Raw genomic sequence first — 144,179 nt, 5'->3', positions numbered from 1 at the left:
AACTTTTCTCCCCCTCTGCTGTGTCTCAAACCCCTCCTCCCATGTTTACACTCCTCTCTCTTTCACAGCCTCACACCTAACATCAGACTCCAGATTTGAAAAGACATTTTACAAGCCTCACACCGAACCTCAGACTCCAGATTTGCAAAGACATTTTACAAGCCTCACGCCTAACCTCAGACTCCAGATTTGCAAAGACATTTTAAATGCCTCACGCCTAACCTCAGACTCCAGATTTGCAAAGACATTTTACAAGCCTCACGCCTAACCTCAGACTCCAGATTTGCAAAGACATTTTACAAGCTTCACACCTAACCCCAGACTCCAGATTTGCTAAGACATTTTACAAGCTTCACACCTAACCCCAGACTCCAGATTTGCAAAGACATATTACAAGCCTCACGCCTAACCTCAGACTCCAGATTTGCTAAGACATTTTACAAGCTTCACACCTAACCCCAGACTCCAGATTTGCTAAGACATTTTACAAGCTTCACACCTAACCCCAGACTCCAGATTTGCTAAGACATTTTACAAGCCTCACACCTAACCTCAGACTCCAGATTTGCAAAGACATTTTACAAGCTTCACACCTAACCCCAGATTTGCTAAGACATTTTACAAGCCTCACACCTAACCTCAGACTTCAGATTTGCAAAGACATTTTACAAGCCTCACTCCTAACCTCAGACTCCAGATTTGCAAAGACATTTTACAAGATAATTCACATTAACTGGCCTCTCTCCAATCAAGATACTGAGTGGAATTATTTCTTATTTCTGTTGGGCTATGATGGAATTATTTTTAAATCTCATTGTAATATTCCAATCTTTTTTTATACAATATTTATCTCCAATCTTTGTTTCCAAACGTTTCTCCCCCTCTGCTGTGTCTCAAACCCCTCCTCCCATGTTTACACTCCTCTCTCTTTCCACAGCCTCACACCTAACATCAGACGCCAGATTTGAAAAGACATTTTACAAGCCTCACACCTAACCTCAGACTCCAGATATTCAAAGACATTTTACAAGCCTTACACCTAACCTCATACTCCAGATTTGCAAAGACATTTTACATGCCTCACACCTAACCTCAGACTCCAGATTTGCAAAGACATTTTACAAGGTAATTCACATTAACTGGCCTGTCTCCAATCAAGATACTGAGTGGAATTATTTCTTATTTCTGTTGGGCTATGATGGAATTATTTTTAAATCTCATTGTAATATTCCAATCTTTTTTTATACAATCTTTATCTCCAATCTTTGTTTCCAAACATTTCTCCCCCTCTGCTGTGTCTCAAACCCCTCCTCCCATGTTTACACTCCTCTCTCTTTCCACAGCCTCACACCTAACATCAGACTCCAGATTTGAAAAGACATTTTACAAGCCTCACACCGAACCTCAGACTCCAGATTTGCAAAGACATTTTACAAGCCTCACGCCTAACCTCAGACTCCAGATTTGCAAAGACATTTTACATGCCTCACGCCTAACCTCAGACTCCAGATTTGCAAAGACATTTTACAAGCCTCACGCCTAACCTCAGACTCCAGATTTGCAAAGACATTTTACAAGCTTCACACCTAACCCCAGACTCCAGATTTGCAAAGACATTTTACAAGCTTCACACCTAACCCCAGACTCCAGATTTGCAAAGACATTTTACAAGCCTCACGCCTAACCTCAGACTCCAGATTTGCAAAGACATTTTACAAGCTTCACACCTAACCCCAGACTCCAGATTTGATAAGACATTTTACAAGCCTCACACCGAACCTCAGACTCCAGATTTGCAAAGACATTTTACAAGCCTCACGCCTAACCTCAGACTCCAGATTTGCAAAGACATTTTACAAGCCTCACGCCTAACCTCAGACTCCAGATTTGCAAAGACATTTTACAAGCTTCACACCTAACCCCAGACTCCAGATTTGCTAAGACATTTTACAAGCTTCACACCTAACCCCAGACTCCAGATTTGCAAAGACATTTTACAAGCCTCACGCCTAACCTCAGACTCCAGATTTGTAAAGACATTTTACAAGCTTCACACCTAACCCCAGACTCCAGATTTGCTAACACATTTTACAAGCTTCACACCTAACCCCAGACTCCAGATTTGCTAAGACATTTTACAAGCCTCACACCTAACCTCAGACTCCAGATTTGCAAAGACATTTTACAAGCCTCACACCTAACCTCAGACTACAGATTTGCAAAGACATTTTACAAGCCTCACTCCTAACCTCAGACTCCAGATTTGCAAAGACATTTTACAAGCCTCACACCTAACCTCAGACTCCAGATTTGCAAAGACATTTTACAAGATAATTTACATTAACTGGCCTCTCTCCAATCAAGATACTGAGTGGAATTATTTCTTATTTCTGTTGGGCTATGATGGAATTATTTTTAAATCTCATTGTAATATTCCAATCTTTTTTTATACAATCTTTATCTCCAATCTTTGTTTCCAAACTTTTCTCCCCCTCTGCTGTGTCTCAAACCCCTCCTCCCATGTTTACACTCCTCTCTCTTTCACAGCCTCACACCTAACATCAGACTCCAGATTTGAAAAGACATTTTACAAGCCTCACACCGAACCTCAGACTCCAGATTTGCAAAGACATTTTACAAGCCTCACGCCTAACCTCAGACTCCAGATTTGCAAAGACATTTTACATGCCTCACGCCTAACCTCAGACTCCAGATTTGCAAAGACATTTTACAAGCTTCACACCTAACCCCAGACTCCAGATTTGCTAAGACATTTTACAAGCTTCACACCTAACCCCAGACTCCAGATTTGCAAAGACATTTTACAAGCCTCACGCCTAACCTCAGACTCCAGATTTGTAAAGACATTTTACAAGCTTCACACCTAACCCCAGACTCCAGATTTGCTAACACATTTTACAAGCTTCACACCTAACCCCAGACTCCAGATTTGCTAAGACATTTTACAAGCCTCACACCTAACCTCAGACTCCAGATTTGCAAAGACATTTTACAAGCCTCACACCTAACCTCAGACTTCAGATTTGCAAAGACATTTTACAAGCCTCACTCCTAACCTCAGACTCCAGATTTGCAAAGACATTTTACAAGCCTCACACCTAACCTCAGACTCCAGATTTGCAAAGACATTTTACAAGATAATTCACATTAACTGGCCTCTCTCCAATCAAGATACTGAGTGGAATTATTTCTTATTTCTGTTGGGCTATGATGGAATTATTTTTAAATCTCATTGTAATATTCCAATCTTTTTTTATACAATCTTTATCTCCAATCTTTGTTTCCAAACTTTTCTCCCCCTCTGCTGTGTCTCAAACCCCTCCTCCCATGTTTACACTCCTCTCTCTTTCACAGCCTCACACCTAACATCAGACTCCAGATTTGAAAAGACATTTTACAAGCCTCACACCGAACCTCAGACTCCAGATTTGCAAAGACATTTTACAAGCCTCACGCCTAACCTCAGACTCCAGATTTGCAAAGACATTTTACAAGCCTCACGCCTAACCTCAGACTCCAGATTTGCAAAGACATTTTACAAGCCTCACGCCTAACCTCAGACTCCAGATTTGCAAAGACATTTTACAAGCTTCACACCTAACCCCAGACTCCAGATTTGCTAAGACATTTTACAAGCTTCACACCTAACCCCAGACTCCAGATTTGCAAAGACATATTACAAGCCTCACGCCTAACCTCAGACTCCAGATTTGCTAAGACATTTTACAAGCTTCACACCTAACCCCAGACTCCAGATTTGCTAAGACATTTTACAAGCCTCACACCTAACCCCAGACTCCAGATTTGCTAAGACATTTTACAAGCCTCACACCTAACCTCAGACTCCAGATTTGCAAAGACATTTTACAAGCTTCACACCTAACCCCAGATTTGCAAAGACATTTTACAAGCCTCACACCTAACCTCAGACTCCAGATTTGCAAAGACATTTTACAAGCCTCACTCCTAACCTCAGACTCCAGATTTGCAAAGACATTTTACAAGCCTCACACCTAACCTCAGACTCCAGATTTGCAAAGACATTTTACAAGATAATTCACATTAACTGGCCTCTCTCCAATCAAGATACTGAGTGGAATTATTTCTTATTTCTGTTGGGCTATGATGGAATTATTTTTAAATCTCATTGTAATATTCCAATCTTTTTTTATACAATCTTTATCTCCAATCTTTGTTTCCAAACGTTTCTCCCCCTCTGCTGTGTCTCAAACCCCTCCTCCCATGTTTACACTCCTCTCTCTTTCCACAGCCTCACACCTAACATCAGACTCCAGATTTGAAAAGACATTTTACAAGCCTCACACCTAACCTCAGACTCCAGATATTCAAAGACATTTTACAAGCCTCACACCTCACCTCAGACTTCAGATATGCAAAGACATTTTACAAGCTTCACACCTAACCTCAGACTCCAGATTTGCAAAGACATTTTACAAGATAATTCACATTAACTGGCCTCTCTCCAATCAAGATACTGAGTGGAATTATTTCTTATTTCTGTTGGGCTATGATGGAATTATTTTTAAATCTCATTGTAATATTCCAATCTTTTTTTATACAATCTTTATCTCCAATCTTTGTTTCCAAACTTTTCTCCCCCTCTGCTGTGTCTCAAACCCCTCCTCCCATGTTTACACTCCTCTCTCTTTCACAGCCTCACACCTAACATCAGACTCCAGATTTGAAAAGACATTTTACAAGCCTCACACCTAACCTCAGACTCCAGATATTCAAAGACATTTTACAAGCCTCACACCTAACCTCAGACTCCAGATTTGGAAAGACATTTTACAAGGTAATTCACATTAACTGGCCTCTCTCCAATCAAGATACTGAGTGGAATTATTTCTTATTTCTGTTGGGCTATGATGGAATTATTTTTAAATCTCATTGTAATATTCCAATCTTTTTTTATACAATCTTTATCTCCAATCTTTGTTTCCAAACTTTTCTCCCCCTCTGCTGTGTCTCAAACCCCTCCTCCCATGTTTACACTCCTCTCTCTTTCCACAGCCTCACACCTAACATCAGACTCCAGATTTGAAAAGACATTTTACAAGCCTCACACCGAACCTCAGACTCCAGATTTGCAAAGACATTTTACAAGCCTCACGCCTAACCTCAGACTCCAGATTTGCAAAGACATTTTACATGCCTCACGCCTAACCTCAGACTCCAGATTTGCAAAGACATTTTACAAGCCTCACGCCTAACCTCAGACTCCAGATTTGCAAAGACATTTTACAAGCTTCACACCTAACCCCAGACTCCAGATTTGCAAAGACATTTTACAAGCTTCACACCTAACCCCAGACTCCAGATTTGCAAAGACATTTTACAAGCCTCACGCCTAACCTCAGACTCCAGATTTGCAAAGACATTTTACAAGCTTCACACCTAACCCCAGACTCCAGATTTGCTAAGACATTTTACAAGCCTCACACCGAACCTCAGACTCCAGATTTGCAAAGACATTTTACAAGCCTCACGCCTAACCTCAGACTCCAGATTTGCAAAGACATTTTACAAGCTTCACACCTAACCCCAGACTCCAGATTTGCTAAGACATTTTACAAGCTTCACACCTAACCCCAGACTCCAGATTTGCAAAGACATTTTACAAGCCTCACGCCTAACCTCAGACTCCAGATTTGTAAAGACATTTTACAAGCTTCACACCTAACCCCAGACTCCAGATTTGCTAACACATTTTACAAGCTTCACACCTAACCCCAGACTCCAGATTTGCTAAGACATTTTACAAGCCTCACACCTAACCTCAGACTCCAGATTTGCAAAGACATTTTACAAGCTTCACACCTAACCTCAGACTTCAGATTTGCAAAGACATTTTACAAGCCTCACTCCTAACCTCAGACTCCAGATTTGCAAAGACATTTTACAAGCCTCACACCTAACCTCAGACTCAAGATTTGCAAAGACATTTTACAAGATAATTTACATTAACTGGCCTCTCTCCAATCAAGATACTGAGTGGAATTATTTCTTATTTCTGTTGGGCTATGATGGAATTATTTTTAAATCTCATTGTAATATTCCAATCTTTTTTTATACAATCTTTATCTCCAATCTTTGTTTCCAAACTTTTCTCCCCCTCTGCTGTGTCTCAAACCCCTCCTCCCATGTTTACACTCCTCTCTCTTTCACAGCCTCACACCTAACATCAGACTCCAGATTTGAAAAGACATTTTACAAGCCTCACACCGAACCTCAGACTCCAGATTTGCAAAGACATTTTACAAGCCTCACGCCTAACCTCAGACTCCAGATTTGCAAAGACATTTTACAAGCCTCACGCCTAACCTCAGACTCCAGATTTGCAAAGACATTTTACAAGCTTCACACCTAACCCCAGACTCCAGATTTGCTAAGACATTTTACAAGCTTCACACCTAACCCCAGACTCCAGATTTGCAAAGACATTTTACAAGCCTCACGCCTAACCTCAGACTCCAGATTTGTAAAGACATTTTACAAGCTTCACACCTAACCCCAGACTCCAGATTTGCTAACACATTTTACAAGCTTCACACCTAACCCCAGACTCCAGATTTGCTAAGACATTTTACAAGCCTCACACCTAACCTCAGACTCCAGATTTGCAAAGACATTTTACAAGCCTCACACCTAACCTCAGACTTCAGATTTGCAAAGACATTTTACAAGCCTCACTCCTAACCTCAGACTCCAGATTTGCAAAGACATTTTACAAGCCTCACACCTAACCTCAGACTCCAGATTTGCAAAGACATTTTACAAGATAATTCACATTAACTGGCCTCTCTCCAATCAAGATACTGAGTGGAATTATTTCTTATTTCTGTTGGGCTATGATGGAATTATTTTTAAATCTCATTGTAATATTCCAATCTTTTTTTATACAATCTTTATCTCCAATCTTTGTTTCCAAACTTTTCTCCCCCTCTGCTGTGTCTCAAACCCCTCCTCCCATGTTTACACTCCTCTCTCTTTCACAGCCTCACACCTAACATCAGACTCCAGATTTGAAAAGACATTTTACAAGCCTCACACCGAACCTCAGACTCCAGATTTGCAAAGACATTTTACAAGCCTCACGCCTAACCTCAGACTCCAGATTTGCAAAGACATTTTACATGCCTCACGCCTAACCTCAGACTCCAGATTTGCAAAGACATTTTACAAGCCTCACGCCTAACCTCAGACTCCAGATTTGCAAAGACATTTTACAAGCTTCACACCTAACCCCAGACTCCAGATTTGCTAAGACATTTTACAAGCTTCACACCTAACCCCAGACTCCAGATTTGCAAAGACATTTTACAAGCCTCACGCCTAACCTCAGACTCCAGATTTGCTAAGACATTTTACAAGCTTCACACCTAACCCCAGACTCCAGATTTGCTAAGACATTTTACAAGCTTCACACCTAACCCCAGACTCCAGATTTGCTAAGACATTTTACAAACCTCACACCTAACCTCAGACTCCAGATTTGCAAAGACATTTTACAAGCTTCACACCTAACCCCAGATTTGCAAAGACATTTTACAAGCCTCACACCTAACCTCAGACTTCAGATTTGCAAAGACATTTTACAAGCCTCACTCCTAACCTCAGACTCCAGATTTGCAAAGACATTTTACAAGCCTCACACCTAACCTCAGACTCCAGATTTGCAAAGACATTTTACAAGATAATTCACATTAACTGGCCTCTCTCCAATCAAGATACTGAGTGGAATTATTTCTTATTTCTGTTGGGCTATGATGGAATTATTTTTAAATCTCATTGTAATATTCCAATCTTTTTTTATACAATCTTTATCTCCAATCTTTGTTTCCAAACGTTTCTCCCCCTCTGCTGTGTCTCAAACCCCTCCTCCCATGTTTACACTCCTCTCTCTTTCCACAGCCTCACACCTAACATCAGACTCCAGATTTGAAAAGACATTTTACAAGCCTCACACCTAACCTCAGACTCCAGATATTCAAAGACATTTTACAAGCCTCACACCTAACCTCAGACTTCAGATATGCAAAGACATTTTACAAGCTTCACACCTAACCTCAGACTCCAGATTTGCAAAGACATTTTACAAGATAATTCACATTAACTGGCCTCTCTCCAATCAAGATACTGAGTGGAATTATTTCTTATTTCTGTTGGGCTATGATGGAATTATTTTTAAATCTCATTGTAATATTCCAATCTTTTTTTATACAATCTTTATCTCCAATCTTTGTTTCCAAACTTTTCTCCCCCTCTGCTGTGTCTCAAACCCCTCCTCCCATGTTTACACTCCTCTCTCTTTCACAGCCTCACACCTAACATCAGACTCCAGATTTGAAAAGACATTTTACAAGCCTCACACCTAACCTCAGACTCCAGATATTCAAAGACATTTTACAAGCCTCACACCTAACCTCAGACTCCAGATTTGGAAAGACATTTTACAAGGTAATTCACATTAACTGGCCTCTCTCCAATCAAGATACTGAGTGGAATTATTTCTTATTTCTGTTGGGCTATGATGGAATTATTTTTAAATCTCATTGTAATATTCCAATCTTTTTTTATACAATCTTTATCTCCAATCTTTGTTTCCAAACTTTTCTCCCCCTCTGCTGTGTCTCAAACCCCTCCTCCCATGTTTACACTCCTCTCTCTTTCACAGCCTCACACCTAACATCAGACTCCAGATTTGAAAAGACATTTTACAAGCCTCACACCGAACCTCAGACTCCAGATTTGCAAAGACATTTTACAAGCCTCACGCCTAACCTCAGACTCCAGATTTGCAAAGACATTTTAAATGCCTCACGCCTAACCTCAGACTCCAGATTTGCAAAGACATTTTACAAGCCTCACGCCTAACCTCAGACTCCAGATTTGCAAAGACATTTTACAAGCTTCACACCTAACCCCAGACTCCAGATTTGCTAAGACATTTTACAAGCTTCACACCTAACCCCAGACTCCAGATTTGCAAAGACATATTACAAGCCTCACGCCTAACCTCAGACTCCAGATTTGCTAAGACATTTTACAAGCTTCACACCTAACCCCAGACTCCAGATTTGCTAAGACATTTTACAAGCTTCACACCTAACCACAGACTCCAGATTTGCTAAGACATTTTACAAGCCTCACACCTAACCTCAGACTCCAGATTTGCAAAGACATTTTACAAGCCTCACACCTAACCCCAGATTTGCTAAGACATTTTACAAGCCTCACACCTAACCTCAGACTTCAGATTTGCAAAGACATTTTACAAGCCTCACTCCTAACCTCAGACTCCAGATTTGCAAAGACATTTTACAAGATAATTCACATTAACTGGCCTCTCTCCAATCAAGATACTGAGTGGAATTATTTCTTATTTCTGTTGGGCTATGATGGAATTATTTTTAAATCTCATTGTAATATTCCAATCTTTTTTTATACAATATTTATCTCCAATCTTTGTTTCCAAACGTTTCTCCCCCTCTGCTGTGTCTCAAACCCCTCCTCCCATGTTTACACTCCTCTCTCTTTCCACAGCCTCACACCTAACATCAGACTCCAGATTTGAAAAGACATTTTACAAGCCTCACACCTAACCTCAGACTCCAGATATTCAAAGACATTTTACAAGCCTTACACCTAACCTCATACTCCAGATTTGCAAAGACATTTTACATGCCTCACACCTAACCTCAGACTCCAGATTTGCAAAGACATTTTACAAGGTAATTCACATTAACTGGCCTGTCTCCAATCAAGATACTGAGTGGAATTATTTCTTATTTCTGTTGGGCTATGATGGAATTATTTTTAAATCTCATTGTAATATTCCAATCTTTTTTTATACAATCTTTATCTCCAATCTTTGTTTCCAAACATTTCTCCCCCTCTGCTGTGTCTCAAACCCCTCCTCCCATGTTTACACTCCTCTCTCTTTCCACAGCCTCACACCTAACATCAGACTCCAGATTTGAAAAGACATTTTACAAGCCTCACACCGAACCTCAGACTCCAGATTTGCAAAGACATTTTACAAGCCTCACGCCTAACCTCAGACTCCAGATTTGCAAAGACATTTTACATGCCTCACGCCTAACCTCAGACTCCAGATTTGCAAAGACATTTTACAAGCCTCACGCCTAACCTCAGACTCCAGATTTGCAAAGACATTTTACAAGCTTCACACCTAACCCCAGACTCCAGATTTGCAAAGACATTTTACAAGCTTCACACCTAACCCCAGACTCCAGATTTGCAAAGACATTTTACAAGCCTCACGCCTAACCTCAGACTCCAGATTTGCAAAGACATTTTACAAGCTTCACACCTAACCCCAGACTCCAGATTTGCTAAGACATTTTACAAGCCTCACACCGAACCTCAGACTCCAGATTTGCAAAGACATTTTACAAGCCTCACGCCTAACCTCAGACTCCAGATTTGCAAAGACATTTTACAAGCCTCACGCCTAACCTCAGACTCCAGATTTGCAAAGACATTTTACAAGCTTCACACCTAACCCCAGACTCCAGATTTGCTAAGACATTTTACAAGCTTCACACCTAACCCCAGACTCCAGATTTGCAAAGACATTTTACAAGCCTCACGCCTAACCTCAGACTCCAGATTTGTAAAGACATTTTACAAGCTTCACACCTAACCCCAGACTCCAGATTTGCTAACACATTTTACAAGCTTCACACCTAACCCCAGACTCCAGATTTGCTAAGACATTTTACAAGCCTCACACCTAACCTCAGACTCCAGATTTGCAAAGACATTTTACAAGCCTCACACCTAACCTCAGACTTCAGATTTGCAAAGACATTTTACAAGCCTCACTCCTAACCTCAGACTCCAGATTTGCAAAGACATTTTACAAGCCTCACACCTAACCTCAGACTCCAGATTTGCAAAGACATTTTACAAGATAATTTACATTAACTGGCCTCTCTCCAATCAAGATACTGAGTGGAATTATTTCTTATTTCTGTTGGGCTATGATGGAATTATTTTTAAATCTCATTGTAATATTCCAATCTTTTTTTATACAATCTTTATCTCCAATCTTTGTTTCCAAACTTTTCTCCCCCTCTGCTGTGTCTCAAACCCCTCCTCCCATGTTTACACTCCTCTCTCTTTCACAGCCTCACACCTAACATCAGACTCCAGATTTGAAAAGACATTTTACAAGCCTCACACCGAACCTCAGACTCCAGATTTGCAAAGACATTTTACAAGCCTCACGCCTAACCTCAGACTCCAGATTTGCAAAGACATTTTACAAGCCTCACGCCTAACCTCAGACTCCAGATTTGCAAAGACATTTTACAAGCTTCACACCTAACCCCAGACTCCAGATTTGCTAAGACATTTTACAAGCTTCACACCTAACCCCAGACTCCAGATTTGCAAAGACATTTTACAAGCCTCACGCCTAACCTCAGACTCCAGATTTGTAAAGACATTTTACAAGCTTCACACCTAACCCCAGACTCCAGATTTGCTAACACATTTTACAAGCTTCACACCTAACCCCAGACTCCAGATTTGCTAAGACATTTTACAAGCCTCACACCTAACCTCAGACTCCAGATTTGCAAAGACATTTTACAAGCCTCACACCTAACCTCAGACTTCAGATTTGCAAAGACATTTTACAAGCCTCACTCCTAACCTCAGACTCCAGATTTGCAAAGACATTTTACAAGCCTCACACCTAACCTCAGACTCCAGATTTGCAAAGACATTTTACAAGATAATTCACATTAACTGGCCTCTCTCCAATCAAGATACTGAGTGGAATTATTTCTTATTTCTGTTGGGCTATGATGGAATTATTTTTAAATCTCATTGTAATATTCCAATCTTTTTTTATACAATCTTTATCTCCAATCTTTGTTTCCAAACTTTTCTCCCCCTCTGCTGTGTCTCAAACCCCTCCTCCCATGTTTACACTCCTCTCTCTTTCACAGCCTCACACCTAACATCAGACTCCAGATTTGAAAAGACATTTTACAAGCCTCACACCGAACCTCAGACTCCAGATTTGCAAAGACATTTTACAAGCCTCACGCCTAACCTCAGACTCCAGATTTGCAAAGACATTTTACATGCCTCACGCCTAACCTCAGACTCCAGATTTGCAAAGACATTTTACAAGCCTCACGCCTAACCTCAGACTCCAGATTTGCAAAGACATTTTACAAGCTTCACACCTAACCCCAGACTCCAGATTTGCTAAGACATTTTACAAGCTTCACACCTAACCCCAGACTCCAGATTTGCAAAGACATATTACAAGCCTCACGCCTAACCTCAGACTCCAGATTTGCTAAGACATTTTACAAGCTTCACACCTAACCTCAGACTCCAGATTTGCTAAGACATTTTACAAGCCTCACACCTAACCCCAGACTCCAGATTTGCTAAGACATTTTACAAACCTCACACCTAACCTCAGACTCCAGATTTGCAAAGACATTTTACAAGCTTCACACCTAACCCCAGATTTGCAAAGACATTTTACAATCCTCACACCTAACCTCAGACTTCAGATTTGCAAAGACATTTTACAAGCCTCACTCCTAACCTCAGACTCCAGATTTGCAAAGACATTTTACAAGCCTCACACCTAACCTCAGACTCCAGATTTGCAAAGACATTTTACAAGATAATTCACATTAACTGGCCTCTCTCCAATCAAGATACTGAGTGGAATTATTTCTTATTTCTGTTGGGCTATGATGGAATTATTTTTAAATCTCATTGTAATATTCCAATCTTTTTTTATACAATCTTTATCTCCAATCTTTGTTTCCAAACGTTTCTCCCCCTCTGCTGTGTCTCAAACCCCTCCTCCCATGTTTACACTCCTCTCTCTTTCCACAGCCTCACACCTAACATCAGACTCCAGATTTGAAAAGACATTTTACAAGCCTCACACCTAACCTCAGACTCCAGATATTCAAAGACATTTTACAAGCCTCACACCTCACCTCAGACTTCAGATATGCAAAGACATTTTACAAGCTTCACACCTAACCTCAGACTCCAGATTTGCAAAGACATTTTACAAGATAATTCACATTAACTGGCCTCTCTCCAATCAAGATACTGAGTGGAATTATTTCTTATTTCTGTTGGGCTATGATGGAATTATTTTTAAATCTCATTGTAATATTCCAATCTTTTTTTATACAATCTTTATCTCCAATCTTTGTTTCCAAACTTTTCTCCCCCTCTGCTGTGTCTCAAACCCCTCCTCCCATGTTTACACTCCTCTCTCTTTCACAGCCTCACACCTAACATCAGACTCCAGATTTGAAAAGACATTTTACAAGCCTCACACCTAACCTCAGACTCCAGATTTTCAAAGACATTTTACAAGCCTCACACCTAACCTCAGACTCCAGATTTGGAAAGACATTTTACAAGGTAATTCACATTAACTGGCCTCTCTCCAATCAAGATACTGAGTGGAATTATTTCTTATTTCTGTTGGGCTATGATGGAATTATTTTTAAATCTCATTGTAATATTCCAATCTTTTTTTATACAATCTTTATCTCCAATCTTTGTTTCCAAACTTTTCTCCCCCTCTGCTGTGTCTCAAACCCCTCCTCCCATGTTTACACTCCTCTCTCTTTCACAGCCTCACACCTAACATCAGACTCCAGATTTGAAAAGACATTTTACAAGCCTCACACCGAACCTCAGACTCCAGATTTGCAAAGACATTTTACAAGCCTCACGCCTAACCTCAGACTCCAGATTTGCAAAGACATTTTACATGCCTCACGCCTAACCTCAGACTCCAGATTTGCAAAGACATTTTACAAGCCTCACGCCTAACCTCAGACTCCAGATTTGCAAAGACATTTTACAAGCTTCACACCTAACCCCAGACTCCAGATTTGCTAAGACATTTTACAAGCTTCACACCTAACCCCAGACTCCAGATTTGCAAAGACATATTACAAGCCTCACGCCTAACCTCAGACTCCAGATTTGCTAAGACATTTTACAAGCTTCACACCTAACCCCAGACTCCAGATTTGCTAAGACATTTTACAAGCTTCACACCTAACCCCAGACTCCAGATTTGCAAAGACATTTTACAAGCTTCACACCTAACCCCAGATTTGCAAAGACATTTTACAAGCTTCACACCTAACCTCAGACTCCAGATTTGCAAAGACATTTTACAAGCTTCACACCTAACCCCAGATTTGCAAAGACATTTTACAAGCCTCACACCTAACCTCAGACTTCAGATTTGCAAAGACATTTTACAAGCCTCACTCCTAACCTCAGACTCCAGATTTGCAAAGACATTTTACAAGCCTCACACCTAACCTCAGACTCCAGATTTGCAAAGACATTTTACAAGATAATTCACATTAACTGGCCTCTCTCCAATCAAGATACTGAGTGGAATTATTTCTTATTTCTGTTGGGCTATGATGGAATTATTTTGAAATCTCATTGTAATATTCCAATCTTTTTTTATACAATCTTTATCTCCAATCTTTGTTTCCAAACTTTTCTCCCCCTCTGCTGTGTCTCAAACCCCTCCTCCCATGTTTACACTCCTCTCTCTTTCCACAGCCTCACACCTAACATCAGACTCCAGATTTGAAAAGACATTTTACAAGCCTCACACCGAACCTCAGACTCCAGATTTGCAAAGACATTTTACAAGCCTCACGCCTAACCTCAGACTCCAGATTTGCAAAGACATTTTACATGCCTCACGCCTAACCTCAGACTCCAGATTTGCAAAGACATTTTACAAGCCTCACGCCTAACCTCAGACTCCAGATTTGCAAAGACATTTTACAAGCTTCACACCTAACCCCAGACTCCAGATTTGCAAAGACATTTTACAAGCTTCACACCTAACCCCAGACTCCAGATTTGCAAAGACATTTTACAAGCCTCACGCCTAACCTCAGACTCCAGATTTGCAAAGACATTTTACAAGCTTCACACCTAACCCCAGACTCCAGATTTGCAAAGACATTTTACAAGCCTCACGCCTAACCTCAGACTCCAGATTTGCAAAGACATTTTACAAGCCTCACGCCTAACCTCAGACTCCAGATTTGCAAAGACATTTTACAAGCCTCACACCGAACCTCAGACTCCAGATTTGCAAAGACATTTTACAAGCCTCACGCCTAACCTCAGACTCCAGATTTGCAAAGACATTTTACAAGCCTCACGCCTAACCTCAGACTCCAGATTTGCAAAGACATTTTACAAGCTTCACACCTAACCCCAGACTCCAGATTTGCTAAGACATTTTACAAGCTTCACACCTAACCCCAGACTCCAGATTTGCAAAGACATTTTACAAGCCTCACGCCTAACCTCAGACTCCAGATTTGTAAAGACATTTTACAAGCTTCACACCTAACCCCAGACTCCAGATTTGCTAAGACATTTTACAAGCTTCACACCTAACCCCAGACTCCAGATTTGCTAAGACATTTTACAAGCCTCACACCTAACCTCAGACTCCAGATTTGCAAAGACATTTTACAAGCCTCACACCTAACCTCAGACTTCAGATTTGCAAAGACATTTTACAAGCCTCACTCCTAACCTCAGACTCCAGATTTGCAAAGACATTTTACAAGCCTCACACCTAACCTCAGACTCCAGATTTGCAAAGACATTTTACAAGATAATTCACATTAACTGGCCTCTCTCCAATCAAGATACTGAGTGGAATTATTTCTTATTTCTGTTGGGCTATGATGGAATTATTTTTAAATCTCATTGTAATATTCCAATCTTTTTTTATACAATCTTTATCTCCAATCTTTGTTTCCAAACTTTTCTCCCCCTCTGCTGTGTCTCAAACCCCTCCTCCCATGTTTACACTCCTCTCTCTTTCCACAGCCTCACACCTAACATCAGACTCCAGATTTGAAAAGACATTTTACAAGCCTCACACCTAACCTCAGACTCTAGATATTCAAAGACATTTTACAAGCCTTACACCTAACCTCATACTCCAGATTTGCAAAGACATTTTACATGCCTCACACCTAACCTCAGACTCCAGATTTGCAAAGACATTTTACAAGGTAATTCACATTAACTGGCCTCTCTCCAATTAAGATACTGAGTGGAATTATTTCTTATTTCTGTTGGGCTATGATGGAATTATTTTTAAATCTCATTGTAATATTCCAATCTTTTTTTATACAATCTTTATCTCCAATCTTTGTTTCCAAACTTTTCTCCCCCTCTGCTGTGTCTCAAACCCCTCCTCCCATGTTTACACTCCTCTCTCTTTCCACAGCCTCACACCTAACATCAGACTCCAGATTTGAAAAGACATTTTACAAGCCTCACACCGAACCTCAGACTCCAGATTTGCAAAGACATTTTACAAGCCTCATGCCTAACCTCAGACTCCAGATTTGCAAAGACATTTTACATGCCTCACGCCTAACCTCAGACTCCAGATTTGCAAAGACATTTTACAAGCCTCACGCCTAACCTCAGACTCCAGATTTGCAAAGACATTTTACAAGCTTCACACCTAACCCCAGACTCCAGATTTGCAAAGACATTTTACAAGCCTCACGCCTAACCTCAGACTCCAGATTTGCAAAGACATTTTACAAGCTTCACACCTAACCCCAGACTCCAGATTTGCTAAGACATTTTACAAGCTTCACACCTAACCCCAGACTCCAGATTTGCTAAGACATTTTACAAGCCTCACACCTAACCTCAGACTCCAGATTTGCAAAGACATTTTACAAGCCTCACACCTAACCTCAGACTCCAGATTTGCAAAGACATTTTACAAGCCTCACTCCTAACCTCAGACTCCAGATTTGCAAAGACATTTTACAAGCCTCACACCTAACCTCAGACTCCAGATTTGCAAAGACATTTTATAAGATAATTCACATTAACTGGCCTCTCTATAATCAAGATACTGAGTGGAATTATTTCTTATTTCTGTTGGGCTATGATGGAATTATTTTTAAATCTCATTGTAATATTCCAATCTTTTTTTATACAATCTTTATCTCCAATCTTTGTTTCCAAACTTTTCTCCCCCTCTGCTGTGTCTCAAACCCCTCCTCCCATGTTTACACTCCTCTCTCTTTCACAGCCTCACACCTAACATCAGACTCCAGATTTGAAAAGACATTTTACAAGCCTCACACCGAACCTCAGACTCCAGATTTGCAAAGACATTTTACAAGCCTCACGCCTAACCTCAGACTCCAGATTTGCAAAGACATTTTACATGCCTCACGCCTAACCTCAGACTCCAGATTTGCAAAGACATTTTACAAGCCTCACGCCTAACCTCAGACTCCAGATTTGCAAAGACATTTTACAAGCTTCACACCTAACCCCAGACTCCAGATTTGCTAAGACATTTTACAAGCTTCACACCTAACCCCAGACTCCAGATTTGCAAAGACATATTACAAGCCTCACGCCTAACCTCAGACTCCAGATTTGCTAAGACATTTTACAAGCTTCACACCTAACCCCAGACTCCAGATTTGCTAAGACATTTTACAAGCTTCACACCTAACCCCAGACTCCAGATTTGCAAAGACATTTTACAAGCTTCACACCTAACCCCAGATTTGCAAAGACATTTTACAAGCTTCACACCTAACCTCAGACTCCAGATTTGCAAAGACATTTTACAAGCTTCACACCTAACCCCAGATTTGCAAAGACATTTTACAAGCCTCACACCTAACCTCAGACTTCAGATTTGCAAAGACATTTTACAAGCCTCACTCCTAACCTCAGACTCCAGATTTGCAAAGACATTTTACAAGCCTCACACCTAACCTCAGACTCCAGATTTGCAAAGACATTTTACAAGATAATTCACATTAACTGGCCTCTCTCCAATCAAGATACTGAGTGGAATTATTTCTTATTTCTGTTGGGCTATGATGGAATTATTTTGAAATCTCATTGTAATATTCCAATCTTTTTTTATACAATCTTTATCTCCAATCTTTGTTTCCAAACTTTTCTCCCCCTCTGCTGTGTCTCAAACCCCTCCTCCCATGTTTACACTCCTCTCTCTTTCCACAGCCTCACACCTAACATCAGACTCCAGATTTGAAAAGACATTTTACAAGCCTCACACCGAACCTCAGACTCCAGATTTGCAAAGACATTTTACAAGCCTCACGCCTAACCTCAGACTCCAGATTTGCAAAGACATTTTACAAGCCTCACGCCTAACCTCAGACTCCAGATTTGCAAAGACATTTTACAAGCCTCACGCCTAACCTCAGACTCCAGATTTGCAAAGACATTTTACAAGCTTCACACCTAACCCCAGACTCCAGATTTGCAAAGACATTTTACAAGCTTCACACCTAACCCCAGACTCCAGATTTGCAAAGACATTTTACAAGCCTCACGCCTAACCTCAGACTCCAGATTTGCAAAGACATTTTACAAGCTTCACACCTAACCCCAGACTCCAGATTTGCAAAGACATTTTACAAGCCTCACGCCTAACCTCAGACTCCAGATTTGCAAAGACATTTTACAAGCCTCACGCCTAACCTCAGACTCCAGATTTGCAAAGACATTTTACAAGCCTCACGCCTAACCTCAGACTCCAGATTTGCAAAGACATTTTACAAGCCTCACGCCTAACCTCAGACTCCAGATTTGCAAAGACATTTTACAAGCCTCACTCCTAACCTCAGACTCCAGATTTGCTAAGACATTTTACAAGCTTCACACCTAACCCCAGACTCCAGATTTGCTAAGACATTTTACAAGCTTCACACCTAACCCCAGACTCCAGATTTGCAAAGACATTTTACAAGCCTCACACCTAACCTCAGACTCCAGATTTGTAAAGACATTTTACAAGCTTCACACCTAACCCCAGACTCCAGATTTGCTAAGACATTTTACAAGCTTCACACCTAACCCCAGACTCCAGATTTGCTAAGACATTTTACAAGCCTCACACCTAACCTCAGACTCCAGATTTGCAAAGACATTTTACAAGCCTCACACCTAACCTCAGACTTCAGATTTGCAAAGACATTTTACAAGCCTCACACCTAACCTCAGACTCCAGATTTGCAAAGACATTTTACAAGCCTCACACCTAACCTCAGACTCCAGATTTGCAAAGACATTTTACAAGATAATTCACATTAACTGGCCTCTCTCCAATCAAGATACTGAGTGGAATTATTTCTTATTTCTGTTGGGCTATGATGGAATTATTTTTAAATCTCATTGTAATATTCCAATCTTTTTTTATACAATCTTTATCTCCAATCTTTGTTTCCAAACTTTTCTCCCCCTCTGCTGTGTCTCAAACCCCTCCTCCCATGTTTACACTCCTCTCTCTTTCCACAGCCTCACACCTAACATCAGACTCCAGATTTGAAAAGACATTTTACAAGCCTCACACCTAACCTCAGACTCCAGATATTCAAAGACATTTTACAAGCCTTACACCTAACCTCATACTCCAGATTTGCAAAGACATTTTACATGCCTCACACCTAACCTCAGACTCCAGATTTGCAAAGACATTTTACAAGGTAATTCACATTAACTGGCCTCTCTCCAATTAAGATACTGAGTGGAATTATTTCTTATTTCTGTTGGGCTATGATGGAATTATTTTTAAATCTCATTGTAATATTCCAATCTTTTTTTATACAATCTTTATCTCCAATCTTTGTTTCCAAACTTTTCTCCCCCTCTGCTGTGTCTCAAACCCCTCCTCCCATGTTTACACTCCTCTCTCTTTCCACAGCCTCACACCTAACATCAGACTCCAGATTTGAAAAGACATTTTACAAGCCTCACACCGAACCTCAGACTCCAGATTTGCAAAGACATTTTACAAGCCTCACGCCTAACCTCAGACTCCAGATTTGCAAAGACATTTTACATGCCTCACGCCTAACCTCAGACTCCAGATTTGCAAAGACATTTTACAAGCCTCACGCCTAACCTCAGACTCCAGATTTGCAAAGACATTTTACAAGCTTCACACCTAACCCCAGACTCCAGATTTGCAAAGACATTTTACAAGCCTCACGCCTAACCTCAGACTCCAGATTTGCAAAGACATTTTACAAGCTTCACACCTAACCCCAGACTCCAGATTTGCTAAGACATTTTACAAGCTTCACACCTAACCCCAGACTCCAGATTTGCTAAGACATTTTACAAGCCTCACACCTAACCTCAGACTCCAGATTTGCAAAGACATTTTACAAGCCTCACACCTAACCTCAGACTTCAGATTTGCAAAGACATTTTACAAGCCTCACTCCTAACCTCAGACTCCAGATTTGCAAAGACATTTTACAAGCCTCACACCTAACCTCAGACTCCAGATTTGCAAAGACATTTTATAAGATAATTCACATTAACTGGCCTCTCTCCAATCAAGATACTGAGTGGAATTATTTCTTATTTCTGTTGGGCTATGATGGAATTATTTTTAAATCTCATTGTAATATTCCAATCTTTTTTTATACAATCTTTATCTCCAATCTTTGTTTCCAAACTTTTCTCCCCCTCTGCTGTGTCTCAAACCCCTCCTCCCATGTTTACACTCCTCTCTCTTTCCACAGCCTCACACCTAACATCAGACTCCAGATTTGAAAAGACATTTTACAAGCCTCACACCTAACCTCAGACTCCAGATATTCAAAGACATTTTACAAGCCTTACACCTAACCTCATACTCCAGATTTGCAAAGACATTTTACATGCCTCACACCTAACCTCAGACTCCAGATTTGCAAAGACATTTTACAAGGTAATTCACATTAACTGGCCTCTCTCCAATCAAGATACTGAGTGGAATTATTTCTTATTTCTGTTGGGCTATGATGGAATTATTTTTAAATCTCATTGTAATATTCCAATCTTTTTTTATACAATCTTTATCTCCAATCTTTGTTTCCAAACTTTTCTCCCCCTCTGCTGTGTCTCAAACCCCTCCTCCCATGTTTACACTCCTCTCTCTTTCCACAGCCTCACACCTAACATCAGACTCCAGATTTGAAAATACATTTTACAAGCCTCACACCGAACCTCAGACTCCAGATTTGCAAAGACATTTTACAAGCCTCATGCCTAACCTCAGACTCCAGATTTGCAAAGACATTTTACATGCCTCACGCCTAACCTCAGACTCCAGATTTGCAAAGACATTTTACAAGCCTCACGCCTAACCTCAGACTCCAGATTTGCAAAGACATTTTACAAGCTTCACACCTAACCCCAGACTCCAGATTTGCAAAGACATTTTACAAGCCTCACGCCTAACCTCAGACTCCAGATTTGCAAAGACATTTTACAAGCTTCACACCTAACCCCAGACTCCAGATTTGCTAAGACATTTTACAAGCTTCACACCTAACCCCAGACTCCAGATTTGCTAAGACATTTTACAAGCCTCACACCTAACCTCAGACTCCAGATTTGCAAAGACATTTTACAAGCCTCACACCTAACCTCAGACTTCAGATTTGCAAAGACATTTTACAAGCCTCACTCCTAACCTCAGACTCCAGATTTGCAAAGACATTTTACAAGCCTCACACCTAACCTCAGACTCCAGATTTGCAAAGACATTTTACAAGATAATTCACATTAGCTGGCCTCTCTCCAATCAAGATACTGAGTGGAATTATTTCTTATTTCTGTTGGGCTATGATGGAATTATTTTTAAATCTCATTGTAATATTCCAATCTTTTTTTATACAATCTTTATCTCCAATCTTTGTTTCCAAACTTTTCTCCCCCTCTGCTGTGTCTCAAACCCCTCCTCCCATGTTTACACCCCTCTCTCTTTCCACAGCCTCACACCTAACATCAGACTCCAGATTTGAAAAGACATTTTACAAGCCTCACACCTAACCTCAGACTCCAGATTTGCAAAGACATTTTATAAGATAATTCACATTAACTGGCCTCTCTCCAATCAAGATACTGAGTGGAATTATTTCTTATTTCTGTTGGGCTATGATGGAATTATTTTTAAATCTCATTGTAATATTCCAATCTTTTTTTATACAATCTTTATCTCCAATCTTTGTTTCCAAACTTTTCTCCCCCTCTGCTGTGTCTCAAACCCCTCCTCCCATGTTTACACTCCTCTCTCTTTCCACAGCCTCACACCTAACATCAGACTCCAGATTTGAAAAGACATTTTACAAGCCTCACACCTAACCTCAGACTCCAGATATTCAAAGACATTTTACAAGCCTTACACCTAACCTCATACTCCAGATTTGCAAAGACATTTTACATGCCTCACACCTAACCTCAGACTCCAGATTTGCAAAGACATTTTACAAGGTAATTCACATTAACTGGCCTCTCTCCAATCAAGATACTGAGTGGAATTATTTCTTATTTCTGTTGGGCTATGATGGAATTATTTTTAAATCTCATTGTAATATTCCAATCTTTTTTTATACAATCTTTATCTCCAATCTTTGTTTCCAAACTTTTCTCCCCCTCTGCTGTGTCTCAAACCCCTCCTCCCATGTTTACACTCCTCTCTCTTTCCACAGCCTCACACCTAACATCAGACTCCAGATTTGAAAAGACATTTTACAAGCCTCACACCGAACCTCAGACTCCAGATTTGCAAAGACATTTTACAAGCCTCATGCCTAACCTCAGACTCCAGATTTGCAAAGACATTTTACAAGCCTCACGCCTAACCTCAGACTCCAGATTTGCAAAGACATTTTACAAGCCTCACGCCTAACCTCAGACTCCAGATTTGCAAAGACATTTTACAAGCTTCACACCTAACCCCAGACTCCAGATTTGCAAAGACATTTTACAAGCCTCACGCCTAACCTCAGACTCCAGATTTGCAAAGACATTTTACAAGCTTCACACCTAACCCCAGACTCCAGATTTGCTAAGACATTTTACAAGCTTCACACCTAACCCCAGACTCCAGATTTGCTAAGACATTTTACAAGCCTCACACCTAACCTCAGACTCCAGATTTGCAAAGACATTTTACAAGCCTCACACCTAACCTCAGACTTCAGATATGCAAAGACATTTTACAAGCCTCACTCCTAACCTCAGACTCCAGATTTGCAAAGACATTTTACAAGCCTCACACCTAACCTCAGACTCCAGATTTGCAAAGACATTTTACAAGATAATTCACATTAGCTGGCCTCTCTCCAATCAAGATACTGAGTGGAATTATTTCTTATTTCTGTTGGGCTATGATGGAATTATTTTTAAATCTCATTGTAATATTCCAATCTTTTTTTATACAATCTTTATCTCCAATCTTTGTTTCCAAACTTTTCTCCCCCTCTGCTGTGTCTCAAACCCCTCCTCCCATGTTTACACCCCTCTCTCTTTCCACAGCCTCACACCTAACATCAGACTCCAGATTTGAAAAGACATTTTACAAGCCTCACACCTAACCTCAGACTCCAGATATTCAAAGACATTTTACAAGCCTTACACCTAACCTCATACTCCAGATTTGCAAAGACATTTTACATGCCTCACACCTAACCTCAGACTCCAGATTTGCAAAGACATTTTACAAGCTTCACACCTAACCCCAGACTCCAGATTTGCTAAGACATTTTACAAGCCTCACACCTAACCTCAGACTCCAGATTTGCAAGACATTTTACAAGCCTCACACCTAACCTCAGACTTCAGATTTGCAAAGACATTTTACAAGCCTCACACCTAACCTCAGACTCCAGATTTGCAAAGACATTTTACAAGATAATTCACATTAGCTGGCCTCTCTCCAATCAAGATACTGAGTGGAATTATTTCTTATTTCTGTTGGGCTATGATGGAATTATTTTTAAATCTCATTGTAATATTCCAATCTTTTTTTATACAATCTTTATCTCCAATCTTTGTTTCCAAACTTTTCTCCCCCTCTGCTGTGTCTCAAACCCCTCCTCCCATGTTTACACTCCTCTCTCTTTCCACAGCCTCACACCTAACATCAGACTCCAGATTTGAAAAGACATTTTACAAGCCTCACACCTAACCTCAGACTCCAGATATTCAAAGACATTTTACAAGCCTTACACCTAACCTCATACTCCAGATTTGCAAAGACATTTTACATGCCTCACACCTAACCTCAGACTCCAGATTTGCAAAGACATTTTACAAGGTAATTCACATTAACTGGCCTCTCTCCAATCAAGATACTGAGTGGAATTATTTCTTATTTCTGTTGGGCTATGATGGAATTATTTTTAAATCTCATTGTAATATTCCAATCTTTTTTTATACAATCTTTATCTCCAATCTTTGTTTCCAAACTTTTCTCCCCCTCTGCTGTGTCTCAAACCCCTCCTCCCATGTTTACACTCCTCTCTCTTTCCACAGCCTCACACCTAACATCAGACTCCAGATTTGAAAAGACATTTTACAAGCCTCACACCGAACCTCAGACTCCAGATTTGCAAAGACATTTTACAAGCCTCATGCCTAACCTCAGACTCCAGATTTGCAAAGACATTTTACATGCCTCACGCCTAACCTCAGACTCCAGATTTGCAAAGACATTTTACAAGCCTCACGCCTAACCTCAGACTCCAGATTTGCAAAGACATTTTACAAGCTTCACACCTAACCCCAGACTCCAGATTTGCAAAGACATTTTACAAGCCTCACACCTAACCTCAGACTCCAGATTTGCAAAGACATTTTACAAGCTTCACACCTAACCCCAGACTCCAGATTTGCTAAGACATTTTACAAGCTTCACACCTAACCCCAGACTCCAGATTTGCTAAGACATTTTACAAGCCTCACACCTAACCTCAGACTCCAGATTTGCAAAGACATTTTACAAGCCTCACACCTAACCTCAGACTTCAGATTTGCAAAGACATTTTACAAGCCTCACTCCTAACCTCAGACTCCAGATTTGCAAAGACATTTTACAAGCCTCACACCTAACCTCAGACTCCAGATTTGCAAAGACATTTTACAAGATAATTCACATTAGCTGGCCTCTCTCCAATCAAGATACTGAGTGGAATTATTTCTTATTTCTGTTGGGCTATGATGGAATTATTTTTAAATCTCATTGTAATATTCCAATCTTTTTTTATACAATCTTTATCTCCAATCTTTGTTTCCAAACTTTTCTCCCCCTCTGCTGTGTCTCAAACCCCTCCTCCCATGTTTACACCCCTCTCTCTTTCCACAGCCTCACACCTAACATCAGACTCAAGATTTGAAAAGACATTTTACAAGCCTCACACCTAACCTCAGACTCCAGATATTCAAAGACATTTTACAAGCCTTACACCTAACCTCATACTCCAGATTTGCAAAGACATTTTACATGCCTCACACCTAACCTCAGACTCCAGATTTGCAAAGACATTTTACAAGCTTCACACCTAACCCCAGACTCCAGATTTGCTAAGACATTTTACAAGCCTCACACCTAACCTCAGACTCCAGATTTGCAAGACATTTTACAAGCCTCACACCTAACCTCAGACTTCAGATTTGCAAAGACATTTTACAAGCCTCACACCTAACCTCAGACTCCAGATTTGCAAAGACATTTTACAAGATAATTCACATTAGCTGGCCTCTCTCCAATCAAGATACTGAGTGGAATTATTTCTTATTTCTGTTGGGCTATGATGGAATTATTTTTAAATCTCATTGTAATATTCCAATCTTTTTTTATACAATCTTTATCTCCAATCTTTGTTTCCAAACTTTTCTCCCCCTCTGCTGTGTCTCAAACCCCTCCTCCCATGTTTACACTCCTCTCTCTTTCCACAGCCTCACACCTAACATCAGACTCCAGATTTGAAAAGACATTTTACAAGCCTCACACCTAACCTCAGACTCCAGATATTCAAAGACATTTTACAAGCCTTACACCTAACCTCATACTCCAGATTTGCAAAGACATTTTACAAGCCTCACACCTAACCTCAGACTCCAGATTTGCAAAGACATTTTACAAGGTAATTCACATTAACTGGCCTCTCTCCAATCAAGATACTGAGTGGAATTATTTCTTATTTCTGTTGGGCTATGATGGAATTATTTTTAAATCTCATTGTAATATTCCAATCTTTTTTTATACAATCTTTATCTCCAATCTTTGTTTCCAAACTTTTCTCCCCCTCTGCTGTGTCTCAAACCCCTCCTCCCATGTTTACACCCCTCTCTCTTTCCACAGCCTCACACCTAACATCAGACTCCAGATTTGAAAAGACATTTTACAAGCCTCACACCGAACCTCAGACTCCAGATTTGCAAAGACATTTTACAAGCCTCATGCCTAACCTCAGACTCCAGATTTGCAAAGACATTTTACATGCCTCACGCCTAACCTCAGACTCCAGATTTGCAAAGACATTTTACAAGCCTCACGCCTAACCTCAGACTCCAGATTTGCAAAGACATTTTACAAGCTTCACACCTAACCCCAGACTCCAGATTTGCAATGACATTTTACAAGCCTCACGCCTAACCTCAGACTCCAGATTTGCAAAGACATTTTACAAGCTTCACACCTAACCCCAGACTCCAGATTTGCTAAGACATTTTACAAGCTTCACACCTAACCCCAGACTCCAGATTTGCTAAGACATTTTACAAGCCTCACACCTAACCTCAGACTCCAGATTTGCAAGACATTTTACAAGCCTCACACCTAACCTCAGACTTCAGATTTGCAAAGACATTTTACAAGCCTCACACCTAACCTCAGACTCCAGATTTGCAAAGACATTTTACCAGATAATTCACATTAGCTGGCCTCTCTCCAATCAAGATACTGAGTGGAATTATTTCTTATTTCTGTTGGGCTATGATGGAATTATTTTTAAATCTCATTGTAATATTCCAATCTTTTTTTATACAATCTTTATCTCCAATCTTTGTTTCCAAACTTTTCTCCCCCTCTGCTGTGTCTCAAACCCCTCCTCCCATGTTTACACTCCTCTCTCTTTCCACAGCCTCACACCTAACATCAGACTCCAGATTTGAAAAGACATTTTACAAGCCTCACACCGAACCTCAGACTCCAGATTTGCAAAGACATTTTACAAGCCTCATGCCTAACCTCAGACTCCAGATTTGCAAAGACATTTTACATGCCTCACGCCTAACCTCAGACTCCAGATTTGCAAAGACATTTTACAAGCCTCACGCCTAACCTCAGACTCCAGATTTGCAAAGACATTTTACAAGCCTCACGCCTAACCTCAGACTCCAGATTTGCAAAGACATTTTACAAGCTTCACACCTAACCCCAGACTCCAGATTTGCTAAGACATTTTACAAGCTTCACACCTAACCCCAGACTCCAGATTTGCTAAGACATTTTACAAGCCTCACACCTAACCTCAGACTCCAGATTTGCAAGACATTTTACAAGCCTCACACCTAACCTCAGACTTCAGATTTGCAAAGACATTTTACAAGCCTCACACCTAACCTCAGACTCCAGATTTGCAAAGACATTTTACAAGATAATTCACATTAGCTGGCCTCTCTCCAATCAAGATACTGAGTGGAATTATTTCTTATTTCTGTTGGGCTATGATGGAATTATTTTTAAATCTCATTGTAATATTCCAATCTTTTTTTATACAATCTTTATCTCCAATCTTTGTTTCCAAACTTTTCTCCCCCTCTGCTGTGTCTCAAACCCCTCCTCCCATGTTTACACTCCTCTCTCTTTCCACAGCCTCACACCTAACATCAGACTCCAGATTTGAAAAGACATTTTACAAGCCTCACACCTAACCTCAGACTCCAGATATTCAAAGACATTTTACAAGCCTTACACCTAACCTCATACTCCAGATTTGCAAAGACATTTTACATGCCTCACACCTAACCTCAGACTCCAGATTTGCAAAGACATTTTACAAGGTAATTCACATTAACTGGCCTCTCTCCAATCAAGATACTGAGTGGAATTATTTCTTATTTCTGTAGGGCTATGATGGAATTATTTTTAAATCTCATTGTAATATTCCAATCTTTTTTTATACAATCTTTATCTCCAATCTTTGTTTCCAAACTTTTCTCCCCCTCTGCTGTGTCTCAAACCCCTCCTCCCATGTTTACACTCCTCTCTCTTTCCACAGCCTCACACCTAACATCAGACTCCAGATTTGAAAAGACATTTTACAAGCCTCACACCGAACCTCAGACTCCAGATTTGCAAAGACATTTTACAAGCCTCATGCCTAACCTCAGACTCCAGATTTGCAAAGACATTTTACATGCCTCACGCCTAACCTCAGACTCCAGATTTGCAAAGACATTTTACAAGCCTCACGCCTAACCTCAGACTCCAGATTTGCAAAGACATTTTACAAGCTTCACACCTAACCCCAGACTCCAGATTTGCAAAGACATTTTACAAGCCTCACGCCTAACCTCAGACTCCAGATTTGCAAAGACATTTTACAAGCTTCACACCTAACCCCAGACTCCAGATTTGCTAAGACATTTTACAAGCTTCACACCTAACCCCAGACTCCAGATTTGCTAAGACATTTTACAAGCCTCACACCTAACCTCAGACTCCAGATTTGCAAGACATTTTACAAGCCTCACACCTAACCTCAGACTTCAGATTTGCAAAGACATTTTACAAGCCTCACACCTAACCTCAGACTCCAGATTTGCAAAGACATTTTACAAGATAATTCACATTAGCTGGCCTCTCTCCAATCAAGATACTGAGTGGAATTATTTCTTATTTCTGTTGGGCTATGATGGAATTATTTTTAAATCTCATTGTAATATTCCAATCTTTTTTTATACAATCTTTATCTCCAATCTTTGTTTCCAAACTTTTCTCCCCCTCTGCTGTGTCTCAAACCCCTCCTCCCATGTTTACACTCCTCTCTCTTTCCACAGCCTCACACCTAACCTCAGACTCCAGATTTGAAAAGACATTTTACAAGCCTCACACCGAACCTCAGACTCCAGATTTGCAAAGACATTTTACAAGCCTCATGCCTAACCTCAGACTCCAGATTTGCAAAGACATTTTACATGCCTCACGCCTAACCTCAGACTCCAGATTTGCAAAGACATTTTACAAGCCTCACGCCTAACCTCAGACTCCAGATTTGCAAAGACATTTTACAAGCTTCACACCTAACCCCAGACTCCAGATTTGCAAAGACATTTTACAAGCCTCACGCCTAACCTCAGACTCCAGATTTGCAAAGACATTTTACAAGCTTCACACCTAACCCCAGACTCCAGATTTGCTAAGACATTTTACAAGCTTCACACCTAACCCCAGACTCCAGATTTGCTAAGACATTTTACAAGCCTCACACCTAACCTCAGACTCCAGATTTGCAAGACATTTTACAAGCCTCACACCTAACCTCAGACTTCAGATTTGCAAAGACATTTTACAAGCCTCACACCTAACCTCAGACTCCAGATTTGCAAAGACATTTTACAAGATAATTCACATTAGCTGGCCTCTCTCCAATCAAGATACTGAGTGGAATTATTTCTTATTTCTGTTGGGCTATGATGGAATTATTTTTAAATCTCATTGTAATATTCCAATCTTTTTTTATACAATCTTTATCTCCAATCTTTGTTTCCAAACTTTTCTCCCCCTCTGCTGTGTCTCAAACCCCTCCTCCCATGTTTACACTCCTCTCTCTTTCCACAGCCTCACACCTAACATCAGACTCCAGATTTGAAAAGACATTTTACAAGCCTCATGCCTAACCTCAGACTCCAGATTTGCAAAGACATTTTACATGCCTCACGCCTAACCTCAGACTCCAGATTTGCAAAGACATTTTACAAGCCTCACGCCTAACCTCAGACTCCAGATTTGCAAAGACATTTTACAAGCTTCACACCTAACCCCAGACTCCAGATTTGCAAAGACATTTTACAAGCCTCACGCCTAACCTCAGACTCCAGATTTGCAAAGACATTTTACAAGCTTCACACCTAACCCCAGACTCCAGATTTGCTAAGACATTTTACAAGCTTCACACCTAACCCCAGACTCCAGATTTGCTAAGACATTTTACAAGCCTCACACCTAACCTCAGACTCCAGATTTGCAAGACATTTTACAAGCCTCACACCTAACCTCAGACTTCAGATTTGCAAAGACATTTTACAAGCCTCACACCTAACCTCAGACTCCAGATTTGCAAAGACATTTTACAAGATAATTCACATTAGCTGGCCTCTCTCCAATCAAGATACTGAGTGGAATTATTTCTTATTTCTGTTGGGCTATGATGGAATTATTTTTAAATCTCATTGTAATATTCCAATCTTTTTTTATACAATCTTTATCTCCAATCTTTGTTTCCAAACTTTTCTCCCCCTCTGCTGTGTCTCAAACCCCTCCTCCCATGTTTACACTCCTCTCTCTTTCCACAGCCTCACACCTAACATCAGACTCCAGATTTGAAAAGACATTTTACAAGCCTCACGCCTAACCTCAGACTCCAGATTTGCTAAGACATTTTACAAGCTTCACACCTAACCCCAGACTCCAGATTTGCTAAGACATTTTACAAGCTTCACACCTAACCCCAGACTCCAGATATTCAAAGACATTTTACAAGCCTTACACCTAACCTCATACTCCAGATTTGTAAGCACAAGCCCACCAATCCCTCCCAACCACCACCCACCCAATTGTTTACTTTAATATATACACACACCTAACAGTAATTATGTGCAGCTGTCACTAATAATACAGGATAGAGAAACCACTTCAGACTCACAGACTTTGTATTGACATTTTACCACATTCTTTTACACTTTTCCAAATCTCACTTGCTCAGTCACCACACACACACCCAGATGTTATCACTCGCTCTCAGTTCACTGAGCCTTATAGCAGACATATTTTTCTCCCTTACCTTCTGTGTCCATTCCTTCTACTTTAGATTGTAAGCTTGAGAGCCTTTCTACCTGCAGGCCACTATGTGTTTAAAGTGAACTACTACTGATTGTGCTCAAGGGCAGGGCATTTCTCTCATTTTGTATAACTGAGTTATCTCACCTACAACTGTTATTTACCCCTACTGTACTTGTTTGTATATTACTGTATCCCTGTAATGTTTTTTATTCTTTGTATAGCGCTGTGTAATCTGCTGGCTCTTTATAAATAAATGATAATAAAAAATAACAATAAAATGCAATCAGCCAATAGGATTGAGCTTGCATTTTATTGGCTGATTGGAACAGCCAATAGAATGTGAGCTCAATCCTATTGGCTGATTGGATCAGCCAATAGGATTGAACTTCAACCCTATTGGCTGATTGCATCAGACAATAAGATTTTTTCAACCTTAATTCCGATTAGATGATAGAATTCTATCAGCCAATCGGAATCTAAGGGACACCATCTTGGATGACGTCACTTAAAGGTACCTTCATTCATCTGGTAGTCGTCGTTGAAAGAGGATGCTCCGCGCCGGATGTCTTGAAGATGGACCCGCTCCGCGCCGGAATGCCCATCCAAATGCCCTTTTCAGGGCAATGGGGAGCTTAGGTTTTTTTAGTTAGGCTTTTATTTGGGGGGTTGGTTGTGTGGGTGGTGGGTTTTACTGTGTGTATTTTTTTTTTACAGGTAAAAGCTGATTTCTTTGGGGCAATGCCCCACAAAAGGCCCTTTTAAGGGTTTTGATAGTTTAGTTTAGGCTAGGGTTTTTTTATTTTGGGGAGGCTTTTTTTTATTTTGATAGGGCTATTAGATCAGGTGTAATTTGTTTAAAGATTTTGTAATTTGTTTTTTATTTTCTGTAATTTAGTGTTTGTTTTTGTAATTTAGCTAATTGTATTTGATTTATTTAATTGTATTTCATTTAGGTCATTTTTTTAATTGTAGTGTAGTGTTGGGTGTTAGTGTAACTTAGGTTAGGTTTTATTTTACAGGTCAATTTGTATTTATTTTAGCTAGGTAGTTATTAAATAGTTAATAACTATCTAGTAACTATTCTACCTAGTTAAAATAAATACAAACTTGCCTGTAAAATAAAAATAAACCCTAAGCTAGATACAATGTAACTATTAGTTTATCAAAAGAATTATTGGAAATAATAAGCAATATTTGAATAAAGCAAATCATTTTTTGCCAATATTTATATACAGGTTGCCCTCAGTTTACTCCGGGGTTAGGTTCCAGAAGGAATGGTTGTAAATCGAAACCGTTGTAAATTGAAACCCAGTTTATAATGTAAGTCAATGGGAAGTGAGGGAGATAGGTTCCAGGCCCCTCTCAAAATTGTCATAAGTAACATCTAATACATTATTTTTAAAGCTTTGAAATGAAGACTTTAAATGCTAAACATCATTATAAACCTAATAAAATAATCACACAACACAGAATATATAATTAAACTAAGTTAAATGAACAAAAACATTTGCTAAACAGCATTATAAACCTAATACAATAATCACACAACACAGACTTCACTTGCATTTTTCTGCAAACTGTTCTTTCTATTCATTCCAATCTGGACTAATTTATAGACAGGAAGATCTTGTTCCTTTGAAATCTGCTCGATAGCTCAGGTCTGGTTAAACTGATTAATTTCAGCTTGCTTGGCTTTGCTGCAACACAAGCGGACAGCTCCACCTACTGGCTATTTTAATAAATGCACTGCTTCTCAATGCTTTTCAATAGCAGTCACATGACTGGAAAAAAAGGTTGTTATTCTGAAACAGTGTAAATTGAACCATTGTAGAATGAGGGCCATCTGTATATATATATATATATATATATATATATATATATATATATATATATATATATATATATATGTGTAAGATAGAAGAAGATTGCACTCCAAGCTGACGATTAGTCCAATACCCTGGGTGCAGTAAAACAGGCATACAAAACATAGAAAAAAAGCGCACTCCTAGGGATCCTTGCTCAGGTACTTTTAATAGTGAACGTTTTCGGACGTATAACGTCCGTCCTCAGACCAAAAAAGTGTTACACACTACTTACCCCAACATCCCATAAATGCAGCAAACAACCAAAGTGAACCGGCCGTGCCTGCACGCTCTCCCGAGTAGCTCCGCCCCCAACAGGTGATGTCATCATCCCGGGCAACGTGAGTCCGGTCAGTGATAAACATACATAAGTGCACCCTATAAAATAACAGTACAAACATGGATTGGGCAAGATGTAGGCAAACAACTACAAAGTAATATTTACATGAGAAAAAGGCTGTCTAGATTGATTGTATAAAGTGTCTGATGCGCCGCAACAGGTTGTCATAGCAACCGTCAACAACAAAACTTGCTAGGCACATGACATTAGGACAACCAATGATAGAGCACAACATAAACAACAAAATAAATCGCAAGCGTTATATAATCCGGATACTGTCAGATTAATTATAAGAGGAGACAAAAGATAAATATTAAATATTGTTGTCTCACATAATCAGCTCTATGGTGCAATCACAGCAAATAGGAGAAAAAGAGCAAAGAGACGTATATTGGTCATATGACCCTGCAAGGGCCAATCAAATGAACACCCAGAGCTGAATATGCAAACAAACGTAGTCATGACAACAGTCAGATCTAAACAGAATATTATCATAACAGTAAACACATAGTATGATAGGGCAGTCCATCTACCGAAACAGCAATATAAGTGGTGACATGAGTTAAAAAACTTTTGAGATAGACACATCAGGTGTGCATACTGGCGCTAAATATAAGCGTTACAATATGTAGAAAAGTCCACAAATAGTCTACAGAGAAGTGCATATCTGATGGTCCATATCAAATAAACTCAAATGAGACGATTAAGTAAAAGAAAAAAAGGGTAGCAAATATTCAAACATTAATATAGGCTTATGTGTACGACTACACACATAGTCTATTTACTCCATTGCCCCTGTGGCTTATATTACGTTGGAAAGACTGTTGATGATTTACGTACCCGGATGGCGAACCACCGTTCTGCAATCAGATCGGCACTCAAGCAGGTCAGTGCAGAACAACCTGTTGCCAGACATTTCCAGCAGTTACAGCACAGAGTATCGGATTTGAAATATACTATAATCGACCATGTGCCACCACTGTCCAGAGGTGGCGACCACAACAGAATACTATTGCAGAAGGAAGCAAGATGGATGTACCATTTACAGACACTGGTACCTAAAGGCTTGAACACCCACTTGGACTGGCAGGCCTTCCTGTAATAGTCTTTTCTCAAATTGATTGTATCCACTCTATCTAGGGCGTAATAACCCTGTGAGAGTGATACACACATAATTTGTACATGGAGAGTTCACTGATCCATAAATAATGAGAGTCCTGTTTCATTAATAGTCTTTACTTTAGCTGCATTTTGTTCTGCTATAATATAACCAAAGGTTCTGAAATCGCACATGGATAGGATGTCTTATATTGTTTGCATAAAAAATCTTTTGTTACATATGGCACACAGCTCTGTATTTGTGTATGGTATATGCATGTTACAATGACATCCATACATGTTCTATCATATTATGATGAATATGTCTCAGGGCTTATCTTTACCAATTTGCTACCCTTTTTTTCTTTTACTTAATCATCTCATTTGAGTTTATTTGATATGGACCATCAGATATGCACTTCTCTGTGGACTATTTGTGGACTTTTCTACATATTGTAACGCTTATATTTAGCGCCAGTATGCACACCTGATGTGTCTATCTCAAAAGTTTTTTAACTCATGTCACCACTTATATTGCTGTTTCGGTAGATGGACTGCCCTATCATACTATGTGTTTACTGTTATGATAATATTCTGTTTAGATCTGTTGTCATGACTACGTTTGTTTGCATATTCAGCTCTGGGTGTTCATTTGATTGGCCCTTGCAGGGTCATATGACCAATATACGTCTCTTTGCTCTTTTGCTCCTATTTGCTGCGATTGCACCCTAGAGCTGATTATGTGAAACAACAATATTTAATATTTATCTTTTGTCTCCTCTTATGATTAATCTGACAGTATCCGGATTATATAACACTTGCGATTTATTTTGTTATTTATTTTGTGCTCTATCATTGGTTGTCCTAATGTCCTGTGCCCAGCAAGTTTTGTTGTTGACGGTTGCTATGACAACCTGTTGCGGTGCATCAGACACTTTATACAATCAAACTAGACAGCCTTTTTCTCATGTACATATTACTTTGTAGTTGTTTGCCTACATCTTGCCCAATCCATGTTTGTACTGTTATTTTATAGGGTTCACTTATGTATGTTTATCACTGACCGGACTCACGTTGCCCAGGATGATGACGTAACCTGTTGGGGGCGGAGCTACTTGGGAGAGCATGCAGGCCCGGCCAGTTCACTTTGGTTGTTTGCTGCATTTAAGGGATGTTGGGGTAAGTAGTGCGTAACACTTTTTTGGTCTGAGGACGGACGTTATACGTCCGAAAACGTTCACTATTAAAAGTACCTGAGCAAGGATCCCTCGGAGTGCGCTTTTTTTCTATGTTTTATATACATATATATATATATATATATATATATATATATATATATATATATATATATATATTTCTATTCAAAGATGTAATTATCTATGTATATTTCAGTTTTGACCAGAATATCCCTATAATGTCTGTGCTATCATTCCACTGTTAATTTCTCATGCTGGGGACCATTAATGTTTCAGTGGTTAATTTTATTCTTTTTTTCCCCTTTTTTTATTAGAGTGTGAATTTTTAGTTAGACAGAGGAAATCACAGAAAATGTATGAGAAATACTCATCTCTAGCCAAAGGTGCTGCAGTGTATAAATGGTATTGTGTATTTCCCATAAACTAACAGCAAACACAGTGCTATATTTCCCATGTTCCTCCTTTTACTTCCTAAAAATAGTCTATTTAGTAAAAAATGTTCTAACATGTTTCCATGGAATAGATTCCTTTAAATTGCTTTGTTTTGTTCAGTATGCTTTTTCTTGCACACAGGCTATGCCGTAGTGGTATTAAATGGCTGTAGGTTGAAGGAGAGTTTCTATATTGAAAATAGTAAATATCATAAGCATTTAAATATTAAAGTTTGTTATTTAAATGTATTCAAAATTGTCATTTAATAGAACACGTTGTAGAAAGGTACAATATTCGTTTGATATATTTGTAATATTTATAATGATAGAAAAAAATAAAGGGCAACATTTCTTCTGTTTTAAAGGGACATAAAGGCTGAATTTAAAATGCCCCTTTAATAAAATACATTATGGGCTAAATTACAAGTGGAGCACTAATTTATCCTACATCCAAATTGTGCAAATTTGCCCGTTTGCAGGCGCACAATAAATAACCAGCCATTAGAAGTGGCTGGTTAATGCTACCGCAAGCTCGCTTAGCAATTAGCTAGGGTGACCATATTGCCGATTTAAAAATACACATATGAAAAATACATATGTCAGGGCTGTTTTCAAGGCTGTTTAAAGAAATATTTTGTATACCTGTGATAGTAATAAACTAGAGGACTGGTGAAATAAATTGGATCTGAAATGTAATATTACCAAGAGCAAAATTATGCATTTAGGATCCAAAATGCCAATTATAGTCTCAATGGTACATTACTGACTGTAATTAAAGAAGAAAGGGACTTGGGAATTATTATTTCAGATGATTTAAAATTTGTTACACAATGCAGCAGTGCAACCAGTAAGACCAGTCAAATGCTTGGTTGCATTGGAAGAGGTATTAGTAGCAGAAATAGCAAGGTTCTTATGCCACTTTACAGATCATTAGTTAGGTCAAATATGGAATACTGTGTACAGTTCTGGAGACCATATCTTCAGAAAGATATAAATAAACTAGAAGCTGTCCAAAGGAGGGCTACTAAAATGGTACATGGTCTAAAATATAAAACGTGCAAAGAAAGACTCTATGATCTAAATATGTGTAGCTTAGAGCAGGCATGTCCAAAGTCCGGCCCGCGGGCCAATTGCAGCACACGTTCCGGACTGATAAGGCCCCACAGATGTTTCCCAAATATAGATCTTAAGGCCCCCCTAGTGAGTCCCCGAGCGCCGCTCAGGACTCCTGGGATCTCTCGCCACGGGACTTGACCTCATCAGCCGGCACAGGGAGAAGGAAAGCACAAATCTCGAGAGGTCTCGGACATCACGAGATTTGAGCTTTCCTTCTTCCTGCGCCTCCACACACAGCCACAAGGGCGACCATTAAGGGCTATTGAAGAAGAAAAAAAACTACTGCCTAACAAACATCTTGACAAGGAGTAGTAACTACACAGACAACACACTGACAGGCAGGCAGGGATAACTGGATAAGAGCCGGTTTCAAGAGATTCGAACATTGGCTAAGAAAATGCTGAGCTTGTTTGGCTCAACATATTTGTTTTAGAAGACATTCTCTGTTATGAACTTTAACAAGAACTGCGTGAGGACAAGACTAAGTGACTCTCACCTGCGTGACATTTTGCGCATCAAAACCACGGCCTTTGAACCAGACCTAGTCTATGTGCTGCAGTCCAGATCTCAGTTTCACCCTTCACATTAGTGCAGGCAAGTTTTTTTTTTCAATTGAGATGAATACATTGTAAAATCACATTTTTTTAATTTAAAAGTTGACAGACAACCTTTATTACTTTGTGTAATGTACTTTACAATGTTCCTGACATATTTCAGCTTCCTGTTTTTTTTTTTATATTAAAGGCAGAGTGATTTAACACCTGTTTAGATTTGTCATCCAAGTCACAAAATGAAAAGATTCCATTTTCAATAAACTTTGCATAAAATAGTTAATTTGCATTTAATTTAAATGGTTTAAAAAATGTCAGGCAAAATGGTCGGCCCTCGCACATGTTCACTTCATCAAATCTGGCACTCTTCGAAAAAAGTTTGGACACCCCTGGCTTAGAGGATAGAAGGGAAAGAGGTGACATGATAGAAACCTTCAAATAAATGAAAGGACTTAATAAAATAGAAGATGAAAGCATTTTTCACAAAAAAATAAATGCCAAAACAAGAGGTCACAATCTAAAGTTAGAGGGTAGCAGATTCAGGAGAAATTTGAGGAAGCATTTTTTACAGAAAGGGTGGTGGATTCATGGAATAAACTTCCATTTGAGGTGGTAAACGCAAAGACTGTAAAGGAATTTAAAAATGCCTGGGACATGCATAAGGCTATCCTAAGGAAAAAGTAACATGTAATATGGGTAGACTTGATGGGCCTTTTTGGTTCTTATCTACCGTCAAATTCTATGTTTCTATGTATAAGAACCCTGACATATGTATTTTTTATATGTGTCCCTTTTTAAAGCGGCAATATGGTCACCCTAATATACACATATAAACACAAAAATATATATGTATATATTCATACTTTGCTGCCCTTCACTGCGCTAGGTTCTCTGTCATGACTATCAGCAGAGAACCTGAAATATCGCGTTTGTGTAAGCGGAATTTTGCTCTCCATTCCTAATCTGTTCCTATGTATTTTGCCTATCCTAATCCACAAACTGTATTGATCTCGTAGAGGTCAAAAGAGAAAGTAGTGGAAATATTCTACAGAACGTAAATTATTTCTATAACTATCTATATTTCATTATGAGTCTTCCAGCTACTTGACAAGTATTTCAGAGTTTAATTTTACTTCCCACCAGCAGTACGGTTTATACACTGTCCATAAAATGTGCTATCTACATCTAGTTTATGAGGTTTTTACACCTCTAACGTTACAGACAATATTCTATGAACATAAGCATCCTTTGGATTGTCATTTTATTTGCAATTCGTTAGCTATATGGCTTTGTTGTTTGTACACATAACAGTTTAACTCAGCAATTGAAAACGTTTGAGATATGCATAACATACTGGAGAAACACAGTGCTGATGGAGTTCATGAAAGAGCTGTTATGGGACTGCTAAGACATTTTATTTCAAGCCCAATTCTATTTAAATCAACTTCAAGTTTTACCACTGAACTGTATTTTAAGCGTGACATTACTTGTTTATTTGGGAAATTCATTTTTTATTTTTAGCATGAAATTATGGTTACTTTATGTTCTGTAGACTCAGGGGATTTTCTTATCATTTAAATTATGAATAGGGGAAATAAAGTAATTATTATATAGAAATCATTATTATAATACAATACAATAGTTTACATAGCTATTCTCCTACCCTGAACATTTTCACATTTTGTTGTGTTACAATGTGTAATTAAAATATATTTTATTCTGATTTGATCCATGTGATTTACTTAACATTTCCCCATGGCTAACATTTTAAACCTGCAAAAAAATGTTTAATGATACACAGAAGTTAAAAACAGTTATTCCGTTGATATAAAACCCCTAAATAAGATCTGATGCAACAAATTGCCTTAAGAAATTACCTAATTAGATTACTGGAAAGTGCAAAAATTTATCAGAGAACATATTTTAAGAATCACTATTATGAAGGCTAACGAACCTCAAGCATAGTACCCCAGGGCTCGCGTGAAGATGATTTGGTGCCAGGTTTTAAAAAGGGAAGCAGGGCTGATCCAGGAAGCTATAGACCAGCAAGCCTGACATTGGTAGTAGGGAAGATACTGGAAGGGATTATAAAGGATTATATTCAAATGTATATTTGTGTAAACAAGATTATGAGATCAAATCAGCATGGTTTTATGAGAAATAGATTATTGGAGCACAACATGTATACATGTTTACAATGTATAGATAAATAGATTATTGGAGCACAGTATCTATACATGTTTACACTGTGTGTGTGTGTGTTTATATATATATATATATATATATATATAATATAAATATATATATTAAGTATCTATCTATATATCTGTCTGGCTACCATCTGTCTATCTATCTATCTATCTATCTATCTATCTATAAACACAGACACATATATATGTGTAATACACGCAAGTATTTAAATATGTGTGTGTATGTGTATATATAAATATATATATATATATACTTGCAGAGATAGGTGCACTCTCACAGGAGATTCCCAGGGTGCTGAATACAGGTTATGATATAGGTGATAGAAGACAGCACTCACTGGTCTTGAGCCAAGCAAAAAAATAGCTTTAATAAGTCACATTTCAGGGACAGCTCCCCTTCATCAGACCAACTTTATATAGATATATATGGTATTGGTAACTAACGTCACCCTCACAATGTACCGGTGAGGGGGGGGGGTCCTTTATGGATTCTTGCCCTGAGGTTTCATGTTAAGCGTCTGAGTAAAGGTGAAAAGCCTGGGGGTTTTTTGTTTTGTTTTTTTGTAATTCAAATGATAGAATGAACATTTCCCCTTTGCTCTGTCATCGGAATCTTTTTTTTAAAGTTTAGATGTAGAATAAACGTTAACAACAATTGTGCAGTAATAAGCACAATGAAAAAACATATTTTGTTTCAGCAGCATATAGTTTCATACAACAGATTCGATTTAGATTTTCCCAAAATTTGTTTCTGTAGAATTTTGTTCATACAGTGGGGCCTATTTAACAAAGGTCTGTCGGACCTGATCCGACAGTGCGGATCAGGTCTGACAGACCTCGCTGAATGGGGAGAGCAATACGCTCTCCGTATTCAGCATTGCACCAGCAGCTCTTGTGAGCTGCTGGTGCAACGCCACCCCCTTCAGATTTGCGGCCGCCAGCAGGGGGTGTCAATCAACCTGATCGTACTCGATTGGGTTGAATTGCAGCGATGTCTGTCCGCCTGCTCAGAGCAGGCGGACAGGTTATGGAGCAGCGGTCTTTAGGCCGCTGCTTTATAACTGGCGTTTCTGGCGAGCCTGCAGGAGCCCTCAAGCTCCATCCGGAGCTTGATAAATGGGCCCCAGTCACTCAATTTGTCAGAATATTTGTTAAAGAAACAAAATTTGTTCACTGTTCCACTTCTAACAGGATAAAAATAGAAAACTAATTTTAGCAAAATGTTTACATTAAGAAATTCAAACAATTAAAATATCTTTCATTGCTAACAGAACATTTAAGAACTAATTTTATGAAGATTTTTTTATATTACTGAGAATTCGAAGAATAAAATTAAATTAAAGGATTAACATAGTGACTTTTATGATGTCATATATAATATCACCCCCTCAGTCTAGGTGAAGCAGCGATATTAGAGGTGACTCAGCTTTACTTTTACATTAAATAAAAATAATAATAAGGAAACCGACCAAAGAGAGAGAATGTTTTCAAACAATAATCGAGAAAGAAAGTCTGGGGTTCAATTGCAATCCGATAATGTGTCATAGTTTGATACAAACCAGGGATCTGGGGTTATTTCTTTTTATCTGTAAAGCAGGAGCTTCCCGAACACCAAAGTCTATGTTTGCAAAACTGAAAATAAAAAGAATTGACAAAAAGGACAGTGTGATGTCTCCCACATATCTGGATAGGCAGGAGCAGTAATACTGAATAAAACTTTTTATACTGCAGCTGCAGCAGCAGCAGCGGAGTCTATTAGGAGCCACGTAATGCAGCAAAGGTATTGGAGAAGACTTTTTTAAATATACCAATGCGGCAGATTCTAGAAGGAGCAGCAGCAGCAGTATTGGAGCTGGCTTTTACTTTGACACAAAAATATGTACCACAGGGGTAAGGAGCTACGCCATGCTGGTGCATGGACACACTGTAAGAGAGTTCCGGACCTGTCGGGACCTTTAGGCATTTAGCTTGGCATCTATACTGGCCAATAACCCTCTTACTACCTCCAATATCTAGCCCTATTCAACTGGCACTCCTAGTAAGATCAGAACTGTAGGAGGAAAGTGCAAGGGAATTACTAAAATCTGCTGAAGCGGAGGACGCAGCCGCCATCTTGCCGACGAGCCAGAACACATTTACTCCTCTGTCGCTGTCACACTGGGCTGTTTGGGTGAGAACCTGAAGCACAATCTGTACCTTGAGTCCGTTCATCGACCGGTCCTTTAACATAGCCCAGATAGCATGTATTTTTGCTGCAAGTTTGAAAATGAATTGTTAAACTCTTGCTAGACTTGCCAAGCTTCAAAAGTTTGCTGTACAATTGTTGCAAGTCTTTATTGAAAGTCTCTGGAATAGACTTGCTTTGTAAATTTGCAGCAAGTATGCCACAATTGTGTATAGCATTTGTTTTTTTTTTCTGTAAAAATTGCAAATATATTGCTAAACTCTTGCTAGACTTGCCAAGCTTCAAAAGTTTGCTGCACATTTGTTACAAGTCTGTGTAGAAAGTCTTCAGAATAGACTTGCGTTGTAAATTTGCTGAAAGTTTGCCACAATTGTGTATAGCATGTGGGTTTTTTTCTGTTAAAATTGCAAAGGAATTGCTAAACTCTTGCTAGACCTGCCAAGCTTCAAAAGTTTGCAGCACATTTGTTACAAGTCTGCGTAGAAAGTCTTCAGGATAGACTTGCTTTGTAAATTTGTTGCAAGTTTGCCACAATTGTGTATAGCTTGTGTTTTTTTTTCTGTTAAAATTGCAAAGGAATTGCTAAACTCTTGCTAGACTTGCCAAGCTTCAAAAGTCTGCATAAAAAGTCTTTAGAATAGATTTGCTTTACAAATTAGATGCAAATTTTCTGCCAGATTACAAGTGGCACAGCCCTTTTGGGCACACAGATAAGACCATTAATTTTGCAAGTTGAAAGTAAATGCGATCGCAAGAGTGCAATCACGATTTAGGTTTTTTGGGTTAATGTGACTTCAGAGCTCTGGTTAACTGTTACACTCGACTAAATAGTTGCCCGATACACATCAAAAACATATGTAACAGTACAGTTACATTCATATTGACACTGTCTGATAGAAACTATTGCATAAAAATATTGCATTGCAAAGTTAAAAGAGTGCAAAAATATGAAAACACACATGACAGCTGTTATTTTTTGTTCTTGTTCAAAATAAGGCTCCATTAAAGCCTAGGGGGAATACGATCCTATGCTCTCAAATTCGCATAACCTTTTTTTCTGCACAAGGATGCGACAACGAGAGAGCAAAATTGTTACTTCCAACCTGTAATAAGTGCACAACTGGGTGCACAATAGTAAAAAATTGAGTGCAGATAACACACTCGCAGGAGTGCAAAATTGTGCTCCACTCTTAGGGGCATATATTTCAAGCTCCGTTGCTCCATAACTTGTCCGTCTGCTCCATAACTTGTCTGCCTGGTCTGAGGCGGCGGACAGAAATCAACCCAATCGAATATGATCGGGTTGATTGACACCCCCTGCTAGCGGCCAATTTGCAGGGGGCGGCATTGCACCAGCAGTTCACAAGAACTGCTAAAGCAATGATAAATGCCGACAGCGTATGCTGTCGGCATTTATTGATGTGTGGCTGACATGATACGCTACCTCATATTATGTCCGCTCGCACATTGATCAATATGTCCCTTAATCTTGCCCTTTATGTTTCCCCTACATAATTTTTTTTTTTTTTAATATTTTATTTTTTTATTGAGGTAAAATTAGGCATACAGAGTATTAAGGCATTCCACAATTGCCGTTTAAAGAAAACACGTTACAGAGCTCTTCATGCAAAGAAAAAAGAGAATATAGTATAGACACAGGGAATGTAACCAAATCCAGTTAATAAAACATTAGAGTAACCAATATACATAATGCCACATAAAAAAAAAGAAACTAATATGAACATGCCTTTGAAAGTCGAAGCCTCCCCTCTGATTCAAAGTGCCACTCTTGGGTCCCTGATTAGGAATTTGTTGCAATGGGAGGCTAACGCTACAAATACGACCACTTATGGGTCTGATTATAACCTCAAGTTTTAAAATTTATAGCTGTGATATAGTAGTTGGAAGTGTAAATATTGATAAAAGGTTTAAAATTTATAACTGTGATGTAGTAGTTGGAAGTGCATATATTGATAATGTCAGAACTGTGAGTATGAGATGCTAAGACATACAAATATTAGGCTCGAACATCTGCCCTTAAAACGAGGAGTAACTGTAGTAAAAAAATTGTGAAAAAAGAAAACACCAACCAAACTAGGAGATCTCTCTAACCATAAGAAAGAAGGGAGAAAGGTAGTCTAGCGTCAACTCAGAATACTGCACTTGCTCAGAAGACACCTAAAGGCCAGTTTAAGTATATAGTAGTGCATGGGATAGGGCTTATTTGGTATATTTGAGGTTAGAATATGTTATGCTCATTATATTTTATTTAAGGAGCCAGAAGTTTATTATACAATGCAGTGTCCTATAGGATAACATAGGCCATTCTGATAATGGGAGGTTAACTATATTCACTTAATAGTGTATTTAAAGTCCCACCATGTGCTAATCAATCGAGCTAGGTGTACTGCTAGCAGGTAGGTTAAACTAAGCATGCTATTGATGTAGCCCATAAGTGTAAAACCCTCTGTAAGGTTGTTTAGCCCTGTTGGACTAGGTAACATTCACTAGTAGTTTAGCAGGTAAAGCTAGTCAGTTTCTGTGTTCTACCTCTATACTAACCTACTCAGGAGCAGGACCAGCCTGCATGAAAAATGGAGCATCCTAAACAGAGGTTCATTGTCACAGCACAGGTGCATAAATGACCACAATACACAGTAAATTGCATCAATACATTACAAGGTAAAAGTGGCTGTTCTTAACATTAGGTTGCATGCCTCAAGCTTATCGGCATAACTGTAACGCTTAGAAGAGAAGCATAATGAGCAGTGCACATTGTAAGGTAAGTGTCCATTTGCTTGCGCACAGCTGCTGATGTCCATAGAGCAGAACATTGCGTCCATAAAGGGAAGTGGCCGAGCATGCAGTCCGCTAACGAGAAAATTACACAGCCCAGTCCCGATAACATAGTACTTGCCGTCAGGCAACCTCTCCAGCTCAAATGCAGACTGTCACTGTTGATGTGTCCAAGGGTGGGGGACCGCCCGGGTCCCACTTAAGGAACTACCAGGCTGGATGTATGGCCTCCAAGAGCCCCGATACCGCTTTCAGGGAGCTCACGGCCTCTATGTATCTATCTCTGTGGCTAGCTTTTACTTCTGGGAGAGCTCGCATAGAATAAATTATAGACATCGGTTTCCCAAATGAGCCCTGCTTGCTTATTGTAGGGGCACAGTCAGTAGAGTGGAGAAAAGCTGTGTGGCTCACCTCCTCCAATAGTGTATTCTGTCTCGGTACCTCATCTCTGTGAAGCACAGCCTCCGCAGCTCGGTGGGTCAGATTTTTTTCAGTGGTGCCAGTGCCGGGTAGTGAACGTCGGAGCCCCAAGACGTCACCACTCTCCGGTATTGCTCCGTGTAGTTTGATTGAGCTGGGCTGCTGGAAGGAACCGGCACCACCGATTTGAAATGCCGTGACCAGTGTTCTCTCCAAAGCTTCATGGTGCGTGACAAGCAAGCGGCATACATCTTCAAAAAAATGCACTGGGATCTTCATCATTCGAGTTAGATGATAGACGTTAGGCAGATGTAGAGAGCATGTTTACGGTAGATAGAAGCGTTGTCTGCTCAAAGTATATTTGGCACTCCATGCCACTTAACGACAAGGCCCTGGTGTGCCTCGCCGGGGGGTATAATAAAAAAGGCCTTAACCTTCCAAGCTGCTCCGGGCGCTCAAAACTGCAGTTATCTTAACGATGTTAGGCTCATCAGAAGCAGGTTCTCAAGCTGTTTAAAGATCTGTATAGTTAGCTATTATTCGAGCTGTATAGAGGGTAATGTCAAGTAGAGAAAGATAGGATGCAGGAGCAGTGTGGAAAAAGCAGCCTATCATGGCCGCCACCCGGAAGTTCCCCTCCCCTACATAATTTAATAATTTCTTTGACTCATCTTTTTATACTAGCTATGTCACTTTTAGCACCTTTAGGAATTATTTCAACATATATTAAAATATATTATATAAGATAATATATAATGAAACTGAATTTTACTATTTACCTTTTGAAAAGCTGCAAACTAAATATTTATTATGTAACAAAGGGCCATAATCATTCTGAAATTAGAAACTAAAATATATTCAAGGGAATCATTGTCAATATTTTTTTCTGAATTTCTTCTATCTCTATGCTGGCAGGTTTTTTTTATCATCCGATAAGACAACTCTGTTTAACAATATTGCTTTCACTTTTATAAAAGACATCATAATAAAAGGTCACTTCTCTTTTTGACTCATCTGGACTCCAGTCCAGTCTGGACTATTATAGTCAGGGATCAGCGTGGGGAGCAGACACCTATGCATTAAAAATGCACTGAATTTGTCAAGTTTGTGTGAAGCTCTAGGGGTCGATTTATCAACACCCGTATGCATCTGTTTCCGCGCAAGCCTTTGGGCTCGCTGGAAACAGGAGTTAAGAAGCAGTGGTCTTATGACCGCTGCTCCTTAACTCATCTGCCACCTCTGAGGTGGCGGACAGCAATCAGCCCAATTGGATACGATCGGGATGATTGACACCCCCTGCTAGCGGCCGCGAATGTGCAGGGGGTGGCATTGCACAAGCATTTCCCTATAAATGCTTGTGCAATGATAAATGCCGACAGCGTATGCTGTCAGCATTTATTGATGTGCGGCGGACATGATCTGCTACAGCGGATCATGTCCGCCCGCACATTAGTCAATCGCCCCCCTAGCGCAAACTGTTAGGGTTTTTAAAAAAATGTGCACCAAATACAACATAAGAACATTAAAATAAAGTGTTACACCCATATATACACTACCTGAAAAATTATTAATTGAAATATTACTACAATTTTTTTTATAAGGTTTAAAAGGTATGGTATATGAAAAGGTGCTTTAACTTACTTCAGCTATAACGCTGTAGGTCTTACATAGTGTTGGGTAAGTGCGCAAACAATAAGTATTTTTTTAAAAGCGCGCTCTATTGAAAGCTATATGGAGAAGAAGTTAACGGGATCATAATATTCAAAGTCCTGAAGTTAGCATGCATCAGGTTTTACTCATGTTCAAATGATTTACTTTTGTAATACAAGCGCTAACCTGCCCATGTTAAAAGTTTACTTTCAGCTGTGTTTACGAGCGAACAAAATAAATATTTAACGCACCACTTGTAATCTGGCCCAATATATGGTAGCAAGGTAAATTGTCTGTAATCACCATCCTTACAATAATAAATAGAAAAAGTAGTAATCTTGCTGTCTTAGCCCACCATCCACCAGCTGTACAATATATACCTTTATCATTTCACCTACACCCATTTGTTCTGTTTGCCTATATCTTACAAAAGCATTAAAGGAATAAAACATGAAACCTAAAAAAATGTTTTCATGATTGAGAAAGAATTTCCAAATTTTCTTCTATGATCTATTTTGCTTTATTATCTTGGTATCCTTTGTTGAAGAAAATCAATCATTACTGGGAGCTAGTTAACACATTGGGTTAGCCAATTACATGAGGCATATTTGTGCACCCACCAATCAGCAGCTTCTGAGCCTACCTAGGTGTGCTTTTCAACAAGGGATACCAAAAGAACAAAACAAATTAGATAAAATAAGTAATTTGAAAAGTTCTTTTTAAATTGCATGCTATATCTGAATCATGAAAGAAAAAAATTGGGTTTCATGTCCCTTTAAACTGGAGACACATCAGGTCATCCATCATCCATCCCCACCCATTAGACATTAGACATTAGACAACCAGGAATCATTGATCTTTAATAAACATTATATAAAACAAATGGACATCATAAAATTTGCTGTTCCCCTAGTGGTGTTGATGGAATGACCTGGGCTGTAACCCTGTGTACCCATTTCACAAACTATTATTATTATTATTATTATTCTGAGAGTTAAAATTGTGCACTTCAAATGTATTTTGTATTTTTAAGTTCCCCATGTGCTTTTAAGATGGGATGATTAGCCACAATCAGCACTGCTAGGCACATTTTTGTACATATCGACACAAGAGAAAAAGAAAAAACAATGGGACACACAATATAAGTGTTTGTAGAAAAGGCAGGAGACCTTGTAGTGTTTGTAGAAAAGGCAGGAGACCTTGTCTGCATTTACACAGTAATACATTATAAAAAATACTGAGTTAAAGTGGGTAAAAGCCAATTAGTATATTTAAAAAATTAAATAAAAAACACTTTTTTTGTGGGGAAAAATCAATACTGCAAAGTCCAAATCAAATATTAAACTGGTAATCAACTTTAGTATCTTCAAGTCGCTTCTACCTAATGTTTAATGCTTCTCCTCACCACCACCCCATATAATTTGGACTTCCTCGCTCTGACAAATAGCTGCAGTACATTTAACAAGCTGAATCAATATGTATAGGCTGTGGACTCGCTCTCGTGGTTCAGAAATCTCCCATTCAAAATGCTCAGTCTCTTGTAATGGGCAACGCATGTGAGTTACTTGTTGTTGAAAAAGAAATCCGGATCTGCATAATCACTATCATTATTTGCTGTTCTGCGTAAAGTGATGAGCACATAATACTCATAAACAGGTAGCAAAAGAGCAGGGCACACACTTAAGGGGTATGTAAATAGCTTTCAGTGACAGGCTTTGCATAAAGGTCCTCACAGAGGGATAGTACAGGAGTCAACTTTCAATTCAAATTCTCGTGAAATATATTAAAAAGGTGAGGATTCATGACGGAAACATATCTTTTTAATATTAATGAAATAATCATTTCCACCAACATTTTATTTTGCTATCTGACCTTTTTAAATATTGAAAACTTGGTTATTAAAGGGACAGCTGCTGTTATCTTAGTGCCTTGGAGCAACATACTAAGGCTTCTATTTTCAGCCAAAAGTTTCTATGTGCACACATCTGAAGAGACAGCTGAAATGGGAGGGTTAAAGATTTTATTCTGCATCACAGGAGAAGCTTTCAAAAAGTGAAAAAAAGAAATGAAAACACATGCAGCAAGAAAATGAGATTAATAAACAAACAATGACATCTACTAAACAAAGGTAGGTAAACCTATTACTAAAAATTATCTTTCACTGTGCCTTTTGTGAGAACTTTTAGTGTGAGCATGCATGCAAAGTACAGTCTAGTCAAAACTAGATAATAAAAAATGCACTTTTAAACAACTTTCCCATTTACTTTTATCATCAAATTTGCTTTGTTCAATTGGTATTCTCTGTTGAAAGCTAAACCTAGGTAGGCTCATATGCTAATTTCTAAACCATTGAACCGCCTCTTATCTCAGTGCATTTTGACAGTTTTTTACAGTTAGACACTGCTAGTTCATGTGTGTCATATAGATAGCATTGTGCTAACTCCTGTGTAGATATCCAGTGCTGATTGGCTAAAATACAAGTCTGTCAAAAGAACTGAAATAAGGGGGCAGTCTACAGAGGCTTAGATACAAGGTAATCACAAAGGTAAAAAGTATATTAATATAACTGAGATAAGGGGCAGTCTGCAGAGGCTTAGATACAAGGTAATCACTTTTAAACAACTTTCCCATTTACTTTTATCATCAAATTTGCTTTGTTCAATTGGTATTCTCTGTTGAAAGCTAAACCTAGGTAGGCTCATATGCTAATTTCTAAACCATTGAACCGCCTCTTATCTCAGTGCATTTTGACAGTTTTTTACAGTTAGACACTGCTAGTTCATGTGTGTCATATAGATAGCATTGTGCTAACTCCTGTGTAGATATTTATGAGTCAGTGCTGATTGGCTAAAATACAAGTCTGTCAAAAGAACTGAAATAAGGGGGCAGTCTACAGAGGCTTAGATACAAGGTAATCACAAAGGTAAAAAGTATATTAATATAACTGAGATAAGGGGCAGTCTGCAGAGGCTTAGATACAAGGTAATCACAGAGGTAAAAAGTATATTAATATAACTGTGTTGGTTGTGCAAAACTGGGGAATGGGTAATAAAGGGATTATCTATCTTTTAAAACAATACAAATTCTGGAGTAGTTTGTCCCTTTAAGTACACAAAAAACAGTGTACATGTGAAGCATACTTAAGTACACTGCATGTGCTTAGAGCTTGTATTGCATGTATTGCATGGGAAATGACTCAGCATGTGTCATGTACACAACCTCTGGCTCTCTTCGCAGATACACTTTTTAAAATTAGTTTTTATGCTCCTATTAGGAAAGGTAAATTTAAACAATGATTTATTTTTTTCTAGAGCATTTTTGCTAATGCATGTGTATTGGAAAAACGATTCTATTCAAAATAGAAATGCAATGATGCACATTTTGCTGGAATGTCCCTTTAAGATGGATAACTTGTATTTTAAATTCTGACTCTAAAGCTAAATAATACATAGTTTTATAGCAAGGCATTGTATATTTGTTGTGTTTTGGAATAAATTAAAGTTCATGTGTCACCCATACTACTAGCTTTTAGCTACAGTTTACATTAGACTGTGTTTAGTACAGTATATAATATTGTGTGCAGTGTGGTCTTACCACCACAGAGGGCGCTGCGGCATTTGAGTGCACTCACTGTCTCACTACCATGAACTTTCTGTGTGCTGCACTCTGTGCTGCAGCCAGACAAGCCATGTGCACTGCACTCAGGTAAGATCAACCATTAGATTAAATATATATAAAAAAAAGTATATCACTAGCTGCACACACACATGTGTATGATTTGTTTAGCAGCATTAGTAAGCCACCTGCTACTGCATTACACAGAACATACTTACAAACACAACTATCTCACTAGCTCTGCACACATGTGTAACATATAATTATACACTAATGATTTGCTTAGCAGCATTAGTAAGTCACCAGCTATACTGCATTACACAGAACATACTTACAAACACAACTATCTCACTAGCTCTGCACACATGTGTAACATATAATTATACACTAATGATTTGCTTAGCAGCATTAGTAAGTCACCAGCTATACTGCATTACACAGAACATACAAACACAACTAGATTTAAATGTTAAAGGGATAATCCAAATACAATTGAAATGTGTATCTTTATTTTCCTGTTTGAAAACGAGCATTTTTGTAATTAGAAAACGTTTTTAGTAAAATCTATCACTGTTTTATATGAGAGATGTTACTGTAAGTGTATGAAATATACAGACATTAGCAAACAAACTGCATCTGCTTGTGACTTTCTGATATAATGGTGTAGCAGACTAGAAGCTGTATTTTATGAATTGCTTTGATGCTGTTCAGAAGCCTGGCAGGGGTTAATATTTTGTATTGTTCTTGCTGTGGGTTACAGTATTTGTGCAGTTTAAAATAACTATGTCCTGCTATGTAGATGCTGAAGGGTTAATAATGTAACCCTTGCTTGTTTAATTTGGCCCTAAATTGCAAAAGTATTATTCATATGCAAGTGAGCTGTTAGGGTGTTTTATTTAACATGCATTAAAAAATACAGTAAATATTTTAAGATAATTAGTGATTTTAATCTAATTTTCTTGCTGCAAATGTTTTAAAGGATTACTGTTTTTTTTCCTTTTTCATTACACAATAGTAACATATTTTATATCATTATCATCTATTAAAACGTAGTAACCTATATTTTCATAAAAACGAAGTTTACAAACCTTATATTTTTAATAAATCTTACCCGGCCATGACGTCACCTTTTCCAGCCCACCATTTTCGGCATTGTGTGTATAAAATCAGTAACCAATTAAATTTCGATCCTATGCATATCATTATCAGCATAATCCTTCCTAATAAGCCTGCGCATCAATTCGGCTAAATCGCGCCTGCGCATTTCTAATAACAGAAGCCGAAGTTACCCACATCTATTTACATTTTACGCTTGTGCATTGGAGACAAAAATATATTCAATCGGTTATCCAGACTTTGTGCATATTATAGAAACGTCTTATCTCTTGCCAAATATAAGAAAAGTAGTTTATATTATGTGTTTGAATTTTTATTAAAAAAGTATTGGGAATTTAAAAATCTTTATTAATGCTATACAACAGTAACTTATTGTTTGGGGATCATAATTGTTTGCGATCCATTTAAGAGTTTGTAATTTTAGCTCGTTTGTGTCAAAGGAGATTCTATTTGGTGTAACATACTGCAAATTATAATATAGCTAAATAAAATTATTCAATACTGTTTCCAAAATAAGTATCGTTTGCTCGTTTATTCTAGGGCGATTCTGGAAGCGTTCTTAAGCTAAGTACTTACGTTATGTGCGCAGCTCACTCGACTGCTGGTGATAGATTCGACTTGCCTAATTCAACTGCAGATGGTGACGTTTCCTGTGATGCTGCGCTAACTCGCGCATGCTCAGTACTTCAGAAACACGCCATCTTACAACTGCAGTTGTCAGCACGGATTGGGAATCCGTAACGGCTGACATACAAGTAGGTTTGGAAAAAATTAATATTTCAAACTTAATTATTTTCAAAAGGGTACATATTTAATAAATAAGATACATTAGAAAATAATAGATTTATACCTATACTACAATGTTATTTGACTTTTATTTATGACTACAGTGTCCCTTTAATTTACTTTTTGAAATGATTCTACTGTGATCAAAATCTATAATGTAAATTAAAAGACTTGCAGCAAGAAACTGAGATTAAATCCCTATTCCCTAAAAAATAATCCTTGTTAACATTCCCTATAATATCAGTTGCCAATTATTTTGATCTAGGGCAGTGGTTTTCAAACCTGTCCCCAGGCCTCCCCAACAGGCCAGATTTTCTGGATTATCTTGGATGAGAGCAGGTAAATAACCATCAGCCAGATTACGAGTTTTGCGTTATGAGCGGCTCGCTACTAACTTGCAAGTTATTTCCACCACTCACCTTTAATAGCACTGCTATTACAGGTTTGCAAAAACCCGGCCGTTAGCAGGCAATATGGCAGCATTGAGCTCCATACCGCACACAAATACCAGCGCTGCTTTGAGCTGGTTTTACGTGCTCGTGCACTATTTCCCCAGACATCAATGGGGAGAGCCGGCTTAAAAAAAGCCTAACACCTGCAATAAAGGAGCGTAAAGCTCCGTAACGCAGCCCCATTGATTCCTATGGGGAAAGAAAATTTATGTTTACACCTAACACCATAACATAAACCCCGAGTCTAAACACCTCTAATCTTTTGCCCCCGACATCGCCGACACCTACATTACAATTTTTAACCCCTAATCTGCTGCCCCCAATGTTGCTGCCACCTACCTACACTTATTAACCCCTAATCTGCTGCCCCCAATGTCACCGCCACCTACATAAATTTAATAACCCCTAATCTGCCGCCACCTACATAAATGTATTAACCCCTAATCTGCCACCCCCAATGTCACCGCCACTATACTAAAGTTATTAACCCCTAAACCTCTGGCCTCCTATCACGAATACTAAATAAATATATTAACCCCTAAACCTAAGTCTAACCCTAACACCCCTAACTTTAATATAATTAAAATAAATCTAAATAAAAATTACTATCATATACTAAATATTGCACAAAAAAACCTTTTAAGGGTTCAAAAGATATGAGATCTTGGGTGCTAGAAAAAAAAGGCAGGCAAATGGCTTTGACATTGAGACACATACATTGCTAAAGATGTTTTTGTATATATATATATATATATTTATATGTATACATATATATTATTGTATTTATATGTGTATATATGTATTTACAGTCATATATACACATAGAAAAACATTAAAGTGACAGGCCTCGAATTTCCTGCAAGGCTATTGGCTAAGAGGTGGAAACGTCACCTCAGTCAAATACGGTTCTGCCGTAGGCTGCCTTAGCAGCTCAGTGCGGCAAAGGCTGCAAACAAAAAAAGGAGCTTTCAGCGTGAAGTATTTTATACGTCATGAATGAAACTCCCCTTTATTTGTTCCAATGGTAAATCCTAGCGTTTCACAAACGCTAGGATTTACCATCACTTTAATACATATGTACACACATATAGACATATATGCTTTAAAGGGGCATAACACACATTGAGATCACAATATAAAATGTTTAGTTATGCAACTTTGCAATATACTTTTTATTTTGCACCATTTACTGTAATTTAAAGGGGCGTGAAACCCAAGGTTTTTCTGTCTTTCATTATTCAGTATAGAGCATGAGATTTTAACCCTTTGAGTGCTAAGCACTTTCCCACCTTGGTGCTAAGCTTTTTTAGTTGTTTTTTTTTTTTTTATATTTTTTAAAAAATATATTTATTTTTTTAATTTTTTTTTCAGATCCCCAAGACTTACACTGTTGGAAATGTTAGACGATTACCTTTCAAACAGTGGGTCTTGGGGGTCTGTAGCTGCTTAGATGCCTGAGATACAGGCTTCTAAGCAGCATGCCCCCTGCTTCGATATTTAACATTGTTAATGTTAAATAAAGTTGCACGGTGACGTCATCAAGTCATTGCGCGTGACATCACCGTGCATAACGTGAAGCCCCGGTGATGCCTGTCACTATGCAGGCCCAATCGCCGGGGTAGGAGCGGGTGGGAACCCCCAGATCTCCCTCAAGCTCTGAGCCGTCGTTAGCACCAGAGTGGGAAACTCTAGAACAGCTCAGAGCCGTTGTTAGCACTCAAGGTTTTAAACAATTTCTCTTATTCATGAAACGATGAGTCCACGGATCATCTTAATTACTAATGGGATATTCACCTCCTGGTCAGCAGGAGGCGTCAAAGAGCACCACAGCAAAGCTGTTAAATAGCTCCTCCCTTCCCTCCCACTCCAGTCATTCTCTTTGCCTACGTTAGTGCTAGGAAGTGGTAAAGTGAGTTGTTAGATAAAATTCTTCAATCAAGAGTTTATTATTTTTAAAGTAGTGCAAGATTGTGCTGCTTTGTCCTAGAGTGTAGCCGTAGTCCATATCAGTCTCTTCAGTAGAGCAGTGGTGGCTTTAGAGCAATGGGAACTTGTGGGACATAATTCTCACTGAGCCTCCCATGTAATTTACTCAGACTTTTATTTCTCCACAGGTCGATGTGAGGGATAGGACCTCTCAAGCCTGTGAGCTGCCTTGCTGTCAGGCAGATACGAGATAAGTGCTGCTTTTTTATTCTGGGGCCAAGGAAACAAAGCATCTCAGAGATAAAGGTGTGAACATTTATTGGAAAAATGAACATATAAGTCTCATACAGGAAGGGGCGCTTTATGTTTGGGGACTACAGACTCTCCTAGACTGGAGAGGATTTTAGACAACCATATCTGCAGGCACTGGGGCTGGGAGTTAAGCTTTTTCATTTGCTCTGATGGTTTGTGTCTCCCGACGGCTTTACTTAGCAAACAGGCCGATCGGGAGATGAGGTGCATATAGTAACGCCCACGATGGGCATCAGTTCAGTAGCGTGTCACTAGAAACGCATGGTTTCCAGTAAAGCAGGCGTTTCTAGCATTATCCGTTGGCACTATTCTTATTGCTGAGGTCCGGATCGTTCCTGCACCACAAGAAAAGGGACATTGTCTCCTGTTTAGCAGTCAGATAGGCACCTCAGCAGGGTTACTGAGGTGTAAAGGTGTCTGTAGTGTTCAAATTGTGATATTTTCATAATTGACATAGTTGGGTAAAAAAGTTACCTGTTTAAATTTAAAGACACAGTAACGTTTTTTCATTACAAAAATTTTAATTCATTTTTTATTTATTAATTTACTCATTGTGAACAGTATGGACCAAGGAGACTTGCAAGATGTCACTTGCTCCTTGTGTTTTGATGCAAATGTGGAACCACCTATCCCTTTCTGTCCCTCATGTATTGAGAGGACTTTAAATTATAGGGAAAATATTTTTTCTGAGCAAAATGTTTCTAAAGCCGATACTGTCCAAGAGTCTTATGACGAGGTTCAAAATATGCCGCAGCTTTCTCCCTAAGCGTCCCAAATTTTACCTCCCTCACAAGCAGTGCCCTGTACTTCTGCTCTAGCTCCCGCTGGAGTTACCTTAAAAGACATAGCTTCTCTCATGATGCGTTGTCTGCTTTTCCAATGTTGCAGGAAAAGCGTAAAAAGGAAAATCAGACATTTAGTAAGCGAGGTTTCTGATGCAATTGATGCAAATTCGGAGGTGCCCTCCCAGAATACTGAAGAGGAGGATACCGCTGTAGCATCTGAAGGAGAAATTTCAGATTCAGAAAGTGTAATTCCTCTGGCTGATTCTGAGGTTGTATCTTTTAGGTTTAAGCTAGAACACCTCCGTCTGTTACTTAGGGAGGTTTTAGTTACTTTGGAGGACAGTGACTCCACGGTAGTGGTTGTTCCTAAGAAGTCTAGTTAGCTGAACAAATATTTCGAGGTTGCTTCCTCGACAGACGTGTTTCCGGTCCCTGACCGAGCTTATGAAATAATTGCTAAGGAATGGGAGAGACCGGGCATACCTTTTTCTACCTCTCCTGTTTTTAAGAAGATGTTTCCCATAGCCGACTCTAACAACGAGGCTTGGCAAACAGTGCCTAAGGTGGAAGGGGCCATTTCTACCTTAGCTAAGAGAACTACTATTCCCATAGAGGATAGTTGTACCTTCAAAGATCCTATGGACAAAAAGTTAGAGGGTTTACTCACACTGTACACCAGGGCCTGCAATGACAACCAGCTGTGTGTATTGCTACCGTCACTAGTGCGGCGGTGTATTGGTTTGATGCACTGTCTGAGGCTCTCAGGACAGAAACTTCTTTGTATGAGATCCAGGATAGAATAAAGGCTCTTAAAAGCCAAGCTCCCGAGATACGGGTCGAGGTCCAGGGACCCCCAGGCGGAGCTGATAGATGTTCTGGTGGTCCCTTGGACCTTCAGTCTAGCATACCTATTTCCTCCGTTTGCTCTTCTTCCTCAGGTCATTGCTCAAATCAAACAGGAGAGGGCATTGGTGATCCTCATAGCTCCAGCTTGGCCTCGCAGGATTTGGTATGCAGATCTGGTGGAGTAGGCATCTCTGCCACCTTGGAGACTTCTGTTCTAATTCAGGGGCCCTTTCTTCACCCAAATCTAGTTTCTCTGAAGCTGACTGCTTGGAGATTGAACACTAAATTTTATCCAAGCGGGGGTTTTCTGACTCGGTCATAGAGATCATGATTCAGATTCGTAAGCCTGTAACTAGAAAGATTTACCATAAGATTTGGCGTAAATATCTCTATTGGTGTGAATCCAAGGGCTACTCATGGTTGTTTTTTCCTTTCTATCCTTAACTTCAGTCGAATGACTGGAGTGGGAGGGAAGGGAGGAGCTATTTAACAGCTCTGCTGTGGTGCTCTTTGCCGCCTCCTGCTGACCAGGAGGTGAATATCCCATTAGTAATTAAGATGATCCGTGGACTCATTGTGTCAAAAAAGAAATACATTTATCAGGTAAGCATAAATTTTCTTTCCAATTTACTTCTATTATCTAATTTGTTTTGTTGTCTTGGTATTCTTTATAGAAAAGGATACCTAAGTATGTTCAGTAGCTGCTGATTGGTGGCTGCACATGTATACTTCACGTTATTGGCTCACCCAATGAATTTAATAGCTCCCAGTAGTGCATTGCTGCTTCTTCAAAAAAGGATATCAAGAGAATTAAGCAAATTAAATAATAGATGTAAAGTGGAAAGTTGTTTAAAATTGTATGCTCAGTTTCAGGGTTCTTCAAACTTTTCCCCCCAAGACCCAGTGCCATGATACCACATACCTTTAGGACCCAATTTTTATACTTGGTCTTGAAATAATTTTGTAAGAAATAAATAACATGATAGCTGCAATTTTTGGCAAAGAAACTAAAATATGTGCATGCTTTATTCCTGATTATAGTCAAATATGAAAGCGTTGTAAAACGTAATAACACACACACACTCTCATACAACACCCACCCCACACACTCTCATACAACACACACACTTTCATATAACACACACTTACCCTATACACTCTTACAATACACACACACTTTCATAACACACGCATACCACACACACACTCTCATACAACACACAAACCACACACTCTCATACAACACACATTTTCATGTAACACGCATACCACACACACTCTCATACAACACACACTCTCATATAACACACATACCACATACACTATCATACAACACACACACTTTCATATAATACACATACCACACACACTCTCATACAACACACACACTTTCATATAACACACACTCACCCCATACACTCTTACAACACACACATACACACACACTTTCATAACACACGCATACCACACACACACTCCCATACAACACACACACCACACACTCTCATACAACACACATTTTCATGTAACACACATAACACACACACTTTCATATAACACACACACTCTCATACAACACACACACTTTCACATAACACACACTCACCCCATACACTCTTACAACACACACATACACACACTTTCATAACACACGCATACCACACACACACTCTCATACAACACACACACCACACACTCTCATACAACACACATTTTCATGTAACACACATACCACACACACTCTCATACAACACACACTCTCATATAACACACATACCACATACACTATCATACAACACACACACTTTCATATAATACACACTCACCCCATACACTCTTACAACACACACATACACACACACTTTCATAACACACGCATACCACACACACTCATACAACACACATACCACACACTCTCTCATATAACACACACACAAATACAACACACACACACACTCATACACAACACATGCACAGCACACACACAATCTCATACAATACACCACACACACTCCTACAACACACACACAAGTCGGGACCCAGTACACGTGGTGTTGTGACCCAGTAATGGGTCCCGACCCATGGTTTGAAGAATCCTGCTCTATTTTAATTATGAAAGAAAAATGATGGGTTTCATGTCCCTTTAAAGGGACAATCTATTCGAAATTAAACTTTCATGATTCAGATAGGGCATGCAATTTTAAACAACTTTCCAATTTACTTCTATTATCTAATTTGCTCAATTCTTTAGATATCCTTTGTTGAAGAAATAGCAATGCACATGTGTGAGCAAATCACACAAGGCCTCTATGTGCAGCAACCAATCAGCAGCTACTGAGCATATCTAGATATGCTTTTCAGCAAGTGATATTAAGAAAATGAAGCAAATTAGGTAAAAGAAGTAAATTTGAAAGTGGTTTAAAATGACATTCTCTTTCTAAATAACGAAAGAAAAAAAATTGGGTTTCATGTCCCTTTAACTCTGAATAATATGGGTTTTTACTATGCTGAAAATTGGTAATGCAGGCTTCAGACCTCAAATGATTAACAATAGTCTGTATATCTTTCTAATTGGCTTTAGCATGGACTTTGTGCTAACATAAAACAAGGAAAGGCATTGACAGTATGATGTGACTTTGTGATAACATACATAAAACGAGGAAAAGCCTACTGACAGTATGATGTGACTAGAGTGACTGTCACATGACGTACATCAGGATTAGCTCCTCCAAATAAGGAAAATGGTGGTGAAATTTGGCCACTGGAAAACTTTTGCATAGACCATTACATTACAGGCAAAGTGCTGGGCAAAATAATGAAAGTATAATGCAAAGTTGTTTTATTATTTATAATTAAATAATTAATGTTATAATCACAAAGTGTATCATGCCCATGTAACAGGGGACAGACTATTGCTGAACAGACTTTATCTAATTATTTTGCATATCTAACTTTATACTTATTTATTTGATGTTGTTTTCTATTACAGAAACATGTCAAAGGGTCTATAAAGACATTACTGACCATGAAATGAGAAGATGCATAGGGGATTGCCAATCCCACACAAGAATTGTTTGTGGTCACAGGTAAGCAGTTATGTTTTTTCTTGTTTAAATCACCCCACTGAGTCATTTCTTTTTTAAAAAAAAATGTTTTTTTTTTGTTTATACAACATGCTTGTAGTTTGTTTCTGTTTATACAACATGCTTATATGGATGTGATACAGCAGGGGAGTGTTTGTTTCTGTTTATACAACATGCTTATATGGATGTGATACAGCAGGGGAGTGTTGTTTCTGTTTATACAACATGCTTATATGGATGTGATACAGCAGGGGAGTGTTTGTTTCTTTTTATACAACATGCTTATATGGATGTGATACAGCAGGGGAGTGTTTGTTTCTGTTTATACAACATGCTTATATGGATGTGATACAGCAGGGGAGTGTTTGTTTCTTTTTATACAACATGCTTATATGGATGTGATACAGCAGGGGAGTGTTTGTTTCTGTTTATACAACATGCTTATATGGATGTGATACAGCAGGGGAGTGTTTGTTTCTGTTTATACAACATGCTTATATGGATGTGATACAGCAGGGGAGTGTTTGTTTCTGTTTATACAACATGCTTATATGGATGTGATACAGCAGGGGAGTGTTTGTTTCTGTTTATACAACATGCTTATATGGATGTGATACAGCAGGGGAGTGTTTATTTCTGTTTATACAACATGCTTATATGGATGTGATACAGCAGGGGAGTGTTTTACTCACTTCCCTGATCCTCCCATGATCATAAATAGAGCAGCCATGTTGGAGTTTTCTCTGTGCTTGGATTGAGCTGACCCTTTGAAAGGAATGTTCCATTTTGATAGTGGTGCTTCTTTGTGACAGGATTTTTATTGCACTATCAACTAATATCAATTAAAATGTTAATGAATTATAAATCGTGTCTAAAAAGAAACATTCTTCAAACAAAGGAATGCTCCTGTCACAGGAACAATAAATGAAACTCCCTTTACAATTTTCAGTGCTTCAGCAACATGCAACTTAAGATAAAACAATATATATTTCTTTAAAAGAGCATATTAGTAAAAAAAATACATGCTCTAATTTGTTTTAATTCATTTTAAGACCATCAACCCTGCACTAACCCACAAAGGGGTTAAACACACAGTAGAAGTACCGCTTGGAACCACAGAGCACTGCTGATCCTGAGCGGAAGTGCTGCTGATCCAATCATGAGCGCTAGTCATTTAACTAGTATTTCTTATTAGATAAGCAGCAGTTGGCAGTTTTTGCTCTTGACCAGCAGTGCTCTGTAGGTACCAATCAGTACTTCCATTGTGTGTTTAAAGCCTTTGTGTGGGTTAATCTCACAGTAGTGCAGGGTAAATAGTCTTAAATTTACATTAAAGGATGTCATTTTTTTTTTTACTATTAAGGCCCTTTTAAAGGGACAATAAACATATATATATATATATATATATATATATATATATATATATATATATATATATATATATATATATAGTTTTCCACCAAAATTTCAAAATTTGCGCACAGAGAGTCCCCACATAAGATTCAAAAAGCCAATCCTGAGTAATAAATTGAAACAGTACCTTACATCTGCTGAAAGTTCATCTCCCGGAGTGTGAGGGATGTATTGTGGTATAGGAGACCTGCAGCTGCAGCGCCCAGAGCGTGTCTGATTAGCTCCAACAAAAGATAGATAGAAAAATCCAAGGTAGGTGGGCGCCGATAGTGCAAATAAGTGCTCCAATGATGTAGATAAAAAAAGTATATTTATTTAAACTTGTTTAAATAAATATACTTTTTTTTATCTACATCATTGGAGCACTTATTTGTGCTATCGGCGCCCACCTACCTTGGATTTTTTATATATATATATATATATATATATATATATATATATATATATATATATATATATACTTTCATTATTTATTCTGTCCCCTTTTCCTGTAATTCTATTCTGAAGTTGTGAGCTTTTCAGCTCCTGTTAGAAATGGAAGTGCAGAACACTGTTATATTCCACACAGCCATTGGCTGCACACTCTAGTGACAAATTTATAACTGTCCCTAATTGGCCACAGCAGATAATGTAACCTAAGTTACAACATGGCAGCTCCCATTGTTTTAACTTTACACTTACGGCTAGATTTAGAGTTCGGCGGTAGATGGCCTGCTAACGCCACGCGTGTTTTATGTCTAACGCACGGCATTGTTTGACTCCGGTATTTAGAGTTCAAATAAGACCATCTAACGATGCTCTTAACGCGTGTATGTCACACGCGTAATCCTGCCCGCGTTAGACAGTCTCCCATAGAGATCAATGGGAAAGGCAAAAAATTGATTTTTTTCACCTAACACTCGATCTCGCGAGAATACGCACAGCTCGGTCATATGACGCATACCACATCATGCACAACAATAACACGCCGCAAATGTCACAACAACAATCAATCAACAAAGCACACAAGCATTACACATTCACAAGCGGGGGGATTTGAAATAAAATTTAATACAGGGAATACGCATATACTTTAAGATGCGGAAAATCGCAAAATAACAACAAGGAATAAAAAATATATACATACACTAGAAAAAGAATCGCATTCAATATCACTATATATTAGGACAAACATACATATACAACACTTCCCTAATACCACACCATCGCAAATTCACATTTAAAAAGAATACTATTGGACAATGTTAGAGAAAACGACCACTATGACATCATCGCATTCTACACATTCCACAAATAACTCAAAATGAGCATGCGCAAATTCACACACCTAATACACATTGCAATAATATTAATTGCTAATAAAGCACACCTGAACACTAATTACAAGGGAAATTGGTACATCATTAAACATTTACACAGGGTATATAAGCACCACACAAGCAGGGCTTCTTTGACTGTGTTGCTGTTGGGTCTTTGGAGATTGGAGGTTTAATATTAGAGAGTTGGTGAATTTTTGAGAGTGAGTTAGTGTTAGCGTGAGAGAGTCAGTTGTTAGTGTTATCGTGAGTGAGTTAGTGGGAGTTAGTGGGAGTGGGAGAGAGTCTGTTAGTGGGAGCGTGAGTGAGTTAGTGGGAGTTATTAGTGAGAGTTGTTAGTGGGAGCGTAAGTTACTGGTAGTTAGTGAGAGTTAGTGGGAGTGTTTGTTAGTGAGAATTAGTAGTAGTGTGAGTTAGTGAGAATTAGTAGTAGTGTGAGTTAGCGAGCGAGTGATTTTTCTGTACACTTAACACATTTACACGCAAACACATTCAATACATACATACACTTATCAATAACACTACATACACTCCATACCCCCTACCCCCTCATACTACACTCCATACCCCATTCCTTGTAGTCCCATTCCCTTTCATCCCATTTACTCTTATCCCATACCCCATACCCATCCCATACCCATCCCCTAGTTACATTTAGTTTACATATCCTCCTTTTAGTCTTCTTCTTCTTTTGGTTTATTTAAATACTCCTTACCCTCTTTGTTTTTTTACATCCCTCTCACACTTTCAGCACTTTTTTTGTCTTTTTAGTTCTTTATTTTGACCCCCTTTCATTTCATCACACTCACTTTTTGTTTGATTATTTGGGGTTTAGTTTAGGGAACAGATGGAGGCCAGGCAGGGGACAGGTAGAGGGGGGGAGGAGAGGGAGGGGGGAGAGGAACAGGGCAGGAAGGGGAGCAGGGAAGGGGGGCAGGAAGCGGGGGTGGAAGCGGTGGGTGGACCCAGCCACTTGGTTCAAGATGACTAAGTGGCTGGGCCCAGTGGCGGTCAGAGTAGGGCTTCACAGTCCGGGAAACAGAGGGCATCGTCACAGGGGAAGGCCAAGGCGACTAGGGAGGCGAGGTTTTCGATGGAGGAGAAGGAGGCCCTCCTAGAGGCCTATATGGCCAGGCATAGGAGGCTGCAGCACCAAAAGACAACCCCGACTGACAAGAGGAGGCTCTGGAATGAGATCAGAAATGCAGTCAATGCAGTGGGTGGCCGGAACCGAGATATGGATTCGATCAAACATCGCTACCGGGACTGTAAATTGGAACTCAAAAAAAAGTTAGGTCTGGAGGCACGACATGCCGCAGGAACCGGTGGCGGACCTGCCCTTGAAATCGAGTACTGCCGATGGGAGGAAATGTTGCGGCCCAGCATCTCCGAGGTGGAAGTAGTCGTATCGGAGGAATTGATACCGGGAACCTGCCACTCTCATCTGACGGTAAGCTCATTGAACAATAATTTCACATACGAATGTATTTCAAGGGACACTATACGCAAACCTTTACTTTCATGATTGAGGTAGCGAATACAATTTGACAAAACATTCAAATGTACTTATATTACCTAATTTGAATCCTTCTTGAGATATATTTTAATCAAGAAATAGCCATGCACACGGTGAAACAATCACAGGAGGCAGCTATATTCAGCTAACAATCAGCATCTTCTAAGCATATTTAGATATGCTTTTCAGCAAAGAATATCCAGAGAATGAAGCTAATTAGATAAGAAAAGTACATTAGAAAGTTGATAAAAAATGTATGCTTCTAAATCATGAAAGATAAAACATTGGGTTTCATGTGTTAAGGATCCGATTAATGCTATAACGTTGTTTACACGCATTCAATTACTTTGCGGTTACATCAGTATCTAGGCTATAGGTTAGGTGTGCATTTAAACAGACTGAAAACAAACGCAAAAACATTCACATTGACCACAGATATCACAAACACGGTTTAGAAAAAGCTGAAATCGTATTGATTGTTTGTTAGATTTCAAAGTGGATTAATGATTCTGCATTTGTAATTGTATCGTAAGCTAAGTCATTTAAAGCTTGATTTGCAAATATGCTAATATATACATTTTTTTTTTTTTTTTTAAATATACAGAGTCTGGGGAGGAGGCAGCACAGGAACCACAGCCTCATGCATCTCCCCGGGATGAGAGTGGTGGGGAGGAATTTCCACTTCGGAGGGAAGAGGCCCCCCGTGACGAAGAGCGCACGGGAGCTGATGAAGAGGCCCCGGAAGCAGAGGAGGATCCCGCGGAACCCGAGGACCTTCAAGGACCCGCACACCGCTGTGCACGGGCACCCCGCCGTGCACGGGTACACCAACAAGCACAACAAGAGGAAATAGCGGAGGTGCGGGTTCTACTGGACTACATAGACCAGATGCGTACCTCCCGGATACAAAATATCGAAGGACGCAATAGAATACTTGATGGCCAAAATCTAATAATTGAAGGTCAAAACAAAATAATCACCATACTCAATCGAATCGAAGAAGGACAAAACAGAATATTTCATCTGCATCAAGAGATGTTCAATTTTTTCCGGGAGGCGCATGCTGGTCTACCTCCTGGTCCGCCTCTTGCTGCTGGGCCTCTTGCTGCTGGGCCTCCTCCTGCCGGCCCATCTCCTCCTGCCGGCCCATCTCCTCCTGCCGGCCCATCTACTCCTGCCGGGCCATCTACTCCTGCCGGGCCATCTACTCCTCCTCTTCAGCCATTTTCTCCTCCTCAGCCATCTTCTCCTCCTCAGCCATCTTCTCCTCAGCCATCTTCTCCTCCTCACCTTGGTCGTCCCAGTACTCTTCCTTCCACTCTTCCCACAACATCTCCAAGGAGAACTCTTCGGAGTCGGCAGTTGCCTCTCCCAGAGCCTCAGCCCCGTGGGAAGAGGGGAAGGAAGAGGAAGTAAGTATTTGTTTTCATCTTTAATGGTTTTTTTAATTTAATGTGTAATGGATAGGTATGTGATGATGTGGTTTTCATACACTTGTGGACCACACTCTGTATATAATCGACTTCTATGGGACCGGGTCCATGGAGGCAGATTGTTTGCAGAGTGTGGGTTATAAGTGTGTGAAAACCACATCATCACATACCTATCCTTGTTCATGATATTGATTGGTTTCTGTGATGTGATGTCCAAACTGTTTCCCGAATCGCAAACAAAATTACCATTACAATTATCCATGATGGCATATTACTGTTTGAATGCCAATAACACAGCTTAAAGGGACAGTCAGAAAATTATTGATTACAAAGAAAACACTGTATTACGCATTATCAAGTTGGAAACAACAAAACATGGAGAAATACGTGTGACTTATGTGCTTAACCTTGTATCTATGACTAGGAAAAATGACCACTTATTTGTTGTTCTGATATAACAACCTTTTAGATATCAATGATCAATACATGGAAAATAATTTGCTGTATGAGCACAAGGTTTTACATATACAAATGCTATCCAAATGCCCTCTAGTGGTCAAATTGTATAATGATTACATGCACTCTTCAAGCTCCAAGAAATGAGCACACGAACCTCATAGGTTTAGCTAGCAAATTTAAATAAACAAAGACAAATGATCAATTGGTGAGAAACATTTGATATCATTGATATTACATAATTGACTTTTAGAATAATGAAAAACATTATTTGTTTTCTAAACTGTCCCTTTAACAAAATTATATATGCTAACACATATTTGAAGCTTGTTGGTATATCTACATGTACTTTGTGAAAAAATAAATATTGAAATCACATTTATATTGACGTGTTAAATAAAGTCTATTTTCTTAAAGAGACATTATTGTGTTAATATTTTATTGGAAAGACATTTGTTTGAACAATGAATATGGTTTAAAGTCCTTTTAGGAGTGGGGGGGGGGTGAAAATATGCTAACAATAATATATTTGAAGATTAAACAATGTGTAACTCATACATGATACAAAAAACATTTGCATTCAAGGGACAGTATACTATATTTTTAACAGAACTGTATGTAATAGACACTACTACAAACAACAAGATTAACATATACTGATATCAATATTACAAAGCTTCAAACACTTTCAAAGAAAATCGGGTTAGCTCTATTGAAAATATAGATGAACCCCCATTACAAACGTAAAACAAGACAATACCCCATCATTAACATATGAAAAGACCCTTTACACAAACAGGAGAAAGCTGGAGATGGTACTCACATGAAACTCAGAGGCTTTGCGAGGAGTCTGAAAATTACTTAAATTTTCTTAGAACAGAAGCAAAATTAAACGTATTGGTTAAACAATGGACTATCTAACTAGAGACAAAATAAAAGCTTTTGATTTATAATGTGAGTGTCTAATGAACCTTTAATAAAATATACAACGAAATTACATTTAGAAGAAGTCGGCATCATATATTTAGCATATGATAAATATAAATGCATATTGATTACTTTATTCTAACACAATAGCGCATATTTATTAATTAGATATGTTTAACATTAAACACAACAGTCATTTTTCAGAAAAAGGAACATTGTTGACAAACATATTAAACATGGACTATAGAGATTTGCACTTGCCTCGAAATATCATATGCATGAAAACATTTTGCTTTCGTTCGTTTATTCAACCAGACATCCAGCAAAAGAGAATGTGGTGGTCTTTATCAGCTACGGGTCAACAATGTAACATGATGCAAATAATACATATTCGCAAGGTTTTTAAAATTGGCTGCAGTCACAAACGTTTTTAACGTGCACAAATATTGCGGGACTACGTAATACAATCAGACGTTTTTTTACCTTTGCATGTGACGTCTTAACATGGCGCTTCCTTGATCACGTAAGAACGCCATCCAATGAAAGGCACATTCTTGATCACGTAAGAACGCCCAAAAAAAAAGGCGCATCCTTGATCGCGTCAAAACGCAATCCAATAAAAGGCACATTCTTGATCACGTAAGAACGTCAGTCAATACAAGGAATTATTGGACAGCCTGGCAGGTGACGTCTTAAGCAACATGGCGCATCCGAGATCGCTGAAAAACCGCAGCCAATACAAGGACTCAGTGACATCTTGGCATATCACTAAGAAACGTATTTATATTTTAGGAACTAGTATGTGTCTAGATTGATATCTAGGAATGTCACCAAATCATGAATCATCTTTTCGGACTTGACTGTCCCTTGAACTATAGCTATGGTGTATATCTTTAACATTTAAAAGATACACATGAGAAATACATATGCCATTGATGTTTTAAGATATGTTTGGATTGTTGTGGAATAACAATAGTTATACATGGATTGATTAAACGTGTCATTTATTCAAGTTTAATTATTGTCAGCCTACCTATAGCCATATATGGGAGGAGATGTATTTTGTTAACATATTTGTTAACAAATATTCATCATCTAAAATATTTGCATTACACACAGAGATTTATTTGGTTACACTTTTACAATAATATAGAATTGAAAATGAAATACATGTGCTGTCAACATTACAATAAGATTGTTTATTAATAAGATTATATGTCCTTGTTCATGTAAAAAGGACAAAAACGCTTTAGAAATGGAAATACATTCATTAACAATTGTGCTCACCATCACTTAAAGGGACATGATTTTGTTTTTAAAAAGAGCATACACATAGACAATACTATTTCAATAAAATGAACACTTTACAGGGATTATATCATTGTATCAATACTCAGATCATTTGGTAAAGGTGCATCAATTCATGCAGAGTTTCTAAATACACACATGGATCTGAACATTGAAATATACATATATACACAAATAACAATCTATATATACATATATAAAAGAATTACTATGCTAATCATAATCATGCAATGATAAAGCTAAGAGAAAAATATATAAAGACAAATAATAAGATTACATTGGAGATGTTGATCTTAAAGTCATTTACAATTGTCTTACATATATGATTTTATTTTAAAAAAAATTTTTGGTAGGTCCCTTTAAGGATCAACAACATAAACTAGAGCTTTCAAAAAATAACATGAAGAATCAGGACAAAGATTCGTGCAATAAAATGTCTTTTATTAGTATGTAAGAAAACATCCACAACGTTTATAAATAATCTTGTAAAAATAAGGAATATATGAGCCATATGACAAGGTAACACAGTGCATCACAGTCCATGAAGAGAGTTGCCAAGGGCCACCATAGCCCCATTGGAGATATATGACAAGGTAACACAGTGCATCACAGTCCATGAAGAGAGTTGCCAAGGGCCACCATAGCCCCATTGGAGACATATGACAAGGTAACACAGTGCATCACAGTCCATGAAGAGAGTTGCCAAGGGCCAGCATAGCCCCATTGGAGACATATGACAAGGTAACACAGTGCATCACAGTCCATGAAGAGAGTTGCCAAGGGCCACCATAGCCCCATTGGAGACATATGACAAGGTAACACAGTGCATCACAGTCCATGAAGAGAGTTGCCAAGGGCCACCATAGCCCCATTGGAGACATATGACAAGGTAACACAGTGCATCACAGTCCATGAAGAGAGTTGCCAAGGGCCACCATAGCCCCATTGGAGACATATGACAAAGTAACACAGTGCATCACAGTCCATGAAGAGAGTTGCCAAGGGCCACCATAGCCCCATTGGAGACATATGACAAGGTAACACAGTGCATCACAGTCCATGAAGAGAGTTGCCAAGGGCCCCCATAGCCCCATTGGAGACATATGACAAGGTAAAAGAGTGCATCACAGTCCATGAAGAGAGTTGCCAAGGGCCAGCATAGCCCCATTGGAGACATATGACAAGGTAACACAGTGCATCACAGTCCATGAAGAGAATTGCCAAGGGCCACCATAGCCCCATTGGAGACATATGACAAGGTAACACAGTGCATCACAGTCCATGAAGAGAGTTGCCAAGGGCCACCATAGCCCCATTGGAGACATATGACAAGGTAACACAGTGCATCACAGTCCATGAAGAGAGTTGCCAAGGGCCACCATAGCCCCATTGGAGACATATGACAAGGTAAAAGAGTGCATCACAGTCCATGAAGAGAGTTGCCAAGGGCCACCATAGCCCCATTGGAGACATATGACAAGGTAACACAGTGCATCACAGTCCATGAAGAGAGTTGCCAAGGGCCACCATAGCCCCATTGGAGACATATGACAAGGTAACACAGTGCATCACAGTCCATGAAGAGAGTTGCCAAGGGCCACCATAGCCCCATTGGAGACATATGACAAGGTAACACAGTGCATCACAGTCCATGAAGAGAGTTGCCAAGGGCCAGCATAGCCCATTGGAGACATATGACAAGGTAACACAGTGCATCACAGTCCATGAAGAGAGTTGCCAAGGGCCAGCATAGCCCCATTGGAGACATATGACAAGGTAACACAGTGCATCACAGTCCATGAAGAGAGTTGCCAAGGGCCACCATAGCCCCATTGGAGACATATGACAAGGTAACACAGTGCATCACAGTCCATGAAGAGAGTTGCCAAGGGCCACCATAGCCCCATTGGAGACATATGACAAGGTAACACAGTGCATCACAGTCCATGAAGAGAGTTGCCAAGGGCCACCATAGCCCCATTGGAGACATATGACAAAGTAACACAGTGCATCACAGTCCATGAAGAGAGTTGCCAAGGGCCACCATAGCCCCATTGGGGACATATGACAAGGTAACACAGTGCATCACAGTCCATGAAGAGAGTTGCCAAGGGCCACCATAGCCCCATTGGAGACATATGACAAGGTAACACAGTGCATCACAGTCCATGAAGAGAGTTGCCAAGGGCCACCATAGCCCCATTGGAGACATATGACAAGGTAACACAGTGCATCACAGTCCATGAAGAGAGTTGCCAAGGGCCACCATAGCCCCATTGGAGACATATGACAAGGTAAAAGAGTGCAACAGGCACAACAATAAACTTTTAAAAAGGCCAAATGGCAACAATAAAACAAAAAAATCTACATGTGGACGGAGGATTCTTATCTGCCACCATGGAGCATCTCCAGATCCTCCACTTACTGGTCATCCTCTTCATTGTCCTGTGCATGTCCAGCTCCAGATTCAGGCCTTGAACTTAATCTCATAATTGCACGCAGAGTCAAGTCCTGAACCCGGAGCTGGGCCTGCATGGTGTCGTTCATCCCTCTCAGGACAGCTGCGTTCCTCAACACGGCCTGCTCTACTCTTGCTATACCTTCTAGCATGAGCCATGCTGAGTCACAGCCTAAAATAAAGAATACATTAAATATTAAGGATAATTACACAACAGACGAAAAAATTCGAAAAGATACATTGTCATCATAAAGACAAATAATTCTTTACATCAATTAGTCTACATTTATTCTTTACACATGAATTAGGTTATTCAGACAGACAGAAATCATTAAAGGGACATTTTACTCAAACATGTTGTCCCCTTTAATTGGTTTTAGATGATTCACTTATACAGCTTGAGTGTATCAAATCTTGTTAAAGGATTTACATTGTACTTACATTAGCAATTTAAATATTTCAATTATACTGTGGTAGGCACACCTAGCCTTAAACATTTTGGCATTGAGGACAAGCTGTGTAAACATAGCAACCTGAAGAAATTACATTCCCACTGGGTTAGACAAGAGATAATGTATCAACATTTGTACATTAATTGTTGGATCCAAGTAGTGGTGATTGGTATATGTAGTGATATCCAATTAAAGGGACACTGAACCTAAATATTTAATGGACTGATTCAGATAGAGCATGACATTACAAATCTTTAAAACCTACACATATTCATTAAATGTTTGAATTCTATAGCTAGATTTTGAATGCAAGAATGTTGCTTTTTAGGGAAGCCAATATTTGTTTATCAACTTTGTTTGTCCCTGCTGGTTGATGGATACATTCATCCAACAATAAAGAAATGATGGCCAGAATTTTTTTATTGTTTAAACTAATTATAGGCATTTCTTTGTTTCAATAAAGATATCAAGAGAATGAAGAATAATTCATAAGAGTAGTAAATTATAAATTTGATTAACATTGCATGCTGTATTTGAATCACAATCGAAAATATTTACCTTCACTGTACCTTTAAGTATCTTATAACGTGTATTTTGAATGATACTTACAGCTGTGCCTGGGAAGGACAATCCGACACCCAGGACAATGAAGGTTGAGACAGGGGGGAGGGATGGGATTGGCTTGGGGAGGGATGGGAGTGGCTTGGGGAGGGATGGGAGTGGCTTGGGGAGGGATGGTATTGGCTTGGGGAGGGGTGAGCTGCCGCTCCAGGGTAGGCCGTACAGCTGGGGAGTGGGGAGTTTGGGTCTGGGCAGCTGTACGGGCCATAATACGGGGAGAGTGGCGAAGGGGGGTGTAGGGGCGTTTTTTGGGAGGGACAGGAAATGATAAATGGGAAGGGCCGGCAGGGGTCTGGTCATGGGCAGGAGTCTGGTCATGGGCAGGGGTCTGGTCATGGGCAGGGGTCTGGTCATGGGCAGGGGTCTGGTCATGGGCAGGGGTCTGGGTCTGTGCAGGGGTCTGGGCATGGTCAGGGGTCTGTGCATGGGGAGGGGTCTGTGACTGTGCAGGGGACTGGGCAGGGGCGGAAACCAGATGACCAGAAGTGGTGGATCCATCTGAAAATTTAAAAAAAATATATTAACATCTCATACATCATGAAATCAAATCAACGCATTTCAAATTGATTATGTTTTCAATATACTTCGAAGTGTGTTTGAATTTGTAAACAATTCTGAAATGAGGATATGGTATGCATATAGGCACTCAGATGAATATCAATTACTGTCTGTACAATTATAACATTATTATTGTGTTTTGGCCTGGAATATGCATGTGACATAATGATGGCATGAATTTTAAATATTTTCTATTCAAAATTTTTCATGCTGCCTGATATAGAAAGGGGGCAGTAGTGTATTTGAACAGACAAATAATATTCCTTTTTAAAGTGCAAAAGCTGTAGACTTTGAATGTCTTCAATGAAATTATTTCAAATAAACCAACATGTTGGAAACATGATAGATATATTTCACATACCATTAGACTCCAAGGCAGCCTCTTCCTCCTCCGTCACATATGTTAAATCAATCTCTGTAAAACATAACATGTTGTGTACACGTTAACAACAGATATTATAACATATGTTACTGTTGTTAAAAGACACACATCAATGTTGCATTAAAGATATACACACCCAAAGTTATGATTTACATCATTTTGATGGAGCATACAAATTACATTAGATTTGTTATTCTCAATGATTCATATTTTCGATGTATTGTTTGGATTAATGTAAAAATCATAAAAGCATAGTACATAGAACATTTAAGATTTCTCATGTGTGTATCACTTGATGACTGTTGTCAAAAAAGAACATGGAAACAAACATATGTTATACATCTTCTGAATAACAAATGTGTAGACTAATAAAGTTTAAATTCTTAATCGTTCAATATTAAAAGAAAATTAATATATAATCAGAAGAGAAAATTATATGTTTGTTTCAAATGTTATGCTTCATCAGAATCATGCTCATAATATTGATTACCAATACACCTTCAATTACATATAAATGAGTCAATGGACTTACCAGGAGACCGCAAAGGCGGCTCTATGTCACTGCTGGATTCCTGTGGGCTCACCACACCAACTCTCTCTATGAATGATATAGATATATATTATGAAACACATTTGGGATATCACTAAATCACATCTGTCTCGAATTTTACCATTAATCAACTTGAAAATGTGAAGAATAGAGCAGTCATTACACCAGAAAATGCTTGATTGAATCAAGGGGATTCTGTTAAAAATTCTGTATTGAACATATGTTTAATTTCAGACTATATTAGACATCAAAATCATCTCATACGATGCTATTGCATATCTAAATATACCCATTGATCAATGTTCTTAAAATAATACACACAAACCACATTTTGAAGAGCAGCTGTTGACAAATCTAAACAAACACATGTGTCACATCGAGCCATTTGTGCAATGTACAGTAATCTTGTTTAGGACACAACACATATTTATCACAATACAAAACAAAATTGATTATTAGAAATATGTAATCATGGTACTGTTAGAGTATGCTGATATCTATAAAGTAACTCCAACAGTGAATATGTGAATTATATATCAATATTGTTTAATCCAAAGAATGTAAAGATGAATGAATCTATTTTGTCTTAAAGGGACACTGACATGATTAATTTAAATCATTGATTTCTCTGTTCAAACTGTTCAAAATGATTTAACATTGACTCCTATTATAATTTGAATGTTGCTAAATTTTAATCTTAAAGGCAGATAAGCAATATTGGATTCAATAAATATTGTTTGTTGAAGGTATCCACCAATCATCCATAAAAACCCAGGTTGGTCAACCAAAATTGAGATGCAGATAAACGTACATTCTTGATTTTAAAATACATTTAGCAATAGAATATGTCACATATGATGATAGTATTATATTTAAATGTTTATTAATATTGCATACTCTATCTGAATGACAACATTAATAATTGTAGCTCAGTATCCCTTTAATATAAAATTAAATTGATTTGACAATGTTGGTGTTAATGAATTCTCTACTCCATATGTTGATGTAATGAATGGTATTGAGCATGCAATTCCAATCTAATATGTTATTTAAGTATATCCGAAGAATTATTTACATTTTCATCTATTAAAGGGACATTACATATAAATATTGAACAATGTGGATTTAGTATGTAATGTTCTGTCCATGTTTCTAAGACAAATGTCAATTAAAATGAGACATACCATACTGTGACAAGCCCTGGCTTGAGGATCCAGCAGCAACATCCATATCTGTAATATATTAAATGAGGATTGCATATCATTAATACAAATCATGCCATGTTTAAAATCTTTACATTATTAACAAATCAATTTAAAACTATTAATCCTTTGGTAGTCCCATGAGTTAATTGTTTCCTCAATTAAATTCATGATAAATATATCCTGGACTCTTATTTTCAATCAGTTGTGTTGTTTACTGTATCTTTAATAATTTTTTGGTGTTATTTCATAATCATCAATTGATGGCCATATGTTATAATTTATTTGTATTCTTCGTTTTTTATTAGCTATAATATTGAAAATAAGAATACTGTATTCTTCACTAATATAATAATTCACATTTAATTTTGACTAACATGTGTAAAGCAATGCCACTTACAGCAAAGCCATGTTAACGTGGATGAGAAATTCCATTTTCGCGATCATTGCGCAATGATTCCAAGCGGAATTACCCATCCGTCATTTGACCAAAATGTATAAAGCAATGCCACTTACAGCAAAGCCATGTTAACGTGGATGAGAAATTCCATTTTCGCGATCATTGCACAATGATTCCAAGCGGAATTACGCATCCGTCATTTGACCAACATGTATAAAGCAATGCCACTTACAGCAAAGCCATGTTAACGTGGATGAGAAATTACATTTCCGCTCTGTGACGCATATTCTGTAGAGCGCAAGAAACATCATTCCTATTTCATGTGTCACTAATCTAAAATCAGATATCTAAACATCATATGTAGTGTATGTTGTGAGATCTGTATAGGTTTAGTATCTGACTATATACACATATTTGGATAAAAATAACAAATATTAAGATATTATATGAAGTTGGATAATTACCTTGTTCAGATTCTCTATCTCCTCCCAGGCCACCGGACGGAGAAGCATCTGCCCTGGCCCCCGCGTCAGGACTTTCAGATCCCGCAGCTGGGAGGGAAGAAGAGGAGGCCGAGGATGGCGAGGATCGAAATCTTTTGGGGACCCGGAGATTGAGGAGCTCGCATAAAGTCACCTCATAAGGGAGTAGGTACATTTTCCGCGGGGCCTCTCTTTTGCCACCTCTTTTACGGGCTTGTACCCAGTCCCTTATGAGGTTGACTTTTTTGGATAAACGCAACCTCATATCTCCGAATCTCCTCATGATCTGATCCGGGGTCCTCTGGACGTCACACACCAATCTAACCGCATTGGTGATAGACTCCCAGAGGGCCTTCTTAACAGGCGCATCTGTCAACCTCCTCTTGTTCCCAAACAGCTGGGGATAAAAGTCCTTGACGGCGTGGACCAGTGCAGCGCTCTCCTCCTTGGTGAACCTGGGAACTGACATGCCTGCTGGGTTTTCCAAAATATATATTATTATAATATATACTGCCTGCAGGCATTAGAGAACTGACAAAGATGGCAACGTGTAATGGACTTTTATATGGTGAAGTAAACATGAGATGCACCATGGGACAAGTTATCTGTACATCTGATTGGATAAAAGTTTGAAATATTGTTATAATGTCTGTGAGACCATCCTGACTCAAGTTGTGTTTGTGTGATGAACTCGGATTGGCCGTTCCTTAATGTTTCATATCTTAGTAACTTCCTTACACATACCGCTTGGTGGTGCTGTTACTTCATTTTTCATGTAGACTTATTTGTAACTCATGGGCCTGTCATGCGGATATGTGTGACGCAGATTTAATATCCGTGATCCGTTAAATATTAATGATTAAATCCTCTTTAAAATCTAATACTGTCACATTATTAAATGTTGTAGACATTTCTCGGTTTAATAACGGTCTGTTTCTTTAATACAAATACACATTTAATATTGTATGTCTTTATTGTTCTTAAAATAAATTTGTTGGGGGGGGCGGAGCTGGCCGCAGCCAAGATGGCTGTGTAACACCATAGCTCTGCAAGACAGCTCCGCAATAATGCCCAAAATGGCCCTATATATCTAAGTTAATTAAGATAAAAATGATGGACAAGACTGCTATACCCACTAGGAGCTATGGACTCTAAATGAATAAGTCACAGCTTGAAGAGGACAGGTGCTAGCGCTAAGCACAGCTGACCCCACGGCCGGAGCCGCATATAAAGCTCTCCCGGCGTTTATCACCGCCTAGAGCTCAGATTGTAGCCGCGAGACCGACATAACCAGACCTGGGGTAGGTGAGTCAGAGCAAACGCTCACAGCTGCAGACCTCTACACTTACCGGCAGCGGTATCCTTCTCCTTGCCGCACACAGACAGTGCGTCGCCATATTGGATCCCCGGGGCGGGAGTTCTCAGTAACAGGGAGCCGGGCACAAATTTCAAACGCTGCAGCCCAAACTCCTCCGGCCATAAGCCGCCGCAATATAACACAGTGACAGGAAAGAGGACACACACCCAAGTCCCTGCAAGCGGCCTCCTAAAAAGTGGAAATAGACGGCTGCCAGTCTCACAGTATCACTCCACACGCAGCATAGATAAACTATAAAAGGCTGCAGACTGCAAGAATACCCGATCTCCAGACTCAAAGCCCCACAAGATACAGTACCTAACACACCTATACAACCGGGTGCAACAAAATCAGCACGGGATTTACAAAACCCCAAACATTAATAATAAAAATACTTGTAACAAGTGACTGACCCTGTAGCAGAGACACCACGTGGGGCATTACTTTACTTGAAATAGTAAATAACAGAGAAAGGCTCCTAAACCCAAAGTCTCATTACATCAAGATCAGAGACATACTAGTTAAAAGCCCTCAGACAACTCTGTCATCCACTCTCTATTTAATATAGGCAGGCTCCTAGTTCATAAGGGGTCATTTTGCAGAACATATCCATCACAAGAGACCTTATTGTGGAACACCAAGCATTCATTAAATGAACTTTCCTACTACAGTACCAGACAGCACCAGCAGTCTCACTCACTAACCAGCTACGCCAGTTATTTTACAGCCATTGGCCTCAAAAAACAGCAGTCACACAATCACAGCCCCAGGACACAGAGGCGTCATGAACACCAAGCGTTCAGCAAAACCTCATAAAATACTAAAGACACCCAGCCGAAAAGATAATCTGGTGGATCAGTTTTTCTCCCCTTCAGGCTCAAGGACCCCAGCAAGCGACGAGACTAGAGGGTCACTTTCACAAAAGATGACCACGCCGCAAAAAAATATGGACAGATCAGAAGAAAGCACCTCAGTACCAAACGCTATCCTCTCTACGTTGGCATCCAAACAGGACATAGCGGACATTATTCGCTCATGCATACGTGAAGAGATAGCTGAACTCAAACAAGACCTGCACTCTATGGGCAATAGAGTGGAAGCGTTAGAAGAATTCTCTGATCATTTACAGGAAGAAATCAATGCGGTCCAAGACACCACGAACCATCACACAACAATTATAGCTGACCTACACGATAAAATTGAGGATCTTGAGAACCGCAGTCGCCGGAAAAACCTCAGAATCAGAGGCGTCCCTGAATCCGTGTTACCTAAGGATTTTCCAACTTATCTTCCAGCACTCTTTGCCCACCTCAAAAATATCCCTCCCTCCACTGATATCCCCTGGGTAAGGGCGCACAGAGCCCTCAGGCCAAAACCTCCAGATACGGCACCTCCAAGAGATATAATTATGAAATTTAAAGACTTTGGGGTGAAAGAAGAGCTATTGAACCTCTCACGCAAGCACCAGCCCGTGAAGTTTAGGGGAACGGTTCTCCAATTTTATCAGGACCTGTCGCAACGAACACTTCAAAGGAGAAGGGATCTTGCTCCCCTGACGGCACTCCTCCGCCAAAAGAAAATTCTATACAGATGGGGATTCCCTTTCCACCTCTACGTCCTACATGGCAACAGGAAGCTGAACTGCAGGTCTCAAGAAGATGTTAACGATTTCTGTTCAGCATTAGAAATAGATCCACCGGAGAGCCTATCAACTGAAGATCAGGCTGAACCTCCCAAGAAAAAAACGCTAAGAACGGCTGCTGGAGAATGGCAAAAGATCATTCCTAGATCCAAGCACCAGACACTGGCACATCCTAGAGGCATCTCGCCCCAATCTGTAACTTAGGGACTGTTTCCTGACCCAGATTACAACGATGAGCATTCTGGGGAGCCGCCACAAAGACAAAACCCAAAACAAACGAACTGTGCTTTGGTAATGTATTAAGTTCTCTGTACACACATAGGTATTGCTTTAACATTATTGCTTACAATACAATGCTAATGAATAGTCACCAGTATGTATAAGAGCTAACACTGACACCCTATGCTACCGAAGCCCTCCCCATAACAGCTCTTAGCGGTGCATTGATAATAAAAAAAACAAAAAAAAAAAAACAGCCCTTAGTTGGGAATGTTAAAAATGGTAAAAGCTCCGTTGAAAATATAGTTTCTAGGGCTGGGCTGTTGTGGGCAAATGTTAGATTAAAAGTTAAGTAATATAAAAAAGGAGCTGGTCTACAACCCCCCTCGTTTTAGCAAAGTCATATGACCTTACACATTCTAAGATGTTGTACATTAAGAAATAATATATGCTATTTGTTTTTTTCTTATGTTGTTTTTCTCATTATTATGTTTTGGTTCATGTTCTTAAAGTTGATGCTATGTAATAGAGGACTGGGTGCGGTGAGACATTCAAAATACTATGCACAAACAGTGACTTCCTTACGAGCCTATACTGACACTTTCACACATTACCTGATCGATCTATTCGCACGGACAAACTATGGCCACTAACAATAGAATAATTACCCTGATTAGTCAGAATACTAGGGGACTGAACTCAGCGCAGAAACGCTCACTAGCTATGAGAGACCTCCAACGGAAGGGAGGTAATATCCTTTTTTTACAGGAGACACACTATTTAAAGTCAAAGGAGCCTAAATACCATGGGGGATATTATACACAACACTTTCATAGCTCATCTGACCGTAAGCGCAGTGGAGTAAGCATCCTGATAGGCAGGGATATCTCTTTCACTCCTATCCAAACATATACGGACGTGGAGGGTAGATACCTGTGCGTAACCGGCTTGCTATTTGGCACCCCGGTGACATTAGTTAATCTATACGCACCCAACACCAAGCAATTTCCGTTCCTTAGAAGGGCTTTCTCACAGATACTAGACCACACAATAGGAGCGCTTTACCTGGGAGGGGACTTCAATATGCCCATCCAGCCGCACTTAGACACCACAAACCCTAAACCCACAATATCACAATACACAATTAAACAAATCTGGAAAATAATGTATGAGCAGACATTATTTGACATATGGAGATTCAAACATCCCGAGAAGAGGGACTATACCTTCTTTTCCTCCCCACACCGCACATATAGCAGAATAGATTACCAACTCACTAACCAAAAGGGACTGTCTAACGTCCTCTCAGCGAAACTCTCACACACTGTCTGGTCAGATCACTCTGCAGTGCTCACAAGACTTGATTGGCCATCTGCACCCAAACGCACATTTCAGTGGAAATTAGAGGAAAACTTAATAAATTGCACGGACCTCAATAGTAAAATAGAGAAATTACTCCCAGAATATTTTCAACTCAATTCTCTTCCTGAAACAGACCCACTGATAGTATGGGAGGCCCACAAATGTTTTATGAGAGGAGAATACATAAAATACCAAGCATATGTTAAAAAGCAAACACGGTTACTATATAGATCATCCACGGAACTCCTGGCTAAACTAGAATATGAACACAAGAAAAACCCCACATCCTCACAAATCTTAGCAGAGCTAGTACAAGCTAGGAAGGTAGTACACGACCAACAGATAACAGAAGCTAACACCTTAGCTCTCAAAGTCAAGCAAAAATTTTATTTCGAGAGCAACAGAGCAGGGAAACTACTTGCACGCTCGCTTAAACTTAAAAAATTAAAAACCTTTATTCACGAAGTAAGAACCCCGGCGAATGAGAAAATACACACTACACCAGAAATCCTCTCCCACTTCCTAACATACTACGCCAGACTTTATGGTCTCCCGAAAAACAATTGCCCAGTAGATTTAGCAAACTCTATTACTTCATACTTAGCAGACACCTCACTACCCCAACTAACTAGTTCGCAAGCTGCTGAACTTGAGGTCCCCTTCTCAACATCGGAGATCCTCATGGCCCTTAAGCAACTACCCACCGGCAAAAGCCCAGGACCAGATGGGTTCACCGTCTCGTATTACAAAAAGTATGCACCCATCTTACTGCCACACCTGACATCCATATTCAATGCCGTAGATCAAAATCATCCGTTTCTCTCTTCAATGCTAGAGGCCCACGTCACAGTTATACCCAAACCGGGAAAATCAGCAGATACCCCTTCTAATTTTCGCCCCATCTCATTATTGAACGTAGACATCAAGCTATATGCGAAACTCATTGCCACTAGAATCAATAGATTTTTACCCCAACTAATTCACCTAAACCAGGTGGGCTTTGTACCCTATAGAGAAGCGAGGGATAACACCATTAAAGTGCTGAATTTACTTGAATATTCCAACACCTACAATATTCCTACAATTTTTCTGGCTGTCGACGCCGAAAAGGCGTTCGACAGACTGGATTGGACGTTTTTGAAACTCACTCTAGCTAGGTTCGGGATAGGTGAGAAACTTATTGAGAAAATCTTCGCCCTCTACCAAACACCAACAGCCCGTATCAAATTAAATGACTCTCTATCAGACCCCTTTGCAATATCCAATGGAACAAGGCAGGGATGTCCTCTTTCCCCCTTGTTGTTTGTCCTAGCCATGGAGGTGTTGGCCTCTAGGGTTAGAGAAAATATAGGCATACAGGGAATTCAAATAAATAATACACAATATAAGCAAACATTATACGCAGATGACATCCTATTCTCACTCACCACCCCTCTCCAGTCCCTTTCGGCGCTATTGCCGGAAATTGAGGCATACAGTATGCACTCTAATTATAAAATAAATATGTCAAAATCAGAATTCCTGGGCATAAGAATCACAGACCAAGAAATCAACCGGATCACGGCACAATACCACTTTACGTTTAAAAGCACCTCCATAAAATACCTAGGAATACATATAACTAACACAAGAGAATCCCTGTATCAACTGAATGACCACCACCTATTAGAATCTGTTAGATCAGATTTAAAAACTTGGCAGGGAAAATGCCTTTCATGGTTGGGCAGGATACAGGCTTTTAAGATGAGTATATTGCCCAGATTCTTATACCTATTTCAGACGGTGCCTGTTCAGCCCCCACCGCAATATATAAACGTCGCACAAAGGGTAGTTAATACATTTATCTGGGCTCACAAACATCCCAGAATAGCAAAATCGATACTCTTTAGAGATAGAGACAAAGGGGGTCTTGGAGTACCGAATCTCCTCTTATACCACCAAGCTGCCCAGTTGACTAGAATAATAGATTGGTGCAAAAATGCACGAAATAAAGAATGGGTGAAACTAGAACACGAACTAGCAGACTCACAGAGTCTAGGGGCCTTATGCTGGACACATAAACAACACAGACAGTGTCCTATATTTGCCTCCTCGTTGGTGACAGATACGTTAGGCACATGGGACAGTCAGGTAAAGTCCCAAAGACACATATCTACAATCCCCTCGCCATTGACCCCCCTTTGCCACAATGGTGACTATCCACCACTAGGACACATGTGGGCAGAAGGCTCCTATTCCATCGATGCAGGCTTACCAATATGCTCCGTGATAGATAAGGGGGTTATACTGCCTAAAACATCCTTAATGGACAAAAATATAACGTATTTCAATAGATGGTTTGAATACTTCCAATTATCACACTTCCTCTCCCATCACAAAGATAAGCCCAACCTGACTAGAGGTCTTTCCCCCATTGAACAATTATGCCACTCCCCAGCAGCAATAAAGGGAATACTATCTAAGATATATAGGATTTTAACAGCAGTGCATTCCAAACACTTGCCCTCTTACACTAAGACATGGGAAGCAGAGATAGGCACCACAATCCCCACAGAAACCTGGAACACCATCTTTCAACAAATGGGCAAAGCACCCTCATCAATGGGAATCACTGAAACAAATATGAAACTGTTAGGGAGATGGTACTTATACCCAAGCAGATTGGCAAGAATGTTTCAACATTCAGATCCCCTCTGCTGGAGAAACTGCAAACAGAGGGGCACGTTATACCATATATGGTGGGAATGCCCTATACTCCAGCCCTTTTGGCGGGACGTACATGAAGAAATACAGAAAGTCCTCTCACAAAAGATCCCCTTTGACCCCCTAACGTTGTTATTAAATAAACCCCCCAAGATCAAGTGTAAATATAAATCCACCCTACTATACATCATGCTTAGCAGCGCAAAACAACTGATCCCAAGACTATGGAAACAGAGCAAAACCCCGTCCAAACAGGACTGGTCCCAGAATGTTACATACCTCCTGTCCCTGGAAAGATACCACTATACTATTACCGACAGAATGGATTTTTACTGTGCACTGACCTTATACTGGGAAACATATACTTACACCACTACAAACACCATATTAGACTTGACACCCCTAACAGGACACTGACATATTGATATGACCAGAATCCCAGACACCCAATCACAAACAGAACAATATAACCCACAGCTCCCGGGAAACATGTAGAACATTGGCCAAGACTGACATAATGTACTTCAACATTTCGACACTACTCGAAAAGGAAACACCAGCGCACCCAGCCTCATTTGTAGAAGTAAGGTTTAGAGATCTTGTTTTACAATAACGAATGTAGCATCGACTAGCAAGCAGCATGGTTTAACTGTTTTTAAAAGTTGAATGTTTTGTTCTTAAAATAAAAAAATAAAAAAAAGAAAACTCCTACAAGCTTTCACCAGGCGGAGAGACTTATCCAACTGCAGAGGACATGAACTTGGGACTCTTTAATAACGAAACTACGATAAAAACGTCCCTATCTAGAACTATTCCCGGACCTCATGAGCTCCATGTTATTGCTGTTTTTAATTTTGTGCAGACTGTGATACATCTCTGTAATAGATATCATATCTTTTTTTTTTCCTCAATAAAGCTTGTTTGAAAAAAAAAAAAAAAAAAAAAAAATGTTTAAACTGAAATTACGGAATTTTGTGGTGCTATACCAATAAATAATGATAATTATTATAGTAACAAACCAAATCATCTGTACTGTTAACTTCCCACTCATTTGCCAATAGATGCCCTCTGTTGATGTTTAATGTTGCCTTTTGTGTACAGAATACATTTTGAATACAGTATCTTTTTAATATAGTAATATCTGCAAATTATGAATATCATAAACTTGTATCCTATCTGCTAAGCCTCTATTTATTATATAAAACGTACTTGACTCATAAAAAAAAAAAATAAAAAAAATTTGTTGACTTATTGAGAATTATTGACATTGCTCTATTAAATGTCTTTATAATGCACATTGATTGTGTGCTATTGCGTGACATTAGACTAATGTTTAAAGATGCTAATCTGGTGTTTCAAGATGCGTTTCCCACGCAATATTTCTTAATGTTCAAATTCAGGTTAGAATGTCATTAACTTTGATAATCTGTTTATAAATGTTAAACAAACAGACAGCTCGGGCTGTGCAATTCAATGCAAGGATCAAAAGCAAAAAATAATGTTAAATGAGCAGCACATTATATTCGTGTGTGCTAGCTGAAACAATGTATCGCTTTGTCCAATTATGAAACAATTGTAGTAAACCTGTGTTGATTGTTGCAATTGATTACCAAGACCGTTAACCCCTTACATTCGCAAGACTCATCGTTATAAATAAAACATAAGCTAGACAGTTCTAGCAATAACAAACTCACTTGATTCTGAGAATGAAATCCAATGTCAGATGAGATCCAATGTCAGATGAGATCCAGGAAAACGGAACTGTTATATTCACTGTTAGTAGCGCAATTTGTAGCAACAGTCACAGATACTGCCTGTGTTCATAGCAGCATCACGGCTTGTTACACAGGTGTTGAGAAGGGCTCCCCTGCTAAGCCCTCGTTTGTAATGATAAGTAAACAGAAATTAGTTCAACACCTCTGATTGTAACAAAAATAGAACCCAATAATCGAAAAAACAGAAAGGCTGATGAAATAAGTGTTAAAACTTCACCTTTAATTGAAATTCCGTGAGTAAAAAACAAAGGCACAGCACACAGACCTGACTACCGCTGACGCGTTTCCTGCCCTATTGGGCACTTCATCAGAGCTACCTAACAGGTGTGTAAGGACTCCTTAAAAACAGGATGTAAGCCCTGCACACCTGCTGCATAATTAATTATAACAAAAAATGGAAATTTTGTGTGTATTGTGAAATAAACATCCAATCCAACGTGTAAAACAATAATAAACATTATGCATAATAAATAAACTTGAAAATATCGATCATAAACAAAAAAATATATACATTATTATACACTAAGACTATGCTTTCATACAAAATTGTATCATTCAATAGGCACATTAAAAACGATAGTACAATTCAATGTGTGGGGGATAACGATTCTTACTGTAACTAAATACATGAATATTCGTCAATTAATAACATCCCAGTGTACTGAAGTTAATTTAAACATGTTGAAAACATATAATATGGAAATACAAAGAGGGAACTGATATTCTAATATACCTTAGTAAATAAACGATGTGAAATGTACATTGTATATACATATATTAGGTAACACACAGAGAGCATAAGCAGTTAAGTTTACCAATGTGTATTACATCATATAAAAGTCAAATGCTATAAAGTATAAACACATTCAAAAAACACATACTGCCTGCTCTCCGGGTGACCAAACTTGAATAGTTTATCACTAAGATTTTATATATAATCTGGGCGATATCAGAATTTATATCTATTATAAGATCCAGATCCTAGGTCTATGTATTGTCAATGAACAATTTGATGTCACTTATTTTATTAATACCAAAAGGAGCACCAGTTTTTAAAGTGTGAATCCAGTAAACTTCTCGTTTACTCAGTGCTGCATATCTATTGCCTCCTCTGGGTCCTAGTTTAACTACCTCAATCCCTTGGAATGTAAAACCAGCTGAACTATTTCCATGTAAAGCAAAGTGCTTAGCCACAGGGGTTTTGGGAATTTCTGCTTCCAGGGAAAGTAAATGCTCTCTTATGCGATCTTTGAGCATTCTAGATGTTAACCCTGTATATTGATAATTACAAGACTTGCAGGTCAAAAGATATATAACAAAAGTAGAAGTGCAAGTAATATGCTCTTTAATCTTAAATGTTTGTCCTGTACAAGTCGAGGTAAAAGTATCGCCACATGTGACATAGCTACAACTCTTACAAGGTCTGACATTGCATTTATAAAAGCCTGGTTTAGATGTTAACCAATTAGTTGACTGTGTGGTGTGTAAGCTCTTCTTGCTAAAATCCTTTCTAGCCATATCACCAATGGTTTTAGCTTTACGAGAGATAAAATTACATTTACTAGAGATGTGTTTTAGCTGAATTTGAGGACAAAAAATTGTTCAATGTTGCAAATCCATTTAAGAAGCATATCACCTATTATACACGCTTTATAGATGATATGCTTTTATTATGGAGTGGAGACGATAGAATCTTAGTTAAATTTGTGCAATATCTAAATCAGAATGATGCTAACTTAAGTTTTACATTTAGTCACTCTAAGGATGCCATACCATATTTAGATGTTAAACTTAGTCACAGTGCAGAGGGCATTGTTACTGAGGTCTTTAGGAAAGAGATCTCTGGTAATACTATTCTTAGAGCAGATTCTTGCCACCCATTTCACTTAAAAAAGGGGATACCAAAAGGTCAATATATCAGATTACGGAGGAATTGTAGCAACATAGAGAGTTATAAGAAACATGCAGAAGATCTAACTATTAGACTGAAAGAGAGAGGCTATGATGAACAAAGTTTGTTGAAGATATCGGAACAAGTGAGTAATTTTGATAGAAATAGTCTACTGAAAGATAAGGTTAAAGATATTGGATTAAAAGATGGTGTGAATTTTATTACATCTTATAGCAGACAATTTGATGACATCAGTAGAATTATTAGGAATAGATTACCAATCCTAGATAGGGATTCAGATCTAAAACACATCTCTAGTAAATGTAATTTTATCTCTCGTAAAGCTAAAACCATTGGTGATATGGCTAGAAAGGATTTTAGCAAGAAGAGCTTACACACCACACAGTCAACTAATTGGTTAACATCTAAACCAGGCTTTTATAAATGCAATGTCAGACCTTGTAAGAGTTGTAGCTATGTCACATGTGGCGATACTTTTACCTCGACTTGTACAGGACAAACATTTAAGATTAAAGAGCATATTACTTGCACTTCTACTTTTGTTATATATCTTTTGACCTGCAAGTCTTGTAATTATCAATATACAGGGTTAACATCTAGAATGCTCAAAGATCGCATAAGAGAGCATTTACTTTCCCTGGAAGCAGAAATTCCCAAAACCCCTGTGGCTAAGCACTTTGCTTTACATGGAAATAGTTCAGCTGGTTTTACATTCCAAGGGATTGAGGTAGTTAAACTAGGACCCAGAGGAGGCAATAGATATGCAGCACTGAGTAAACGAGAAGTTTACTGGATTCACACTTTAAAAACTGGTGCTCCTTTTGGTATTAATAAAATAAGTGACATCAAATTGTTCATTGACAATACATAGACCTAGGATCTGGATCTTATAATAGATATAAATTCTGATATCGCCCAGATTATATATAAAATCTTAGTGATAAACTATTCAAGTTTGGTCACCCGGAGAGCAGGCAGTATGTGTTTTTTGAATGTGTTTATACTTTATAGCATTTGACTTTTATATGATGTAATACACATTGGTAAACTTAACTGCTTATGCTCTCTGTGTGTTACCTAATATATGTATATACAATGTACATTTCACATCGTTTATTTACTAAGGTATATTAGAATATCAGTTCCCTCTTTGTATTTCCATATTATATGTTTTCAACATGTTTAAATTAACTTCAGTACACTGGGATGTTATTAATTGACGAATATTCATGTATTTAGTTACAGTAAGAATCGTTATCCCCCACACATTGAATTGTACTATCGTTTTTAATGTGCCTATTGAATGATACAATTTTATATGAAAGCATAGTCTTAGTGTATAATAATGTATATATTTTTTTGTTTATGATCGATATTTTCAAGTTTATTTATTATGCATAATGTTTATTATTGTTTTACACGTTGGATTGGATGTTTATTTCACAATACACACAAAATTTCCATTTTTTGTTATAATTAATTATGCAGCAGGTGTGCAGGGCTTACATCCTGTTTTTAAGGAGTCCTTACACACCTGTTAGGTAGCTCTGATGAAGTGCCCAATAGGGCAGGAAACGCGTCAGCGGTAGTCAGGTCTGTGTGCTGTGCCTTTGTTTTTTACTCACGGAATTTCAATTAAAGGTGAAGTTTTAACACTTATTTCATCAGCCTTTCTGTTTTTTCGATTATTGGGTTCTATTTTTGTTACAATCAGAGGTGTTGAACTAATTTCTGTTTATAAATGTTAAACAAACAGACAGCTCGGGCTGTGCAATTCAATGCAAGGATCAAAAGCAAAAAATAATGTTAAATGAGCAGCACATTATATTCGTGTGTGCTAGCTGAAACAATGTATCGCTTTGTCCAATTATGAAACAATTGTAGTAAACCTGTGTTGATTGTTGCAATTGATTACCAAGACCGTTAACCCCTTACATTCGCAAGACTCATCGTTATAAATAAAACATAAGCTAGACAGTTCTAGCAATAACAAACTCACTTGATTCTGAGAATGAAATCCAATGTCAGATGAGATCCAATGTCAGATGAGATCCAGGAAAACGGAACTGTTATATTCACTGTTAGTAGCGCATTTGTAGCAACAGTCACAGATACTGCCTGTGTTCATAGCAGCATCACGGCTTGTTACACAGGTGTTGAGAAGGGCTCCCCTGCTAAGCCCTCGTTTGTAATGATAAGTAAACAGAAATTAGTTCAACACCTCTGATTGTAACAAAAATAGAACCCAATAATCGAAAAAACAGAAAGGCTGATGAAATAAGTGTTAAAACTTCACCTTTAATTGAAATTCCGTGAGTAAAAAACAAAGGCACAGCACACAGACCTGACTACCGCTGACGCGTTTCCTGCCCTATTGGGCACTTCATCAGAGCTACCTAACAGGTGTGTAAGGACTCCTTAAAAACAGGATGTAAGCCCTGCACACCTGCTGCATAATTAATTATAACAAAAATGGAAATTTTGTGTGTATTGTGAAATAAACATCCAATCCAACGTGTAAAACAATAATAAACATTATGCATAATAAATAAACTTGAAAATATCGATCATAAACAAAAAAATATATACATTATTATACACTAAGACTATGCTTTCATACAAAATTGTATCATTCAATAGGCACATTAAAAACGATAGTACAATTCAATGTGTGGGGGATAACGATTCTTACTGTAACTAAATACATGAATATTCGTCAATTAATAACATCCCAGTGTACTGAAGTTAATTTAAACATGTTGAAAACATATAATATGGAAATACAAAGAGGGAACTGATATTCTAATATACCTTAGTAAATAAACGATGTGAAATGTACATTGTATATACATATATTAGGTAACACACAGAGAGCATAAGCAGTTAAGTTTACCAATGTGTATTACATCATATAAAAGTCAAATGCTATAAAGTATAAACACATTCAAAAAACACATACTGCCTGCTCTCCGGGTGACCAAACTTGAATAGTTTATCACTAAGATTTTATATATAATCTGGGCGATATCAGAATTTATATCTATTATAAGATCCAGATCCTAGGTCTATGTATTGTCAATGAACAATTTGATGTCACTTATTTTATTAATACCAAAAGGAGCACCAGTTTTTAAAGTGTGAATCCAGTAAACTTCTCGTTTACTCAGTGCTGCATATCTATTGCCTCCTCTGGGTCCTAGTTTAACTACCTCAATCCCTTGGAATGTAAAACCAGCTGAACTATTTCCATGTAAAGCAAAGTGCTTAGCCACAGGGGTTTTGGGAATTTCTGCTTCCAGGGAAAGTAAATGCTCTCTTATGCGATCTTTGAGCATTCTAGATGTTAACCCTGTATATTGATAATTACAAGACTTGCAGGTCAAAAGATATATAACAAAAGTAGAAGTGCAAGTAATATGCTCTTTAATCTTAAATGTTTGTCCTGTACAAGTCGAGGTAAAAGTATCGCCACATGTGACATAGCTACAACTCTTACAAGGTCTGACATTGCATTTATAAAAGCCTGGTTTAGATGTTAACCAATTAGTTGACTGTGTGGTGTGTAAGCTCTTCTTGCTAAAATCCTTTCTAGCCATATCACCAATGGTTTTAGCTTTACGAGAGATAAAATTACATTTACTAGAGATGTGTTTTAGCTGAATTTGAGGACAAAAAATTGTTCAATGTTGCAAATCCATTTAAGAAGCATATCACCTATTATACACGCTTTATAGATGATATGCTTTTATTATGGAGTGGAGACGATAGAATCTTAGTTAAATTTGTGCAATATCTAAATCAGAATGATGCTAACTTAAGTTTTACATTTAGTCACTCTAAGGATGCCATACCATATTTAGATGTTAAACTTAGTCACAGTGCAGAGGGCATTGTTACTGAGGTCTTTAGGAAAGAGATCTCTGGTAATACTATTCTTAGAGCAGATTCTTGCCACCCATTTCACTTAAAAAAGGGGATACCAAAAGGTCAATATATCAGATTACGGAGGAATTGTAGCAACATAGAGAGTTATAAGAAACATGCAGAAGATCTAACTATTAGACTGAAAGAGAGAGGCTATGATGAACAAAGTTTGTTGAAGATATCGGAACAAGTGAGTAATTTTGATAGAAATAGTCTACTGAAAGATAAGGTTAAAGATATTGGATTAAAAGATGGTGTGAATTTTATTACATCTTATAGCAGACAATTTGATGACATCAGTAGAATTATTAGGAATAGATTACCAATCCTAGATAGGGATTCAGATCTAAAACACATCTCTAGTAAATGTAATTTTATCTCTCGTAAAGCTAAAACCATTGGTGATATGGCTAGAAAGGATTTTAGCAAGAAGAGCTTACACACCACACAGTCAACTAATTGGTTAACATCTAAACCAGGCTTTTATAAATGCAATGTCAGACCTTGTAAGAGTTGTAGCTATGTCACATGTGGCGATACTTTTACCTCGACTTGTACAGGACAAACATTTAAGATTAAAGAGCATATTACTTGCACTTCTACTTTTGTTATATATCTTTTGACCTGCAAGTCTTGTAATTATCAATATACAGGGTTAACATCTAGAATGCTCAAAGATCGCATAAGAGAGCATTTACTTTCCCTGGAAGCAGAAATTCCCAAAACCCCTGTGGCTAAGCACTTTGCTTTACATGGAAATAGTTCAGCTGGTTTTACATTCCAAGGGATTGAGGTAGTTAAACTAGGACCCAGAGGAGGCAATAGATATGCAGCACTGAGTAAACGAGAAGTTTACTGGATTCACACTTTAAAAACTGGTGCTCCTTTTGGTATTAATAAAATAAGTGACATCAAATTGTTCATTGACAATACATAGACCTAGGATCTGGATCTTATAATAGATATAAATTCTGATATCGCCCAGATTATATATAAAATCTTAGTGATAAACTATTCAAGTTTGGTCACCCGGAGAGCAGGCAGTATGTGTTTTTTGAATGTGTTTATACTTTATAGCATTTGACTTTTATATGATGTAATACACATTGGTAAACTTAACTGCTTATGCTCTCTGTGTGTTACCTAATATATGTATATACAATGTACATTTCACATCGTTTATTTACTAAGGTATATTAGAATATCAGTTCCCTCTTTGTATTTCCATATTATATGTTTTCAACATGTTTAAATTAACTTCAGTACACTGGGATGTTATTAATTGACGAATATTCATGTATTTAGTTACAGTAAGAATCGTTATCCCCCACACATTGAATTGTACTATCGTTTTTAATGTGCCTATTGAATGATACAATTTTATATGAAAGCATAGTCTTAGTGTATAATAATGTATATATTTTTTTGTTTATGATCGATATTTTCAAGTTTATTTATTATGCATAATGTTTATTATTGTTTTACACGTTGGATTGGATGTTTATTTCACAATACACACAAAATTTCCATTTTTTGTTATAATTAATTATGCAGCAGGTGTGCAGGGCTTACATCCTGTTTTTAAGGAGTCCTTACACACCTGTTAGGTAGCTCTGATGAAGTGCCCAATAGGGCAGGAAACGCGTCAGCGGTAGTCAGGTCTGTGTGCTGTGCCTTTGTTTTTTACTCACGGAATTTCAATTAAAGGTGAAGTTTTAACACTTATTTCATCAGCCTTTCTGTTTTTTCGATTATTGGGTTCTATTTTTGTTACAATCAGAGGTGTTGAACTAATTTCTGTTTATAAATGTTAAACTACAGGTTTGTTAGCAAATAAACCTCGAGCTTGTATTTCTCTGAAGTGCTCATATATGTTATTGTGCAATGGCGTCTTTATTTTTAAATAGACATTACAAACAAACAATTGTATCAAATGATCTGTAGAGATAGAAGATTGTTTAGACTTTAAAATGTAAATCAATTTCTCTTAGTATTTATATATCCTCAACAGAAGAAATTTCAATGCACATGGTTGAGCCAATCACATAAGGCAGCTCTGTGCATCCACCAATCTTCATCTACTGAGCCGATCTCGATATGCTTTTCAAGCAAAGTATGTCAAGATAGGAAGATAAGTAAATACACTATTTAAAGCTCTTAAAGGGACACTGTCCAAACAAATTTAGCATTGGTGATTCAGATTGAGAATGAAATGTTAATCAACTTTATAATTTAATCCGATTATCAAATGTTAACAATTATCTTGTTATCTTTCTTTGCAAATCAATAATGATATTTTATATTACGGACAATTGTTTCCAAAAAACCTGGGTTGTCCTTGACGATTGTTGGATCAATTATTCCAAACAAAACAAGCAAGTTCTGTCCAGAGTACTGAAGCAAATAAATTATCTTTTTAATGCCTTTATTTTAAAGTAATGATAGCAACATCACAAGGAGCATTCATAATACAAGACAATTTTTAAAGTTGCTTAAAATAGAATACTCATTCAGAATGTATAAATCATTAATGTTTTAACTGTCTACCTTTAAGTATATTTTTAGTTCATGTCCCTTTAAAGAAACATTTCACAATAATGCTTAAAATATCAGAAACCTAGGCACCTTCCTTTTGCTAAATGAGTCTAACATATGAGTAAAGCAAATTTAGATTAACTTCTAGATTGTTTTACACACTGACTGAAATATATTTATTAAAGGAGGTATTTTTGAGCCTTCAGCTTAGAGGGACATTAAGCTATATGTTATGTATGCATTTTGTATAATATTCGAATATTTGACCAACTTAATATGTTTTGTTATTCAATCATTATATTGTAATTATATATATTCTTGGATTAAATACATATCTACATAGGCTATTTTGATGCTGATTGTTGGTTGCATATAGATGCCTTATGTAATTGACTAAGATATGTGCATTGATGTATTTTTGGAAAAGTATATTTAAAGACTGAATGTAATTCTATATTACTTTATAAATATGTTTAAATTCTTTTATGATATTTTTAAAAATCTATACACAATATACTTTGTGAATGTCCCTTTAAGGACCCAAACATTTGGAATGTTGATTTAACATTGACAAAATAAACTAAAGGGGACTTAAAATTATATATAGATATTTGATGTCTAACCCAAGAGGTAAGATTTTTAAAAATACATAATATTACTAACTATAGTTAAATGACTCCACTAGAAAATTACATAGATTAACCTGGCATCCAATAACTAGCTTGTGAAAAATATCAAGTTAAATGACCTACCATTTATACAAGTAAAGTTTTAAATAATTTATCAAAAAAATGTTTAGAGATACCTAAGGAAGATACAAGATCTTATAAAATTAATTTTACATTCAACAACACTGTCACTTTAATGTAATTGAACCACTTCCCCTTCTTAAAAGTTAAAAAAAAATTTTTTGACTACATATCCAAAATTAATTTAATATCTACGATTTTCAAAAGAAAAGCATTGAAGGATCTCACTCCCCAATTAATGTTATAAAAGATAGTTTAATGTAATATTCTCGGAATCAGTTGATTTTCTAATATTAATGCATTATTTGATCTTATGCATGTGCTTGTCAAATAGCCAACTACCAGTCATGGGAGTCAAACTTTTTTTTATTGACAGATTATATTGATATTTATTATAATCTGTTCAAAAGAATGTATTTAATAATAAAATGTTTATTATTAACATGTAAAAATAAAAAATAAAAAAAGTTTATTGAAAAAATAAAAATATTCCTGGAAGTCATCAGATGCCAATCTGAAATGACAAATAAAAAAATGGAACAAAGTTAATACACACGTTGTCAAATATTCATAAAAAACATTTACAATCATCTTGTGTCTATGCTCTAACTTTGTTCAGCATTTTTTAAAGATATTTATTAAATTGATTTTAAAAAAATACAAAACATACACCATTATATTGTTGAATCAAAATTCTATTTAAATATCCAAATTTCTAATTATGCATAATAATGTATATCACATTTCAACAATATATGTATGCTGAACATAAATGTAATATTTCATGTCCATTCAAATACCTCTATATCAACTATAATATGTATTCCTTTTTCTGATTGTGATCCCTAAATATCTAATGATGAAATAAGTATGACTAATGTATGTAAGCTAACAATAATCAACATTCTTCCTGTGATTCTTAACTAGCATGCACCAACCTGGATAATGCATGGTCTTTGAAAGTCAATTCAGGGGTAAACAGTTGATCTTCAATAGGTGTCTTATTCATCAGTTCATTAAATAGAGGACTGGGAAATACCATCTAAAAAAGTAAAATCATCTAAGTGTCTGATTGTGATCCCTAAATATCTACTAAAGAACTAAATATGACTAATGTATGTAAGCTACTAATATTCAACAGTCTTCACTAGCATGCATTGGTACACCAACCTGGACAATGCATGGTCTTTAAAAGTCAATTTAGGGCTAAACAGTTGATCTTCAATAGGTGTCTTATTCATCAGTTCATTAAATTGAGGACAGGGAAATACCATCTAAAAATTAGAAAATCATCTAAGTGTCTCCAATAGGATGTCTCCACAGCCTTATTCTATCAAATAGTTTGCACTTACCATGTGAACATGTCTTTGTATGGTTTTCAAGGTCATCAGAATTGAAAGATAATGCCAGACATGATCCCATTGGTATACTTCAATTTCAATCTTGGCTTTTTCCCACTGTCAGTCTGGGCAATCTTCACTGTCAGGCTTCTAATTGTTCCCTTTCAGTCTTTAGATTAAGTCATCTCCCTAATGGAAGAAATATTTTAAATAAAATTCATACAAGTGTGTGAATCAGTTCTGTAGCCCTCTCCCACCCCCCATTTCATAATAAATTTCTGTCACTAGCTTACTAAGCGTGTGTATCAACTTGTGTTATTTTCTATCAAGTGTGAAGATGAGTCATATTGAGCAGAACAAACCTCTAATGTGTGACATTGAACCATAGTCATTCTAGAGGATCCCTTTCTGAGTATGTACATTTTAAGTAATGTGTAAACTAAATACTATTTTTGAAAATGTATGCCATATGATGTATTTGTGTACAATTCATGCCAGCAACAGTACATACATTTCTACTTACCATCTGATGTCCTCTTTAAAAACCAGGTGGCAAAGACTCGCTACAGGACCCAATGCCCAGAGCATCACCTATATTAATAAATGAAAATTTTTTTTAACATTTGATGAACAATCCTAACATGTTTGCACAATTCTCTACTTGTCATTTCCCTAGAGTTCACATCTATTGAAAATACTACAGTCTAACTTCTATTCTTTACCGTCTAAAGTGGCGGTTGATGACGTCTGCTCTGTCATCGAGTCCCTCGTCCTGGAATTCCCCCTCTAGAACAGGATCATCCTCCTCATCTCTGAGGAGGTCTCTGTCCACCGGGACGGCCTGCAGCATCCCAGCCCGCTGTGCAATATTATGCAGGACGCTACAGGCTACAACAATCTTAGCCACCTTCTTTGGGTTGTACTGGAGTGCTCCTCCAGAACGGTCCAGGCACCTGAATCTCATCTTCAGGAGCCCGAACATCCTTTCAACCACCGCCCTGGTTCTCTTATGAGCCCTATTGTAGCGCTCCTCAGACACATCAGTCGGGCTACGCAAGGGGGGTAATGAGCCAAGGCCGGCTCATGTACCCAGAATCACCTATAAATTATGAACAGAACATAATTCAAACAGAATCCTTAAAATAGTATATTGTTTTAAAAATAAATTTGGGTACACGATAATCCATATAAAAAATTTTTTTCTGAAAAATCAAAAAATCAAGTTCTATATTATTCTGTATCTTCCCATTTCAGCTAAGACATGCTACATATGCGTATTTCTCCTAAACCAAACCTTGTGTAAAATGCTAAATACATGGTTACATTGCATTCTCTATCTGAGCATTTAAGGTAAGACATGCTACATATCTGCATTGAACTAAAAGTACACATTAGCGGAAAGAGACAATGACATGGTTAAATTGCATGAGCTAATATCTTCCCATTTCAGCTAAGACATGCTACATATGCGTATTTCTCCTAAACCAAACCTTGTGTAAAATGCTAAATACATGGTTACATTGCATTCTCTATCTCAGCATTTAAGGTAAGACATGCTACATATCTGCATTGAACTAAAAGTACACATTAGCGGAAAGAGACAATGACATGGTTAAATTGCATGAGCTAATATCTTCCCATTTCAGCTAAGACATGCTACATATGCGTATTTCTCCTAAAACAAACCTTGTGTAAAATGCTAAATACATGGTTACATTGCATTCTCTGAGCATTTAAGGTAAGACATGCTACATATCTCCATTGAACTAAAAGTAGACATTAGCGGAAAGAGACAATGACATGGTTAAATTGCATGAGCTAATATCTTCCCATTTCAGCTAAGACATGCTACATATGCGTATTTCTCCTAAAACAAACCTTGTGTAAAATGCTAAATACATGGTTACATTGCATTCTCTGAGCATTTAAGGTATGACATGCTACATATCTGCATTGAACTAAAAGTAGACATTAGCGTCGGAAAATAAGAAATGGTTAAATTGCATCCTATAGCTGAACATGACGCTAACATTTTAAAACTACAGTGGCAATTGTCAAACTAATTAACCATGTTGTGCACAAATACTCACCAACGAGATAACCAGGGGGCATTTGTCTTTCCTCAAACTGTCTCCACAGGGACGACAGAGAGAGGATGCGGGCATCATGACAAGCACCTGCAAAATTCGCACACACATGCATAATCCTCATCCGTGCGTCACAAACATACTGCACGTTGAGGCTATGAAAAAGTTTGCGATTTCTGAAGGGCAAGTCATCAATTGGAGCACGCAGCGCAATGTGGGTACAATCTATGGCTCCCAAGACATTGGGCAATTGAGCAATATCAAAGAATTCCCGCTTCAGACGCCTCCAATTACCATCATTCTGTGGGAATCCTATGTATTGCTTACTGATACGTACCATGGCGTCCAGAAAGTTATCAAATACCACAGAGAATGTACCTTGAGCCAGGCCATGCATGTACAGTTCTCCGGATTGAAAACTCCCGGAGGCCAGGACGTATAGACAGCTTAGCATCTTACTCATGGCGGGAACAGCAGTCCTTATTCTTATACGTGGCTCCAAATGAGGTTTAAGAAGATCGTAAAGGCCAATGAGCTGTTCGCGATCGAGCCGATACTTATCAAAAACCTCAGTCACTCATGTTTTCCAAGGTGGGTCTCACCCTGTAGACACAAGGACCTCGAACCAGATGACCCCTTCGTCTCAGTCTGAGCCGCCGAGGCTGCCTGATTCGACCAACAGCTAGTTCATCAATAGCAGCACCAGCAGCGTCTACCATGTCATCGTCATCCATCTTTCAAAACAGCGTAACAAGGTAAGCACTTTATCTGATGTGGATCACAAGTGATGCATTGGCCATGTTGTTTGGGGGATTTATAGTACAATTAGTCCAATGGTAGTGAGTTTGTAATGATTGCTGATTGTATTCACCTGTTTGTATGTGAGCGGCGCGAATGCTTTCACAGTGGGCGTTTATTTGTTGTTTGCTGAAATTTTATTTTCAAACAATGATTCTCAATGTGAAAGTGTCAAATATCACACATACAGTGCATGTTTGTAATGTTTGATTATATGCGTAATCAATATTTCTTAAACGCGATCTTATAGTAACAAGCACACGTCCAGGCTAACATGAATGAAAGTGCATAGTTGTGTATAATGTGCATCGAATGTGATCGATCAATGTTGCTGCAACATTGTTTGTAAACGATAAAGTAACATCTGCCATCTGTAGTATTGTATATATAAGTGATTGTCGAGATGTCAATATTGTACGCGTCCCTTTAAAATCTCAATAATAATTCCGAACTTCCCGTCTGCCATCTGTAGTATTGTATATATAAGTGATTGCCGAGCTGTCAATATTGTACGCGTCCCTTTAAAATCGCAATAATAATTCAGAACTTCCCGTCTGCCATCTGTAGTATTGTATATATAAGTGATTGTCGAGATGTCAATATTGTATGCGTCCCTTTAAAATCGCAATAATAATTCCGAACTTCCCGTCTGCCATCTGTAGTATTGTATATATAAGTGATTGCCGAGCTGTCAATATTGTATGCGTCCCTTTCAAATCGCAATAATAATTCCGAACTTCCCGTCTGCCATCTGTAGTATTGTATATATAAGTGATTGCCGAGCTGTCAATATTGTATGCGTCCCATAAAAATCGCACTAATGCTGAAGAACTTCCGGCTGTCATCTGTAGTATTGTATATATAAGTGATTGCCGAGATGTCAATATTGTATGCGTCCCTTTCAAATGGCACTAATACTGAAGAACTTCCGGCTGTCATCTGTAGTATTGTATATATAAGTGATTGCCGAGATGTCAATATTGTATGCGTCCCTTTCAAATGGCACTAATACTGAAGAACTTCCGGCTGTCATCTGTAGTATTGTATATATAAGTGATTGCCGAGCTGTAAATATTGTATGCTTTCCATTCAAATGGCACTAATACTGAATAACTTCCGGCTGTCATCTGTAGTATTATATATATATAAGTGATTTGCGATCTGACAATATTTCTTAATTGTCCCATTGAAATTTCCATAATAATTCTGTTCCAAACTGTTGTTTACGTATATGTTGTATTGTAGTATTGAGTGTTAAAGTTCCTAAAGGGGCGGTACAGTGGTGAATCTGTGATGTGTATGGTTGAATCTTCTAATGACGTCATGATATTATTAACCTGCCTATGTAGTTCATAAATCCTCATTGTGTTGTTGTATTGTGCTACATTGTTATTGTGTGCTGAATAAAATATAAATGTGTGCTTTGTGGTTGCGTGATGGGTGATGCGTGTTATGTACATATACGTATATATTGTGATTGTGTCCCACATATGCTGACTTCTATATAGCGGTCTGGCATTGTTGTTCCTTCCCATAAAGTGACATCTGTAATCTGGTGTAATGATGTTCTTGTTGTACGTAATTCCTAATGGTTTCTGGTGATGGAATCATGATGTTAAAAGTACAGTAAAATCCATATGTTGTGTTTTGTGATTCCTCTAGAGAATGTAATGTGTTTTTCCCCCATCATTTGAATGCACATGTATGAGTGAATGTTAAAAGTAATATATGTGCATCCATGAGTGATCATGTGTTAAGCCTATGTAGATATGCAGTTGCTGAAAGCATATGAGTTGAATAACTGAAATGCAATAATAAAGGTAAATGAGAGGTGTTTGCCATTGTGTACTGTTTGTGAATCCAGAAATGTTTAATGAATTTTTTTTAAAGTTTAAATGTAATTTTATTTAAATAATAATGTGTTACTAGTGATGTTTATTTGTAGTTGATGTAATCTAAAAGTGTGAGAAAAAATTAATGGTGTTGTGAATATTCAATAATTAAAATCCATAAATCCACCATAGGGAAATAGTCATTTCTTGATCTATTTATCATAGCTGGGTCTAACGCATAAAATCATGTTTTTTCTAGCGCTGGTATTTGGAGTTTTTCTGTCTACGCTATTTGCGTGCGTTAGGGAAATGAGGGTTTCGCGTGCACGAGCACGTCTTCCCAATAGAAGTCAATGGAGGCTCTAAAAAAAATTTTTTTTTTTTTCTAAGACTGGTTTTCCTCGTAAAGTGAGTGACGTCATGAGCTTGTGTGAAAAAGTAACTAAATCGTGTTCTTTTTGTAATAAATAAATATTTTGTGTATGTCATGTGGTGTATATTGTTTGTATGCATCGATGAGTGTATTTTGTGATAATGTTATTAGTTAGATGTAGGTATATGAGGGTCTTTTCCCGTGTGTCAATGTAAGTCAATGGGAAAATGGATTTGTGTTGTTTTTTTTCAAACACCCGAGATCTCGCAACTTTAATCCTTTGTATTTTGATGAAAAATTATTAAATATGAAAAATAAACATAGTGTAGTGTTTGTATGAGTGTAAGTGTACTTTGTGTAATATTTTTAATTTGATTAGTGGATTTTTTTTTGTCGGTATATGTTTACTACTGGGTCTGAGGTGTCGGTAGAAATTTCAGCGTTAGGTGATTTTGGAGTGTCGGTAAATAAACTCTAAATACCGGAGTCCGTAAGAAACCCGCGTTAGGGGCCTCTAACGCTGGTTTTCACGGCTAACGCCGAACTCTAAATCTAGGCCTAAGTTTGTTAATGTTTAAACACCAAATAAAACTTTCAAAAATACATCTACATGTTATTCACAGATTAACCTTTTCTTTCAATGCTTCATTCTATCTAGCATTTATTTAGGGCTAGATTACAAGTGGAGCGCTAATTTATTGCGTGCCCGCAAGTGGGCAAATGTGCCCTTTTGCAGGCACGCAATAAATAACCAGCCATTAGAAGTGTCTGGTTATTGCTACTATATGTTTTTGGTAGCAACTAGCGCTTATAAAATTAACCAGTGATCAGATCTCTGGTCAATTTTATAAATATGCCCCAAATGCCCCCAAAATACAGTGTAGTGTATTTTATTTAAAAAAAAATACAAAATGTATTATTTTTATGTTTTAATAAAATAATTGCACTAGGTAGTATTTTGGGGGTAAAGTTGGTCGGAGTTGGGTGTTATATTTGCTGCATCGCTAAGCTACTTACCCCCTTCGCTGCACTTAGATTCTGAGCTTGCGTAATTTTACACTTGAGTTGTAATACCAGCTAATATTAGCGGGCGCTGGTATTACTCAATGGAGCACTAATATTGCTTGCATGCAAGCAATATTTAGCACTTCACTTGTAATCTGGCTCTTAGTGTTTAATGTCCCTTTAAATAAGCAAGCACCTCACACAGCATGGGAGTATCACAGAAGTAAATACAATACTGTCTTACTAAATGCTACTCTGCTATATAATTTTCTTTTGGGAAGGGAAGTGGGGATATGAAGATTTAGAATATGACACATCTAGATAGCATATTACTTTATATTTTGTAAAAGGAAAAAAACACAATTGAAAAGGAAATAAACTGCACATTGTGACTTTCCCTCTTTTATCTCCAAAAGTCTAGGAACACAACCAAAAATTTAAATTACAACATAGGGTATCAAATAGTGCACATTGATTTCTAGAGAAGTAAAATATAAATATCTTAAGGAAAAAAAGTCTCAATATAGTAACCCTTTAACGACTGAGATGTACCATGTATGTTGCCGCTCATTGAGGGTTTTATTTTTTTAAATAGCACGTGTCCCGCCACGAGTGGCGGTACTGCGCTATTATACCCTCCCTTCTTGTCGTAAATAGCGTGGCCTCAACACTGGCGGCGAGACTGTGCATTTAATAGCACTTCCCTATTCAAAGACGAGTGATGTACAGGGTACGTTGCTAGTCTTTAAGGGGTTAAAGTATAGGTTCTAAGCATCCCATTGGCAGGTAGTGATCTGTTTGATTAGGAAGGAACGTGACCAAATATGTTAATATCTAGATGGAAATTGCATTGAATTTATGGAAGTTAAAAATGCAATTATTTTTTAGTATTCATCACAACCTTGAAGTTGAAATAAAGGCGTGTTATTTTTTTTGTCAGATTTACTTTTTTAGTTTTTACAAATTAAAGTTCTGCTGTAGACTAAGCAATTAGCACAGAATGCCCATGTTTATGTAATATTTGTTTTTATTTTTACAGGCCGGTGCCAAATTCAAGATCATAGAACAGATACAGATGGACATCATATTATATTTTTGTTGTTCTGTCAACATTATTGTGCATCTGCATTATACTTGTACCCTAGGCCTATACTATAAGTTATTCTCTGGTTTATTACAATGTCATATTTAAAATGTTTTAATACCTGGAAAATTTGAAGCCTAATAAAAGTTTAAATTACTTTTGTAAGAGTCAATGCTGTTGTTTTTATGGAGTTTCTAAAGGATTTTTTGGTGAATATTTTTATCTTCATACAGTATTGAGGTTAACAGATCATATTTACCAGACAGGCAAAGGCTAATTTTATTAAAATCAGTAAAAGTATGAAATCAATAAAAAATAAATATGATTTTCCTAGTTTAACTTCTGGTAACAATTGCAGTTAGTTATATACAATAATTATTTTTTATATATGCACAGATATGGAGATATCTGTAAAACAAATATTCATAAAGAAAATAATCAATTAAAATGATGGACAAAAAAGACTGAAAGGGAGATAAGAACATGAAACATAATAACGATGGGCAGAACTGAAGACTGATTTATAAGTGGAATGCCTTAAAGGGGTGTGCTGTAAAAAGGGGCCATACTGTACCTGAGATAATGATATTAGTGTTATAATATAGCTCTAATATAAGAATACATCAAGTATTCAACTTAAAGGGATACTAAACCCATTGTTTTGCTTTTATGATTCAGATAGAGCATGCTATTTTCTAATGTACTCCTATTATCATTTTTTTCTTCGTTCTCTTGCTATCTTTATTTGAAAAAGCAGAAATGTAAGATTAGGAGCTGGCCCATTTTTGTTTTAGCACCTGGGTAGCGCTTACATATTGGTAGCTACATTTAGCCACCAATCAGCAAGCGATACCCTTGTGCTGAACCAAAAATGGTCTCTTGAACTTACTTTCCTGCTTTTTCGAATAAAAATAGGAAGAAAACTGAAAAAAACTGATAATAGGAGTAAGCTAGAAAATTGCTTAAAATTACATGCTTTGTCTGAATCATTAAAGAAAAAATGTGGGTTTAGTGTCCCTTTAATATATTACCGGTCACAATATTAGTTTTATATATGAATATATATTACCTCAGATAATGCATGGATACAACTTTAAGATCAATTAAATTCTTACAAACAACTTACATAGATAAACTTTTGCAGGAAAAAAACATTTTATTATTAATTTGTAAATATGATTGACGTAAATAATAGTAAATTTGTAGTGCCCTTGTGGCAGACACTGCTCTTAATTGTGATATATGTGCCAGAGATATGCTAAAGATTTGCAGTTGACTTGCTAGAGATTTGTAAAAGACTTGCAGAGCTTTTGCAGTAGACTTGAATGGCTCTTGCTGTTAAATTGTGAGAAATTTGCTGCAGATTTGAAGGGCTATTGCTGTTGACTTGTCAGAAATTTGCAGCAGACTTGCAGAGCTCTTGCTATTGACTTGTCAGAAATTTGCAATTATCTTGCAGAGCTCTTGCTGTTAACTTGCCAGAAATTGACTAGACACTTGCAGAGCTCTTGCAGTTGACTTGCCAGAAATTGACAACAAACTTGCAGAGCTCTTGCAGTTGACTTCCCAGAAATTGACAATAGACTTGCAGAGCTCTTGCAGTTGACTTGCCAAAAATTGGCAACAAACTTGCAGAGCTCTTGCAGTTGACTTGCCAGAAATGCTCTTGCTAGAGACTTGCCAGGTAAACTTGCTGCAAGTTGAAAAAGTGTCAACTAGAACTTTTGCTGCAATTATGATGCAAGTAAACACACTTGCCAGTGAAAATTTGCAGCAAGTTATACCGACTTACAGCAAAAGTTAGCTACAAGTTTGTGGCAAGTTATCCTTGCTATCTGGGAGATTGTCTTCTGCAGTCGGCGACTTATCCACAAACCTTCGGCTTGCAACCGGATGCTTCCTGGACTGCCACGTGGATAGCTCAGGTATCATACACACACACGCAGTTGCATAGCCAGCGATCGGAGACACTGTGGTTTCCCCCAGGGACGCCGCAATTCATCTAACCTTGCTACAAATATTTGGGGCAGTCTAACCATAACCTCACCTTTCGGATTTACAGTAAGGCCTCTCTGGGCCACGAAACAAATAGAACTTTACAGTTATTGGGGCATACCCGAGTTCTAACTTTATTGGGCCTCCTGGGAACATTCACAACAAGGCACTGATTCCTTACTGCCCATTACATAAGCCGTTCTCAGCTGGCCTGCTGAGAGCTTCCTTCAGCTACTATACCAAGCTTCATTATTCATAATAACTCAGAATAGAGACTGCTATTACTATAAGGGTTTCTTGAGGACCCAGCATATATACATATAAATCTTTTTAATACAAATTGAAGTTTGATGGGGGCTCTGGACACTATGATTATTTATGATTATATATGATTACTACATGCGGATGCTACTTACTCATTACTAACTCTGATTGTTTATTAACTCAGTCTCGCTTCAGGTGGATGGTGGTTTGGGGGCATTTTTATTCTTGTCCTATCAGTTTGTGACACCTCTTCACCATCACCTATCACCCTATAATGGCAAGCAAAAAAGGAAACAAGCCTGACAAACTGACAAAACCACAATCCTTAGGACCTTCTGTCTCATCATTCTTCCATCCACAAGAAACAGCGGGCTTGGACACTATGCAGACCCCGGATCCAAATTCAGCATTATCTGGTCCTACTACCCTCCACGACCCTCTCCAGTCTATCCAATCACAGATTGCTGGGCTCCCCTCCAAATCTGACATAGAATCTTTAAAAAAATGTATTAAGGAAGAAATTAAAGACCTGAAGAAAGACCTTAATGATCTAGGTTCCAGAATGGAATATATTGAGGAGGGTCAAGACCAACTTAACAATATGGTTAGTTCAAACACCCAACAACTAGCCATACATGATTCTATGATCCAAAACCTAAACAACAAAATTGAGGACCTCGAGAATCGAGGTAGGAGAAATAATCTACGCCTGAGGGGAATCCCTGAGGAGATCTCTCAAGACCAACTCAGAGCTTACTTAACAGAATTTTTTAATTTTCTCCTTCCTCAAGCCCCAATCCTTCAGAATGAAGAAATCAAAAGAATACCTAGGGCCCTAAGACCTTCTGCCAAACCTCCCACTCCACCTAGGGATGTAATTCTCAGATTTCTAAAATACACTACCAAAGAGGAAATCTGGCAGACTGCCAGAACCAGGCGGTCAATACAATTTCGTAACCACTCCTTGCAAGTTTACCAGGACCTTTGTCCTCAGACAGTCCAGGGCAGAAGAGAGGTCTGCTTCATAACCAAAACTCTTCAAGAGAATAACATAAGATACCGTTGGGGCTTTCCATTCAGCCTAATTATCTCCCATAATGGCACCCAAATTGTCTACAAAAGCTTTTTCGATTTGGACAACATCTCTAAAAGACTTAACCTTTCCTTTGATCCTCCATCTGAAAAGATCAGACACCCCACCTGGAGTGGAACAAACTGAAGAGCTACCAAAGGAACAGAGACCTAATTGGTTGAAAGTGGCGTCCAAGAGGCATAAAACAGGCCCCTCTTCCACAGCTTCGGAATCCTGAAATTCCATGTAATCCTTCTTTGTGAGCTGTTACCTAGCTCCTACTTCAGTCAAACCAAGTCTGATTACTTTCTACGTCATCTCGATTTAGGAGAAGTACTCCTTGGTCAGCTTCCCTGAAGATGGTCCTTCGCTGACTTATTTTAGTGGTACGGTATAGACTTGTGACTCTCGAATTTGCATTTTCACTCTCTTGGTTTTTTTTTTTTTTTTTACTCTAACTAGCCCATCTGATTCATGCTTTATTTTTCTAACATGCCATATGTTATGTCTTTTTATCAATGTTCACCCTAAAAGGCTTCCCAACATTATTACACCCCCTTGGATGGTGTACTTTAAGCCCTGTTCACACACCACTTACTGTGGTATCTATTTTGATTTTTGTTATTATTGTTCATCCAGTTTATGTACTCGATTTTTCTTGTACTTATTTGTGTTTGTTTCTGTGTAATATGTTCCAGCTTTGCAACCTTCTCTAATGTTTCTACACAATATGCAATTCAAGGTCTTGCTATTTGTTCTTATGACTTGACCTTTTGTTATAGGTCTCCACGAATTAATTGTTCCAATATTTTTCAAAATTTGCTTAATTGTCAATTTACAGTCTATACCTTACTGTCTCACCAAATCCTTGCAGTCAGACATCATTACCCATATTATAGGTTTAGATCGCCACAATTAACTTGTTCCTACATAATTCTAGTTTCTATTTTCAGACTTAATTATGGATAATGACCCCATGTCTGTTAAAATTCTTTCTCATAATGTTAAGGGTCTTAATGTCCCCCAGAAAAGAACCAGGGCCCTGAGAGATTATCAGAGACTTAAATATGATATTATCCTACTTGAAGAGACTCATTTCAAGAAAAGCAGAGAACCCTTGCAGTCCCTTAGAAAGTTCAGCCAGGTGTATCTTTCCTCCCACTCCACTAAACACAATGGGCTAGGAATCTTAATTTGAAAGCAAATCCCTTTCTTTCTCACTAACATTTTTAGAGATAGGGAGGGCAGACTGGTGGTAATCACTGGTCGACTCTTTAATAAAATCATTACTATCTTCAACATCTACACTCCCAATTCTAACCCTGCACTGTTCTTCCTCCAGTCCTGTAACATAATATCTGAAAACACCAGAGGCAGCCTGATTTTGGGGGGAGACTTCAATTTAGCTCTTGACCCCAACCTATATTGCTCATCTGGAGCTTCTTCTGTCCCTCAGAAACTAATTAAGTCACATCTGTCAAGGTTAAATGTACATGATGCCTGGAGAATTTTCCACCCACAAGTAAAAGATTACTCGTTTTATTCTTACCCTCACCAAAATTATTCCTGTATTGATTATCTGATGATTGATGTTACTAGCTTAGCCTTAGTACAGTCCACTGAAATAGCCCCCATTACTTGGTCCGATCATGCTATGATTAATTGTTCATTGAAATGGCCCACTTCTAAATGACAGGACCGCTCATGGTAATTAGATGAATCTTTATTGTATGACCCATTGACTAACTTACAAATACGTGAAAAACTTGATATATATTTTAGGATAAATTCCACCCCGTAAGTATCTCCTCTACATATATGGGAAGCTCATAAGTGTGTTATCAGAGGAGAATTAATAGTGATCAAGGCATATAGGAACAGACAAAATTCCCTAGTACTAAAAAACTTACTAGCAGAACTAGAAAAATTACAAGACACTCACAAGAGACACCCCAAGGTTCACTCATTACTTGAACATATTCAACACAAACAAAAACATCTGGACCTTCTCTTGGGTAAGGAGGCCAAACGTAAAGCTCTCTTCCTTAGGAGGAGATTTTATGAGGGGGGAAACAAACAGGGCAGACTGTTGGCAAGGCTATTACAAAATAGATCCTGTAAAGGTTATATTATGTCCATAAAAGATGTTAAAGGGAAGGTCTGGTCCACATCTACTGATATCGCTAACAAATTTAGAAGATATTACGAGGACCTCTACAACTTAGACAGAAATACCACCCCACCTACACCCTCTGATATCACAGACTACCTTGCATTTCTTAATCTCCCCTCCCTGACAGCAGACCAAAAATCAGATTTAGAATCCCCTCTTTCCTTAAAGGAACTTCAGACAGCTATTCTCTCTTCCCCTCCCGGCAAGGCACCGGGTCCAGACGGATTCGGCCATTCTTACTACTCTAAATTTATTGACATCCTTTCCCCTCACCTCCTAGCCCACTTCTCTGATATTGACAGTAATAAATCCTTCCCCCTCACTGTCTCTCCAAGCGCATATTTCTGTAATCCCAAAGCCAAATAAGTCCCCCGACTTCATTCCCAACTACAGACCAATATCCCTTTTGAATGCGGACATTAAAATTTATGCAAAAATGTTATCTATTTGTCATACTTCCCCTTTAAGAACTATAGTATCCACCTCTTTCACATCCCTATAAGTAGGTACTATCAACACCTGCATGTTGCTTGATTATTGAAATTGACTTAGCTGATACAGCAAGTACTCGCATACTCTGAAGGAATCTTTCAAGCCTTTTCCTAAAAACAACTACCAGCAACCTTTTACAGCTTCTACTAAATTCTGGATTTAATATCTATCTTCAATTACGGATTAAGTTACCTTCAAGGCTGTTCAACACTCCTATAGTCTGGAACTCTGACGTATTTACTTGAGCTGACTCACCTGAGGCCTAAGTTTTACCACAGCTCTCAACCTTGCTACATTCTCTATCATTGCAGCTAAAGTGTGCTGCTTATCTCAACAACTGAGCAGTGTTTGGAGGACTAACCTTAATAACCAAGTAAGAACTTATACTTTGAATCTGTATTTAATTTCTGTCTGAAGTCTCAGAGTTAACCTTAAAGTAATCCTCTCTAAAGCAAAAGCGCAACTTTGTTTCCTGTCAGTTTCTGTGCTGCAAGCAAATGTCTCTCAAAAACAAAAGCGCAACTTTGTTTCTTGTCAGTTTTCTGAGTTGCAATTTAACCTCAATCCTTTTGTTTAATCATGTATGAATTTCCCTGAATAAGTCTGGTATCCACCAAATATAAAACAAGAGTCATTTCATACAAACTACTTATATTTTATTTAGTTGTTACAACACAACTCATTATTATCTCAGAAGAGATTTCAGTTGTAAAACTACTTATTTTTTCATATAAAGGATAACTCTGAAAAGAGATTTACAATTATTCTGTTTTGTTATATGAACTGCTAATCCTGGTTGATAAATCAGCTTATTTAACCCCGCATAAGCTGGACAAAAGGAATAGCTACACAAACACTTATTTTCTTTCATGTAATTAGCAAGAGTCCATGAGCTAGTGACGTATGGGATATACATTCCTACCAGGAGGGGCAAAGTTTCCCAAACCTTAAAATGCCTATAAATACACCCCTCACCACACCCACAATTCAGTTTTACAAACTTTGCCTCCGATGGAGGTGGTGAAGTAAGTTTGTGCTAGATTCTACGTTGATATGCGCTCCGCAGCAAGTTGGAGCCCGGTTTTCCTCTCAGCGTGCAGTGAATGTCAGAGGGATGTGAGGAGAGTATTGCCTATTTGAATGCAGTGATCTCCTTCTACGGGGTCTATTTCATAGGTTCTCTGTTATCGGTCGTAGAGATTCATCTCTTACCTCCCTTTTCAGATCGACGATATACTCTTATATATACCATTACCTCTGCTGATTCTCGTTTCAGTACTGGTTTGGCTTTCTACAAACATGTAGATGAGTGTCCTGGGGTAAGTAAATCTTATTTTCTGTGACACTCTAAGCTATGGTTGGGCACTTTGTTTATAAAGTTCTAAATATATGTATTCAAACATTTATTTGCCTTGACTCAGAATGTTCAACTTTCCTTATTTTTCAGACAGTCAGTTTCATATTTGGGATAATGCATTTGAATTAATCATTTTTTCTTACCTTCAAAAATTTGACTCTTTTTTTCCTGTGGGCTGTTAGGCTCGCGGGGGCTGAAAATGCTTCATTTTATTGCGTCATTCTTGGCGCGGACTTTTTTGGTGCAAACATTCTTTTCCGTTTCCGGCGTCATACGTGTCGCCGGAAGTTGCGTCATTTTTTGACGTTATTTTGCGCCAAAAATGTCGGCGTTCCGGATGTGGCGTCATTTTTGGCGCCAAAAGCATTTAGGCGCCAAATAATGTGGGCGTCTTATTTGGCGCTAAAAAATAAGGGCGTCGCTTTTGTCTCCACATTATTTAAGTCTTATTTTTTCAGTGCTTCTGGTTGCTAGAAGCTTGTTCTTTGGCATTTTTTCCCATTCCTGAAACTGTCATTTAAGGAATTTGATCAATTTTGCTTTATATGTTGTTTTTTCTCTTACATATTGCAAGATGTCTCACGTTGCATCTGAGTCAGAAGATACTACAAGAAAATCGCTGTCTACTGCTGGAGCTACCAAGCTAAGTGTATCTGCTATAATTTTTGGTATCTGTTTCTCCAGCTGTTGTTTGTATTGCATGTCATGACAAACTTATTAATGCAGATAAAATTTCCTTTAGTACTGTTACATTACCTGTTGCTGTTCCGTCAACATCTAATTTTCAGAGTGTTCCTGATAAACATAAGAGATTTTATTTTTTAAATCCATTAAGAAGGCTATGTCTGTTATTTCTCCTTCTAGTTTACATAAAAGTCTTTTAAAACTTCTCTTTTTTCAGATGAATTTTTAAATGAACATCATCATTCTGATACTGATAATGGTTCTTCTGGTTCAGAGGTTTCTGTCTCAGAGATTGATGCTGATAAATCTTTGTATTTGTTCAAGATGGAATTTATTCGTTCTTTATTTAAAGAAGTATTAATTGCATTAGAAATAGAGGATTCTGGTCCTCTTGATTCTAAATCTAAACGTTTAAATAAGGGTTTTAAATCTCCTGTAGTTATTCCAGAAGTGTTTAATCTCCCTGATGCTATTTCTGAAGTAATTTCCAGGGAATGGAATAATTTGGGTAATTCTTTTACTCCTTCTAAACGTTTAAGCAATTATATCCTGTGCCATCTGACAGATTAGAGTTTTTTTGGGACAAAATCCCTAAGGTTATGGGGCTGTCTCTACTCCTGCTAAATGTGCTACTATTCCTACGGCAGATAGTAATTCATTTAAGGATCCTTTAGATAGGAAAATTGAATCCTTTCTAAGAAAAGCTTACTTATGTTCAGGTAATCTTCTTAGACTTGCTATATTTTTAGCGGATGTTGCTGCAGCTTCAACTTTTTGGTTAGAAGCTTTAGCGCAACAAGTAACAGATCATAATTTTATAGCATTATTATTATTCTATAACATGCTAATAATTTTATTGGTGATACCATCTTTTGATATCATTAGAGTTGATGTCAGGTATATGTCTCTAGCTATTTTAGCTAGAAAAGCTTTATGGATTAAACTTGGAATACTGATATGTCTTCTAAGTCAACTTTGCTTTCCCTTTCTTTCCAGGGTAATAAATTATTATTTCAAACTGTTTCTGGAAGGAAGGGAACTTTTTTTCCAAAGGATAAAAAATCTAAGGTAAATTTAGGTCTAATAATCATTTCGTTCCTTTCCTCACAATAAGGAACAAAAGCCTGATCCTTCATTCTCAAGAGCGGTATCAGTTTGGAAACTATTTCCAGTTTGGAATATATCCAAGCCTTTTAGAAAACCTATAGCCAGCTCCTAAGTACCCATGAAGGTGCGGACCTTATTCCAGCTCAGCTGGTATGGGGCAGATTACGTTTTCTTCAAAGAAATTTTGATCAATTCCGTTCTCAATTTCTGGTTTCAGAACATTGTTTCAGAAAGGTACAGAATTGGCTTCAGTTAAGGCCTCCTGCTAAGAGATTTTTTTCTTTCCCGTGTCCCAGTTAACACAGCAAAGGCTCAGCATTTCTGAAATGTGTTTCAGATCTAGAGTTGGCTGGAGTAATTATGCCAGTTCCAGTTCTGGAACAGGGGCTGGGGTTTTATTTTATCTCTTCATTGTACCAAAGAAGGTCAATTCCTTCAGACCAGTTCCGGATCTATCAATATTGAATCGTTATGTAAGGATACCAACATTCAAGATGGTTACTGTAGGACTGTCCTGCCTTTTGTTTAGCAAGGACATTATATGTCTACAATAGATTTACAGGATGTGTATCTACATATTCCGATTCATCCAGATCACTTTTAGTGTCTGAGATTCTCTTTTTAGACAAGCATTACCAGTTTTGTGGCTCTACCGTTTGGCCTAGCCTCAGTTCCAAGAATTTTTTTCAAAGGTTCTCGGTGCCCTTCTTTCTGTAATCAGAGAACAGGGTTTTTTTGGTATTTCCTTATTGGACAATATCTGGGTACTTGCTCAGTCTTCTCATTTTCGAAGAATCTCATACGAATCGACTTGTGTTGTTTCTTCAAGTTCATGGTTGGAGGATCAATTTACCAATCAGTTCATTGATTCCTCAGACAAGTGTAACCTTTTTAGGTTTCTATAATAGATTCAGTGTCTATGACTCTGTCCTTGTCAGACAAGAGAAGTTTAACATTGATATCAGCTTGTCAAAACCTTCAGTCACAATCATTCCCTTTGGTAGCCTTATGCATGGACATTTTAGGTCTTAGGACTGCCGCATCAGATGCGATCTCCTTTGCTCGTTTTCACATGCGACCTCTTCAGCTCTGTATGCTGAACCAATGGTGCAGGGATTACTCAAAGATATCTCAATTAATATCTTTAAACCGATTATACGACACTCTCTGACATGGTGGGCAGATCACCATCGTTTAGTTCAGGGGGCTTCTTTGTTCTTCCGACCTGGACTATAATCTCAACAGATGCAAGTCTTACAGGTTGGGGAGCTGTGTGGGGGTATCTGACGGCACAAGGGGTTTGGGAATCTCAGGAGGTGAGATTTCCGATCAATATTTTGGAACTCCGTGCAATTTCAGAGCTCTTCAGTCTTGGCCTCTTCTGAAGAGAGAGTTGTTCATTTGTTTTCAGATAGACAATGTCACAACTGTGGCATACATCAATCATCAAGGAGGGACTCACAGTCCTCTGGCTATGAAAGAAGTATCTCGAATTTTGGTTTGGGCGGAATCCAGCTCCTGTCTAATCTCTGCGGTTCATATCCCAGGTATGGACAATTGGAAAGCGGATTATCTCAGTCGCCAAACGTTGCACCTGGGCGAATGGTCTTCACCCAGAGGTATTTCCTCAGATTGTTCAAATGTGGGAACTCTCAGAAATAGATCTGATGGCTTCTCATCTAAACAAGAAACTTCCCTGGTATCTGTCCGGATCCAGGGATCCTCGGGCGGAGGCAGTGGATGCATTATCTCTTCCTTACAAGTGTCATCCTGCCTATATCTTTCCGCCTCTAGGTCTTCTTCCAAGGGTATTCTCTAATATTCTAAAGGAATGCTCGTTTGTCCTGCTGGTAGCTCCAGCATGGCCTCACAGGTTTTGGTATGCGGATCTTGTCCGGATGGCCTCTTGCCAGCTGTGGACTCTTCCGTTAAGACCAGTCTTTCTGTCTCAAGGTTCTTTTTTCCATCAGGATCTCAAAACCTTAATTTTAAGGTGTGGAGTTTGAACGCTTGATTCTTGGTCAAAGAGGTTTCTCTGACTCTGTGATTGATACTATGTGACAGGCTCGTAAATCTGTATCTAGAGAGATATATTATAGAGTCTGGAAGACTTATATTTCTTCAGGATGGTTTAGATAAAGGTTTGTCCGCAAGTTTCTTGAAAGACAAATCTCTGCTCTTTCTGTTCTTTTTCACAGAAGGATTGCTAATCTTCCTGATATTCATTGTTTTGTACAAGCTTTGGTTCGTATAAAACCTGTCATTAAGTCAATTTCTCCTCTTTGGAGTTTGAATTTGGTTCTGGGGGCTCTTCAAGCTTCTCCTTTTGAACCCATGCATTCTTTGGTCGTTATATTACTTTCTTGGAAAGTTTTGTTTCTTTTGGCCATCTCTTCTGCCAGAAGAGTCTCTGAATTATCTACTCTTTTTTGTGAGTCTCCTTTTCTGATTTTGCATCAGGATAAGGCGGTGCTGCGAACTTCTTTTGAATTTTTTACCTAAGGTTGTGAATTCTAACAACATTAGTAGAGAAATTGTGGTTCCTTCATTATGTCCTAATCCTATGAATTCTAAGGAGAAATCATTGCATTCTTTGGATGCTGTTAGAGCTTTGTAATATTATGTTGAAGCTACTAAGTCTTTCCGAAAGACTTCTAGTCTATTTGTCATCTTTTCCGGTTCTAGAAAAGACCAGAAAGCTTCTGCCATTTCTTTGGCATCTTGGTTGAAATCTTTATTTCATCATGCCTATGTTGAGTCGGGTAACACTCCGCCTCAAAGGATTACAGCTCATTCTACTAGGTCAGTTTCTACTTCCTGGGCGTTTAAGAATGAAGCTTCGGTTGATCAGATTTGCAAAACAGCAACTTGGTCCTCTTTGCATACTTTTACTAAATTCTACCATTTTGATGTGTTTTCTTCTTCTGAAGCAGTTTTTGGTAGAAACGTACTTCAGGCAGTGGTTTCAGTTTGAATCTTCTGCTTATATTTTTTCATTAAAATTTTATTCTGGGTGTGGATTATTTTCAGCAGGAATTGGCTGTCTTTATTTTATCCCTCCCTCTCTAGTGACTCTTGTGTGGAAAGATCCACATCTTGGGTAATCATTATCCCATACGTCACTAGCTCATGGACTCTTGCTAATTACATGAAAGAAAACATAATTTATGTAAGAACTTACCTGATAAATTAATTTCTTTCATATTAGCAAGAGTCCATGAGGCCCGCCCTTTTTTGTGGTGGTTTTGATTTTTTTGTATAAAGCACAATTATTCCAATTCCTTATTTTATATGCTTTCACACTTTTTTCTTATCACCCCACTTCTTGGCTATTCGTTAAACTGAATTGTGGGTGTGGTGAGGGGTGTATTTATAGGCATTTTAAGGTTTGGGAAACTTTGCCCCTCCTGGTAGGAATGTATATCCCATACGTCACTAGCTCATGGACTCTTGCTAATATGAAAGAAATGAATTTATCAGGTAAGTTCTTACATAAATTATGTTTTTTGAATACAAAGGTGTCAGCTGTTCATGATAGAATAATCAAGCCTACAACACACAGAGCAAACTAGAAACTGTCTCTGAAAATGGATCCTACTGCTATGGCTAATGAGATCACAAGCTTGAATCAAAAAGTAGAAATCCTTGCCCAAGGACTTACAGAGTTAAAAAATGAAAACAATACTTTAAAAAAAATTATGAATGATTTCATTACACAAAAAGCTGCAGAACACTCAGAACCACAAATTAACCGTCCTAGTATTTTTTCTGGTGTTCGCTCACGTTTTCGTGAATTTCGCAATGCTTGTTATTTATTGTTTTCTATGAAACCTAAGACATACTACTGTGACAGGGTTAAAGTATGTACTGTCATATCTTACCTTAGTGGTGAACCTAGGATATGGGCCGATAAATTCTTTGAATCCAATGACCCCATTCTAGGTTTGGTGGAGGATTTTTTCAAAGCAATGGCTCTACTCTATGAGGATCACAACACCCAGATCACTGCAGAAAATAATCTGAGAACCCTAAAACAGGGAAAGAGGCCCGTTGAGGACTACGTAGCAGAGTTCCAACTATGGGCAACTGAGTCACAATGGAATTCTGTTTCTTTACGTAATCAGTTTAGACTCGGACTTTCAGAATACTTAAAGGACTAACTTTCCCGCATAGAGTTTCCTGAAACTTTGGAATCTCTCATAAAGATCTCCATTTCCATGGATAGAAGATACCGGGAACGTCGAGCAGATAAACCACCCTCAGACCTCTTTCCAAAAAGATATCAAACCCCACAACAGGAGAAAAATCTCCAAAACCCTATACGAATGGAAATTGGAACGATAAAAGGTCCTCTTACTCACGAAGAAAAGTTACGCAGAAGAATCTCAAATCTCTGTATGTATTGCGGAACTAAGGAACATACAGTTTCCTCATGTCCTGTTTTGATGCGCCAAAAAAGGGGTAAGATTTGTATTGTGAAACCACAAAATCTTTCTATTACAAATTCGCACCTAACCATTTCATTGTCTTTGCAGTGGGACCAACATCTTCTCAGGAATGAGGCAATGGTCGATTCTGGGGCTTTTGGATTGTTTATGGATCAATCGTTTGTAAATATAAATAAAATACTCTGTGTGCTTAAGCAATTCCCAGTGCATGTAAAAGTTATTGATGGCTACACATCTAAAGGGTCCTATAACCCACCACACCATACCCCTACTTGTTACCTCTGGCAATGGGCATACAGAATACATAACCTTCGACATCCTACCCAACTCTTTACACCCCATTATCTTAGGTTACACCTGGTTACAGAAACACAACCCTCAGATAGATTGGGTTTTGAACACAATTAAATATAATTCAGAATATTGTACCTCCACTTGTTATCCATACATCTCTCTGAATCACTTACAAACACAAATACCTACTGAATACACTGAATTTATGGATGTATTTGATCTTAAAGAGGCAGAAAATCTTCCCCCTCACAGGTCATTTGATTGCCCTATAGATACGAAACCTAACACTACTATCCCTTTTGGAAAAATCTATCCTATGTCCAAAAAAGAATTACAACATCTTCGAGAATATTTCGATGAAAACTTAAGAAAGGGCTTTATTTATACTTCCACATCCCCAGCTGCTGCTGGGATGTTCTTTGTCACCAATAAAGACGGTTCACTACGCCCTATTATTGATTATAGGGGCTTAAATGCTATAACTATAAAGAACAGATACCCACTTCCACTCATCCCCGAACTCCTCGAAAGATTGACTGATGCATGTATCTTCACTAATCTTGATTTAAAGGGGGCATACAATCTTATTCGTATGAGAAAGGGAGATCAGTGGAAGACAGCATTTAAGACAAGATATGGTTTATTCCAGTATAACGTTATGCCTTTTGGCTTAACGAACGCTCCAGCAACATTTCAATTCTTTATAAATGAAATATTCAAGGATTTAATGGAGACCTGTGTAGTGATTTATTTGGATGATATCCTGATCTTTTCCAAAAACATGACAGAACATATAAGACATGTAAGATGGGTCTTGATGAGACTAAGAGAGCATCAACTGTATGCTAAAGCTGAGAAGTGTCAGTTCCATGTAAAGACAATCAAATTCTTAGGATATATTATCTCCCCAAATGGCATACACATGGATCCAGAAAAGGTGGAAGCAGTGGTAAACTGGCCTACTCCTACTACTCAAAAATCTCTCCAAAACTTTTTGGGATTCTCCAATTTTTATAGGAGATTTATCCAAGGGTATTCTTCTATAGTCCAGCCATTAACTAAATTAACGGGGAAGGTCCGTTTCAATTGGACAAAGGTAGCACAGGATGCTTTTGATCACCTAAAGAGAAGTTTCACTTAAGCTCCAATACTTCAACTCCCTGATCCAGAAGCAGATTTCACTCTCGAAGTGGATGCATCAAACATAGGAGTAGGAGCAATTTTAACACAACAACGAAAAGGTTCACCAAACCGTCACCCCATTGCATTTTTCTCAAGACTATTGACACCTGCCGAAAGAAATTACTCAGTCAGAGACCTGGAGCTTTTAGCCATAAAAACCACACTGGAACACTGGAGACACATTCTAGAAGGAACTCACAAACCTTTTCTAGTTCTAACAGATCACAAAAATCTGTAATATTTAAAAAAGAACAAAACCTTGTCATCATGACAATTCCGATGGTCACTCTTTTTGGACCGATTCAATTTTTTGATACATTACAGACCAGGATCTCAAAATACACAAGCAGATGCATTATCCAGGACTTTCCAAACTGTACCTGAACGTGAAGAGGTACATAACATTATTCCATCTCATAGATTTTTAGCCTTAATTACTTATCATTCAGCTCTCTTAACCGCTCAAAGTCTTGATTCCGACGTTCCATCATACTGTAACAAAGATATAACTACAGGGTTGATTCACTATGGAAAACAGATTTATGTACCCCAATCTCTTAGAACTGATTTACTCCAACATTACCATGATAATCCTCTATCTGGCCATCCTGGTATCACAAAGACCAACGAATTACTAAGCAGAGAATACTGGTGGCCTAAAATGAAACAGGATGTCTATAAATATGTTACCAATTGTCATACTTGTTCCCGTAAAATGAAATCTTACCAAAAACCTTTTGGTTTACTGACTCCTATACCCATTCCTGACTCTCCATGGCAAATGATAGCAATGGACTTTATAGTCGACCTACCGCCTTTCAAAAACTTCACTTGTATACTCGTAGTTGTAGACCATCTAACTCGTATGGGTCATTTCATTCCATTGAAAAAGACACCCACTGCTACAACCACTGCTATTGAATTCTTTTCCCATATTGTCAAATTGCATGGTCTGCCTCTCTCGATTGTAACAGATCGAGGGACGCAATTCACTTCCAGATTCTGGAGAGAATTATGTCGTTTATTGAAAAACTCACCACGATTCTCTACAGCTTTTCATCCCCAATCTAACGGATTGACAGAACGTTTGAACCAAACACTTGAACAATACCTCAGATGCTACACATCCCATCTTCAAGAAGACTGGTCGGACTGGTTACCAATGGCGGAATTCGCCTATAATAATTCCATCAACTCCTCTACAAAGATGTCGCCTTTCTATGCCTCTTATGGATTCCATCCAAAAACGATACCTACCTCACTTACCTCCTCTACTTCTCCTTATGCTGTTGAATATTTCTCTGAACTAAAGAATTCTTTATCATTACTGAAACATCATCTGGAAAACGCTAAAGCTAGACAAAAACTCTACTTTGATAAAAAACATTCTCTTCCACCAGAGTATAAACCTGGCGATCTTGTCTGGTTGTCCACCACTAATTTGAAGCTTAAGGTTCCTTGTAAGAAATTGGCTGATCAATATATAGGTCCGTTTAGGATTAAAAAACTCCTTAACGCAAATGCAGTTGTTCTACATCTGCCTTCCTGTTATCGAATCCATCCGTCTTTTCATGTATCTCTCCTTAAAGCATTCTCGGCTCAATTGAGCTCGCTCTCCCGGGATGACGGATCATCTCACACAATTCTTTCTGATCAACCTGAGTATGAAGTTGAAAAAATTATGGATTCTCGTATACGTTGGAGAAGATTGGAATATCTAGTCCGTTGGACTGGATACGGACCCGAAGAGGATTCCTGGATACCTCTCTGTGACATTCATGCTCCTGATTTGCTACGGGAATTCCACAACCGTTTCCCTACCAAACCGGGCTTGGCGCCTCCTGGAGGCTCACCTTGAGAAGGGGGATCTGTCATACTTCCCCTTTAAGAACTATAGTATCCACCTCTTTCACATCCCTATAAGTAGGTACTATCAACACCTGCATGTTGCTTGATTATTGAAATTGACTTAGCTGATACAGCAAGTACTCGCATACTCTGAAGGAATCTTTCAAGCCTTTTCCTAAAAACAACTACCAGCAACCTTTTACAGCTTCTACTAAATTCTGGATTTAATACCTACCTTCAATAACGGATTAAGTTACCTTCAAGGCTGTTCAACACTCCTATAGTCTGGAACTCTGACGTATTTACTAGAGCTGACTCACCTGAGGCCTAAGTTTTACCGCAGCTCTCAACCTTGCTACATTCTCTATCATTGCAGCTAAAGTGCGCTGCTTATCTCAACAACAACTGAGCAGTGTTTGGAGGACTAACCTTAATAACCAAGTAAGAACTTATACTTTGAATCTGTATTTAATTTCTGTCTGAAGTCTCAGAGTTAACCTTAAAGTAATCCTCTCTAAAGCAAAAGCGCAACTTTGTTTCCTGTCAGTTTTCTGTGCTGCAAGCAAATCATCTCTCAAAAACAAAAGCGCTACTTTGTTTCTTGTCAGTTTTCTGAGTTGCAATTTATCCTCAATCCTTTTGTTTAATCATGTATGAATTTCCCTGAATAAGTCTGGTATCCACCAAATATCAAACAAGAGTCATTTCATACAAACTACTTATATTTTATTTAGTTGTTACAACACAACTCATTATTATCTCAGAAGAGATTTCACTTGTAAAACTACCTCTTTTTTCATATAAAGGATAACTTTGAAAAGAGATTCACAATTATTCTGTTTTGTTATATGAACTGCTAATCCTGGTTGATAAATCAGCTTATTTAACCCCGCATAAGCTGGACAAAAGGAATAGCTACACAAACACTTTTTTTTTAATACAAAGGTGTCAGCTGTTCATGATACTATTAGACTAAACCATTATCTCCCATATTTAATTCGCCAGGACCAGGTCGGATTTGTACCCCATAGAGAGGTAAGGGATAATACGGTTCGCAACCTTCATCTCCTCTGGCACTCTAGAAAACAAGGCCTTCCCACGATATTTCTATCAACCGACACTGAGAAGGCCTTTGACCGAGTCAGTTGGCCCTTTCTTAAAGCTACCCTAAAAACCCTAGGTATCAGAGAGTCTATGCTTAATAGAATCTTCGCTCTATATAATTGCCCGAGCGCTTGAATTTCTCTAAATGGCATACTTTCCACTCCTCTCCCGATCTCGAACGGCACTAGACAGGGGTGTCCCCTGTCCCCCTTACTGTTTGCCTGCTTCTTGGAGACGTTTGTCGCAAGGATACAACAAAACCCAGAGATTGAGGGTATATCAATAGGAGAGGAGACCTATAAACTGTCTTTATTTGCGGACAACGTGTTGTTTACTCTTACTAATACTGTTAGGTCAATCCCCATCCTCTTCTAGGAACTTTCGGTTTTCAATAGACTGACTAATTTCCTCATTAATCATTCTAAATCAGAATTCCTGGGGGTTTCCCTGTCTCCTACCCTTGCTCAACAACTCAAGCTTTCCTGCCCTTCCGCCAGTGCAAATCCTCTTTAAAGTACCTAGGTACATTCCTTACTGATGACTTAGAATCGGTTTACAATGCAAACTTTGTTCCTTTTAAACTGTCTCTGGAGTGTGTACTATCTTCCTGGCACTCTAGGTGCCTTTCCTGGATGGGAAGAATCAATTCAATAAAAATGACAGCCTTCCCCAGACTTTTGTATTTATTGCAGGCCCTTCCAATCCCCCTCCCTCCGCGATTCCTTATGAATATCCAACAGTTATTTAATTATTTTATGTAAAGGGGGGGACACTCGAGAATTAATAAAAAGATAATGATGAGTCCCCGTGTCCATGGTGGTTTGGGAGTTCCCAATTTAGAACTGTATACTAACGCGATTTTTATGAAGAGAATCCTTGACTGGAGGTTACATAAATCCCAGAAAAGGTGGATCCATCTCGAGGAACTCCTCAATAAAGGCATACATTTACAATCTAGTAGTTGGTCCCCGCGGGGCGAGGAACTTATTAAAATCATGGAAAATCCGATCACTAAGGAGACCTTGACTCAGTGGGAAAAAGCCAATAGAACCAACCCATATCTTTCTTCTAGACCTTCCCCACTGACTTCCCTGATTCATAACACTGAGTTTACCCTGACTGACCTAGGGTTACATTTCAATGACCTTAAAACCTCCCCAGACATTGACATCAATCACCTTTCAGAAAATGAACATCTACACTCTCATACAAAAATGAGGGAGAAGGAATTCAATTGGACTCATAACTGGTTTAACTACAGGAGAGTTCACCATTACATTACAACCCATAAACAACAACACAACATGCTGAGACCCAAGACTAATTTAGAAAAATTGCTATCTTTCACAACCTCACTTAATCATACCCTATCTAAGATATACTCAATCTTAACTCAACCTCCCCCTGGTTATTTGCCCCCTTCCGCCGAGTCTTTGGAGAGGGAACTGGGGGTTATTATTCTCCCCCATATGGCATCCTCTATGTTTATTAACACTAAGACATCCTCATCATCGGCAGGGCTGTTAGAAATGAACTACAAAATTCTCCATAATTGGTACCTTACCCCGAGACGTTTACATAAGTTGTACCCCACAACTAGTAACTGCTGCTGGCGATGTGGACATATAGGTAGTGGCATGGGCCACATGTGGTGGTAGTGTAACGGCATACAACTCTTTTGGAGTGCCCTTATCGGGGAAATAGATAAAATCTTCCAGAAATGATTACCCTTAGACCCGTTAATATTTCTCCTGAATAAAAACTTCAAACTCCCATCCAAAGCCCACATTATCCTGTTTCATATTTTTACTAATAGCGCCAAATCACTTATCGCTAAAAACTGGACCTTATAGAATTAGAGGAATATAGATCTTTCAGACTGGATACCAGAGACCTTTTTATTATTGCTCAAGACATGTGGGATCAATATATAAATCTAGATCGAAACCTATCAGCAACTACACATTACTAATATACCTAAATTGTTGTTAATACAATTTTGGAGGCTTAATGTTATCATTAGTCTTATTTAAAGTGACCTTTTGCATTTTTATATAAGAGTTTGGCTGGAACAGAAACAAGACCTTTCTGGCTGCCTTTTACTTTTTAAGTTATATTATTTTTGTTGTCTTTATATCTCTATAAGAGATTAGTTGTTATTGTTAAGCAATATTGATCACATTGAAATGTTATCAGAAAGTATATCCTCGCATATCCAATGTTGTAAAACTCCTTTTTTTTAAAACTTTCTCAATAAAAAAGAACTTGGAATAAAAATATGTACCACGGCAAAAGAATTTGCCAAGAATGTCCTTAAAGGGATACTAAACCCAAATTGTTCCTTTAATGATTCAGATAGAGCTTGCAATTTTAAGCAACTTTCTAATTTACAGACCAATAACCAAGCACTATCCAGGGTTCTGAACCAAAAATGTGCCAGCTCCTAAGCTTTACATTCCTACTTTTCAAATAAAGATAGCAAAAGAACAAAGAAAATGTGATAATAGGAGTACATGAGAAATTTACTTAAAATTGCATGGTCTATCTGAATCATATAATAAAAAATGTAGGATTGTTATCCCTTTAATTCATTGTTCCTACTTTATTTATAATAGTACCTTATCCAAGTTGACATGCTTCTATAATCAGAGATAGGAGCCCATTAGCTGGAAACAAAACAAAATATCTAGGTGGCCCTAAATGTGTTAGGCAGGTTGTTAAAAAATAAAATAGTTTTTAATAAAAATAACATCCAGTTTAGGAAGTTGTTGGATTCTGCTTGCATTCCCCAGACTATGGCAGCTTGAAGCTGTTTTCATCTCCAATTCAAGTCTATGGAAGCTAAAAAATAAATGCAATAATTTGCAAACAGTTGAAACTCAGTTTATAGGATTTTGGCTAATCATATGCATATACAAAGCCCAAAGTGTAAATTCAGCCGAACTGTCATTTCATGGAGTGCTATATTGCACTGGGAGTGCCTCTCCTTCACATAAGGATCTTGCAGTGCTGGAGGATCATTTTAGATAATTTCACCTGAGAGAAGAGCTTTAGATCATCAGGCTCTAATAGTTTACATATAAAAGGAATCTTAATATATTAAATACTGGAATATTATATATTAAAGCAATAGTTCATACTTTTATTAATTTATTGTTTAAAACTATGAAGAACAATATGTTAACGAAACATAGGAATCTGACATAGATGTATATTAGTTACATATTAAACATATATGTACGTGTCTATTGAAGATCGACTTTCACGAGAAGAAATCAGACTCTGAAAATAGCTGAATGCTGCTAGCGGCAGCCATCATTAGTGTTTGTTTTCTAACAAAACTCCTAAATGCACATGCCTAGTTAAAACATTACAAAAGGTGAAGGTAGAAATCCGGAATATAAAAAAAAGGCAAACTTTATTTGGAGCTAATTAAAAAAAAACAATCAGCATAAATATAGTGTGTCTGCAATACATGCTGACGCGTCTCGGCTTCCCGCTATAGTCTTAGCTTGAATACGGCGGGAAGCCGAAACACATCAGCTTGTATTGCAGATACACTGTATTTATGCTGATTGTTTTTTTTGTTTTTTTTAATAAGCTCCAAATTAAGTTTATTATTTTTTATATTTTGTATTTCTACCTCTTCTTTTGCAATGTTGAGGCCGATCTTTATTGAACTCTGGAAGCATTACCTGATCTTTGAATGTTACCAGACAGCAACCAGACATACATGGGAAGTAGTGGGTCAGCATTTCTTTGATGACGTCAGACATGGATTGCAACTCAGGAGAAGGGAGCGCACAGTATGCTTAAAAGAGGGGAAAGAAGTGGGATTGACACCCCAGTGTGAGAAGACAAGTGTGAAACCTCTTCCCCGTTCCGCAAGGACTGATCGGTAATAGGTATTTCACTCCAGAACCGTGAGTTAAGTTTTGTCTTTTGACACAATATAAGCTGTTTCCCTTTATCAAATTTGCTGTGTTTTATTCATAGTAGCCCACCGGTTTGGGAGCCAACTAGCTTTGAACTGTAAAGCACTTTCTGGATTGCTTATATGAGCTGTTTGTTATCACCCTTTTACAAATATATAGACTGTGACTGACTAAGCATGCACGTAGGATTCGCTGTTTGTCTAGTTAAAACATTAGGCAATATTCTTTATACCAGCTGAATAGTTCTTAAGTCTCAAATTAACAATGTGTTTTAATGTTGGTGGTGAACACTTTCTACCATGGTTCCTGGACCAGGTTTTCACACAGCTTACTTGAGAAATGTCATTTAAATAAAAAAAAAATTCAGTTCAATCTCTTTATATCCTGGTGTGATCTTCCCATTTGTTCTTTTCTACATGTTTCACATTATTACAATTCAATAAAAAAGTTACATTAGCAAGCATTGCATGCAATTGAATTTTCTTGTGTTTATTACCCTGAGGCTGTTAGACACAACACTAATTAAGGCACAATATTGTGTATTGTAAGTGAAGTTATTCAGCTAAAGAAACCAGAGTCTAGGTAGTAAACTAAATTATTAGTATGTTTCTGTTTCCCTGTGATGCCACCTCCTGATTCTGTATTTAGATTTTTAAAAAAATGAAAATGTAGTTTAAGATCATGAATGGAAAAAATAATCATGAATAAAATCTATAACCATCAGCCAGGAATGTGATTTTATTAAACATCATGAGGGGCAAACTATCTATGGGCCGGGTTGGCAAAAAATCCACTTGTCCCAGATGAGTCATAATCCTGTACAAATGATTGGAGAAAATGTGGTGTGTGCTTAATACTGATTAAAGGTTTTTATATTTTTACATTTTTGTGAAACATAGATTTTTGTATCAGATAAGAAACAAAATGTTCATCTAGTCTGACCACCCAAATGTAGGTTTACAATAAAATAATACATTATGGATTGTGGCACCACAAACCAAAATCATGGGAGCTCCAGGGGTCCTGGGGCAGGAAGTGCCACACATGAGTCATTTAGCTTTGCAATGCTTAATTTGAATTATGTCCAACTTCTCCTTATGGATCGTTTGCAGCTCAGATTGCCTCCACATGAGTTATAGGAATAGATGTCAAAGGAACAATGGCAGACATTATTTATTAAAAATCTATGACTTCTGAATGGAACCCATGAAACTTTTCCTGCATGGTTTATTCATAGTTTAATATTCTGAATTTTGAGTGTGGCTGCTGTTTTCTGCAGTCCCTCATTCTAAGTTGATACCACTTTTATTTGTACAGCAGTGTTTCCCTTGATGAAGACTGTTATTTAACTAAGAGATAGGGCTGTATAGAGGGAAGCTCCTCTTTCAATCAAGCTGTACTCACATGCTTGACATAGTGGACACCCCTCAACCAGACCGCACAAGCCAACACATTTATGGAAGGTTCCTACACTTCCCAGCTAATCATGATTTTGTTTTGTCTACACTATGTTTGTGAGCATTGTGTATGTTTACATTTTAGTTTGTGAGGAGTACTCAGCTTTTAGAATTTTGGCCTCATCTATATAAAAAAAACTGCAATATTTCAGTTATACCATTTTAATTGTTGACCCACAGCTTTTAAAGCAGTATTTAAATTCTAAATTTGTTGCATAGTCAGAATATTTATTACTAAGTGTCTTGGAAGCAGGGTCATCGCAACCAGGTGGCTGATATCCATTCATCTTGTGGAGTCACTATTATAGGTATAGCTCTTTTTTTAAACTTAGAAGGCTACTGGTTCAGGGTCATATTTTAAAGAATGTTGGCATTACTTTACAAGTCAGAGACAGTGAATGGTTGGTAGCAATAGGTCTAGAGAAGAGGGCAGATTCCCCCCTACATGATAGAAGAATAATATATTGTGTTTTATACATTTAGGATCACACAATAGAGACAAATGTGCACACACAACAAAGAAAGACACAGATGACTTGCAAAATAATGTCTATGGGTTGAGCATAGTCCTCCAGGTGATGCAACTACTCTGAATAGGCGCACAGACTCATGGACCTTATTCTGCTACAAGGTCTTATTGTAGCTATCGTAATGATTCCTTGCATAGAGAAGCTCAGATATTCTCAGTCTTTAATTCATTATTGCTAAAGCTTTGATCTCTCCCTGAGGATAGCCCCCATATTCCTTCACAGGGAATCAACTTTACTATTTGCTCATCAAAGAACAACAATATGTTCTCTTGCAATTTCAGCAACTTTATTCTACAGGAGCAGAAATTCTGCTCTCATTAAGGAGCAGACCAATATATATAGGCTTGGATTCATAGACGCTTGCTGGGTTTCTGAGGGTCCTCGTTATAACACAAGATTATGTTAGAAATTCTTTAAGCACCACTTCAACTATCCTACTTAAGATATCATTAGTGGCCGTTCCTGCCATTGACATCTTTAGTGCCCAATACATGATATCTTTTGCATGACACAAGAACTGTTAGAAATCAGCTGTTACACTTAGGACACACTCTTGCAAGCCAGTTTATGTAAGTGCTTGTAATTGTAAAATATTTGCATGTCTGTTTTGTTAAAGTAAAGTAGTCTTGTTGAACAAAATAAAAGTTGTCTCCAGGGGCTAGTCGTAAGTGTTCGGAGGCGCTATAGATTTTTCACCTGCAACTCAGCCCTGCATGTAGAATTCATAAAGACTCTATTGCCCCTGTTAGGTATCTTGCCTCGTTGTCATGTCTTGCTATTTTAAAGCATTATAATCCATTTCTGAAGGTTTGGAGGGTGTTTTCGTGATGCCAGTATCATTCTCAGTGGAATTTGTTTTATGTGTCAAGAACGGACATATTTAATGAAGTGTTATACATATTTTTGTATGTGAAAAACATTGGAATGTGAAATATTAATATTTTCATGTCATGTTAGCGCGTTCTTAAGAAAATGCCATCAGGTTTGTGCCGCAAGTAGGGTGTTAGGTTTTTCCACTTTTCTTGCTCCATTGAAGGTTATGGGGAAATACATTAACGCAGTCGCGATATTTGAAGTTCGGCTTTTTGCGTGTATCAGGTTAGTGCGCAAGCAAAAACTTTTTAATTTCATCTTGTAATATGAGCACTACTCGATGCACGCAAAAAAACCTACTGCTTAGCGGAGTTGGTGCATGAGCCGGAGCAATTAATAGCGATTTGTTTAATTAATAGCGCTCCACTAATCAATCACTCTGAACAGGAAGGTTTTGAAGGTTTACCTTAGTTTACACAGAAGCTTAGCAAAAGTGATTTTTTATATGTCCCATTACCTGTTCAGGTCTATGAAGAGGTGCCATTTTTTTTTACCCAGCACACACAATCTATCTGCTCACTTGAAAAGTATTAGCAAATAAATTAAATTCTAAAAGATGGACAAAATTAAACAAAGCTTTAGATTTTTGAAGGGTTGCTATATTTTTAATGATTTGTGACAAGTCACAGCCCACTAATAGAGCTGTTGGAGTTGCTCTTATCAGCCAGTAAGCTTTGATCCTATGCACAAACATATTTTCTATTACTTTAAAATAAAATAATAATAATTTTAACTTAACCTTTATCAGGCAAAACATGTTTTACCAATTTTAAATAAGGCTTTTTTTATTTATACCACAGAGACTAAATTTCACTATACAATTTTAAATATAGTTAGTACTGCAACAAAAAGAATATTGAAAACAGAAACAGATGCATGTAAAAAGTAATGCAGTTATTAATAGTTGCTAATACAACATATAAAAATAAATTCTGGGCTTAGGGAACTAACTTAAAACTGAGATGTAAAATATTTAGGATTTTTTTTAGACCTTGTATTGTAATATAGAAATCTGTTTCACATAAAAAGCACTATATAGCAACATAAAAATTTCTCAAGATATAATTTGTCATACCGACGAGATGTTTTAGATCATTTCACCTGAGTGGCAAGGTTGTGAATATCAGGCCCTTGGTAAACCCTCCATGGGACACAATTGGCTAGATTAAGAGTGGTGAGTAAGAGATTTCGTTTTTGTATTACAAGTTGATAGTAAATGCATTAGTTTGAGCGCAATCGTGGTTTGCATTCATCAGGTTAACGTGACTGAAGAACTTACGTAAAGGATAGAGTTAAAAAAGGTTGCCTAAAACACAACAAAAATAGATTTAAAAGAACAGTTAAACTCATATAAACACTATTGGCCCCATTATTTTAAGCTCTCTGGGCTGGTGCAAATATTAACGAATGCTTGACCAGTCCTATTTCCCTGGGGAATGCTATAAAACCACTTTTTACCATGAAAACAGGGTGTCTCGCTAAGGGAAGTATACTGCATTGTCATATGAAAAAAGTGCACAATAAAATTCGCATTTTAAACATCATACAAAATGAATAATTTACCCATTCATACAAACATAAGCAGGGAAAAAAATGTATTGTTAAGGTGCATCAAAAATTGTAACAAAATTCTTTAACAAAAATAGTTTTTAACCAAAAATTTAAAATTTGTATGTAAATTACACAGGAAGAAATCATATTAAATATGCACAGTGTAAATCGCAATTGTACTACCCTGAATGTGCACAAATCACCTAGAAATTCTGACTTAAAAGTAAAAAGTAATTGTTTTTTTCGGAAAATGGGCTGAACATGGGCATTTATGAAACTGTCTCTCTAATGCTAGCGTAATTCTGTAAAGATTTTCACACTACCGATATCACTGTTTTTGCTCGTCAACTAAAAGGTGGTGAACTTTAATCAAAATAATACTTAATACCCTAATAGAAAAGCACATGCATATGAAAATATAGGCAATTGTAAGATCCTGTTATTTATATTGGCTGCAGAATTTAATTTTGAAAGTGTGCCCCCTGCTCCCTGCTAACTTCGCTGTAGGAATAGATATACCTGTATAGGTATATACAGATATATATATAGAAATAAGTATTTAAAATAAAAATAATATAACATTTTCCTGTATGTGAAGAACATTAGTGAAATATTTACAGTAAATGCACAATAAAACACATTATATTATTATAGAAATATTATTTACACACACATTAGTGTTAAGATTATTACTTCTGAGAGGGTAAGCTAAGGCAGAGAGAGTGAGAGTGAAGAAGATAGAGTTAAGAGAGAGATAGAGTAAAGAAAGATATGAGAGTGAAGAGATATGGGAGAGGGGAAATAAATAGTGTAAAGAGAAGATATGGCATGCAAGAGAATGGAGAAGGTAAAAAGATTGAAGAGAGGAGGGAGTGAAAAGAGATAAATGAGAGAAATAATTAGATAAGATGATAATTATTTTAAAAAAAAATACTCCCGATCTACTATGACCGTCCATGATTATAAGCACTCTCTTTCTGCACTCTCTCAGTTCAACAACTTCCTTTTTCCACCTAGCTGTTTTCTTTCCCCACCATAGTTGATGTTGCTGTAATGCACTGTTAATTTATTACTGTATGAAGCATTATTTCATTTGTTATGGCATAAAATAAGAAATATTAAATATTACTGCACAATAAGGAGTTTCACAATGGCAAAACATATGCAAGGTGGGGGTGGCATAGTGGGTGTGTTGTGGGTGGGTAGTCTGTGGGATTAGAAGTGGCAAGTAACATTGTGGCCTGGCTAGTATTTTAGGATTAGGTCAGTCCATCAGCGAAATACCACTTAATACCAGGCAATTTCTCTCAGAACAAGGAAAATGTCAACCCCAGATGATTGTTTCAGCCTTCCTTGCTCAGAGTACTTAAAAGAATATAGCTGCACCTCACTGATGAGCCCCAATGAAAGCCAAAACGATCATCTTGGGTTGCCGTGTTCCTTGTGTAGAGAGGAATTGCCGGGTATTTTAGCGTTGAACTGACCTTAATAGGTGGGATCAGACTGTTGTACTCTAGTAAATCACCACAGAGCAAGCTAAGAAGTTGTTGAGCTGCTTATTGAGCTGTTTGTCTGTTGTTTGTCTTGAGACCACTGCTCCTTAACTCGCACGCAACCTCAGAGGCGGCGTACAGCAATCAGCCTGATCATGTATGATTGGTTTGATTGACACCCCCTGCTAGCGGCCAATTGGCTGTGAATCTGCAGGGGGCAGCATGCTTATGCAATGTCAGGCGGACATGATCAACTACAGCAGATCATATCCCTCTGACTCTTAATAAATTGGCCCCTATATATGCTCAAAATGTCCACCTGCCCTTGTGCAAGTAGAAATTGAACTGGGGCAAATAGGGAAAGGTGGTGAGTGAATGTTAAATCTACATTCTTTCACTATCGAAGGCTGGGCACATAGGCAAAGTGGCAAAATAGTGGTGTGAAGGTGGAGCAGCAGCTTGAAGGTGGAGTGCTGTTGAATCAGCATGTAGTAGAGGTGACGTGGAGGTGAGGCAGTTGTAGAGGTGATGTCAGCTGGAATGCAACTTTTGTGAGGTAAGTAGGGCCCTGTTCTTGCTGATTTTAGGTCTGGGGCAATGCAAAATGAGGGGAAGGGGAGACTGGCTGTCAGTACCAATTAAAGGGACAGTTAACACCAGAATTGTTGTTGTTTTAAAAGATAGATAATCCCTTAATTACCAATTCCCCAGTTTTGCATAATCAACACAGTTATAAGTATACACGTTTTACCTCTGTAATTAACTTGTATCTAAGCCTCAGCAGACTGCCCCCTTATTTCAGTTCTTTTGACAGATTTGCATTTTAGCCAATCAGAGCTGTCTCCATGGTAAATTCACATGCATGAGCTCAATGTTATCTATATAAAACACATGAACTAATGCCCTCTAGTGGGGAAAAAACTATCAAAATGCATTTAGATTAGAGGCGGCCTTCAAGGTCTAAGAGATTAGCATATGAACCTCCTAGGTTTAGCTTTCAACTAAGAATACCAAGAGAACAAAGCAAAATTGATGATAAAAGTAAATTGGAAAGTTGTTTAAAATGACATGCCCTATTTGAATCATGAAAGTTTTTTTTAGACTTGACTGTCCCTTTAAGTAGCATCTCTGAATTTAGCTGGGAGAGTTTTGGAGCTGCATACATAAAAAGTTGAGTAACAAATGCAGCGTAAGAGATTTTGAGGGCTTTTCAAAGATATATATATATATATATATATATATATATATATATATATATATATATATAGTCTATATCCAATAAAGGACTGCACTCACTGGATTTAGTTTCAGAAACCTTCAAATCTTTATTGTGGTAACGTTTCGGGGTTCGCAGACCCCTTCCTCAGACCAGACAACAGTGCAAGTGAACAAAGTGTGCAATATATAGCACTAGCCCCACCCATCACAAACATCAAAATTGCGCCAAAAATCCATCACCATGGTAACACACAAACAAGGCCCCATGACCATACCACCAGAAAACACAATCAAAATACAAAATAAAACAAACTGCATATGCAAGTATTTTGCATAACCTCATAGTTGAACACTAATATGTACAATCATCAGTAGTAGTAGATATTCAGTAGTTACAATAGAATCACTGTAATTAGTTACTGATCCAGTTTAAGTAGCTTAAAGTATATTTAGACAAGCAATGATGGAAAACACACTAATCAAATAATCAAAGTAAACATCATGCAAGAAGAGGAATCTATCCATCAGTTGCACTGTTTAAAAACATATCCACCTCCCTGTATCCAGTTACAGGACTCAATCTTAAGGAAATATACACATAAGCCATATCATATAAACATTGCAACATAGATTAGGCATTTAAACTTCTAGCATTTGAACTAGATGAAAAATAAACAAATAATAAAAAGTCAATCAGATATATATAGATATATATGAGGTCTGTTACTGCTAATTCAATGTCCCCCATATTTATCCCAAGGCTTGCTATGACCAATCCTATGTAAAAGTATGTGAGCTATAAGTACTAATCTGACATTCTGGCAGATACAAATATACAAAAATACAAAATTGTCAAGCCCCCTGGGCGCGCAGAGCAATGTGTTGTGTCCCATGCGAGTTGAATATAACAAAAAGGCCCGTAGTTCCCAGTGTCAGGGTTCTATGCAGGATGTCTTAGCCGGTGTATTATACCCTAGTGTTGGGAGCTAAGATAGATGTAAACATGGGTGCGTGTATTTACCTATGTAGCAAGTCTGTGTACCGAGTCTGTAGTGCATCAGTGAAACAGGCGCGGCTCAACCCGGTATAGCGTGAGTGAGCTTGGAGCACGACCGCATGGCTAATTAGCATAGCCTGTCAGTCAGTCAATGGGCGTAGCTAGGTCACGGAGTGACAGCGGAGCCTGTGATTAGAGTTATGCCGGGCTGCTACTATACCTTTCCAGTCTTTTAATATAAGTTGTCTGACAAGAAAAATAATTGTATTTAGAATTTTTCTTTGTAGTAAAGCGTCAAGATTGGTACAGTTAAGAAAGAAAATGCTATCTACATTGAAATAAATGTTTGTTTTATACAATCTATTGATCCAAAAAGCAATTTTCTTCCAAAACTGTCCAATCCTGGGACATTGCGAAAACATATGCAAGATGTCTGCATTAGTATAAACACATCGTGGACAGGAGAAACTTTGGCTAGCGTACATTTTGGACATTTTCAAGGGTGTACAATAAAAATTATTAATTAGTTTCATATGGCCCTCTTTCCAGCTCATTGGTATTCGACATTTGTTTGCTACTTTGCAACTGTCTCTAATTTTGTCCTGGTCAACATTTGGGATCATAAGCCTCCATTTTCCATTAAGTTTTTCCATCAAGGAATCACTTTGCTTGGCCAATATGATACTATATAATAATGAAATTGAAGGGGCTTTAACTCTAGAGATAAAGATGCTGGATCTTATCTCGGACCATGCAGCGCTCTCACTGCCATTCCAATTCCTGGATTTTATAAAATTATGTACTTGTAAATAAGCATATAAGTTATTAATTGATAGGTCGAACTGGAGCCTTAAATTATCAAAAGATATTATTTGCCCTTCCTCTAAAAAAAATGATATATTGACTTAAGACCCTTTCTAAATACCTTCTGATTATTCCCGGGGAGAAATTTGGGATTACCCAACAAGGGTAAATATTCCGAAATGGAATAATCTATACCTATTAAAGTGCACATCTTTTGCCAGGCGAAGATTATATTTTTAACAGAGATTAAATTCTTTATATTACTTGGTATTTTTTTGAGTTGTATATGCAATAAGGCTTTGACTGAGAAGGGGAAGACTAGAAAGTTTTCCATTTCTTTGGTAGAAAACCAGCTTGTTTCTGAAAGCCAATCTAACGCGATTTTGCCCAAATCTGCAAGATTATAATCAGATATACCTGTATATAGAAATATTTATTTAAAAAGAAAAAGAAAATTTTCGTCTATATAAAGAACTTTGGAATATAAAATATTCATATCTACTATCGACTTTAGCAATGCAAGTCAAATGCAGAGTCGGGTTAGTGCTTACGATTTTTTTTAAAAGGGCACTCCATTGAAGTTTATAGGGATAAGAATTTAATGCGTTTGCAATATCCGAAGTCCAGCTGTTTTACCACTCCTGTTGTGCATGTTGCCACAGATATAATTTTGTTCAAGGCTTTTATTTTTTTATTTTTTTGTCCCCCACCTCTGGAAAATTTGCTGTAGACGCCCATGTCAGTGACCATCTTGTATATTAGTAACAAGCAATATATAAAACAAAATTGCATATTACCCTCGCAAACTCTAACTACACATAACTTATTTGCCATCAAATGCAGTCTTACATAATATGATGGTAATAGTTTGCTGTCTTGGTGTATATAGTTGTTACTCTTAGTTTTTTTTACATCAGCCCTTGAAAACAAGTAACAAAACAACTAGTTTTCCATTTTACAGGATTTTTTAAAGGATGTTCAATCTGTTTATGCTTAGTTTTGAAGAAAATGGTAACTCAATGTTTCTATTCATAATGTATTTCATATTACTACATAGATATCCAAAAATTATTTCTAGAAAAGTTCTTTTAGCTGCATGTAATTGTAGACCTATTCCAACTGTTAAAGGGACATAATACTCATATGCTGAATCACTTGAAAGTGATGCAGCATAACTGTAAAAAGCTGACAGGAAAATATCACCTGAACATCTCTATGTAAAAAAGGAAGATATTTTACCTCACAATTTCCTCAGCTCACCAGAGTAAATGCTGTGTAAAAGTTATACTTCAGCTGCTGTCCAGCTGCAGGTAAAAAAAAAAAAAGACAGAAATGAACAGCAGCCAATCAGCATCAGCGTTTGAGATGTTCAGGTGATATTTTCTAGTCAGCTGTTTACAGCTATGCTGCATCACTTTCAAGTGTTTCAACATTTGGGTATCAATTAATCAAGATACAACAAAACTAGTAACACAAGGATAACAATCCTAATAACCAAAATCTCTAATTTTCATTTTTTTCAATTTTTTTTTTTTTTTAAATTAACATATGTATTTAAAAAAAAAAAGTTATTTTATCTGTTACAATTTGCTAACCTGCACTGTTTTACTGCTTTAGCAAAGAACCAGAGGCACTAACATAGGATACATTCTAAGTGGGCACCATTCTTAATAGGCTTCCAACGTTGAGAGAAGAACAGACAAACTTTGAAAGATCCACTAATGCCCAATAGTGATATTATACCACAATAAAAGTAAGGCCAATAATCAGCACACATAAATGCCAACAGACGCCATATTCCACTAAATATCTCTATATATAAGCCATGGGTATTCAAATGCTTTGTTAGAATCCGAATGTGATAGAAGGGGGCTGCTCATGGCAGTTGGCTCTTTTTGGAGCTGGATTACTTCTTGTAAAAGTTCAACATACTGTGAAAATCCAGATCTTAGTGTGTTGTTTTTTTCACAAAAAGAAATCCGGTTCTGAAAAGAGCCAAATCCTTTGAGCAGCCTCCTTCTTTCACATTTAAATGCTTTGTAGCCCATGGCATATATATATATATATATATATATATATACTGTATATATATATATATATATATATATCCTCCGTGTGTGTCTGCACTCCCAATGCTGTGTAGTCATCAACCAGGGTGCAAAGTCAAACAAGTATACAGTCTATATCCAATAAAGGACTGCACTCACTGGATTTAGTTTCAGAAACCTTCAAATCTTTATTGTGGTAACGTTTCGGGGTTCGCAGACCCCTTCCTCAGACCAGACAACAGTGCAAGTGAACAAAGTGTGCAATATATAGCACTAGCCCCACCCATCACAAACATCAAAATTGCGCCAAAAATCCATCACCATGGTAACACACAAACAAGGCCCCATGACCATACCACCAGAAAACACAATCAAAATACAAAATAAAACAAACTGCATATGCAAGTATTTTGCATAACCTCATAGTTGAACACTAATATGTACAATCATCAGTAGTAGTAGATATTCAGTAGTTACAATAGAATCACTGTAATTAGTTACTGATCCAGTTTAAGTAGCTTAAAGTATATTTAGACAAGCAATGATGGAAAACACACTAATCAAATAATCAAAGTAAACATCATGCAAGAAGAGGAATCTATCCATCAGTTGCACTGTTTAAAAACATATCCACCTCCCTGTATCCAGTTACAGGACTCAATCTTAAGGAAATATACACATAAGCCATATCATATAAACATTGCAACATAGATTAGGCATTTAAACTTCTAGCATTTGAACTAGATGAAAAATAAACAAATAATAAAAAGTCAATCAGATATATATAGATATATATGAGGTCTGTTACTGCTAATTCAATGTCCCCCATATTTATCCCAAGGCTTGCTATGACCAATCCTATGTAAAAGTATGTGAGCTATAAGTACTAATCTGACATTCTGGCAGATACAAATATACAAAAATACAAAATTGTCAAGCCCCCTGGGCGCGCAGAGCAATGTGTTGTGTCCCATGCGAGTTGAATATAACAAAAAGGCCCGTAGTTCCCAGTGTCAGGGTTCTATGCAGGATGTCTTAGCCGGTGTATTATACCCTAGTGTTGGGAGCTAAGATAGATGTAAACATGGGTGCGTGTATTTACCTATGTAGCAAGTCTGTGTACCGAGTCTGTAGTGCATCAGTGAAACAGGCGCGGCTCAACCCGGTATAGCGTGAGTGAGCTTGGAGCACGACCGCATGGCTAATTAGCATAGCCTGTCAGTCAGTCAATGGGCGTAGCTAGGTCACGGAGTGACAGCGGAGCCTGTGATTAGAGTTATGCCGGGCTGCTACTATACCTATCTCAACTGAGCTTCTTTGTGAGCCCCAAGAAAATCAAAGCTAGTATATCAGGCTTATATTAAATGGTCACATAGGTCTTAAATATGGTCTATTGTGAATAAGTATGTATAATCATATGTGTGCCTAAACATCAGAGCATTTGGTGGGAGCTATAAAAAACCGCTGTGTGCGTGATAATGGGAGGCAGGCAGATTCAGGATAAGACGAACCTAGAGCAACACGGATTTACTGCTTAAAACGTGAATCATTAGAAATTAAAAGATAAAAAATATAAAAAATTAAAAATAACCAAATTAATATTAAACCGTTAGTGAATAAATTAAATTAAATCAATAGCCAGCCTGCATCACAGGCCAAGTAGAGAAAAAAGGGGGGTAGTTGGGTACTGCCATCATGGGTCTTACATGCTCATATTTAAGACCTATGTGACCATTTAATATAAGCCTGATATACTAGCTTTGATTTTCTTGGGGCTCACAAAGAAGCTCAGTTGAGATAGGTATAGTAGCAGCCCGGCATAACTCTAATCACAGGCTCCGCTGTCACTCCGTGACCTAGCTACGCCCATTGACTGACTGACAGGCTATGCTAATTAGCCATGCGGTCGTGCTCCAAGCTCACTCACGCTATACCGGGTTGAGCCGCGCCTGTTTCACTGATGCACTACAGACTCGGTACACAGACTTGCTACATAGGTAAATACACGCACCCATGTTTACATCTATCTTAGCTCCCAACACTAGGGTATAATACACCGGCTAAGACATCCTGCATAGAACCCTGACACTGGGAACTACGGGCCTTTTTGTTATATTCAACTCGCATGGGACACAACACATTGCTCTGCGCGCCCAGGGGGCTTGACAATTTTGTATTTTTGTATATTTGTATCTGCCAGAATGTCAGATTAGTACTTATAGCTCACATACTTTTACATAGGATTGGTCATAGCAAGCCTTGGGATAAATATGGGGGACATTGAATTAGCAGTAACAGACCTCATATATATCTATATATATCTGATTGACTTTTTATTATTTGTTTATTTTTCATCTAGTTCAAATGCTAGAAGTTTAAATGCCTAATCTATGTTGCAATGTTTATATGATATGGCTTATGTGTATATTTCCTTAAGATTGAGTCCTGTAACTGGATACAGGGAGGTGGATATGTTTTTAAACAGTGCAACTGATGGATAGATTCCTCTTCTTGCATGATGTTTACTTTGATTATTTGATTAGTGTGTTTTCCATCATTGCTTGTCTAAATATACTTTAAGCTACTTAAACTGGATCAGTAACTAATTACAGTGATTCTATTGTAACTACTGAATATCTACTACTACTGATGATTGTACATATTAGTGTTCAACTATGAGGTTATGCAAAATACTTGCATATGCAGTTTGTTTTATTTTGTATTTTGATTGTGTTTTCTGGTGGTATGGTCATGGGGCCTTGTTTGTGTGTTACCATGGTGATGGATTTTTGGCGCAATTTTGATGTTTGTGATGGGTGGGGCTAGTGCTATATATTGCACACTTTGTTCACTTGCACTGTTGTCTGGTCTGAGGAAGGGGTCTGCGAACCCCGAAACGTTACCACAATAAAGATTTGAAGGTTTCTGAAACTAAATCCAGTGAGTGCAGTCCTTTATTGGATATAGACTGTATACTTGTTTGACTTTGCACCCTGGTTGATGACTACACAGCATTGGGAGTGCAGACACACACGGAGGATATATATATATATATATATATATATATATATATATATATACAGTATATATATATATATATATATATGCCATGGGCTACAAAGCATTTAAATGTGAAAGAAGGAGGCTGCTCACAGGATTTGGCTCTTTTCAGAACCGGATTTCTTTTTGTGAAAAAAACAACACACTAAGATCTGGATTTTCACAGTATGTTGAACTTTTACAAGAAGTAATCCAGCTCCAAAAAGAGCCAACTGCCATGAGCAGCCCCCTTCTATCACATTCGGATTCTAACAAAGCATTTGAATACCCATGGCTTATATATAGAGATATTTAGTGGAATATGGCGTCTGTTGGCATTTATGTGTGCTGATTATTGGCCTTACTTTTATTGTGGTATAATATCACTATTGGGCATTAGTGGATCTTTCAAAGTTTGTCTGTTCTTCTCTCAACGTTGGAAGCCTATTAAGAATGGTGCCCACTTAGAATGTATCCTATGTTAGTGCCTCTGGTTCTTTGCTAAAGCAGTAAAACAGTGCAGGTTAGCAAATTGTAACAGATAAAATAACTTTTTTTTTTTAAATACATATGTTAATTTAAAAAAAAAAAAAATTGAAAAAAATGAAAATTAGAGATTTTGGTTATTAGGATTGTTATCCTTGTGTTACTAGTTTTGTTGTATCTTGATTAATTGATACCCAAATGTTGAAACACTTGAAAGTGATGCAGCATAGCTGTAAACAGCTGACTAGAAAATATCACCTGAACATCTCAAACGCTGATGCTGATTGGCTGCTGTTCATTTCTGTCTTTTTTTTTTTTTACCTGCAGCTGGACAGCAGCTGAAGTATAACTTTTACACAGCATTTACTCTGGTGAGCTGAGGAAATTGTGAGGTAAAATATCTTCCTTTTTTACATAGAGATGTTCAGGTGATATTTTCCTGTCAGCTTTTTACAGTTATGCTGCATCACTTTCAAGTGATTCAGCATATGAGTATTATGTCCCTTTAACAGTTGGAATAGGTCTACAATTACATGCAGCTAAAAGAACTTTTCTAGAAATAATTTTTGGATATCTATGTAGTAATATGAAATACATTATGAATAGAAACATTGAGTTACCATTTTCTTCAAAACTAAGCATAAACAGATTGAACATCCTTTAAAAAATCCTGTAAAATGGAAAACTAGTTGTTTTGTTACTTGTTTTCAAGGGCTGATGTAAAAAAAACTAAGAGTAACAACTATATACACCAAGACAGCAAACTATTACCATCATATTATGTAAGACTGCATTTGATGGCAAATAAGTTATGTGTAGTTAGAGTTTGCGAGGGTAATATGCAATTTTGTTTTATATATTGCTTGTTACTAATATACAAGATGGTCACTGACATGGGCGTCTACAGCAAATTTTCCAGAGGTGGGGGACAAAAAAATAAAAAAATAAAAGCCTTGAACAAAATTATATCTGTGGCAACATGCACAACAGGAGTGGTAAAACAGCTGGACTTCGGATATTGCAAACGCATTAAATTCTTATCCCTATAAACTTCAATGGAGTGCCCTTTTAAAAAAAATCGTAAGCACTAACCCGACTCTGCATTTGACTTGCATTGCTAAAGTCGATAGTAGATATGAATATTTTATATTCCAAAGTTCTTTATATAGACGAAAATTTTCTTTTTCTTTTTAAATAAATATTTCTATATACAGGTATATCTGATTATAATCTTGCAGATTTGGGCAAAATCGCGTTAGATTGGCTTTCAGAAACAAGCTGGTTTTCTACCAAAGAAATGGAAAACTTTCTAGTCTTCCCCTTCTCAGTCAAAGCTTTATTGCATATACAACTCAAAAAAATACCAAGTAATATAAAGAATTTAATCTCTGTTAAAAATATAATCTTCGCCTGGCAAAAGATGTGCACTTTAATAGGTATAGATTATTCCATTTCGGAATATTTACCCTTGTTGGGTAATCCCAAATTTCTCCCCGGGAATAATCAGAAGGTATTTAGAAAGGGTCTTAAGTCAATATATCATTTTTTTTAGAGGAAGGGCAAATAATATCTTTTGATAATTTAAGGCTCCAGTTCGACCTATCAAGTAATAACTTATATGCTTATTTACAAGTACATCATTTTATAAAATCCAGGAATTGGAATGGCAGTGAGAGCGCTGCATGGTCCGAGATAAGATCCAGCATCTTTATCTCTAGAGTTAAAGCCCTTTCAATTTCATTATTATATAGTATCATATTGGCCAAGCAAAGTGATTCCTTGATGGAAAAACTTAATGGAAAATGGAGGCTTATGATCCCAAATGTTGACCAGGACAAAATTAGAGACAGTTGCAAAGTAGCAAACAAATGTCGAATACCAATGAGCTGGAAAGAGGGCCATATGAAACTAATTAATAATTTTTATTGTACACCCTTGAAAATGTCCAAAATGTACGCTAGCCAAAGTTTCTCCTGTCCACGATGTGTTTATACTAATGCAGACATCTTGCATATGTTTTCGCAATGTCCCAGGATTGGACAGTTTTGGAAGAAAATTGCTTTTTGGATCAATAGATTGTATAAAACAAACATTTATTTCGATGTAGATAGCATTTTCTTTCTTAACTGTACCAATCTTGACGCTTTACTACAAAGAAAAATTCTAAATACAATTATTTTTCTTGTCAGACAACTTATATTAAAAGACTGGAAAGCCAAAAAGATGCCTGGTTTTTCAGTTTTCATTAAAGAAATCCAGATGCAAATAATCTTTGAGTCTTTCCATCTTAGAGAAGCAAAAGAAAGGGAAATTAAGAAGTTCTTGCTAGGATGGTTACCTATAATTAAGACATAGTCGGAGTGTGTACAAAAGACTATATTATACCCATTTCTAAGTTCAGAGTGCTTTTGTGACTTGGTATTATTAGGTGATTTTCCGGCAGATTGGATATCGAGCTATAGGGAGTTATAATATGATAACCAGAGAATTTTGGCTAGGAGGATGTCGCAGAATGTATGTTTGGGCCTTAGGGGTAGGACAAGGGGTTCAGGGGTGGCAAGAGGGAAAGTGGGAGACAGGGTCAACTCCTTGTATAAAAATGTTTTTGTTTTGTTTTTGTTTTTTTGTTTGTTGTTTTGTCTTGTGTAATTCATTCTTTTTGCTATAAAATATAAACAGACGCATTTTTCTAGGTTGTATTCAATCTCAATTTAGAGAGGATTGTGAATATAAGTTGATTGGAACAATTAGGAAAGAAATTAATTATTTTTCAAACAGAAAATTGAATTTATGAATATTTTGTTTTTGAACAATTGTTTCTCTCATGTATTTTATAACAAGGGTTATATGATAGCCTTGCATGGCTTGCTTACTGTTTGAATATTTGTTATGTCTGTATAGTTTGTATCTACATTCTAAGTCCTTTTTTTGCTATAGAACATAAGCAGACGCAATTTTTTGTAGGTTGTATTCAATCTTAATTTAGAGAGGATAATAAATATAAGTTGATGGAAACAATTAGGAAAGAAATTAACTATTTTGCAAAAAGAAAATTGAATTTATGAATATTTTGTTTTTGAACAATTGTTTATTTCATGTATATTATAACAAGGGTTATATGATAGCCTTGCTTGGCTTGCTTGTTGTTTGAATATTTGTTATATCTGTATTGTTTGTATCTACAATAAAATTTATTTAAAAAAAAAAGATAATTATCTGTATATCTGTAAAATATAAATCTATACCTATATATCTATAAGAATAAATACAGGTATAGAAATGCACAGATATATATATATATATATATATATATATATATATATATATATATATATATATATATACAGGGAGTGCAGAATTATTAGGCAAATGAGTATTTTGACCACATCATCCTCTTTATGCATGTTGTCTTACTCCAAGCTGTATAGGCTCGAAAGCCTATTACCAATTAAGCATATTAGGTGATGTGCATCTCTGTAATGAGAAGGGGTGTGGTCTAATGACATCAACACCCTATATCAGGTGTGCATAATTATTAGGCAACTTCCTTTCCTTTGGCAAAATGGGTCAAAAGAAGGACTTGACAGGCTCAGAAAAGTCAAAAATAGTGAGATATCTTGCAGAGGGATGCAGCACTCTTAAAATTGCAAAGCTTCTGAAGCGTGATCATCGAACAATCAAGCGTTTCATTCAAAATAGTCAACAGGGTCGCAAGAAGCGTGTGGAAAAACCAAGGTGCAAAATAACTGCCCATGAACTGAGAAAAGTCAAACGTGCAGCTGCCAAGATGCCACTTGCCACCAGTTTGGCCATATTTCAGAGCTGCAACATCACTGGAGTGCCCAAAAGCACAAGGTGTGCAATACTCAGAGACATGGCCAAGGTAAGAAAGGCTGAAAGACGACCACCACTGAACAAGACACACAAGCTGAAACGTCAAGACTGCGCCAAGAAATATCTCAAGGCTGATTTTTCTAAGGTTTTATGGACTGATGAAATGAGAGTGAGTCTTGATGGGCCCGTGGCTGGATTGGTAAAGGGCAGAGAGCTCCAGTCCGACTCAGACGCCAGCAAGGTGGAGGTGGAGTACTGGTTTGGGCTGGTATCATCAAAGATGAGCTTGTGGGGCCTTTTCGGGTTGAGGATGGAGTCAAGCTCAACTCCCAGTCCTACTGCCAGTTTCTGGAAGACACCTTCTTCAAGCAGTGGTACAGGAAGAAGTCTGCATCCTTCAAGAAAAACATGATTTTCATGCAGGACAATGCTCCATCACACGCGTCCAAGTACTCCACAGCGTGGCTGGCAAGAAAGGGTATAAAAGAAGAAAATCAAATGACATGGCCTCCTTGTTCACCTGATCTGAACCCCATTGAGAACCTGTAGTCCATCATCAAATGTGAGATTTACAAGGAGGGAAAACAGTACACCTCTCTGAACAGTGTCTGGGAGGCTGTGGTTGCTGCTGCACGCAATGTTGATGGTGAACAGATCAAAACACTGACAGAATCCATGGATGGCAGGCTTTTGAGTGTCCTTGCAAAGAAAGGTGGCTATATTGGTCACTGATTTGTTTTTGTTTTGTTTTTGAATGTCAGAAATGTATATTTGTGAATGTTGAGATGTTATATTGGTTTCACTGGTAAAAATAAATAATTGAAATGGGTATATATTTGTTTTTTGTTAAGTTGCCTAATAATTATGCACGGTAATAGTCACCTGCACACACAGATATCCCCCTAAAATAGCTAAAACTAAAAACAAACTAAAAACTACTTCCAAAAATATTCAGCTTTGATATTAATGAGTTTTTTGGGTTCATTGAGAACATGGTTGTTGTTCAATAATAAAATTAATCCTCAAAAATACAACTTGCCTAATAATTCTGCACTCCCTGTATATGTATATATATATATATATATATATATATATATATATATATATATGAAAATATATTTTAAAATACTAAGAACATTTTATCCTACGTGATACACAGCAAAAACATAAAATATTAAACATAATGAAAAATGATTTTTCAAGATTTAATATATTTGAGTGGAAAGGGCTCCAAAGTGTATATTAAGCTCTGGAAAAAATTAAGAGACCACTGCAAAATTATCAGTTTCTCTGGTTTTACTATTTATAAGTATCTGTTTGAGTGAAATTAACGTTTTTGTTTTATTCTATAAACTACTGACAACATTTATCCAAAATTCCAAATAAAAATATTCAACTAGATTACGAGTCTTGAGCTAGGGTTAAAAAGCAGCGTTGAGAGGTCCCAACGCTGCTTTTTAACGCCCGCTGGTATTACGAGTCTGTCAGGTACAGGTGTACCGCTCACTTTTTTTCCGTGACTCGAGCATACTGCAAATCCCCTTACATCAATTGCATATCCTATCTTTTCCATGGGATTTGCCTAACGCCGGTATTATGAGTCTTGGAAAAAGTGAGCGGTAGACTCTCTCCTGTCAAGACTCCTACCGCATTTAAAAGTCAGTAGTTAAGAGTTTTATGGGCTAACGCCGTAACATAAAACTCTTAACTAAAGTGCTAAAAAGTACACTAACACCCTAAACTACCTATTAACCCTAAACCAAGCCCCCCCCCCCCACATTGCAAACAGTTAAATAAAATGTTTAACCCCTAATCTGCCTACCGGACATCGCCGCCACTGTAATAAATATATTAACCCCACATCGCAAACACTAGTTTAATTTTATTAACCCCTAATCTGCCGACCCTAACGTCGCCGCCACTATACTAAATGTATTAACCCCTAAACCT

General features: G+C 37.8%; 1 long non-coding RNA gene across 1 annotated transcript; it reads left to right on the top strand.

The window, feature by feature from the left end:
* Positions 1–50,516: 50,516 nt before the first annotated feature.
* LOC128640751 (uncharacterized) lies at positions 50,517–102,116 on the top strand. Its single transcript, XR_008399386.1, has 3 exons — positions 50,517–50,557; positions 59,680–59,776; positions 101,900–102,116. It is a non-coding gene; the product is annotated as an uncharacterized LOC128640751 (long non-coding RNA).
* Positions 102,117–144,179: the final 42,063 nt, after the last annotated feature.

Source organism: Bombina bombina, chromosome 1 (assembly GCF_027579735.1).
Source record: "Bombina bombina isolate aBomBom1 chromosome 1, aBomBom1.pri, whole genome shotgun sequence".
NCBI classification, from domain to species: domain Eukaryota; kingdom Metazoa; phylum Chordata; class Amphibia; order Anura; family Bombinatoridae; genus Bombina; species Bombina bombina.
Note: the sequence above shows the minus strand (reverse complement) of the source record. Positions and strands in the feature narration are given on the sequence as shown.